We start from the raw sequence: 139,897 nt of genomic DNA, 5'->3' as shown, positions 1-139,897 counted from the left end.
GGACGATCCGCCGGTAACATTGTTTTCTTCCCGTTGTGTTTCGACTGTTTTTACCGTGGAAACGAGACGCGGCCGTCTCTCTTACGTATCGTTTGCCCGGATATTGTTTCATCGGCGGCAATAATCGCGCGGATTCCATCCGCGATATCGAGCCTCGGGTCCGGTTTACGTACACGCGAGTCCTCGTGTCTCTTTTGCGGACGACCCGACACCATAAGCCGTTCTTTCCAAAGGGAACACCCGAACCGATTGAAAATTCTCCGCGGTGTGGAACGGTTTTTCGCTCGCGACGCACGCGCGACGAGCAAAACGATCCCCTTGACATCCAAACGACGGGAACTTCGTGGAAACAAATTCGATGATGATCCACTCGGGCTTATTTTACAGGCTGAAGCTTGCAATTTTACCATCTTGAGTTGTTTTCCGGTGCGAGATGTTCTTGTACCATGCGACAGAGGAAAAGACAAATTATAAAAAGATTGTGAAAAATTCTCGGTTCAAAATAGTAGATTATATATTAATTAATTTAGTAATAATATATAATTTAGTAGATTATATAATAATTAATTTAGTAATAATATATAATTTGGTAGATTATATATTAATTAATTTAGTAATAATATATAATTTAGTAGATTATATATTAATTAATTTAGTAATAATATATAATTTAGTAGATTATATATTAATTAATTTAGTAATAATATATAATTTAGTAGATTATATATTAATTTATTATATTAAAATAGTAGATTATTATTACCGTAGATTCGATGATCAGTGTCATCTCCGTGCAACGCATCCAAAAAATTTGATGTACTAGGTCGAGTTCTTCTGAGTCGAGAATTGAATCGGAGTCAGTCGAATAATAAACTGTTTTCTGACGCGCCTAAATAGTACGATCAAAAATGAAATTAAACGGTGAACTGTTATCCAACGCATTCAAATGGTATTGACAACTTAACGGTAAAGAAAACCGCCTCGAACGACGTGTGGGAGTCTGATCAGTGGAATTAGCCAGTCAGGGACAGACATGGTCAAACAGTTGAATTCTGCGGTTCTGTTACCGTGCAGTTTCTGTGTAATTAATGCTGGGACACCTTGCGCAGCTTAAGTATCAAGGCTCCACATCTAATAATAATTCCTCTGGAAAGCGTTCGCTCGTTATTCCTGTCAGCCTTGAGACAAGGTCTTGTTTATAGCCACTTGTTACAAGTTTGATCAATGCTGCATCCTTGGTGCCATTAAAGAACCGATGCGGCGACACGGTATAAACGTATTCGTTCTCTCGTCGGCGCGTAATTTAAGAGCTCTGATGCGACAATTCAAGAATCGGCAAACTGTTGCGTGAAAACTGCATTGCGACGCGTTACCGTGCGAGCACGTTGCGGCTCGGTCGCGACTGCGACGCCTCTTGCGGAGAGAAAAATTGGTACCAGCAAGCTCAGCGCCGATTGGAGTAGCGGCAAGACGGTCGAACTGCTAACCGAAATCGACTGTCGGTAATTTGGCTAGCAGTTCGAGGGTTTTGCCGCCGCGTGTAATGACGTCGTACGGACTCGCGAACGAGACGCGGCAAATTTTGAAATGTATGCTGGCGGTCCATGTTTAATACTATATCATAAATCGAATATTACCGAAAAATATCATTTTTAGCATGGCCGTGTTTCCGTGAGAATTTTGAGCTTTTGTCAGCTTAATAAGTTATCCTGTAAAAATGATTGTATTGATCCAGTCAAAAAAGAAAAAGCGAATACTAATTTCACAAATTAACTTACCAGTGGTAACTGCTCGCGTCGGTAAGACAACTCTGCGAGTATAGTTTACTAACAGAGAGAGGGAGAGAGAGAAGGAGAGAGCAAAGTGCAGGTGCCTGTAATGCGACACCGAACATAACGTTTACATGTCGCTGTTAACAGTGTCGGTGACCTCACTGTTCAACCATTCGCAACCCGTCGTTGAAGACTAAAGGCCCTGATCCGTTTAGACTTTTAATACTTACCAAGGAAAAGTGTACAACTATCGAGAAGTCTCTCGGCCAAAGAGAACGTGCGACTATCGCGAAATCGCTTCGCCTCGAAGAAAGTACCATTTTGTCGCTGAAATAGCGAATATATTCACCGTAAAGGAATGGCAAAAAATGTAAAGCGACATTGGCGGTCTGCGAAGCAGAAGAATACGAGAAGAGAATGGGAACCGAACGTCTCTGAAATCGGCTCGTGCCAAAGGACTTTCTTCTTCCGTTACGTAAAAAAGGCCGACAGGAGTGCGACGGGGGCTCGCCGGTTCGTTCGAGCGAGAAAACGCTTGTGTAACTAGAAAACGCTCGCATTTACGATAAAACTTTTTACAAACTGTTCCCGAGGTGGCGTACGGTCGATTGTAATCTCGATACAACCGAGCGCTAGAGATTTCAACGCGCGGTTAGCAAACGCTCGTCTGGCTACGGGCGAGTTTTTCTATTGCCAAAACCGTTTCCCTTTTGCGAGCGAGTTAACCGGAGCGTCGTTAACGCGAAACGGCTCGTCGTTTGTCTCGAAAAAACGATCGCAGCCTGTCGAACACAAAAATTGTCGAACAAATTCGACTGTTTCGTTTGACGATCGTGCTTCTTTCTCTGGACTTTACGGGCAATGAAATTTGAATACAATGACAATTTTCTGTGTTGGAATGCCTTAGAGGTGTTATTAATAAATGACATAAGTAGGACAGGCCACAAAAACACTTGTGGAACACTAAAGATATTATATATTATATAATGGTATTTTCTGAAGACAGCAATAAAAGTTTGGGAAACTCCATTGTTTGATATATTTATTCATCTTTAATATATTCCAAAATAAATAAATAAATAGTAGTTATTATTATGTAATAATTATATTATATTTATATATATATAATATATATTTATTTATAATATATTTAATTATTGTATATATATTATTAATTATTTATATATATATTATTAATAATTATATTATATTATTATTATATAATAATAATTTAATTTAAATGTAATTTCAATTTTTTAATAATAATAAATATTCCAAAATATTCCGCAATAAAAGTTCAGATGGGCCAATCTTTGATATATTCCGAAAGCATAATACGATAAATTTTCCCTAATTGACGCTCAGCTCGAAAATAAAAATGGACAATTTGGGAAAAGGAAACACGATTATTCGAGCCTTACCGATAGTTAACAACTATAAAAACGAGCAGCAGAGCCCGATTAATCGTATCCACCCGTTCCTCCGAAATTGTCCATTTTCGTTTCGAAGCTGAGCGTCGATCAGGGAGATCCAGCTGTACAATCAAAATTGATAGTATAAAGTTGCACGGTGCGCGGTGGTAGGAAAACGTGTTAATGCCAATGGTTTCTCGACGCGAAAGACCACCGGTTGACAAAACTACTTTCGAACGGCGGTACGCGCAAGCACGGCATTAATCGCGGGCTCAATCGCGGCCCGATCGATCTCGTATCGGCTCTGCTAATTGGCGGAAGATTTGCGAGCGGTTTGCGCGTCGCCTATCGGCTCGCGGCTTCTGACATTTGCTCGCCGATACATCCGCGATGCACCGAGGCGGCTCGGCGCGATGCGAGCCGCTGCGAGGCGGCGCGACGGAGCGTCTGTAAGCCAGTTTGGTATTTGCATGGCATTTATTGCACTGCGTTGCTTTCGTCGCGGGATGCCAGCAAGGCCAGGGAATCCTTAGAAATCCTCGCCGGGGTAGTGTACCGTTACCGCGACCAACGAAACCGCCTCCTACAGTGTTTATCCAATAAATTGGTATGGTCGGCCTATGCGTACGTCACCGTATACTTCAGAGGATCGAGGATCCGTCGAATTCTCTGTGTCCTTGGACCGAAACGTTTTGTCCGATAAAAGCGACGAAGGCCAATGAAAATCTCGGAGCAACGCGTGTGCACCTTTGTAACTCTTCCAAGTTTTCCATTCATCCTCGCATGCTGCTTCGATGCAGGATATAACGTTCTAAGTTTGACTAAAATTTATCTATAATAAATGCTCTCTAAGTCGCGCTCAGATTGCGCGCAAAAATGGACAATTTGAGAGGAGACGATGCGATTATTCGAGCCTCGCGGCTATTTTTTATAGTTTTTGATAATTGGTAACGATAAAAACGAGCCGCGAGGCTCGATTAATCGCATCGTCTCTTCCGAAATTGTCCATTTTTGTGCACAAGCTGAGTGTCGATTTTTTTTTACTATAGTTCTACTGTGAACATGTTTGTATAGAGAGCTCCAAGACGAGATCAGGACCAACTGGGAACAATGCGAGCGCCTTTGATATTTATGCGGAATATGTAATAAGTAGAACGCGGATTTTACGGATTTATGGGAATATTGCGCAACTGTTACTTAACCTAGTAGAAAAATGTCAATAAATTAGGACCACGTAAAATGTGCAAGCAGCGAAAATTGTTCGAGAAAGAAACGGACTCCTGCTTTTTGCGATAAGTGCAGAAAAAATGTTTATTCGGCGCAAAGATCCGCGGTCTATTAACGAGCAACTTCAGCATCGAATCAAGATTTCTGTGAGTTGTTTCTAGTTAGATCAGATTCAAAAATGGACAATTGGATGAAGAGACGATGCGATTATTCGAGCCTCGCGGCTCGTTTTTATAGTTTTTGATAATTGGTAACGATAAAAACGAGCCGCGAGGCTCGAATAATCGTATCTTCTCTTCCCAAATGGTCCATTTTCGAGTGCAATCTGAGCGTCGATTAGGGAGAATTTACTGTAGTTCTACTATGAACATGTTTGTATAGGGAGCTCCAAGACGAGATCAGGACCAACTGGGAACAATGCGAGCGCCTTTGATATTTATGCGGAATATGTAATAAGTAGAACGCGGATTTTGCGGATTTATGGGAATATTGCGTAACTGTTACTTAACCTAGTAGAAAAATGTCAATAAATTAGAACCACGTAAAATGTCCAAGCAGCGAAAATTGTTCGAGAAAGAAACGGACTCCTGCTTTTTGCGATAAGTGCAGAAAAAATGTTTATTCGGCGCAAAGATCCGCGGTCTATTAACGAGCAACTTCAGCATCGAATCAAGATTTCTGAGTTGTTTCTAGTTAGATCAGATTCACAAAAATGGACAATTGGATGAAGAGACGATGCGATTATTCGAGCCTCGCGGCTCGTTTTTATAGTTTTTGATAATTGGTAACGATAAAAACGAGCCGCGAGGCTCGAATAATCGTATCTTCTCTTCCCAAATGGTCCATTTTTTAGTGCAATCTGAGCGTCGATTAGGGAGAATTTACTGTAGTTCTACTATGAACATGTTTGTATAGAGAGCTCCAAGACGAGATCAGGACCAACTGGGAACAATGCGAGCGCCTTTGATATTTATGCGGAATATGTAATAAGTAGACCACGGATTTTGCGGATTTATGGGAATATTGCGTAACTGTTACTTAACCTAGTAGAAAAATGTCAATAAATTAGGACCACGTAAAATGTGCAAGCAGCGAAAATTACTCAAGAGAGAAACGGACTCCTGCTTTTTGCGATAAGTGCAGAAAAAATGTTTATTCAGCATCGAATCAAGATTTCTGAGTTGTTGCTACAGCGAGAGGCGGCTAGTTAGAGCAGATTCAAGAGGCCTGCGAAACTATTCAAAGATTCCGCTTAAAAAAAAAAAAAAGAGAGTGCTTTGCCAGGACAGGTGGACGTTTCGGGCATCAGCTTGAATACGAAAGTGTCCACGATATTCTCGTCCACACAATTCAATCCCGGAGATCTTTTTCACGAAGTCTCGTCACGATCCGCGGTTGCGGCAAGGATATTCCGAAATTCGCGGCGGTTTCACCGAAACCGTGGGGCGGGCATCTCCGTTGTTGTTACGGCACCAAAAACGTCGTCCGACGACTGGTCCGCGAAGGTCTTCCTGCCACGAGGACGGAGGAAAACGGCACGAGGAGGAGATAACCCCGTTTTAGAAATTTTCCAGCGTTGTCGCGTCTTGTTTCGAGGACAAGCCGAGACCTTCGTTCGCCGATCGTAGATACGATCGGGAAATTTTCATCGGAGAAATTGTATTCCGAGCGGAATCCAGGAACGGACTCGCGGGAGAGGATCCGCGAACGAGGAAGGATCGCGATGCGCGATGCATTCGCGTGTTATAGCCAACGACCCGCGCGATGCGCCGATCGAGCGTGAACACGGTGTCGAGGGGATCCGAGCTCCAGGGGCCCTGGTTTTTAGAAAGCAACGCGTTCCGGCGAAAAAGGCCGGCGTTTCTGCTACGTTTTCGCGGTGTCGAAACGTTTTGTCAGGGCGAAGTGAATGTCTAGGTAACAGGACAGCCGCGGAGAGAGGAAGAGGAAAGAAGAGAGAGAGAGAGAGAGAGAGAGTGAGAGAGAGAGAGGGAGCATGAGAGAGAGAGAGAGAGCATGATAGAGAGAGAGAGAGGGGGAGAATGATAGAGAAAAAGAGAGAGAGAGAGAGGGAGAATGAGAATGATAGAGAGGGAGAGGGAGAATGCTAGAGAGAGAGAGAGAGAGAGAATGATAGAGGGAGAGAGGGAGAGAGAATGATAGAGGGAGAGAGAATGATAGAGAGAGAGAAAGAAAGAGAGAGAATCGGGTTGTGGAAACCGAGGTGGGAGAGGGTGAAAGAGATAGAGAGAGAGAAGAGAGAGCAAGAGAAAATGATCGAGAGAGGGGGGAGAGCGGTGGTGCTCGAACGAACAGCTGGCAAGCACAGCGAGATTGGTAGCACCGTTACCGCGCCGGTTGCTTGTCCGATTCCTCGTAGATCAGTCTCCTCGATCGTACGTCGTCCCTGTTTCTCCGTTGTCAGGGGTCATTAGTCTTCGCCGGCGTATCGGGACAGCAGCGTTCCCTGTTCCCCGACGTTCAGCCGAACGCCAGAATGGCTCTTGGTCAATTCCTTCGATCCTTCGGATACACTTGCAATCTCGTTCGCCAATTCCCCGGGGCTATAAATACTCGGAATTGGAGCGGCTCGATTTCCAAATTGCCCTTTAGTAACGCGACAATTTTCGCCGATCTAGCGAGCCCGCCATCCTCCGACGCGCGGCCCTACGATGGGAACTTCGTGCGAGCGACGACGCTGCGTCAATTGTTCTCAGACGCAAAGCGACGAAGGCACGTTTGCGGTCGTGCTGCAATAAAAGCTGCAAGCGCGTCGATCATAACGGCGATCGGTATGGCAGCGACTCCCTTATCCGAACGTCTAGTTTTGCAATATTGCAGTTGAGTGGTTCGGTGACATTTTTGGATGGTATAATGATTTTGACTCCGGATCATTCAAAAATCATGCTCTACTGTACCGCGAAGTTGTGTTCGTTTAGTTTGTTTACAATGGAGCGGCGCCGATGGCCCAATCTTGGTCGTTCAGAATATTAAGTGTCGAATGTCAACTTCAAAAATTACAGAAACTAGAAAGATCGAGTTTATCGTAGGAAAAATTAGTTGAACCTTTTTCATAGTTTGAAATTCCTAGTAATATTCAGTTCGTTCGATGTATTACAATAGAAATGAATCTCTAAGTTTATAATTAGTTTACACGTTGACTGGTAAGTAGGAAAGTACTCGTCTGTTAAAGATTCATTGCTAACAGAAACGAGTCGAAAAAGGATTTATTTATTATTCTTTACTTATTACTTGTTAATTTATCCTTTTTTTTTAAAAAATGTTGCGTCTAGAATAGATTTCTGCAAAATAAGCTTGGCAGTTACCGCGTTAGAAATTATTATTATTATTAATATATTACATATTATATTAATATTACTATAATATTATATATTATTATTAATGTATTATATATTATATTAATATTACTATAATATTATATATTATTATTATTAATGTATTATATATTATATTAATATTACTATAATATTATATATTATTATTATTAATGTATTATATATTATATTAATATTACTATAATATTATATATTATTATTAATGTATTATATATTATATTAATATTACTATAATATTACATATTATTATTATTAATGTATTATATATTATATTAATATTACTATAATATTATATATTATTATTATTAATGTATTATATATTATATTAATATTACTATAATATTACATATTATTATTAATAATATATTATTACCGACGCGGCCCAGAACGCATCGAGCTTCCTCAAAAATAAGTTGCTCTTCCTCCGAAGAAGTGTCGCTCCTCCAACACACCCATATGTAACACAATAGAATAAATTCCATCGCTTATCGTTTATCGCAGCGGCAACCCGAACGCGCCCTAAAACCAAGCATTCCAAAGGGAGCCAACGGGAGAGATTCGTCGGATCGCTTTCGCGTCGATCGCGGCAACGGCGACGAAACAATGGCGCAACGCGTGTCACGGCGTTCCGCGTGCCGCGGACAATCGCGCGCGGAAAGCTCGGCTCGTCACGCGACAGCAGCCTCGTTTTCAACGAGAGTCGCCGAAGCAGACGCGGAATCGGCCCGGCTTCCCGGATTCCCTCTCGCATCCGATCGCACGCGATCGCGCGAGTCCCAGGTGGCTCTCGATCGCGAGATCTCGCGATCCGCGTCCCTGTCACCCGGCGGCGCGGCGGCACGGGGGGGTGTAGACGCCGTGGCCTCTGCCACTTCTACCACTTCTACCGAGCCCGGCGAGCCACCGAGCGGGAACATCGGCCGCGCGACTCGCAGAACTCGCCAGTAGAACGACGCGTTTTCCGCGCGCGACACGCGTGTACCCTCGCGCACGTTATCCGCGTCCGGCTCCGTTCTCCTCCTGGCTTCGCAACACGGAAAGGCTTCCCTCGGCCGCCGGAGTTCAGCCGTGATCGATCACCGGCTCGGATCGGATCAAGGTCGAGGCGGCTCAGTCGAAGCCAGCGTTTCGATCGGCGAGCACGCGAATTTATGCCCGGCCCGAGAGAGAGAGAGAGCCAGTGTCACCTCGATAAGTGAACAGTGCGCGGCGAGGTTCGTCCCGACCGGAGAACGAACGAACTCTGCGAGTGTCAAAACATCGGCGAGTTCGCCGGTCAGAGGTTCCCGGCCTTGCGAACAGTGCCCGCGCAGCCTCTGGGACCACGACAAGTATTTACACACCCGAGTTGATATTCCGACAGCTGATCCGTGGCGCGGATCGACTCGCCGCCGAGAGATTCGCGCGGTCGAGTGAGATATGCTCTCCGTCGAGTCGAAGAAATATAAGAAATATTAGAGATAAAGACTATGAAAAATTAGAGATAAGACTATGAAACGGGCGTTTTTGATTAGTTCCGTCAGTTCGAGCGGTACATACGAGTCCAGTTTTTTTACTTTGTTTATTGCACGCGGATGTTCCAACACAGCCGTATGGCTAGTTCCTAGCTTAGTTCCAAGTTTACGAATAGTTGTGTCTGGATCGGATTCCATAATCGTTCTTAATTCTTCGTTGTCAATATGGACCGGTGGTCTTCCTCGAGGCTCATCGACGATGCTTAACCCCTTAATGCACAATTTAAAAAAAAAAAACCGACCAAGAAAAATCAATTTTTTTAATCTAAGAAAATACATATTTGGACCTTAATTTCAATAAATATGTAAAAAAATGTAAAAATTACTAAAAATTCAATAAAAATAGTGGATAAATAATTATAGCGAATATTGAATCGCATTGCAGATCGAATTTTGTACCCATCGTACTGTTTTTCAATTAATATAGGTAACATAACATAAGTTGCGACGCCGACCGTATATATACGGGTCTGCACATTTTGGCCGGTTTTGCACGCCCGTGTTAATACGTTTCTGCGCGTTAAGGGGTTAAATTGCCAGACATTTTTGGAACCAATATCGGGCATTTTTTTCATCGGTGGATCCATCTACGGAAGCTTGATTAATGTTTCTCGAAGCTTGAGCTGCTCTATGATTCAATTTGCACTCGTACAAAAAAAAGTAGATGTAAATCGCGTTTTGTCTCCATCTGGTTTCGGAGAAATATAAAATAAAAATGGAACACAAACATGACAAAATTTCACAAAACGAGTAAGAAGAATACCTTTAAAATTTATAAATAAAAATATCGAGCGCACGTTGTAATGAACTTCTCTCTCAGTCACAGTTGAACACAGACTAACCAAATACGCCCGTTTCATAGTTTCCAACCTAACACATTCTACAGTAATGTCTCCCTAACTGACGCTTATTGTGCACAAAAATGGACAATTTCGGACGATTATTCGAGCCTCGCGGCTCGTTTTTTATAATCGATGACAATTCGTAACTACAAAAACGTGCCGCAAGGATTTAATAATCGTATCGCCTCTCCCCAAATTGTCCATTTTCGTGGACAACCCGAGCGTCAATCAGAGAGACATGTACTTTGAATATTCCTCGATCGTTTCTCGAGCAGATCTCGCGATTAGCCGTAGATAATGCGCACTTAAACAACTGCCACGAAATCGAAACTGCGCTATCTAGACTCCGATAACGCGATTCGAGCAAAACAATGCTTTCGTAATAATCACGTCGATTCGCGTTTCTCGAGCTAGCAACCGTGCGATGTCGGGACCCCGGGGGGGATCGTTTCTCCTGCATTTCTTTAATTGTCAGTTATTTTCCTGACAGATTCGTTGATGCCTTGTTAACAACGGCGAACACCAGCTTGCACCGAATCGAATCTGGGACACCGAGAACTCGGCCCGTGACGACGAGAGTCGTTGTGTCTCTCTAAACACAATATAAGCCGGTGTTTCGCGACACCGGCAGCGGTATTCGGGAAACGCGGTTCCGTCCGAACGCAGGAATCGCGTCGTTGCACGGATGGCCGCGTCCTGCAATCTGCAGTCGGCAGGCTGCCGCAGCCCGCTGCGAATCCCGCGCGGCCAAAAGGGTTCACCGCGTTCGACAATCAGACCGGATCGATCGGTCGCTTCTAAGATAGATAAACGACTCTCGATGTCGGCACGAGCCGACGATGGAAATTAGCATGCTTCCTCCATCCCTCGTACTTCCTCTTCCTTCGCTTCAGTAAACAAGCGCACTCGTCGGAACGGCCGCGGCCGGCTCCCGCGGTGTGCTTTGCTCTCTTCCTTCTATTTCGAATACGAGACGTTTCAGCAAACAGTTCCTTCATCGCGTCGCGCACGATTTTCAACGAGATACCCGCCTACCGAGTCGCTCGAAATGACCGGTTTCGCGGTTCTTTTCTTTCTTTTTTTTTTTTATTGTAACACTAGAACCACCAGTCTTAAACGTCTGGTTTCTCATTTTGCTTTTTTTTTTTCTTTTACGGTTACCGGAATTACGTAAGCGTGTTCCTACGCGAAACTTTTTCACGAAATTCTTCGTTCGAGCATGCATTGTAACCTATTTATCGGTGTTTATCTAACGGTACCTGCGTATACAAATTGTTTAATAACTCGCGTGCGGTTTTTATTATTATTATTATTATTATTATTATTATTATGGATTTATAATGAAAACGAGCGGTCGTAACGGAGAACGGTAAACGTTGTTGGAAGAATCGAACGATTTATGACGCGTTGAAATCGTTCAAGACAGGGATAAATGTCTTGCGCGTTTTCTGTCGCTTGCAATCGATGCGCGAAATTTTTAGTTTTACGCGGAGATCCCGTTGATAACAGTATCAACGCGAACTATCGCCGGAATAAAGTACATTATAGTAATTTATGTACGAATCTACATTGTGGTAGAGGGATTTTTGTAATATAAATTATATATAATATTTTATAATTCTATTTGTAATACATATTTTAATATATTAAAAATTATATATAATATTTTTAATATATATATAAAATATATAAATATATATATATATATATATATATATATATATATATATATATATTAAAATATATATTATAAATAGAATTTCTTGATAGAGATATTTCAGTATCTCGGAGACTCTCCGGTAGGAAATGATCGAACAAACTTCCCTCTCGCGGCATATATTACGATAAAAATGGCGATATTGCTAAACAAATTCAGTCATGTCATAGTTATTAAGCAACACGCGCCAGTCACTTTTAGCGCTCGGCAGGCACAGTGTTAAATACCGTGCAATACTTTTTCCCCTTGCAAATCGTATCGATTGTTACAACAACGACAAAAAAATAACGTAGCAACATTGAATCGGATAAAACAGATCCGCAGTCGAATCATTATGTAGCACAGTGCGGTATATTTTATTGTTTCGCAAGTATTTGTCACGGTGCTGCATCTAGGTTAATAGTACATAACATAATATACGTATCAAGGAAGATACAGAATTATGTCGAGCTACTATAAATCTCCTACGCTTCTGGAGTTATTCTAAACATACTTATAACTTGTGTTCTGCATCCGTAGTGTGCACATCCTATTGCCTTTTTTAAAAGTAACTAGACCACAATCATCGAGACATTAACGCGATATTTATTATCTGTTTATTATGCTCACGAACAAATAGATTATAGCTAGAACAAATAATAGCTATTAACCCCTCGCCGCACTTTAACGAGTCAGACACGTGGCGCAGATTTCTAGTAATATCCTATTAAAATAATATTATTATTATTATTATTATTATATATATATATATAATTATTATTATTATAATTATATATATAATTATTATTATTATAATTATATATATAATTATTATTATTATTATTATAATTATATATATAATTCATTATTTATATATATAATTATATATATATAATAATAATAATTATTATTATTATTATCCTATAAAATAATATTCCGTTTTTTTAAGCCAGAATAAAATTCTGTCCTCTTGCGATCGATATTTTAATCATCCCAGTAAACGTAGACACGCGGTAATTACAAATTTTCTTTTCTTTTTCGAAGAGATTATTAAAATCGAAAATGTGCTTATCACTTTAATTATGAAGAAAATGGTACGGCAATTAATTAATTGTCCGCAAAGCCATCTTATAATCTGAATAATCGTGAAATGAAAAATCTGGAGTTCGTCGGAACGATTGGCCTGGCAATTCCAGCGTCAAGTATCGACAATTCGTCGTTAAAACGCAGACCGGATTCGAACTCCGGGGACACGCGTGTAATACATTTGAATACTAGAAGACGTGGGTGTGATGAAAGGTCCGCGGAGCTCGTCGAACCGACAGAAGGCAACACGCGACCACGTTTTGTCTTCTTCCGCTTTCAGAAAAGATAGTTCTGAGCAAAAGAGCGACACGACGTCGTCGTATTCCTCGTCGGATTCTTGGTCGACTGTTCGCGAAAATTCTCGGCTTCCTCTTCCAGAAGCCGCGAAATCGGCTGAAATCGATGACTGATTTCGTCTCCGGTTCGCTGTCGTCCAGCGTTACATTTGTCGAAAGGGATCGGTCGAGTGGAAATCGGCCCGAAAAGGCCCGTTTCGGCGCCGGTGCCGTTGACTCCGCCGTGCCCGCCGCCGTTTTATCGCGTCTACGTGCGCCGTACCTGCGCGATTTAAATATTTATAAGGCCCCGGGAGTCCACGGATTCGTCGCGCGTCCCGTGTCCGCGTCCGCGTCGTCGGGCCGCTCGGATTTTCCACGCGCGGAGGCCCCGCGCCTCTGAAAGAACCGTAAACGGACCCCTCGCGGTACCGTTCCGAGCTTCTCCCGGGGTCCGTTCGATCGCAGAATTCGGTGAAAGTGCGTATAATCCTCTAACGACAGTCGCGGCTCGACATCAATAAATTTAAACGGTGAAAGTGTTGATCGTCCAATTCGCAAAGAATCCCCGGGGGGCAGGGGGAGCCGCGAGGAGGATCAAAGATCGAAATTTCTCTCCGGAAAGAATGGAACCGCCGATTTATCGCTGTCCCCTCGAGATCGGAGGACCCCGTTCTCGGCTTCCTGCCGGACGTCCCGTTGATCCACTTCCTGATCCTCGAGATCGTCGCCTGTTTCGAGACTTGTTCTTGAGCATAGAGAGCATTACATATATATATATATAGAGAGAGAGAGAGAGCATTATATAATATATTATAATATATATATAATATTATTCATAAGATATTATAATATATTATATATATATATATATATAGAGAGAGAGAGAGAGAGGGAGAGAGAGAGAGAGAGCATATTGTGTAATATAGGACTTGAATAATTATTATATTATAATTAATTAATATATTATAATATAGGACTTGAATAAGTCCTTTTCTCGACGTCCTTCGTCACACCGTTTCATTAGGTTTCCGGTCGCAGAGTGGTCGACGAGACGACCGCTGCCCGGATCAAAGGTCGAAACACGAGACCGGACGCGCGATCTTTCATCCGACCGAGGATCGACGAATCTCGCGTTACCGCGTTGTCTCTTGGACGTGTTCGCGATCGATCGTCGCCCGCCGTCGATCCGGGTGCACCACCACCCACTGCGCCGGATTTTGATTCGAGAAAGAAAAAAAAATCGAGAGGCACGTACCATCGCATTCCTTCCGCGTAAATTTCTATTTGGTGGAACGGTATACATAACCGACTTTCTGTTTTCGAGCAAAGGCAAATATTAGAGCGCTCGTCGGACGAGTTTGGCGCAGCCTGGTCGCTGTCGCGTACTCCGTAATAAATCAATCGGGAGCTTAACCCGATCGGTGCTTTCCTCTAATCGTATACCAACGAGCCGTACCTCCTTAACTGCGAACCGGAAACCGGCTAGCAGTACTCTCTCATCCTGTAATAATTCCTGATTTTCCTGTCTGTGCATTCGACGATTCTTGTTCGCCTGCGAACAACGTTACAATATCTAGAGCATATATAGAAGCATATATATATGCCGTGATATAACACTATATATTACACAATATTCTCTCTCCCTCTCTCTCTCTCTCTCTCTCTCTCTCTCTCTCTCTCTCTCTCTCTTATATATATAGATATTATAATATATTATATAATATATATATACACTATATATTACACAATATGCTCTCTCTCTCTCTCTCAATATATATATATATATATATATATATATATATATATATATAGAGAGAGAGAGAGAGAGAGAGAGAGAGAGCATATTGTGTAATATATAGTGTATATATATATTATATAATATATTATAATATCTTATAAATAATATTAAACATATATATATTATAATATATTATATAATGCTCTCTCTCTCTCTCTCTATATATATATATAGAGCATATTGTATAATATATAGTGTTATATCACAGCAACCTTTCCCGGACAACGAGTCGCTCGTGTCGTGCGTTCATTCTTACAGCCGCGGAATTCTTTTTTTAACGAGGCGAGAGTTTTTCTGTCGGAACCGAGACGAAAGTGCTATTAATCTTTATATCGGCGGCGCTGGTTCCCTTGGACTTTGCGGTGCCGCGTGTGCTCCGCAAATGCTCATTAATCGTCTATAATTGAGCCTCGGATACGTGTTCGGGGCGCGCGAGCCATTCCGGTAACGAGATCGCGCATACTCGGCCATTGACAGTCCGCCGGACTGCGAACGCTCCAGCAAATTGCTGCACCACGCAGTAATCGCGGACACGATAATAATACTTTCTAAGTGTGTTACCCGACACGAAAGTAATCGGCGAATAAAAAATTTACGTTAACACGGTGCACACACGGTGAAAGTGCCCGGACGACGACGAATTAGAAATCATTCGGTGTCCGCGAAGGGTTCAAGCCACCGTCGCCGGTGTCGGATGCAAAGATTCTTAAACGCCGTGTGCAATTACATTCGTCGGGTCGCGCGAAGCTTGTCATTAAGCGCTCGCCACTTTCTTGCGATCCCGAAACGCGGACTTCGCATCGCTCTTCGTCTCTCGCCGATGTGTTCTCTCCGTTCTTTCACCTTTCCGACAAATTCCGACGATTGTTGTGCCGTTTCGTTTCAATGACACGAGCGATTGTATTTTTCGTAAAAAAAAAAAGAAAACAGAATTCGATAATCTCCAGAAACACAGGTGTTCGCGCAGCCATTCGTCGGGTCGTGGATGTTTACGCGTTTGCGACAGCCGCAGATCTGCGCAACGCGAGAGAAACACGAGAGCGAAGAAACGCGAGAAGAGTGCGAAATACGTTTACGTTGACACGGATCGGAGACACTTTTACTTTGTATTTTCTCCGAGCGGTTTTAACCGTAGCCTAATCCGAATCGAGTGTCGCGTCGTTATGTTAAATAGAAATGGAACACGAACTGTTCGCGATATTCGAGGTTTCTTTATTTTAAATACAAAGCCCGTTGCATAACATTAATCGTGGAACGCAATGTCGTTCGAACGACCGTTCCCCGGCTTTGTTTTTCACGAGCCCGACTCGTTCTACTCAATTTTCCATCGCGTTATTACATCATTGGGGTTCTATTTCATTAACGGCGGCTGTAATGTTGTTTTTTTAGCTCGCCGATCGTTTCTGTTTTATCGAACACAATTCGCTTTTTAAAGAACCTCGTAACAAGAAACCTAACGGAGTTAGATCGCATGATCTCGGGGGCCAGTCGATGTCTCCTCGTCGAGAAATCGAGCGTCCATCGAACGTTTATAATAATTTGCAACAATTTGTACACGTTGTCGCGTGGCGCAGCGTTTCGTGATGGTTTGTTTATGATGAACGATGACGCGATGCCATCTGTTGAAAAATCTGACACTCGATTCGGATGACCGTATACATATTAGGCAACAGATTTCTCTCTTGATAGTGGCCATAATTTCGGGGAGTTTCTGCTATAGAGCGCAAGAAAGTCGGTTCGGCTATTATCTAAATGGCCGATCGGACTCGCCAACTTTCATCGGTGCGCCGGAAACCGCGCGGATCCGACCAGGCTGTCGGTTAATTGACCGTCGCCGATCTTCCGCGACTCTTCCCAGGACCTCTCCGTGGCGAGAAGGTAACGGGAAAGGTGGAAAAGAGGGAAAAGAAGGAAAAGGAGGCGCTGGGGCTCGCGGCGTTTGTCGGCATCGCGGCTCGCGGCTGGTCGGGACCCGGTCCTGGGGCGCGCAATTAGCCGCAAGCGCGTTGTGACGAAACGCTCGTCGTGAGAACTAGGCGAGCCCCTCGACACGACTCGAAGCGGTCGTATCCTCTGTCCGTGTTTATATCGCGGAGAGCGAGTTCTCTTTCGCTCGAAACGAGTTCTTGAGGACGCGACGCGACGCAACGCGACGCAAAGCTACGCGGACGGCTGTCCAGCGAGGAACCGAGGTCGCAGATATGAAACCGAACGAATCGTAATCGCAAATCTAACCCATTTCTTTCCATCTGCCGCGGCCTTTCTCTGCCACCGGAGATTTTGCGCCTTCTGACTGACCGAGATTCTCTTCCCTTGATCCTAATCTTGGTTTACTTGATCGATCTACTGCCTTGTGCGTTTAGTAGGATGTCGCGTGTGCCTCGTTTCGAATAAGAACCTAGAACAGTCGTAGCTTCAGTCCTTAATGCAGTTTATTACGATATATCGGAATGCTTCGATGTTTATTGCGCGTGGTTTAATCGTTCTTCCCTGTATAGAGTGTCGAAAAAGACGTGGTCGAGTTCTTTCTTCAGTCTTAGAGTGCCTGAGAGGCGTGGTTTATTTGCTCCAGCTGTGCAGAATTTCTTGAAGAGCGTAATTTAATAGCTCTCTCGATGAAACCGAGGCATTGCTCCATGTTGAAGTCGATGCCCTCGTTCAATTTCAATTCTCCGTAGATCAAAAGTCTAGCTGTGAAAATCTGAGCTTCTGTTTTGTATAAAATGCCTCGAGTGGGTGTGGCTTCGTTGCTTCCTCACTATACAGAGCCTGTGAGAGGTGTGGTTAAATTGCTCCTGATCTGTTGCTCTCGATGAAACCAAGGCACTGCTCCATAGAGAAATCGATGCCCTCGTCCAGTTTCAATTTTCCGTAGATCAAAAGTCTAGCTGTGAAAATCTGAGCTTCTGTTTTGTATCAAATGCTTCGAGTGGGCGTGGCTTCGTTGCTCTCTCACTATACAGAGCCTGATGTTATCGACAAATTTCAATTCTCCGTAGATCAAAAGTCTAGCTGTGAAAATCTGAGCTTCTGTTTTGTATAAAATGCCTCAAGTGGGCGGGGCTTCGTTGCTCTCTCACTGTACAGAGCCTGAAAGGGGTGTGGTTAAATTGCTCTCAATGAAACGAAGGCACTATTTCATAGAGAAATAGATGCCCTCGTCCAATTTCTATTCTCCGTAGATCAAAAGTCTAGCTGTGAAAATCTGAGCTTATGTTTTGTATCAAATGCTTCGAGTGGGGCGTGGCTTCGTTGCTTCTTCACTGTACAGAGCCTGAAAGGGGTGTGGTTAAATTGCTCTCAATGAAACCGAGGCATTATTTCATAGAGAAATCGATGCTCTCTACAAATTTCAATTCTCCCTAGATCAAAAGTCGAGCTGTGAAAATCTGTGCTTCTGTATAAAATGCCTCGAGTGGATATGGCTTCGTTGCTCTCTCACTACACAAAGGCTGAAAGAGATGTGGTTAAATTGCTCTCAATGGAACCAAGACACTATTTCCTAGAGAAATCGATGCCCCCGTCAATTTCAATTCTCTCTAGATCAAAATTCCAACTGTAAAAATCTGTGCTTCTATATAAAATGTCTCCAGTGGGCGTGGCTTCGTCGCTCCTTCACTGTACAGCGCCTGAAAGGAGTTAAATTGCTCACGATCTGAATAAAATGAAGCATCGATCTCGGTGCGCGAGCATCGCTTTTCTCGATCAAAGTTTCGGGATCCAGAACGATCGCGAAGCAAAAACCGGGAGTCGGTTTCGCGTCTCCAGCCGTGGTTACCGCGAAGCGGATAACGACACCGAGGCGGGTTTAGCCGCAATCGGATCCGTCTGCAGGCGCATCGACGCTCCACATCTCCTTGTAAAGATCGGATCGGGCGATCAAGATCGATTTCCACGTTTGCTCGGGATCCACCGTCGTCCCGGTTCGTCGCGTCCTCCCGTTCCCCTGGCAGCCGGCCAGCCGCGATCCGCCGTGTATCTTATTGTGCCATCATTCTCAATTTGTTTTATTGCTGTCGCGCGCGGCCGTGCTCGTTTGGCCGTTTCGCCGGTTCGCCGTTTAGGCGCGTGCACGAGCCGCGCGCCGTTCGCGGCCGCACCGTTACTTTTGCTCACGCGAGGCGAATCCGCGCGATAACCGAACGTTTCCCTGTTACCCGAGGCTTCCTAACTCGGGGCTTCCTGGTCGGAGGAACGGACACACCGTACACGGAGAGAAATATCATTCGCTGGAATGCGGCCTCGGCTTCGAATCGAACGGGCGCGACCCGACGCGATTAAGATGCTGTTAAACGCTAATGCGAATGCATTATGCGGCGATCAATTCTGAAGAACGAGCCAGTTTAAGCAGCAGCCAGCGAGAAACGAGCATCGGCTGGCTCGAAACGGCGTCAGATAGAATTTCAGGGAAAGCAACAAATGGTCGCGGTAGAAACGCGGCGAAGACTAAGCGCGACGAATAAACGAGACCAGCAATTGAGAATCGTGTTCGCAGACTTTCCACCGCGTTTACCAGCATAATTTCCCTGCTCGAAGTCGCTCGATCGGCCATTTCCCGTTCGAGGCGGGAAGCGACGGAGAAAACCTCTCGGCGCGGCGTTGTCGCGTGCGAATCGCCCGGACGAGCTAATTCGCGTCGTCCTGGTTCCCGAATGCACAAAAGCAAATGCGCGGAACAAGTGCACACGGCGCGAATGCACGGAGCGAATGCCGCGGACCGCTCGTGTGCGCCTCTCTTTGCGGAAATCGAAAGCAAAACGAATCGAACGCGCTCGAAGAAGAAATCGAAACTGATACCATTAAGATGTTATTGCCGCGGTGTTTCATTAGCGATCGATTTCGCTTTCCGTCGTCGTCGTCGTCGGCGGATCGTTTTGTCGATCGTTTCTTGCCCGTCCTGCGCGGTGCGTGGCGAAAGTCGATCTTGCGAGTTCGCATCGCGCGTTCCCGTGCTCGCGATCCGCGGCGGCAACTTGCTCGATCGGAATCGATCCGGAGGGAAGGGGAACGATATTTTAAATAACGATCCATCGACGCGAAGGATTGGCGGCATCGCTTCCGCGTGATCGCCGTCGTCGAACGGCGCAACGGAAGCGAACGAAAGTACAAGCAACAGGACGAAGAACGGCGAGCGGTGCGCGTTCGTTCTCACGAATGAACTTGCAGAAACGTGAAGCCGAGACCCATTTCTGGTTGTCGGCTGCGCTCCACGTTCCTCGCTGTAAACGTGGAACAGTTTCTAATGTTCTATACATTTGATCTAATGATAGGGGTGCCTAGGATCTCGTCGCGATAGAATTTCCAGCGACAACGGCTCGCGCGAGCCGGCTGCGTGTCAGCAGGATGTTGGAAATCTGGCACGCCACGCCGAGCGGCGTGCTCGCGTTTCCGTGGCATTGTCGTAAAACACCGGAGGGGACCCGGCGACAGAGGAAAAAATCCGCGCGAACAGAGAGAGACGGGGCGAAAATGATCCGCGGGCCGCGTGAAAATCCATCCACTGCGACGGATCGGGAACGCGATTTCACTGCGGACTACATTTGTCTCCTTTGTCGCGTCGTTTCTAACCGCCCACCCTCGCAGTCCCATTCGAATCTCCCCGTAAAACCTTTCACCTTTTCCGCGGAATCTGGTTGCGCTCGGCGTTCACGCATTTGCGTCATTAGCGCGCGCGAATGCGCTTTATTTTTCGGCGCCCAAAACCGTATCGTTCGAAAAAGCTGAAAAGGCTTTCGGTATTTCGAAGGTGCTGGTTTACTTGTCGCTAAGGAAAAAGAACGACTGATCATTTGCAACAATGCCGTACGAAATAATTGATAACAAGGTCATTGTTACGCCGTGGATTTCGTGCGTTCGTGGCAAAATCGAGTAGGCGAAACTTGGAACAGTGGGAAGATTAACGCGTTAAGTGTCAAAAAACAATCCTAAAATTCCCAAAAAGTCTCCGAGTAATTTAATTAATACTAAACCTACCGAGCAGTCGAATTTATTTCGATTTCGCAAAGCTTTTGTTGTGATACTTGCTCCAACAACGCAATGTTTTTCAAGCATTTTGCACGAAAGAGTCTCCGAAGTTCGCAGAATTGCAAAATAAGAAAACGACCATCTCGACCGCGATAGGTTTAGTGTTAATGAAAGTGAAACTAGAAAGTGGCAATTCATCATACCGAATGGTGTTCTTAACTCTTTTGCAAGCTAAACATCTCGGTCAAATTCACTTTGCTCGAATATATTAACAGTGAAATTGAATTTTCATTTCGAAGACCGGTGAAAAAAATTAGTCTCGCTCATACGTGCCCGACGCGACATCCTATCTGTTAAAAGAACTTGAAAGCCACGATTTAGCCCGTTCAGTCGGTTAAAACGATTCGAGAAACGTAGAACTTTCTATCGGATTTTTCTGTCTCGTAATCGATGCAGACAATTCTTACTTTGCATAAAGATCCGCAGTCCGGTCATTATGCTTGATCCTTTCTCGCGATGCAAATACGTTGACGCTTCGACCACGTTTTTTCCGCTGCCGGCGCCGACAGATAGGTGCAGCATAATTTAATCGCCGATATTACTTCGATTTCTCGATCCCGCGTCCAACCGCGGGATCTTAAAAAATCGTCCCGATAAGGCGCGAACCGATCGACCAGACATTCTCTCGCACTTGTCACGAGGCGGCTAATCAGCCGATCCCGGGTAAACAGGTTTTTAAGCTGGCCATTGGCATTAGTCTGCGGTGAATCATGCCAGAGATCGTCTGGCTGATAATAACGAATCGCGTTAGGGGGCGCGTTAGGTCGATCATCACCAGGGCAACGAATTTTCGTGCACGCGACGTCTGATTTATCGAGTGACTCTGTCCTGCGAGTTAGGGTGGTCTGGCCGCGTCTCTCCCTCAGTCCGTTTTCAACCCCTAATGGAATCGCGTCCAGCTTCGACCGGATCGACATACGCGAACCAAACGTTTCGTACGTAGAAAGTGCTTCCAACATCGACACGTTGCCGTACTATTTTTTTTCTTTGCAATTGCAACGATCAGAACTTTTTCGATCGCAAATATTTCCTTCGGAGAAAAGAAGACCGTATGTTTATTGTGTGTTTATACTACCCTCCAAAAGTATTAGGACATCTGTTTGTTTGGTACGAGTTGTAATATATAACATGTTTTTGTTTTAATAATACGTGGAAGAAGAAATAATCGGAAAAACTACTAAAACGAATGCCGAAATTAGTCCAAGAAGTAATTAACGAACGCGGTAGATGTATCGACGAAAAGAATATTTAATTTTCTTTTGTAAAAGCGACGTTATTTTTATGACAACGTACTATGTGTAATTTTTGAAATTTATTCCAAGGTTAATTATATTAAACCGTAACATGTACATATATATGTAATTAACGTTGGAATACATTTCAAAAATTATATATTTTACGTCGTAATAAAAATCACGCCACTTTTACCAAAGAAAATTAAATATTCCGTACTTATTACGGTTTAATATAATTAACGTTGGAATAAATTTCAAAAATTATATATTCGTGAGAAAAGTTGTAATAAAAATGCCGTCACTTTTACAAAAGAAAATTAAATATCCTGAACTTGTTACAGTTTAATATAATTAACGTTGAAGTACATTTCAACAATTGTAACAAATTCCTATCAGGTTTTCATATTTATTGAATTCTCTGTAAGTGACCTAATACTTTTTCGGGAAGGGGGGGAGTCAATATTGGTGACAACAGAATAGAATTTGATTCCGACTTGAAGGAACGATACAACGTGCATACCTAACGGCTTATAGTATATACTATACTATACTATATACTAGAGATCTCCACCACGAGTCTGGCTCGTTCAAGTTCGGCGAAGGGTGAAACATTGTCGTCGCATTGAATCTTCGAGGAACACAGTGAACAGACGCGTCGATTGGCTCGAGCAGACTGCAAAGAGCGGACCAAGAAGGTCTGTGTCCACTGCACAAGTCGAGCAAGGACATCGAGCGACCCGTCCCGAGGAAAAGAATCCTTGATCGCACCTTTCTAAGGTGGCAGGTGAACGTGCCCACGAAAACGAGCCTACTGACTCAGACGATCGGCAGAAAAGGTAACGCGTCTGCCTCGTCGATTCCATCAGTTGATTCATAGCCGTTGCGGCACATACTTTCGTCTAGCTTCGATCGATCTCCCATTCGCAGGTTTCCATACTAATTGCGATACAAACTTCTTAGTTCTCGTTATCCCGGTGGAAAAGGAGAGTTTCTATTTCTCGTGCGCGTACGATCGCGCGAAATCCAAAACGTTGACCGACGATTCCGTCGAAGGTCTTCGTCACCGCGAAGGATCAACCGAGAGAAGAAACGAACGAACTTGTTGAATTAAAATTGCTGAACGCAGAACCGCGCGGTGACTCCCGGACGAAAAAGCCAAAGGGATCGCGGATGTTCGTTGTCGTCGGAAAGGAAAAACGCGGACGGCTTTTCCGTCCGCGGCGTCGCGGAACGAGGTTGTACCGTTGTCGATCCGAGCACGATTGCGCAAGTCGTTCGACTTTTCTTCGCTCGCGCGCGCCGCGATCGACGTCACTTTCTCCTCTCTCGCGGAAAATTATTACGTTCCGCAATTTCCGTCGGGTGCCCACGTACGTATCCGGCTGGAATGCAAGCGGGACAGATCGTGTTGCACAGGTGGTGCATAGGTGTGACCGCGCGCGCAAGCAACGCGGTGTGCTTTTGCAATAATCGAAGGTGTTGCGCGTTGCGTTCTGCGCGTGCAACAACCGGCGACGCTTCACAACATCAAGCTTTTTCGTTGTCCGCTTATCGGGCGCCGATCGAACGAACGATGCATTTCGAAAAGGTGGCGACACGATAACGAGCCGTTTCCATTGTTTCTTCGCGCGCGCACACCTGCGGCAACGAATTTCTGTTACGCGACAATGGTATTGGCGTCGTCAAAATTGCCACAATAATGTGTCGAACAGAACAGCTAATTACGCCGAAACGAGGACGTAATCTTGAACGATGCGAACGACGACTAACGATCGACTCTGTAACAGTGTTTTTATTCCGGTTTTATTTAATGAACTATAATCACGCGAAGAACTCGTTGAATTATTTATTATTATTATTATTATTCGTATGAAACGAAATGTTTTATTTGATTAGCAATATCGTTCGTACAACGTGCAACGAAATCTATTGGGTCGAGTCAAAAATAACTTCCGATGCAACTAAGAACAGTAATGTCTCCCTTACTGACGCTCAGATTGTCCACTAAAATGGATAATTTGGGTAGAGGAGATGCGATTATTCGAGTCCTGCGGTTTATTTTTATAGTTATAAATTGTCCACAATTATAAAAACGAGCCGCAAGGCTTGAATAATCGTATCTCCTCTTCCCATATCCTTTTTTTAGGTGGACAATCTGAGCGTCAGTAAGGGAGACATTACTGTACAGTAATGTCTCTCTAATTGACGCCCAGATTGACCATAAAAATGGACAATTTGGGAAGATGAGATACGATTACTCGAGCCTTGCGGTTTATTTTTATAGTTATAAATTGTCCACAATTATAAAAACGAGCCGCGAGGCTCAAATAATCGTATCTCCTCTTCCCAAATCAGTGGACAATCCGAGCGTCAGTAAGAGAGACATATTGTTCTATATCGTTCCTATCTGCTCACTATTGAGTCACCGGGACAAACGAGTTTTTGCTTTCACCGAATAGGCAAGCCTTCAGAATGAATGAAATAAAAACAGAACAAGATAAAGCAAAACCAAATAAATGTCCGATAAAAAGAGTGAAGTCATTTACGACTCTCGACCCGATAAAATCGAGCGAACAGTGGGAGTTCCGTTCGTAGAAACGGCTCAGCCGTAGTCATGCTAACTCGTACATTTCCAAAGACATTTCTAAATGTACGATTGAGAGAGTTTAGGGATCTCGAATTCAATTTGCGACTTTCGCGTTCTATTCCTCTTCCATAGATCCTATTCTCAGAGTATCCTGGCGAGGTCGAGTGTCCAGTCCGCGACCCAGCGACCGCATTTGCGGCCGCGGGAACGACTGCGGCTGTTAATCGCGGAGGATTTGCGCGGGATTGGGTAAACATCGTGGGCGATCGACGTGGGCACGTCTTTGGCCTGGTTCTGTCTTGGGAAATGTTTCGCCGACTGTGCCAGCCGGCTCCGAAACCTTGGCCGTCCGATAATGACGTGCAATCCTATATGGAAACCGTTGCCTCGGGCGGTTTCGTCTGCAATTCTCGCAATCCTTTTCGATGTCCCGCGAGCCACGAAGCGTCGAGATAAAAACGTTAGCCTGTTCTTCGAAAAGAAAAAAAAAGGTAAAAATTGCGAAAAATTCCGCGCGCAAATAGCAATGTTCCCGAGTGTTCCCGTGGTATCGGAGCACCGAATAGCCGCGCTCGGTCAACGGGGGGAAGTTTCTCTCGAATTTGAAATCGGACTCCTCGACGACGGGCCTTGGCGTACGCGAGCCGCCGCGCCGCGTCCGATCTTATCTATTGTTACCGCCCGGAGAACGCGTTTCTCCGGTGCAGGTTTACACGCGTTCGCGGGTCCGTGACTCGGCCGGCGATCTGGGTGTGCTAACCTATGTGTACGAAACAACGTGTAACCGAGTTTTTCGTGGTCGGCAGAAGGTGTAAGGTCGCGTGGGAAGCGATCGGGATCCTCCCTGGCTGGCAAAAGGAGGACGAGGCGCGCGTGAAATCCTGAGAATGGCGGCACGCTAACTGCGTGAACTAGGTAGGCGAGCGCGGCCGAGATTCGCTAACGCAATTAGGGACGGGATTGTTTTGCCAGCGGGCCTCTTCTCCGCCTTCTTCGACGATCGGGCTAATCTCCGTTTAACAGCTCGAAAGTGTCCCCCCGTAGGTAAATCGAATTGCGACCGAACAGGCTTCCACTCGATGTAATCCTCCTCTCGGTATGTCAAGTTTCTTCGCGGAAACCTCCGCAAGAACGTCTGGAAAAAGAAAACCATCCGAGCCGATTACCGCGAAAGCGCTGGCGATTCCGTTTTCGGGGGCCTTTTGTCGCAGGGGTTACTGCGACGGTTTGTATAAAATAATCCGAGAGAGTTTTTTTGGTTTTTATATAACGAGAACTTTAATATAACTTGTAACAAAAGGCGATGAGGTACAGTGTGTAGAAGGTAAAGGTAAACGAGTGACGGATGAGACAGAAATATGAACACGTTGAGAGTCGGAGGAAAACTTGCTAACTGACGTCTCCCGGTCGAGAGGTCCTCGTATTTATTGGGGAGAACGTATTGAAATTGGTAAGGGAAAGTCCTTGGGAAGGGCGAAGGCCTTTCCCGAAGATTTTCCGACCGGGGTGATCCGGGACCTATGGTCCGAAGCTGTGTCCCAACGTTTTTATTGTTTTATTGCGGTGTGTACGCCTTGCGTCGGGAAAACCCGAAAAAGGCATATGCACACCCCGTTTTTGAAGGACGTGTCTTTTTATGTCTGGTCCGCCACAGCCTCTTTCGCCGGCTGCTGTTCGTAGGACTGCTCTTCTGTGCGATCTTTAACCCCTTGACGAGGTCGAGCGGTCATTCGTTTAACGCTAGATTTACGGAACCCGTCAAAATGGCGGGTCGCTAATTTTTTAATTTATGAGTTATTTTGAGTTATTTAATGATGATACATTTCTGAGTTATTTGTGCAATTTATATGCTACTCACGGCAAATGTTACGATAACGCTTGTCAACCGTTTGAGTCCCGAGCAGCGCGATCGCGCTGTTCGGATCTTGTATCGCGATCAAACTTTAGTGACGCACGTACATCGCATAGCTGTTCTTTTCATTTTTTTTTCTTGTTTTGTCTGTCAATCTTGACGAGCGCTATCGCGCCGCTTAGTTCTCTTCGCAATCAGTTAAGGCAAGCGCTGTTACGCTGTTCGTCACTTTTCGACCGTGTTTTCTGAATAACTCCTGGGACTCAAACGGTTCAAAATCGGAATAAATGTCTTATTGTTGCTTCTGTAAACTAATATGAAACAGCTGTTTTTTGTGCTCCGTAAATCTAGCGTTAATGTGCCACTGGAGACCTCGACGAGTCTTGACTCGTCAAGAGCTGTTTTCGACGGACGGCGTGCAGTATATTATTAGATTACTCAGTTGTTTCGTTCGTGCGTCGATTCTGGTTTGTTTACAATGTTCAAGATCCCCCACCCTCCCACCTTCTCGACAGTATCGATAACAGAGCTGCATCCACAAATCGGTAAACCAAATTTCAAAACAAAACATTCTCTTTCTCAGAGATTTCTCTTGCACATAAGTGTTCAGTTGAGCCGTGTTGAATAGTATTTTTCGAACGCACCAAGTTCCGTTTTATTTGTACGTCAAGGGGTACAATCAGGGGGCAGAATCAGAGCTTTTCCGCCGATCAGTGAGATACTTGATTGGAAGAAAATTGCAAGAACGCGACGACGAATACCTTTTTAACACCCAACTATATATGTTCAACGAACTTTAACCTTTTAGGCACGACGCGCCACTATAGTGGCTTTCGCGGATGTCATCTCTCTGAACGACGCACCACTTCATATGCATTCACTTCTTTTGTCTTCGCATCGATTTACAATATACAGACTTATCTTAACAATATAACTGTTAACAATATAACTGTATCTTAACAATATACAGACACTCTGTACAGTATATATCAGATTCTGCCGTCGAGAGAAATAACCTCGCGCAGAATTCAGCCGTACCTAAAAGGTGAAGCACATTTTGTAAACAATTTTATCGTTTTTTTTCAATCGTGGTTGAACACACGCTCTCGCCCGAATCGCTCAAACTCGAACACCGAGACTAAACCCGAGGAATCGCGAGTAAACAACTGGCGTTCTTCGGTTGCTGAAGAGAGCAGTGAAGTATCGATCTCGCCAAGATCTGTTGTTCCACGTTTTTCACCTTCGAACATCCCCTCGCAGTTTTAAACGGTTCAACTCGCTTTGTTCCTCGAGGATTCAACAATCGGCAATCGTTCTCCACTAGTCGCAACTTGTTTGTCTTTCGAATACAGAAACAACGAATGAATAAGCTACTTAAAGTCTAGCGATACTGATTTATATTCGGATACCAATTAAAACGGAATAACTCTTTCAAAACGGGAATAAACGACTTGAATTTTGTTTAGGTGATAGAGAGACCAGTTTACGAGACTAACTAGAATGCCTTTTATAAATTTCGCTATTTCTTGGAATGACAAAACAAGATAAAAAAAGCTCTCATTTTTTAATTTTTTTTTATCTGAACGTGTAACAAAAGTTTAAAAAATGCTTTTTGTAGATTTCGGTAACTTGCATGCATGTTGAAAATTTCATCGAAATCGGTTGACCGTGGTATGAGCTGCAAACAATTAAAGATCGCAAAAATCGCAGTTCTGTCCCGACTTTTGACACTTTCGACGATCAAACCTACAGTTTTTTTTTAATCTTTTGACGCTTGTAACATGACTTTTGGTGAACCGATATCCATGAAATTTTCAGCGTGTACATAACTTACTCTACAAAATGCATATTTTAAATTTTCGTTGTAGGTTCAGATAAAAAGTTAAGAACTGCGAGTTTCATATTTTCTTTCGTCATTCCAGCCAATAGCAAAATTAAAAACAGCATATTCTAGTAATTGTCTAGTGGAGCAATGCAATGGTAGCTCTACCAGTGCATGGCATCTATCATAAAAGAAATTCAGATCGCTAAATCCAGTTCTAAAACAATTTATCGCGTTTTAAGAAGTGTCCGAATAATAATAACAATAATAATCAGAGTCACTGTAACTATATTCTCCACGTATCCTCCGAGTGTCTCGACCATCCCAAACGGCGTTGCTAGCTCGAGAACCCGAAAAAACAGCGCGTTGAACCTTTCGTGAACCGTTTGCAGAGGGTCCGCGAGCTCAGAACCCGAGCTCGGCCCGCTCTATGCCGTTGACTGCGGGAGGTCGGTCTAGCGAACAGAGATCGATAGATCGCTAGCCGAGGATCGACCGATCGTCATCATGGTGGTGTCACACCGCGAGGGCAGCATCTCGTCGAACATACGGGCGATAATCGAGCAGCTGAACCTGAACCCGGTCGAGAGGAGGCGACTGATAGATCGCACGAAGCAGGACACGCCGCGATGCAAGAGCTTCCCGAGCGTGCCGACAGCCACGAAGATCAGCATCGGCGTCTACGGGTGCAAAGAGAAGGTCGAGTACGAGATCCCCGGATCGATCAGGCGGATGTTCGAGGATCGCTCGAGAAAACCGGAAGCCCCGCAGACTATCGCTGTTAAGATGCAGCCGGCTGATAGCCAGCCGATCGAGGTAATCGGTCAGATCAGCACGGAAATCCTTCTGTCGGCGGATTTCGGCTCGACCCATGGATCCGCGAGCATTTCCTTGCTTGCCATGATATTCGACGCGCTATCCTTTGTTGTTATTATACGTCGATCATTGCGAAATACAGTAATGTCTCTCTAATTGACGCCCAGATTGACCACAAAAATGGACAATTTGGGAAGAGGAGATACGATTATTCGAGCCTCGCGGTTTATTTTTATAGTTATAAATTGTCCACAATTATAATAATCGTATTATAATATAATAATTATTATATTATAATTATATATATAATATTATAATTATAATAATTATATATATAATATTATAATTATAATAATTATATATATATAATATTATAATTATAATAATAATAATTATATATATAATATTATAATTATAATAATAATAATTATATATATATAATATTATAATTATAATAATCAATAATAATCGTATCTCCTCTTCCCAAATTATGCATTTTAGTGGACAATCTGAGCGTCAGTAAGGGAGACATTACTGTAGTAATCTGTTACAAAAATGTCTGATATGGAAACAGCGCGAGAGCCCGCATTCTCGTGAAATTTACGTGGAAGGTAATTTGCAGGAAAACATTTGACGGATATTTCTTCTCGTGGCAACCTCCCGCATGAGAACGCTGAACACTTCGATAAGACTTTTAATTGAACTTAACATTCAATACTTTGCACTCGAAGCTATTTTAACTGTAAATATAAAATCATTTTCCTAACTTATAGTATTTCTATTTTATATGACAAAATGCATTTTATGCATATGAAATTGACTCTTGGGACTCGCACAACGGTTACACTCTTGATAATTCTTTAAATCTAAACTTTGTTAATATGAAAATTATCTTGAAAGGTGATGTAACAAATTTTAGTGGTGCCTCGAGTGCAAAGGGTGAAACGTACAATATGGAGAGACATCTTCTGGAAAGTTGCGTTCGTTTCACGAGAGATCTTAACAGAGTAAACGGATAAACATTCGGAGCCACTCTTCGATGCGCATGTTGTTGCGTCGATTGTTTTCCGAAATTTCCATCGACGTTTATTTTTCATTCCATTTCAACGTTTCATTCGCGATAAATCTAGCCAGCGTTGTTTTCCTCGCAAATAGTAAACATTGGAAAAAAAATGGAAGAGGAAAAAGTTGTACCGTTTTCTGCAAACTGTGATGTTTTTTATCTGCATTATTTTTTATTTTTGTTTTTTGAAACGAAGGTGGCCTTCGATTTTTTAAATGCAATGCTGCGTATTTTTTATGTCATTTGAAAGCTTGTGCCAACACGAATTTGCTCGTGTACGGTATAATGACCTTCAAGATCATTCATGCATCGTATATGTCGTATGCGAATGAATTCCTGCCGGCACACGTTTTCATTCGATATAAGAAATATGCGTGGAATTCCATATAAAAAATTGTAGGTCGTCACTTTCATTTCTCGAAAAATAATGCCGACAAAATACGTGAAGATACTATTGCATTGCTTGCAGAAAACAGTGTAACTTTAACAAAATTTCATTTTGCTGTTATGAAAACCTAGGAATGAAAGTAAACGAAGATATGCTATGAAACTGGACTCGTTCTACCGACGAAATTATTACGGACGAAGAAGTACAGTAGAACCTCGATTAACCGAACTGGATATTCCTCGATCTTTACTATTTGGATTTTCGATTGTTCCAAGTAATAACGATGAAGCTGTCGAAGAACCTCGATTAAACCTCGACCTGCCATCTTGTACTACCGCATCGTAATTAAAAAGAGATTAACCGTCAATGTTGAATTCGGATAATCGAAGTTCTACCGTATTATTCGACGCAGCTGTAAAAGAAATCGCGGTGCAAGTGAGTCGACTTGGAAACTCCGAGGACTGTTGTCCGGAACGAGTACTTTTTGCGACAGGAGAAAAGAAAGTCCGCGTCAAATGTCGTTCGCAGACCTATCCCTTTCGTAAATTTCATCGAGATCGATACGTCCCGAGTACGTTTCGTCGAGGGGGGAAGTCCTTGAGCCCGGGGATCTAGAGTTTCGCTGGATCCGTGATCCGACGTGGCTGAACCCGCGTCACTAAATCCCCGTTCCTGACGCAATCGGCCGCGTAACTCGGCGAAGCTCGTAACGAAATGCTCACGGATTTCACGGAAATCGGCTGCGACGATTGCGCAATAAATGATCACGTTGAATCCGACCGGAAGGACAAGGTCGTGGAGAGCAGCAGGGGGCTGGGATCGATGAGGCCGCCGTGCAAAATGGAGGATCGGCCTCGGCCTCGGCCTCGGGCAGAGTGCAGGCGAATCATCGTGCCCCAGGCAAGAAAGGAGCACCAGCAGCCGGCGAACAACGACTCAGATGCGATCGAGGTAATCGATCGGATCCGTCGCGAGCTAACAGGGACGCGATCCCGTCTAGATCCTCGCCGGATCGAATCAAGACCAGTTTAAATAAATCCCGCGTGCACGTTGCGATTTATCGCGCGTATCGTAAAATTTGTCGTGCCGCAGGTTCGACGTACAGTGCCCGGCAGAAGGCTGTCCAACGTTGCAACATCGACTATTCGAATCTTTGATGTACGATTTCGTCATTATTCGAACGCGCTTCAGTATGAACAGTCATCAGTATTAATAATAATCAGTATTAATCCGAAGCGATCTATAATAATGTCTCTCTAATCGACGCTCAGATTGTTCACAAAAATGGACAATTTTGGAAGAGGAGATACGATTATTCGAGTCTCGCGGTTCTTTTTTATAGTCACGAACTGTCAACAATTATAAGAACGAGCTGCAGGATAATCGTATCTCCTCTTCCCAAATTGTCCATTTTTGTGCGCAATCTGTGCGTCAGTTAGGGAGACATTACTGTATAAAGGTGATTCATTAAAGCTGTTAGAAAACGATATCTGTGTTATCTTTAACGATACTAAAAAATGCTGATACGATACTAAAACTGCAACAAAATTTCACAGGAACAACTTAAAAACACAGAACCTGTCGCTAATGACCTTGCAGTCGATGCGACATTAAACCCAAAAGAAACGAAAAAGATATACAAGGTATCCCAAAAATGTCTCGCAATCCGAAAGTGGCGGGTTCCTCGGGTCATTTGAAGCAACTTCTTCCTTTACAAAAATTTTCTCCGAGGCACCGTTAACGAGTTATTAGCGAAAAACAGTGATCAATGAGAGGCGAGCTCGTCTGGCGCTAGGCGGCCGAACCGGTGGGCGGGACTGGGCTTCGCGTGCTCGTTGGCTAGGCCGTCTCGCGCCGGTCGAGCTCGCCTCTCATTGGTCACTGTTTTTCGTTGATAACTCGTTAACAGTGCCTCGGAGAACATTTTTGTAAAGGAAGAAGTTGCTTCAAATGATCTGAGGAACCCGCCATATCCGGATTGCGAGACATTTTTGTCTTTTTTCACCCTAAAAAGATGATGTCCCCGTCGATATTTTGCAAACGTTTTCATAGACCGAGTACTAAAAGTACTATCAGACCGAGTACATAAAAACGTATAACGATTTCGAAAACGCTCGCAAGCGGCATTATCGTCGAACCATTGCGGTCGAACGCGACACGCCGCGATGAATCGTAACGTGGACTCGCAACCCTCACGACTCGTTGTGTCCATCTGAACGTTAGGATAAACCGGAGGACGTCGTCTCGACGGTGTCCGTTAGGCCTTCGTGCAGGATCGAGGATCGGCCACGCTTGAAGCCGGAAGCGAGACAGAGGATCCCGCCGGTGATCAAGGAGGCGAGTCCGCGGATCGAGGAGACGATCGAGGTAATCGATCGCGACCGGCCAATCGAATCGTCCTCCCCGAAGCCGATTGACTGTCCGCCGTGTGTCCGACGTGCTCGCGCGCGAATACCCACGGAATCGTGGACGCAAGTGAACCGCGGCCGACGTTTACCGATGGCGGAAGAGTTACGAGCGGACACGCAAATGGAACGAGCATGATAGAATGCGTCACGGATGGATGTAGGCCGCGGTTGGGCTGCATTCTGTCGAAACTCGTCAGCAAAATGATTCGGCTAATTGGGTTTTATGTGTTTTAAAGGCTTCGTTTCGTTTCGTTTCGTTTCGTTCGCACAGGTTCTAATAATAGATCGGTTGAGGAGAAGCAAGATAATTGGGGTTGTTGCATCGCGACCAGGCACCCGCGTAATTGTTGATACGGCTGTCGCGAATCGAAACTTCTACGGGAAAAGCTGGAATTAGATGCTTCGCTTACACGCTTAACGAGAGAAAACCAAAATATTTCTACAATTCGAAAACTAACAAGATTTTGAAAACAAGTATATAACGAGGATGTTTAGAATTTCGATGGGTTTTCTTTCAAATATGTAACAAAATTTATAAAATTGAATTTTTAGAAAGCTATTAACCCTTTGCACTCGAAGCTATTTTAGTTATATTTTAAACATATTTTCTGATCTACGATGTTTCTGTTTTATATGATTTATTGCGATTTACGCATATGGAAGCTTATTAGCGAGCACAAAACTTGCAATTTTAACAGTCTTCTAGATATAAACGAGTCCGATACTATTACAGTTATTTTGAAAAATAGTATAGCAATTTTTAGTGGCGCCCCGGAGTCGCCACTCGAGCGCAAAGGGTTAATTAACCCCTCCCTAGCGTGTTAATATTGCGAAGATTCCACTTTTAGCGGTCAGTCTTCTATCTTCGAGTGAAACTAGAACGTCAGGTCATATTTCGAAACGGGGCCCGAGCACGTCCAAAACAGCAGATAGAAGTCGATGGAAGCCGGAAAACAACTTTCGTTCGAATTCAGGATCCCGGTGGCCCCAGGTTCGGTGACATTAACTGATATCGCGGGACCCCATCTTGATCGCTCATTCAACCCGTCTAGCCGGGGGCCGGCGTCGCGTAAAGTCGTGTTTCAGCTGCTAAATCGTCGAAAGTGAAGTTTATCAGTTGAACGGGCCCAGCCGCGCGCGCAATTACGCGGCGGCCGATGATAAGGACCGGTTGCGGGTCGCAGGTTGCAGGTGGAACACCGACGAAACCTTTCCGAGAACGAAGAAGTGCCTTTCGAAGCGACGGGCACCTGCAACCGGTTCCGAACGATCGCGGTTAACTGGCCGCGGGCCCTGGGACCCAATCACCTAACCTCTGTCGCGGTTTAATACCGTTAGGGCCGCTAGGGCCGCTACCGCCACCGGGGAACCGACTGCAGCGGCTCGTATTTCATTTTTCTAATACACCGCAACCTCGATTATCCGAATCTCCGACATCTAAATCGTTTATTATTCGAACGCATTATGTAATACTTGCATACGTAAATCGATCTAAGGAGATCTATATATTCGGCAAATAGATTAACTTCATAAAACAAAATGTAGAGAAACGTCCTAGAATAGTATGCATTGATTTTTAAAATTCTCTTTAAAATATAAGTCAAATAAACATTATACGATATACTATTACAGCTTTAATCTACCAGGACGACTTTAATCTATCTTTATACATTGTATAATGATAAATCATTATATTATATAATGATTATATAATATAATATAATTATATTGTATTATATAATATAATTATATTATATTATTATATAATATAATTATATTGTATTATATAATAAACTGATAAGGAATACGCATGTTGACCGCTAACTTTTTATATTTGAAAGAAATTTCTTTCGACACCAGAAAATAACAAAAATTTTATAATATAATATTATAATATAATAATATAATAATATAATATAATAATATAATATAATATTGTATTATATAATATAATATAATTAATTATATCCATGGCCAACAAAATTTTTGTTATTTTCTGGTGTCGAAAGAAATTTCTTTCAAATATAAAAAGTTAGCGGTCAACATGCGTATACCTTATCAGTTTGGACAATAATCGAAGTTCTGCTGTACAGTTAGGGACGTTTTCCAAATTTTGTACAGCGTCGGTACCGCGATACCGATGACGAATCAACGAGACTATCGAGATTAATGGTGAAAAGGTAAACGCGATTTTTCGACTGCTCCCCCTAAATGGCGGACTTTCGAAACCAGTCTTCTAGCGATCTCGTAATAACCAAATATAGGCTGTTCTCGCGGTATCGTTTTCCGAGTCGTTGGCCAACCAAATGTCGACCCACTGGTTCACGATCCAGTGATCCGAATCGATCGTAATATCGATTTCTTTTCGCAGAACCCGAAATCGCCGAGGGACTCGGTCGATCGAGTGATACCCGGGGCCAAAGAAGACTTACGTAAGTATCACCAGGATATGAAAAGATTTTAGGGAAGTCGTTACAAATTCTAGAAACACGTGCAGTAATTTCTCTCGCATTGTCCTTTGGCTTTTAAGCAAAAATGGACAATATTTGGGAAAATCGCGGATACGATTATTCGAGCCTTGACACTAGATTTACGGAACCCGTCAAAATGACGGATCACTAATTATTTGATTCACGATTATTCATATCGTAAAGATACATTTATGAGTTATTCATTCAACTTATATGTTACTTAGGCCAAACGTTACGATAACACCTGTTAAAAATCAGAATCAATGTCTCACTGTTACTTTCATAAACTAATATAAAACAGCTGTTTTTTGTGCTCTGCAAATCTAGTGCTAAGTTCGTTTTCATAATCGTTGCCAATCGGCAACCATAAAAGCGAGCCGCAAGGCTCTAACAATCGCCTCGCCTCTTCCGAAATTGCAAAAATGGACAATATTTGGGAAAATCGCGGATACGATTATTCGAGCCTTGACACTAGATTTACGGAACCCGTCAAAATGACGGGTCACTAATTATTTGATTCACGATTATTCATATCGTAAAGATACATTTATGAGTTATTCATTCAACTTATATGTTACTTATGGCAAACGTTACAATAACACTTGTTAAAAATCAGAATAAATGTCTCACTGTTACTTTTGTAAACTAATATAAACTAATATATACTAATATATAAACTAATATAATGTAAACTAATATACATTTTTTATGCTCCGTAAATCTAGTGCTAAGTTCGTTTTCATAATCGTTGCCAATCGGCGACCATAAAAGCGAGGCGCAAGGCTCTAACAATCGTCTCGCCTCTCCCGAAATTGTCCACTTTCGTTTACAAGCCGAGTGGACAATGCGGGAGAATTGACTGCGTTCGCGTAAAGATCGCGTAACGTGAAATTCCGATAAACCCCTGAATCGATAGATAAGATAGCCGCGCCATTGTTCCTTTGTCCGCGGGATACATATTCTTTATTCGGAACGCGGCGTGTACCTCTAAAAGCTCGACAATATTTATTTCGATTGTACGTCGAGCTTGCTCGAACGAAACCGGCTAATTAAATAACTGGTTAAATCGCGTGCCGGGCCGACACACTGACCTGATCTCTTCGTTTGTCGAGCAGCAGAGCTAGAGAGCGCGAGCTTGAACCACACGGCTGCCCACCATCGGATTTCGGTTCGGCCGAAGAACCGAAGGCCACCGCGACGCACGGCGCCGCAGACGGCGAACAACACGTCGTCGACGCCGACGTCGACGATCACGACGATCACGGAGGACTCGTTGGACAGCCTGGATCCGCAGCTGGCGAACACGAGCAGCAGCAGCGCGTCGTCGCCGACGACCACGGAACCGAAGACGGTGTCGGTGGCGAGGAAGTCCTCGAGCCGGCTGTCGAGGAACTCGGACATCTTCGAGGAGCTGGAGTCGAAGCTGCCGAGGAAGCCGCCGAGCCTGGCCTCGCTGTCTCCGGACAGCTTGGACGCGGTCAGCGCGTCGGGGACCAGCGTGGACACGAACGAGGAGCAACCCGAAGCGAGGCCGGAACCGAGGCCGGAACCGAGACCGGAACCGAGGCCGGAACCAAGACCGGAACCGAGGCCGGAAGCAAGGCCGGTCGTCAGGAAGCCGTCGACTCGGATGCAGAAGGGCGCGGAGATCTTCGAGGAGCTGGAGGCCAAGCTGCCGCGCAGAAGATCGTCGAACCGGCTGTCCAAGTCACCGGACAGCCTGGAGGCGGCTTCCAGCTGGTTCTCCAAGTCCAGCGAAGGCTTCGACATGCTGATGGAGTACGAAGAGTCGAAGCCGGTGGTCCGTAGGCTGCTGAACCCGATCTCGAAGTCCACCGATCGGGTCTCCAAGTCCTCCGACAGTCTGGAAGCCATCGAGACCCTGGCCAGCGACGAATCGATCGAGCGCAGGAGGAGCAGCTTCGAGTTTCGGGCGCGGCGATCTTCGAAGAACATATCAAAGTCGTCGGAGAACTTCGACATCCTGGAGCAGACGCTGCAAACCGAGTCCAACCCTGTCCAAGAGCTGCAGAAAAGGAGCAGCATGTCGGATATGAATCTGGCGAGAGGCAGGCGGTTGTCGAAGAGCATCTCGAAGTCGTCGGAGAGCTTCGAGATGCTCGAGGTCAGCGAGACCAAAGACGAGGAGGAGGAGGAGGAGAACAACGTCCGGGACAACGGCTTCGGCAAGGTCTCCAGGAGGTCCTCGAAGAGGATGTCCTCCGAGAGCTCCGACAATCTGGAGACGGAGGACAGGCTGGAGAACAGGAGGATCAGGAGGACGCCGAAGAGAATACCGAGCACCAGCTACGTGGACATCGTGCCTCAGGACGAACAGGAGGAGGAGAAGAGACCGGTGCCGGTCAGGAAGCCGTCCAGGCTTCAGAAGTCCTCCGAGAGCTCGGAACTGGGTAGCACGGATACTCTGGACTCCGAGAGGAGGAACAAGTCCTCCGAGAGCACGGAAACCCTCGACAGCCTCGAGAGGGACCTGGACCAGGACAGGAAACAGGAGGAGTCCGCCGATACGGTCACAGAGAAGCGCGAAAAAAGCGTAAGTATCTTTGAGACGGTGGCGATCGAAATGCTGTGCCTCTATCGAATACGATTACCAGTCGATAGCGTCCACCTTATGTACAATATCATTTACAAATCAGCATCTATTTATCGATACCGTCCTCATGTGCGTCCTGAGCGTTTTACCATTTAAGGGAGAGTAGACGAATTTGAACCTTGAAAATGTTAATACCGATATAGTATTAATTGTCTGCGAATCACAAATAAAGTTCGATTGCTCTCCTATTGTCATTTTTTTCTCTGCAAGAACCAATAAATTAAATAAGTTTCGCTTGAATACAGGATTCGTGGAGCAACAAGAACATCGTGGACCCGGAAGAGATCTCGGTGGCGAACGGAGCGGAGGACTCGAGGTCGCTGATCTCGCCGGACAAGTTCTACTGGCGGCAGTCGTCGGAGTCGAAGGAGAACATCGACATCCATCAGCTGCTGGCGATCACGATAGTGACCAGAATGGCGGACAACGGGAACAACCAGCGCAGCTCGGTGATCTACCCGAAGAAGAAGCCGATCACCGGCTCGCAACCGACCTCGCCGGTCGCCAAACAACAGGAGGACAACAAGATGATCTTCGACAACCTGTTGGTCAGTAAGAACGACGAGGATCTGCAGAACATGCTGAACGGAAACATATCGGAGGTGTCCACCGACACTAAGAGCTTCAAAGAGAAGCTGATCATGTTCGAGAAGCTGGGCAAATGAGCCGGCGCGATGCGCCGCGTTCGTTCAAGTCAATCCTTGATGACTCAGTCGTCGTCGTCGTCGTCGTCGTCGACAAGGAAATAGCTTCCTAACGGATCGATTCGAGAGACGATCAGTCTTCTTTCCTGCTGAGGTGTCCCGAGGGATTTCGCTCAAAGGCCGGGAACAAGCCGAGATGTTGCGTGTTAAAACGAAAACGTTAGTATCTGTTATTGCCGTGCAGTCGTTCCGGGTGCGCGAAAATACGTCTCAAAACGGGTGTCAATGGCAACGAAACACTTTTCTATTTTCGGTTGTTCCTTCGGGAGACCGGTCACGATAGAATTTCGACTATACTTACCTGACTCATTGAATTGTAACGCGAAAAAGTTCAGTTTCCACTCGCAAGGATTTAATTATGTCGAGACTGCGCTAATTCTTATGCGGTTCTGTCAAATACGAATATCCGAGAGATATTATAAAATATACAGGTAATGTTTAATGTTGTCTATAGTTCCCCATTGTTCAACTGCGAGGAACTTATGTTCAACTTCACAACGAATTCCATGCGAAACACGAAATTGGTTATAAGAAAAACCCTGAACCAAGATTTTTTCGTAGTCGAGAGGAAGATCGTTGATTTAAGCTAATTATAGATCGGTAATAATAATTTGAAACATTCGATCTAGCACGAATGCTTAGTTTTCACGTTCTCCGAGCGAATAATGCGTTTGCAGAGCTTACGTTCCATCATTTCCGTTTTCCTCACGCGGTAGAAAGTTGATGTTCGTCGATCGCATTCGAAGCAATTTCGAAATCGAACGATCCGATTACGCGCACGGCAACGCGGTCATCTACGAGAAGTTATCCAATGATTTTCCGTTGTGAAACGAGAGTCGCGTAGTTCGGCGATGTTACCGGATCTTCTCCGGATCCAGTATTAGATCGCGCTTATCGAATCCGCGATCTTCTCGTGTAGGAACCGTTCCGCGTCGAATCGCAGGGAAAATTCAAAAGTTGCTGTTGGCAAATTCTCTGCGATTCGACGCGGAATGGCTTGTAGAAAGCCTAGCGTTTCGTGGATCTTGTTGTACAGTAGTTTAGAGGCACAGATAAATGTCGTGTATCGTTCCGTTCTGTAAATAATATCAAGTGAATCATTAAACAAAAAAAGAAACAAGCCCAAGCCCCCTATCATTATCACGAGCGAGAGGAATGATGGTGTCTGATCGAAATGAACACAGGGTATGTTGAGACGTTCGAGTAATCTTTGGAAAATGTTGCCTTTCCATTCGGTACTTTCTATGTAGGAACTTTCGACGCGCGAAATCGACAGAGAAACTCTGCGAGCGATGATCATAAACCGTTTCTTGTTCGTTCACCCTATAGCTTCCCAGTCGGACTCATCGCTAGAAATCAATCGCTGAAGAATCGTCTCCGATCTTAAAATTGCCGTCGCGTTGGGAAACTATGGATTGCACAGAAGGAAATCGGTTTACAGAGTCTACTAAAGTATCACGAAGGACAAGAGAAAAATGTTTCTTAATCCTCGTCCGATCCTCGGAAAAATTCAAATTCATTTACCCCGGGGCGTGAATCAATTTTCTGCGCAACAATGAAACGGGTAATTGACCTTACTATTTTTTATTGCGGAAAGTTTCAAACAATTACGAGATCGTAAAACGTAAGAATCGTTTCTAAGATAAATAAGTAAATTGCGGATTTTTATGCAAAATAAGAATTGTCTTTTAAAAATCGTATTAATTGCAAGATAAAATGCTGCGTATTCATACGTATATTTACTTTCTTAATGATTTCAATGAATTGAAAATAATGATAACGGTATTTCTGTCATAAATGCATAAAATCCGTAGTCTACGTTTAAGATAATTTTTTTTTTGCTTCACGGGTGGATCGATCTGCTATTCGAAGGGTAGAAGATCTGCACGTGATTCTTAGGATGTCTCGTGTGCAAAGAGCACAATCTCGACATCGATTTTTGTTGATACGGAGGAAAAAAGAGAGAAAATGAGATTGTCGTCGGGTGAGAAAAAGACTATTCGGAGCGTGTCTCCTCCAGTCTTTGAAGTGCCTTAACGAAGTACCGAGGAATCGGATGAGCGTAGAATTCGTTTGGATAGATCGCGCGGAAACGTTCATCGCGTTAAACTGCGGATTTTTTGCGTTTATCACGGAAAATAAGTGCGTGAAATATAAAACAGCGAAGGCTGTTGTACTCTCCTCAAGTTATCCAAATTAAGAAACATGTCGATTTGCATAGAGAACCGCAGTCTATTCATCAGCTCCAGCCCTAATCCCCTTTCTTTTCTTTATGTTTTTTGTTAGTCGTCTATATAGTTGATTGTAAACGTGTCGGAATCCAAAAGATACCGTTGTAGATCGTTTTAGATTAACGAGATATAAATAGAGAAAAAGAGCGTGCGAGTGAGAAAGTGAGAGAAAGATAAACGAATTTGATGATTGTCGCTATAACGTTACAAGAACTCGCATAATTGAGGAGGAATATATATATAAATATATATATTACACGTAACACACAGAAAGAGCAGATCGCCACGTTATTAATGTAAATAAAGCTGCCATCGTGAATTACAGAATTTCCTTTCCTTTTTTATTGAACCCGCATATTCCGGCGCGCACACCGCGACACGCTTTTAAAAAATTACAAAATACCTTCGTGTTCACTGATGATGATTCGAATACAGGTGCTTTCGTGTTTCTTCCTTTCTTCTTTTTATTACTTTCCGCATTCTCGTTTCGTTTTTTTGTTTTTTTTTTTTTTAATACGATATTTCTACGGTACACGCACGTGAACATACGTGTTTACATACACATACACGACAGTGACCGGTTAGGAGAGTTTCACGGAAAACAATGCTTGATCCGCGAACAATCGGTACAAAAATTTCTCGTAGAAAAAGAGCAGGAATGTATGCAACGACGACACACACTATGGATCGGCGGTTAACAACGATTTCTCGCGTATCACGGAAATAGTAAATCGATTCTAACAAACTTCAACGGTTGAGATACAGGTTCTGGCATTGCTTAACACTTTTCGGTCCGCCATTTCGGTATCTGTTAAATGATACCGTGCAGAAACCAAAAAAAAAACTGAAATTACCTCTGCACGCTAAGTTCTTATGTATACTTATCATTTCATAAATACTCGGGTAAACAAATGCTAGAAGAAATTATCATTAATTGAGCAACGTGGTTTTCTGTTTCGTAAATGTTTTTCGTCGTGGAGCGACCGATTCCAATGTCTCGATTGTTTCAAATCTTAACAAAGAAGCGATTGTTGTTTTCAATTGTTATCAATTCTTAGTTCGCAGTGTTGGTCGTTTTAATGAAAAAAATGGGCACACAGCGGACCGCAAAATGTAAAACGCGTTGTCACCAGCGGATTACGCTGGTTTATCCAAGCAACACGATCAGGGGTTTCCAGAGGGCAAATACGAATAACCATTTGCGCGTATACGATTGGAACTCTGCTGTTACGTAACACGCAAGGTATGACTAGGCTCTCAGCAGCTCTTATCAGCTGTGCTTATCGTTGACGGTAAAAAACGTTGTGCAAATTACGACCGTGGGTACCCGTTAAACTATCATTCGTGTGTTTTTGTTCTGCGATGTTCGCACAGCAATTTAACAACTCAATTGTTCGTTGGCAACTAGCATGAAAGTATATAAACGCTTGCAAGTACAAATCCTGACATACTGATAAGACTGCGAAGATCGCCGGAGAACCGTTTTTTTTATTTGTTAAAACTGATTGCAAGCGTTAAGATGCTTTCACGCGAACAGGCCTGATAACGGATCATCGGCTGTCGCAGCCGTTACCTATCCTTGCATCGGTTACGCTTTATTTATGTCGCTTCGAAGTCGCACAGTGTCTCGTCTGTATCTCGTATTTGCTAGCACAGGTTTGTCGCGACACGGGATTTACAACTCGTCGTGAGTGTCGGCGACCTCCAAGTTGGGATTACACAGAGCAGGCGTGGAGAACTCCATGGCGTACTCGCAACGCATAGGTTCTGTCACTGACATCAGCTTGTTCTCTTTGCCACAGATGAGCGTCACCATGGTAGAGCGGGCTGGGCCGTTCCAACAAGTTAGGCCCCTGTCGTACTTCATTCTGGAGTACTTATGGCCATCGGGTCCGGCCCATTCGTACCAGTGGCCTAAAATGATATCGCTGCCGCCGGACTTCGACCTCTGCGTTGCTCTGCCAAACATGCACAGGGTGTAAACGTACTCCAAGTCCGTGTACTCAAAACATTCCCCGTCTAAAGGCGCGAATTCCTCTTCAGTGCCGTAATCGCGGTCCAGTTTCTCCTCGAGCTTCCTGATCTCTGACTGCAAGTCGTTTACAGACTTCTCTGCCGAGTGGTAGGCTTCCCGGGCGGTCGTAGCTTCGTCGATGAGAGCTTGAGTTTCCTCATCGTATTGAATCGAAGACTCGGGCTTTTCTTGAGCATCAGCTGTCCCACCGTCACACTCGCCTTCCTCGTCCTCTTCTTTATCGTGTTCCAATGGTTCTTCTGTGCTATCGTGACCCTCCTCTTCTTCTGTTGCTTGATCACCTGGTTTAAACATACCTGAAAGAACAATTAAATTATAATAACATGTGAATCTGAATGAAAATAAAATATTTGTTGCCAATGGTTAACCTTGTTCCAACATTAGGAAGGGTTTGATGAGAGACCAAGCAGAGTCCATGAACTCCTGGAGATTTATTTCCTGCTGGTTATTCAAGAAAAAGAGTGCCTCCTCCTCGCTCACAGCTCCATCCCTGTCTCTGTCGAACGTTATTCTGGTTCTCATTTCCATGACACTGATGGTACCGCTTTCATCGGAGTCCAATAATTTGAAGTAATCTTCAATTTCTGAGTCTTGCAGTTCCTTCTCCTCTTCCCCTTCCTCTACCGAAGGCTGTTCAGGTTCAGCCACCCGATATTTCTCTAATGCTATTGTTTCTCGGTCCTCTGCTTGGGTCTTCATTACCTCCTTCTCCTTCTTAACAAGAACAGCCTCTTCGTAATCTGCTCTAAGCTTTACTAGGTTGGCCTGGTAGTAGGTCTTGAGCTGTTTACCCGTGGAGACCATCTCTGTTCTTACCTTGCTGCCTTCTTTCATCAATTCCTCAGCCTTCTGCTGCTCCAATCTAGCTTCTCTGCCAAGCTCATTGCAATTATTCACGCACTCCTTACCTGAATTATATTCGTCGGAGGTGTCACAACAGTCGCAGACACCGTCATTCACCCAGGTGGAGGGTATATAAAGGGACTTATGCCCGGTGTTCTCGCAGTAGAATATGCCGTTGCTACAGGCAGACGTGCCCGGCTCGTCGCTCCCGTCCGCACAATCGCAATAGTCATCGTTTACCCACGCGAATGGTATCAACAGGCTTCCGTCGAAACACTGGTAATCCCTATCCGGTGAAAACAGCGAATTCCTCGACGTGGGTATGCCACGAATTTGCAACACCTCGGAGCCGGCTACGTGGCCCAATCGCATCAACAGACTGACCGACAAGACAAGTGCCAAACAAACTTTGCGAAGAGTCATCGCCGCTTCTCTATGCGATACCCCGATGATAGTATCCAAAAATTTGTTCGCTCGCGAACCGTTTGAAATTTTTCTGATAAAAAACGAACGGTCTTTGAGGTTCAAACGGTAAGGCACGAGTCAGAACACGCACGCACACACTCGGGTATACGGTGTACACATGAATTTGAAGAAACGTTCATAGACTAGACACATAAGATATGACATAGCACCCTATATTCAAATATTATTTCTTATTCAAGCGTCAATAATTATTGCCGTTCTTCGCGTATAACATAATACTAATACTGGAAGGAATCATTTACGTAGGCAAACGATAGTGACGCCTCTTGCGGCGAATTCGATAAGCTCCATTCAGAGGTCTGTACAGCGCCAATTAACGTAGTGGCAAAACGCTCAAACTGTTAGCCAAACTTAACCGTTGATAATTTTGTTTACCAGCTTCTGTTTTTTGTTAACAGCATTTTGTCACTGTCCTGGCGCTGTACAAAGACCAGATGTTACGGAACGGATGAGTTTTGTCGCAGTCGGAATTTGCATGGTATCTTATGACGAATATGACAGGTGACAGGAATCACCGCTACTAACCAAAAGTATTCAGACACCCCGATATTTTATTTAAAATAGCTATAAATCTTATCTGAAACATGTAAGAATATTAAACGCTTCGTTTGATTTGATCTATTTTAAGTAAGCAAGTAGCTTTCGAGTGGCAATAAATAGAAAGCAAGTTATCGTTAAATCTCGATCACCCTGTATATGTGCGATAGTTATATACCTATATCGGTGTAGGTGTAGGTGGATAGGTGTGTACACGCCTATTTTACGGTTTCAAGGTCAAACATCGCATTTCTAGCAAACATTGTGTAGTGCGGTGCGTTATGACAAGAACGGTTCGCTGTGATCTTGTAATGTTTTCTTGAGTTTCGAAACCGATCGTGCCGCGACGATCGAGCGAGCGAGCCTGTCTGCCAATGGAAGGGCACGATACTGCGTAAATAAGAACAGCGGTACCCCTCGTATGTCGAGTTGACATGTGACCGGTTTAAAGTTTCACGGTGATTCCGTGTGCAACAATAATAATTCGCTTCTACACCCTCCTACTCGGCCGCCACAGTTCCTAGAGGCTGCCGTTGCTCTAGGTTATGTTGTGTTTAGATCGTAGCTCGTGCAAATACATTCTCAGTCGCAGCCGATACGTCGCGGACAGCCTTCCACGGAAAGGCTTCGAAATATGAGAAAACGTACGAGCAGTTCGCGCATTGAAAGCCAATTAGAATACCATTTAACGACGTTCCGTCACCGTGTTCCGTTGCTGTAATTCGACATACGGACCAAGGTTTGGATTTTTTCAATAATTTGCGTCCGACCAGTATACGTATCATATACGTATGATCGCGTTATATGATGCGTACACACATATTTTCGTATACATACACTCTCCCGTGTGTACAGCGATCGCGCATCCACTGCTGAATTTAGTCGCTTTCGATATTTCGTAATCTCGAGAATCGAAATGCTGTGCTGCTTGCATTGATCATCTTCTATTTGTTGATGTTAACAATTTAATGCATGGTATAGTACGTAATTACCCATGATTGCTATTGTTTTTTTGTTCTCTTGCTGATTATAAATAAATGAATCTTTTCTGCATTTGGCAAATGTGTTAATTGCATTGCACGAGTGATAAATCAAATGTTGATTTACAGGTATATTAAAGCAGGGTGATGAACCTAGGACTATCTCCATACGACGGCTTGGAGAAAGAGTCAACTGCCAATAATGCTTTGGAAAATGGAAGCGGTGCTACAAAGAAACTGGCCAGAGGCATATCAAGAGCGACCGAAAATGCAGCTATCGTTTCCTATGCTCGTTCACAGATAGGGTCATTAGATACTCCAGAATTTACGTTCTCTCTTCCAGATCTAACTGTATATCCAGGTACTTTATGTCTGTTCTAATTTGCATTCCATCTGTTTTCTGTTCTTAATCTAAGAAAAACATGTTTCTAGATTCTTTTCGTCAATTTTTGGAGAAAGATTTGATCGAAGGTGGATGCCTAACATCATTGGAAGCTGCCGGTCGCTTGAATTGGTGGTGCGGTGGTAAAAATGGAAGTAACAGAGTACTTTGGCCATTGGCAACATCTGGAGATGGTAATTGCCTTCTACATGCAGCCTCTCTGGGCATGTGGGGCTTTCATGATAGGCTTCTCACATTGAGGGAGGCATTGCATAATACTTTAGCCAAAGGGGAATACAGGCACGCTTTACTTAGAAGATGGAAGTGGCGGCAAATGGGCTTGAACGCGGCCGCGGGACTATCTTACACGGATGCGGAATGGTTGACCGAATGGCAAACCATCGTAGATATGGCTTCTCCTATTTTTAGGAATCAGACGGCTACTTCTTATCAAAGCTTAGAGGAAGTATGTAACGTTTCGTCCTTTCTAATTTAGTATATTCCGGCTGAACGGCAGACTAACAGACACAATTTTCTAGGTACACGTATTAGCTTTGGCTCATGCTTTAAAAAGGCCTATCATAGTTATAGCAGAGACTATGTTAAAGGATGCAGAGGGTGCAGCTTTAGCTCCAATTCCGTTCGGAGGTGTATACCTTCCATTAGAAGTACCTCCATCTCGTTGTCATAGAACCCCGTTGCTCCTAGCGTATCATTCTGCCCACTTCTCTCCTTTAGTCATTGTTGACGGATCAAGTGATTTCGGAGATCGTTGCAGCGAAGGCGTCAACATACCTTTGGTTGATCCTGACACCGGGCAATTGTTACCTGTCCTCTTCGCAGTAGATCCTGGACCCGATTGGGACTGGCACGAAGGATCTCGTGACATATCCCATTTTCAACAAGATATGGTAGTTGATGATATGATCGGAATTGTATTTGCGCTTTATGTACAAATACACTTATATATATATATATGTATGTATATATATATAATGTTTTTATTCAGATGGAGATCTTATTACGAGAGTATTTAGACTGTGAATACCAAAATTTTACCTGTGAGGAGATCGAAAGATTAGCCGACAACGATGGTTCATTCTCAAAAACAGCAAAACAATTGTTGGGAGTTGCGAAACAGTTTGGATCGATCGGAAAATCTGTTAGCAAGAAATTATGGCCTATAACCAAGAGACCAAAGAGCCTTCCGTCAACGGCGGGTGGACTTCCGACGGAAGGTTTGCTATGTATAAGGATCAGAAGTAGGCGACATCAGTACGTGGATCAGATGCTTCAGAATTATCTTCAATGTGCTCACGCAAGGTTTTACTTTACCTCGTTCTAATGTGGTATTCAACCTTCGGACGTTAACAATTTTAGATGAAAGCATCCATCTTCCGAAGGTCAAGTTGAAATATTTATTTTTTCTTATGAATCGAATATGTTGTAGGTACCTGCAAGACCATAAAGTGGACGATACCGGCAGCGAATTGAATTACGGTGCGGGTAAGTCGAAATTTTATGCTGCCAGCGATCGAGGAAGTCATGCGAGCGTCAGCAAACTGCTGCCCACTAATCCGAACAAGGATCGCACGCTTTATCTTTCAAGGTGTGCAGAACTATGAAGTGATTGTCAACTGATGGCAAGATGATGGAGTTTTGTAATGAGCGTTGTTTTCAGGTCCACATTTTACAAAAATCAAGCATCGTCCGAAAAACCGGGGCCAGAACGATGGAACAACAGTAATAGTTTGGCGGTATGTGTTGAACGAATGAATCGTTCTAAGTCCGGAGTTGAGTAATTTGAGGATTATTTCAGGCTATTGTCAAAGAATGTCGCAATGGACAATGTCAATTCTTCGGTTCAGCAGAGAATGATTACTACTGTTCACAATGTTGGGCGAATCAACGATACCGCTGAGTATTTCGACTCAGCTGCGCATGACAATAATGACTCTTTAATAATGTTCGTATTAAATCATCTATAATCAGACTTAGATTTAACACTAGCCATTTTAAAGTGAAGTTTAAGAGAAATAATCGATTTATCAGATATTCTTCTTCCTGCTACATCGACTCATACATTTTTGTTTCACGAATGAAATTTTTATTTTTATTATTCATTGATATTCGATCTCTTTCGAAAGCATATCAGATGTACAGGGTTCAACTCTCTCTCTCTTCGACTAATATACACACACTAAATGCCTTTCACACGTAGCTTGTAATATCAGACCAGTCCCAAAAAAGATACATATATTTTCAAGTAATGATGAATCAGTATTTTCACAAAGGTATATATGTATATATATATAATTCATGACGATTTTCTGTACGTGCCTTTTGTCGCGCAGAATTAATACAAATAATGAAAAAAGAGGTACAACTCGATAATACTCGAACTTTGAATGCTGCGACGGGGATCTGTTTACCCTCGCGTCTACCTCCACTGCTTTTAATATAACGCTTTGTATAAATTGATCGCGCTTGATTACTTGCTTTGTGAAACAGAATTATTTAGAGGAGCGCGATCCTGAGATGTGTTAAGTGATATTCAGACCGTTTAGATCGTATAATCTCAATGCCTGTTGGCAATTAATTGTTCATGTAAAGCTGTGTGAAAAATAAAACCTATTTTTCTATCTCTTGCGCTTTCTTATTGGTCTCTTTTCTACTCTTACTAAGTTCAAACGATTCAGAGTGGTTGCCAGAACTTTATCCCGGATATTACAACTATAAAAGCTCGCATGTTATATCTATCAGTTAAACAATTAAGCTTTAAACTTAGCGCTTCGTTCAAGAGTCCGTAAACTGCCAAATAATATAGTGGCGAAATAACTGAAACTGATAGCTAAATTACCGACAGTCAATTTTGGCTAATAGTTTGAGTGTTTCGCCACTATGTTAACTGGCGCTGTACAGATTCCTGCAAGAGGTGCCATCATCGCTGGTGTAATTTACACTTTTTAATTGAAAATTATGGCGGTTTATTTAAAACAACTTCGATTGCTTCAAGTCTGGAATGCTGAGCTCGATGTGAACAAGTTGATTTATCAATTATATTCAATTACGTAAAGGAGATTATAAAAAACGCAGTAGTTCTTACTAAATATTTATATTTGTATTAAATCGCTATTTGTATATTTGCATTTTATCAATAAATCACTATGTCACATTACACGCGAAGCTTCAGTAAAACAAAAATATTCGTATTCTGCGGGAAACGTTAAAACGTGAATTAACATATACATACGCATATCTGACATACTCGAAACACATTACCGGTCGGTTTTTTTATTCTAAGGATTCAGTAATGCAACACACCTCCTTATCCCTCCTAAATAAAAATTAGTAGACACTGACTTGTCGCTTATTATCACGAATTCCAAGTTAAATGGATGATTTATTTAAATATTAAGTCCAAATCCGAATTTTATCGAACCCTAGACCAATCTAAAGTCCGAATTCTATTTTCTTTCACGCGTTTATATGGTTGAAGTCACGTTAAAGTACAATATGGTCGGATCTATCAATACAAAAGTTTAAAGATACACAATTTTGTGTACAATTTCTATAAAAATAAAGTTTGTCGCTCATTCGCAATTAAGCATCATTAATCGTACGGTCAATATGAAAGAATTAAACGTTTGACCAATCATCAATGACTTTGCCGCTTCCATCCGAAGCTCTTGTAATCTGATACGCAGGTTTATATTTCCTACAATTACGCACGGATCACGTTCAACATTATAGTTGAACATAAAACACGTTTCAGTGACATGAATACAGTATAACAAATACGTGTACATGTATGAAAAAGAATATACAGGTGGTATTCGATACATAGTAACATAAAAGTATGATTCCAAGCAACCCGTTGTTGTACACGCTTTTACAAATCGAAATATAAAATAACAACCTTTCCCAATTTTTTTTTGGTTTCATCAGGTTTCTTTAGATCACGTTGCACTCAATACTCGAAGAAATGATCGTCCACGCGTTTAACGATATCTCTCTCTTTCACACACGCACACATACATATATACGCACACTTTCTCTCTCTCTCTCTCTCTCTTTCTCCCTCTACGTTGAAACAAAAAACGCGGCGGTATTTGAAAATAATGAGATTAACTTTGTACGTCGAAAGATATAATCTGAAAATATGTTTTTTGTTTTTAGTATCTGAAAATATGAAACGATTGGAATTACAGTTAAAAATATACATAGTGTGATATCTTGTAGTACATTGTTATCGGTCACGATATTCACAATGAGTGTTTATATATTTAATTATATCTATCACTATTTGACCAAACAACAAGGGTCAAGTAGTGGTACTACTGTTGTTCAAACTTAAAAGAGCCTTAGCGAGACACATCGTTTACATTCCTTTTTCCGGTAACTCGGCTCGCTCTAGCAAAAAATACATCCTTTTCAGCAGTAGGAAAACAAAAGAACTATTTTAGATTCCACAGAGAAAAAAAACTAATAGGCTATGGCGATTGCTTTTCGACTGTAAATACACCGTATTCGTTATTGCAATGATCCACTTGAGAGAACATTACCCTGTAAGAGGGAATGACCTACACAGAAGACGTTTGCAACTCTTTATGATACAAGTTATTATTATTACTCAGCACGTGCTCGGATACGTTGAATACAATGGCGAATATAATTGGCCATTAACGAGAGAAGGCCCCTTCACTAGTTTGGAAGCCATTATATGCGATAGTAATATTAACGGTTCTTCCCAGTTGCACTCTTTACCATGATAGAATAATTTGATTACTGATTAGCTACTCCAATTTTTCGCTTTTAAGGCGTTAAGTGGTCGGATGGTAAGAGCTAATCAAGGCAGCGTCTAATGGTTCCATACACGATGGGCACGTTAGCGAACGTTTCAACCAATCGTCGATACAAACTGCATGATAAGTGTGCATACAGGGCATGTAACGCACTTGTTGTCCTTCCACTAGCTCCATCATGCATATTACGCAATCCTCTTTTTTGGCTCCATCGTATTCACGCAGAGGCAAATGCTGCATCATTCCCAGACGTTTTAGAATTCGTACGCGTAGTTCCTCTTCGCTCAATGAACTGACTTCATCGCTTCGGCCCACTGTAACTCCGACTCCAATTCCATAGCCTATGTCCAAGGTGACTGATTGATAAGGTGGCCGATGATTAAGGAGACCACCGGTTGGTGGATAATAAGAGCTCACAAACTGCAATGTCAAAAACAAATTAGAATCTTACTTCTAAAGACCACAGTGAAACAATTAAAAGTTTAACCCTTAATTAACAAGGTCAGCATGGTCATTTGCAGCATGGTCTCTAATTAACAATATTTGCACATTGTAATGAATACAAGGAGACAAACTGCATCGCAAAAATTTTACTTACAACAAATGAAGTCAAATCATTGTTTAAAATTTTGTTTGCAAACTAATCACTAATTAAGGGTTTATATCTTTTTTGCAAAATATGTACATCTTATTCGAATGCAAAATATTTTTTAATCGCACAAATTTTTTCTGCAGTTTTCATTATCGTGAAAACAGTGAAATCGGGGACGCACAAAACACTCTCTATACTCGACAAAGTTTTGGAAAACAAGGGAATTACATTATAAGATATTGAATGTCCGTGGTCCTCTTGCGGTAAGCCGTCAGGCAGCACAGGATCAGAGTTGTTGCTCAGCAGCGTAGTATTGTCTTGTTGACTGCCACCAGCGCGTAAGAATTTCAAGCAGTTTCCCATTTTGATGGGTAAACGTCGGCTCCGATCTAGCTTTCCACTCGCAGCACCGTTCGACACGTAAATATATCCCAGCGTCGATTGAAGAATCGCGACAGCTTCGACCTAGGATATTAAGAGTCCTGTCCCCATCGTAAATCGCGCTGTTTTCGCTACGATTACAGTTACAGGGATCCGTCCTGGTCCTGGTCGAACGGATGACAGTCGCTGATTCTCGCGTCAAAATAAGGTGGCGCAAGAACCTTCACCAACGATACATCGTTCGTCACGTATCCGTAACCACAGCTGACTCTCTACGCATTTATCGAGACGCGACGGAAAGGGGAACAGGCCAGTTACGTACACTGGCCAGACTGTGTGCACTATCCGGAGAAAAAGCACTTTTCACATCTCTCTTCTGGTGCTACGTTCCTCGGACGTTTAATATATACAATCCCACTTCGCTTGCATTCTGCTGCGTAAAAGGTACTTCGACGTGATTCGTCGCCGAGGTCGTATTGCATTTTCCGACGTCCAATCACCGAGAAACGATACAAAGAGAACCTGTCAAAAGATCGCGTTCCATCCGAAAGACACTCGGCAAGGGATTCGCGATTGGTCCATCATATTGTCAAGCAGATTTGTAATATCGCAAAGAATTCTGAAAAATCCTTTATGTTGTATGTCCCAAACGAGGTACAGGTGTATATAATCATCTAACAGATTTTTTTTAGCACTCGTTTCGTGTCGTGCTCTATATTATCGATAAGTTATAGACGTAGACACAGGCATTGAATCCGTAAAGACATTGCAGCTTGTGGACTTTTTTACCTCGGTTTTGTCAGCGTCACTCAACGTTACCGATAATACAAGAAAAATAGGCACATTAGCAAGAAGCGGACATTCTGTATATTTAATTTCTACTACGAGTGCTGAGTATTATTTGGAGGCAATAAGTGTATACGGCGCGAACATTTAAATGGTGGAAATAGTATTTACGAATTATGTACTACAGAAATATGATATAAAGTGTAATTATTTTTATGGACAGTTGGGCAATTATTTCTACTAATTACATGATTAGCGATGGTACACATACAGCAATAGTTTTATAAATTTTTTCTTGCAGATGGTTATTTACAACGTTAATTTTATAAGCTTCACAGTTTATAAGTTTTACATACCTTTATAAACAATGAGAGATTGAATGAGAGCTTCGAGAAGAAGATCAGTTATGGAAAGGAATAACTATCAGATATTGTTATAAATATTTTTAATTAATTTTTCGTTTGGTTAATAATTTTCGCTCTGCTTAGGTAGATGGCGCAAGAATTGATCTCCGCGGAATTTGCCCCACCATTGTTGATGACGCATGTAGGCACGAGATAAATTGTTCCGATGTCATTGGCTAAGGGGAATAAACAACAGAACAAAATCGTAATTATAAGAGCGCATTTTTTAAATACATACTCCATCGTATACACGAACCATATGGTCCGTGCATCGTATATCTGGAACGCGTTCCCGATGACGTCACGTGAATTCGGAGTGTACTGCTACAGTCCCAAGTTGAATAAGGAATGAACAGAAAAGCGATGATCATTATACAGGGTGTCCCAAAATTATCGTATTTCCGAGAAATGAGGGGTTCCTGAGGTCATTTGAGCAACTTTTTCCTTAGTAAAAATGCGATCTGCAGCTTTGTTTACGAGTTATTAACGAAAAACAGTGACCAATGAGATGCGAGGGCGCGAAGTTCGAGAGCCCGCAGTACGTGGCTTGGGTAGAAGGTTGGAACGGATTCGAGCCGCCTTCGAAGTACTGAACAAGTCACGGAGCGTGAACTTTCCGGATTTCTTTTACTGCGAAATAGCGATATTTTTAAGAAAAGCGCAGTTCACCTTTACTTTAGAACATCTGAAGAATATTTACCAATTTTTCGGAGCCAAAATAGTAAGTAGTTTAACCGTGACAGCCGTTTTAGTTATTGATTGAGCCGATTACAGAGAAGATTAACAATAAAAAATCCCGTCAAACCCACGCAAAATATAGTTTGCGTGGGTTTGATATATATGTATTTTTAAATATTTGATATATATATTTAATTATATTTTGTTGTTTCAATAATTTCGTACCCAATCACAATTAAACGATTCGCAAAGCTACTTCAATAATAAATCGCATCGAAGAACCTGAGGGATATGTTTATCTAAGAATTGTGAAAAATATAATCAATAGTAAACTTATCCGTTTCGATGACGATGCATTTCCTGCTTGGACCAATTCGGTAGTTCCGACTCGCTTTGTTTTGGTACAGTGAGGCCCGCGCGAGAAGCAAGCCAGCACCGACATAGACTGCAAGTGTGAACACGTTTGGACGGCGCCGAGAGTAAATCACTCGAATGTAAATCAAATGGACAAATCTTCCAGAAGTTTCAGTAGACACCCTGTATATCGATTAATAACAAATGCTGCTACTATTGGAATATTGCTTCGGGAAAGAGGAGAACATGTATATCTTTCATTTCTTCATAAAATTATTTATAACAAAACTATTAAGTTGAACGAATCTTCGGATTAAGATGTGGCTTGTTGAAGATGCTCAAAAAATTGACTTTGACATCACGGCAACATGGTTCTGACCTTTGTTCAGTGCTTTGTTGATCTAATATGATAATTGAACTACACTAAAAAATTGTCTGCTATAAGATTCACAATAGAGAACATTTCTTCAAATTGCAATCGTCTGTCATAGAAATAAATCTACATAACAATTTTCTGCACAAGCACTCATTTTGATAACTTTTGATAACTACAGAAAAAATCAGTTGGAGGTTTATTACACGTAATTAGACAACCTAAATCAATTCGTGCATGCCTGAATTGCTCTGCCAAGCCGGATCTCGTCTATATGTACAATGAAGATTAGTAATTGGTTCCGAGAGAAAGGAGCAGGGGAAGGCAAAAGGACAATCGACAATAAAAAGGAGTCGGTCGGTAGACGCAGATGAATGAATGATTCGAATCATGAGTTGGCTCGTCTTCCCCAATCAACAGGTTAATTCGTCTTCCCTTGGTGCTGCAATATTTATGCATCGCAGTGTAATTGACCCCATGCAATACCGTTTCACTGTGCTGTTGAACCGGTTGCTATACGTTACGATTTATTCTACTATGAATCGCATCGTGTCTAACAGAAATTTTTAAAAAAATTTTCAACCATTAAATTCTTATATTCCTTCAGCACAAAAAAAGAACAGCTGCAAAGTGGCTATTAAATCGCTTCGAATTTGTAATGAGGCTTTCGCAAGCCTCGAATGAATGCAGTTTTGTTATTTTTCTAGTGACGAACGAATGAATGTAAGAATATGCAGAATCGCTGCATTATCAACACATCCTATATCTATTATGCTAATACTGTAAATATCTCCTCAACACCAAATATCCGAATGTTTCACTATACGGATATTTTATTATCTGGACTAATACGGTTGGGTGTAAGAGATGCATGTAACGAGCAAGTAACGTAGTCTTGCAAATATCCAGCAGCCCACAGGATCTCTAGATGGAAATCGAACATCGCAACAGTAATTTGACAATTAATTGGTCCATGGCCGGCTGCGCAGTAATAAATGTGTTGCTCGAACATAGCGTAAGAATCGGCGATCGCCAGGGAAGTGTCGTTTTCGCGCTTATCTTATCGGCGGACGACCCGTGACCCCGCGCAAACACGAAAAGCAACGAGACCTTTGGCACCACCGATCCTCTTCCCCTTTCAGAGAGGAGTGCTCCCGGTTGATTCGGTGTCGTTATCCATTCGGTCGGCGAGCTCGGTCACGGCAGGAAGCACTTACTTAAACGGATACACCGCGTACACAGGCCGCTTCCCATCCGAGAGGGCCAGTTTCGCTTCTGTTTCGCACCCCAATCGTTCCGGCCGCCAGTTCGATCTTTCCGCTCGGACAGCATTTTTGCGGACACTGTGCAGACGGTACGAACCACTCCGACGATCGCACCTCGTGATCGGTATCATTTTCTTGCCACGTTCACCCTTTTTATTCCATCGTTGTGTGCAACTGTGCGCAAGAAGGTCTTGTCGCGTGGTGTTCCGGTATTAGTGACTTCGCTATCGTTTCGACCCGTTGATCGAGAAGGATTCCGATCGCTTTGCTAGCTATCCCGGCAGTGGTTTCTTCATATTTCCTACTACATCACTTTGCCGTCGTTTTAAAAAGGTCTGAGATTTTTTCCTGAAATTCGAAACCATCTTTAATCGATCGAAACGATACCAGAGAAATAATAATGTGGACAAAGCAGATCTGATTTAATCGAATTGGTCCCGCCGTAACGAGATCGCACGATAGCACACGCGTTTGGCGCAAAGAAGTCTTGTTAGAACGACGTCCTCTCATTTCCTCTGGTGTCAATTGCGTTGACATCCTTGTACGCGATCGAAGAATCGCTCGGTTAACAGGTCGAGTCGAAGAGAGAAATTGTCGCGCGCGCGGGTGCGAGAACAAGGAAAGATATTCTTCTGCGTTGCAGCGTTATGGAATAGAAGGGTGGCAACGTGTACGAGGGGATGAAGAGTGCATCGAGTCAGGAGCAACAACCTTGACCCTGGTGATCACAGGAAGAGACAAGATGGATGGAGGATCGTGGAAACGCGCGGTGATCTTTCTCGCCGCGATCTACATAGCGATCGGCACGGTGCAGTCAGGTAAGCGCCGCTGCGTTATTCATGATTTTCGTGAAACATGGTCCCTTGTGGTCACTCTACCAACGAAGTTATTATCGGTCGAATTTGCAACATTCAGCTCACTTGGTTCTCGCTTATCTCTCGCGCGTGTTATTCGACGCTCCTTTCCGAGAATCTGCATCGAGAGCACAATTTCGATGCAGCATATCGGCCTCTCTATCGGTGACGCATAATGTCCATTCATAATGCCGATTTCTCGGAAGCTGCCATTCTTCTCTTCTCCTGATGCAAAATCGCTTATCTCGTTACAGAATTCAGCAAGGACCCGACGTCCTGCGGCCGAACAATATGCAAGGGTAAGAAATCGGACCTTTGTACCTCTTTTCGTTTTGTTCTACCATGAATTGTTTTTATCTCATACTCAATTATAATTAGACCATGGATCTTTACGCGAAATAAAAATTTCGTGCATCGATTGCAAGAAGCAGGAACTGTTTTATTGAACTTAATATTGAACATCAATATTTTTTTGCAAGAATTTTATTACGTTATAAATAATACAATCGAATTTGTAATATCTTCTGATACTGTCATTATTTTGCGTTTCGACCAGTTATTTTTGCCATAAATGCAGCACATCCGCCGTCCACTTATAATTGTTTAACGCTCGAACTACCGGACAGGTCAAAATGACTTGTTCGTTTCTGAATTTTTATTTTACAATTACTGAAATTAGAAATATAATTTCTGTGAGAAATTTATTTGATAATTTTCTCTGTACAAGCACAGATCAAAAATAGAAATAGTACGAAGTGTGTACACACAGATTCGATCTTATCATTGATAGGACAAAATACACATTAGTCACATTTAGGATAGTTCTAGTGTCAAAGTTCACCCCTTCGGCGTCTTTTATAACTTTCCAACAGCTTGTTAATGACGGATTAAATATGGCGCGATGCGTGTTCACAGTGCCGGCACACAGGAAGTTCAAGTACGAGGAGGGCGTGCTGTACAAGTACAGGTATTCGGTGAACGTGAGCACGAACTTAGGCGGCGAAGAAGAATCGAAGAACGAATCGACCTTGCACCTGGATGCGTACGTGGTAGTGCGGTTCACGAGCCCCTGCGAGGGCAATCTGAAATTTTACGACGCGAAGCTGGGACACGAGCCCGGAACCAGCGTCGCGGATACCGAGTTCAACAAGAACCTGGCTCAGTACAACCTGAGGTTCTCGTTCGACGACGGAAAGGTCAATGAGCTGTGCCCTCATGAAGGGGAACCCGCGTGGGCGTTGAACTTGAAGAGGGGTGTCCTGTCGATGCTGCAGAACAACATGCTTAGGTTCGACGTCGACCATCGCGTGGAAGAGCTGGACGTGAATGGGATTTGCGAGACTTCCTACCGTCTGTATGAGGCCAGACACACTAGTCTCGTTGTTAAGAAATCGAAGAACCTGTCGAGCTGCACTTACGGCGCGAAACACTTCTCTGTTATTCAGTCGAACGTCTACAGGTAGAGATGCAATGATTTTATATATTTTATATATTTATATTGCAATGATTTTCGGCTTGACTCGATGCATGTTAAATTTTTAGAAGTCCAAGGTCCGATCCCTCGAGGCATCCCCTCTTGGAGTCCCGCAGCGACTGCGAGCTGACCGTCGATCACAATGTCTACGAGGAGGTCATCTGCAAAGACGTGCATCGGTTGCAGCCGCTCTCCAGCGGGACCACAGGTGCCAGGACAGAATCGACGGCCGTGCTCAAACTCGTCAAAGAGATCAGAGAAGAGCAATCGAACGACTACGGCAGGAGCAGCGAGAACGAATACGACGATGACGTCAGGGAACCCGACCGCATCAAGAGAACCACCCTGATCTACGATTACATGGGAACTACCGAGAGGGCGAACTGGAAACTGAGATCACCCAGGAATCTCCTAAAGTCGATGTGCAAATGGGGAGTAGATTCCGATGAGCCGCACCAAGAATTCTCCGAAACTTTCGCAGCGTTCATCCATTTTCAGCGGGTGTTCGACGATTATCCCTCGCTCTCGCAATTGTTCAACAGGGCCAATACCTACTGCAAGGCTGGAAAGTGAGTTTAAAATGACATTTATGGATTTATGATCTATTGAAGGATGCTTGGACAGTGGAGTCGCTATTGTAAAAAACGAAACTCGGAAGAGACCGTAACGGGTTTCAAGGTCTTTCGATTTTACAACAATTAGGGTACACTTTCAGTTGCCTAACCGAAAGTGTGACTAACCAGCGGACAAACCGAATCTCACCCTTGTTAAATCGTTGTTTAAGCTTTACTGTACGTTCCTTTTCCGTACCTGGTTTAAAACCGATTTTGTTATCAACATTGTTTCCGTCGCTTTTGCAGAAAGTACATCGTCGACGCTTTGCCATTTATCGGCAATAACGCTGCCGTGAACGTGATGATCGATCTGATCACGCAAAATTACGTCGATCAGAGTACCGTGGATAGTTGGGTGACTGCTTTTGCCCTGATCCCGCGACCGGATTTGAAAACGATCAAAGCTCTGTCGCACCTGTACTTCCAGCGACACATCCCGGAAAGTCAGTTCATGCTTAGCTTTTCGGCAACGATTCACACCTTCTGTTCGAACCATGGAACCTTGTGCAGCGAGGCCGAGCCTGTGGCGAAGTTCATCTCGCATCTGGAGCAAAAAATCATTATCGGTTGCGAGCCTCGGCCGCATGCTGATTCAACGATCACGGAGGTAAGCGAATCAAGTATTTGATTTCGCAAACGTGATAGTTTATACGATGCATAAACTGTACTGGCAAGTTCCGTTGATAGGGTCAGGTAATCCATTTAGCTAAGAAACGACCAGGAGAAGAACCCTTCGAGGCCAGATGCGCCAAACAAACTTTCGAACACCTCAGCTCACGTCAGTCTATACCATCAATTTGACACATGCGATGTTACTTATTGTAAACTCAAGTGAAAGAAGTTTAATATCTAATGAAAACTTGTATCAACTCAGTTTTTGGTTTCCAAAGTAGGCATTTACAAAGTTATTTCTTTCTCTGTGCATGATATTAGTTTTTGTTGAATTTTACATGAAGTAACTCCGAACGATGAGAGGCGTATATAAATTGTATATTAATAAGTTAGTAAGTTAATAAGTTAATGGGTTCTAAAATTAACAGTATAAAATATATCTATATATTAATTCAACTCTATACAAATAATCTTTAAAATATTTTCTCTAAAAAAATCTATTTTTAAGCATTTAAATTTTTCAAAATTTATGAAATTTATTTTTTTTATTATTTAGTGTTTTTTCTACTAGTTCTAAAATTAATAGTATAAAATATTTCTATGTATTAATTCAACTCTATACAAATAATATATTTAATTAAATATATTAATAATTCTAGTTAAATATTAACTTACCCCCTCACGGGCAAGTTACAGGGTTGAAATTTTGCACAGATGTGTTTTTCTTGGTCGGTTGTCGAACGATATAAGGCTCATTAAAAAACCTCTAAAGGCAATTTTGATCATCTTAATTGGCTAGGCCAGTTGCAATACGAACGCGATATCGATGATTGGCATCTTTTATTTTAGACAATGAAAGCGTTGAAGGCGATAGGGAATATGGGTTTAGAAACGGAGACCTTGAAGGAGAGGCTAAAACTATGCATAGACGACACGAGCGGATTCGTGCCGAAGGAAGTGCGCGTTGCTGCTGTCGATGCTCATCGCAGGATGCCGTCCTGCGAGAAGACGCGCGACCTCTTCTTCTTGGACTATTATCGAAACTTCACCTTGAACACGGAAATCCGTATTGCATCCTATCTCCAGGTGATGCGTTGTCCCGACTACAACGTCATCAAGATCATCAAGCACACCTTGAAGATGGAGGAAGTGAACCAAGGTAACTGTATTTCCTCGAGTCTCTATCGAAAAAAAAGATCAAGACCATGTTTTAACACTGAATCTTATTCTTGCATTTTCAGTCGGAACCTTCGTCTGGAGCCACTTGACGAACCTCTACAACTCCGCGTCGCCGACGAATGTCGAGATCCAGAGTCTGCTGACCGACAGGGACCTCGGAGAAAAGTTCAACACCGACAGGAGGAAGTTCTCGCGCAACTACGACGGCTCGTTCTTCTCCGAGGAGTACAACGTGGGTGCGAACTACCAAGGGAACCTGATCTTTGCCCCAGAATCCTACATACCCCGTTCGGCGACCTTCAACCTGACCTTCGACCTGTTCGGCGAGTCCGTAAACGTGTTCGAGTTCACGACCAGGCTCGAAGGCCTCGAGTACTACGCAGAGAAGTTTTTCGGGCCGGATGGACCGTACAATAGCGACAAGGTGTCAGGATTCATCAAGACTCTGCTGAGGAGTTTCAGAGAGGCGCCGGAACAGGAGGACTACTGGAAACGCGTGAAACGGCTGCCGAACGTGATCGACAACGACTTCGAGAACCCGAGAATCAGCATCAGCTACAAAGTATGCGAGTAGCTTTCAGAATCTGATATATTCTAAACGCTTAATTCTGGTTTCGTTTTTGTTAGATGTTTGGAAATGATCTGGACTATTCGGTCCTGAACGGCGACAAAGAGATCGGAGAAGCTTTGCTGCGGCTGAACCCCTGGGAGACGTTCAAGCAAATGGCTAATAAGAAGGAGATCCATTTCGAGAACGCGGCGATGTTCTTAGATTCTACTTATGTGGTGCCACTGGCATCTGGTCTGCCGGTTCGGCTGGATTTCACAGGGTCTGCAGCATGCAACTTTACGATGTCATGGTTGCTCAATAGTAAAAGGATCGCCAACAACGAGGTCGAGTTCTTCAGCACGATCGAGCCGAGGTACTGCAGACCGTACGGTCGATATTTGATATTTTAAAAGGCGACTCGATCGTGTTTGGTCTTATTGACAATTCGATTTTCTTCAGCGTGAGCATGAACGTCATTGGCAGCATGGCTGTGGACGCCTTCTACACGAGCGCAGGTGTAAAGTTGCGATCGAACGTCTACTCTTCGAGTGCAGTTGTGTTTCACTTGAACGTGAAAGGATTGCGCTTGGTTCAAATGAATCTGCGTTTGCCTAACAAGAAGTTGGAGGTGCTCTCCGTCGGAACCGACATTCTCTTGACATCGGGCAAGGGCGAGAAATACAAGGAAACACCGCTAGGCGTTTTAATCGCTGGCCAGAACGACAAATTGAAGAGAACGATTCCTAGTAATGTGATCGCAAACACCAGTTGTTCCTGGACCGCCCTTGACAAGCTTATAGGATTATCATTATGCGTCGATTATCAGCTGTCGAACGTGACGAAGAACCCAGACGCGCCGTACTTCGTCCTGGCCGGCCCGACGCTCTTCAAGATCTCGTTGACGAAAGCCGATTATTCAGCAGAGGAGTACTTGTTGGAGTACAAGTGGGAGCAAACACAGGTACCCCAATTGTTTTTTTCCACTTTTTAATCGATGTCTTTGCATTATTATTAATATATTGATTCCTCTTGTAGAAGCAGAACATTTTCAGGGTCGCATTCGACACGCCCGGGACCCTGGTGAACAGAGAATTGAGTGCAACAATGTACTTCGACACGAAGTCCGATTATGTCACCGTTGTGTTGCGATCAGCCGGGAATTCTATAGTTGCAAAAGGTAGTTGGATATCATAATTATCATCTGCTTATCTTTTACGATATTTCTTTCTTTTTCCTCCAGGCACCTACAAGAACACGGAGAACGAGACGTTCATCGACATAGGCTTCGACATAAACGGCACGAAACACCTGGACGCCAGCTTGGGCTACGCGACGAAGAAATTCAGCTACGGCTACACCTACAGCCCGGAGATGCACTTGATCATCAACAATGAACGAGTGGCGGCTCTTTCGGGTATAGTAACATTTATACGCATCGATCTATCGCAATGAATTTACAAATCGTTGACAAGAGTCTTGGTCGATAAAGGGACAATAAGAAATGCCTGGAAGAACGATGTTCTGCAATGCGACGTGGATCTGACTTTCCGGACGAAGAAGGTCTGGAGCAAGTTAGTTGGCTATGTCGTCAAAAGAAACGCCAGCCTAACTAGCGACTTCAAGCTGGACTATCAGCTGCAGAAGATGCCTAAGAAGGAGACACTGGAGTTCGAAATATCCCTGGTGAACCGGTCCTCAAAGACTCTGACGCAAAAGACGGCCGACATGAAGCTACACTCCACGGCATATTCTCAATTAAACACTATAGTCACTGCCTGGTACCAGCAGGCTCTCGGTCACCTGGAATTGCACGCTGAAGTGAACTCGAAGCCACACCTGATGGACGACCGCCACAAGCTCACGGCTCAGCTGATCCTTTCTTACTCAAAGATGTATTTCCAGAATCAGGACACCAAGATGAGCGCGCTAATCGCTATAACAAAGCCCATACAGAATCTGGACATCAAGCTGGGCATCAAGCACGATGCCATGGGACCCGAATCGAGGACTACTTTGCTGATAGGATATGCTCCAGGTTAGACGACCTCTTCCTCTCGATGTTTCGTCTCTTCTTTTTTTTATTGTCTCTTCTTATTCGTGTTTGACTCGGCGCTTCTAGGAAAAGAAATCGTCCTGACCGTGAATCTGCTAATGCCACGGGGTCTGATGTTCGTGATGGAGGGCCACGCAAACTTGTCGATCCCGAATTTCAAAGCGATGCTGTTGGATGTGCGGATCACGGAGAGGTCGAAGCGAATCTACGAGATCGACTTCAGCGAGACCTCGTTCACTGGGTACAACATAACCGCGCGCGGCACTTATTCGGACCAATCGTTCGGGTCCGTGGTCAGTCACACTCTGAAGCTCATGTTAAAGTCGCCGACGTTTGCCAATGACGTTCTCTGGCACTGCAAACTGTACCGCAACTACTCCAACCTGAACGTGAGCGTTTTCGTGGAACAGGTGGACCGAGACAAGTACGCGTTCATACTCACCCACGCGGTGGGATCGCCAACGAATTTCATCTCGTACATCGAGGGCAGGTACGGCATCCTCGGGTCTCGGCAATTACACGCTTCTTCAGCGTTGCTTAACAAAATTGTCCAACAGGTACAAGAGCAATGTGTACTCGGTGACGACGAGTGTCGACACCCAGAAGGAGATCCGGATGGAGGTGCACTTGGACAAGTGGAGAGACGTCCACCTGGCCTTGACCGGCGTGAACGAGGAGAACACGAAGGGCTTCGGAGCAGAGATCAAGTGGGATGCTAACAGAGACCCTGCATTAAAGCTGGCCTTGTCGTTCAACTTCGACAGAACGTTCGTTCCGGCGCTGACGGAAAACCAACTTCCAGAGAAGAACCTGAGCACCGTACTGACTTTGACTTATCCAGGCCGCTTCATCAGTAGCTCCTGTCGCATCGTTGCCAGAGGAATCTACAACTACATTGTAGATGCTGCCGTTGATTGGAACCCGGATAAAACCATTGGATTGTACATCGCTACCGGGTACGATTCTACGGTGTTGAGTAAATTGATCAAGATCGAAGGCCAATTGCTCACACCCTTCGAGAACTGGAGAAGAACCGCTCTGAGCGCCAAGTAATTATCTTTTACTTTGTTGCTGATTTAGACACGCTTAAGGTTTAACAATGGTTTCTAATGATTGTAACTGCAATTACAGATATCTACAGGAGCAAAACGGAATAAAGTTAAGCGGCAGCACGCACTGGAAGGACTCGCAAGTGCTGATGGCAGAGTTCGACGGCAGCGTGGCAGAGCACGAGAAGATAACAGAATGGCAAGCAAACTGTGCTGTGACCAGCTCAATTCACTCAATTTCCTGGACTACTGTGAACATCACCCACAAGATCGTGGATTCCCAAGTCGCGGACACTCGTCTGCTGATCAAATACAACCCGGACAAGGTGATCAACGCGTGGAGCATTTGGTACCTGGACAAAGAATCTGATAACGTGTTCAACTTGACCGGGAACCTGCACCTCGAGTCTCCAGTGACCAACTATAAGAAAACGGACCTGAAGTGTCAGCTGCAGATCCTACCGGACTGGAAGTTTCTGGGAATGGCGAGCCTGGACCTGGATAGAAGGACCTACACGACGAAATTAATCGGGGACGTGCGTCGTTTGCGAGAATCGATGGTCCAATTCGACATTACCACGCCCTTGGAAAAGTTCGCGTTCATCCGCGGCCGGTTTGGCCTCTCGGAGAGCAAGAGACACGTCGTTGCCGAAGTAGTAACACCGTCAGGACCTATAGGAGTGGAGGCTTTGGTTCAGTTCCTCACGGCGGAGTACGACTGCAACGTGAAGCTGTCGCTGGCGACCTCGTTGGAGCTGTTTCAACGGGCGTTGCTGGTGGCCAAGCTGAACAACCACAAGGCCGATTTCAGAGTCGGGTACAACAACATGACTGTCGGGTTCCAGGGCGTCTGGCACTACGGTAACATCACCGACTTCCATTATACCTATCTGTTGTTCACGCCGGTGCCGGGACTCGAACAGATCGGGGTGGTTGCGAAGCTGATCGCCGTGACCACGGAACAGGATAAGTTGGACATCGACACCGAGTTCTCGGTGAGGTTGATGGAGGTGAAACTGGGCATCAGAGCGAAGGCTGGTCCGAAACCACCACCGGTTAGCATACCCATCAAGGCGCCGATAAGCGCCGCGGATAACTCAACGACCCAGGAATCGGAACAAGAAGAGGATCTCCTGGACACAACGGATGAAAGCAACACTCTCTACTGGCACGGTGAGGCTGGGTTAGACTTGGCCATCGTCGAGCCCGTGATAGCCGAGCTGGACATCGACCACGAAGGACCGCAGTACAAGATCGTGGGAAACCTGCAGTGTTTCGGCAAGAAGATCCTCCTGGACGATAACTTCTACATAGAAGATCTGTTCAATTTGAGGAACGAATTGAACGTGGTAATTCCGTTCGCATTCGCCAACGAGATCGTCTGCGTGAACGCCTTCGTCGTGGACATGGAGAAGCCTAGCTACACCATGCAGCTGGCCGTGAACGTCCGACGCAACATGACCTGGCACGAATCCGGCGTCACTGTCCTCTACGTGTACAGCGAGAGCGATACCGACGACTCGAATGTCCAGTTCCTCCAGATGGACGTCAAGACTCCCTTGGACTTCCTCAAGTTCCTCATGACGAACACCACCCTGGAGACCGATGAGAACTACCGCAAAACCAAGGTGACGATGCGTGCACCGAACGCGGCGATCGACGTCCTCGGCATCCTGGAAACCGACGAGGCGATGATCCACACGGTTCTCGTTACCGAAGTCGACACGCCGATGCTGAAGCTTCCGAGGTCCACGATCACCGCTAAGAGAGACTTCACGGCGAAGGAGAAATACGTCAGGGTGAGCGTGGACATTGCCGAGCCGGTCTCGAAGTCGTTCTCCTTCCAGTCGGACTGGTACGCGACGGAGGACCAGATAAGAGCTTCCGTGGCGTTGAGGACATGGCTGCAGGTGCTGAAGAGCCTCGAAGCGGACGTCACCTACACGAACGCCGTTGCTACCAACGACACCGCGAACGTGACGATGTACGTGAGGTACCTGGACGATAGAACATATAAGCTGACCGGGAACTACAGCGGCGGTTCCGTCGAATCTGAATTCTTCACGCCGAAAGAATCAAAGCCATACCTGACGTTTCACGGAGACTTGAAGAAGATTAACGGCACCGTGTACCAGTTGGACGGGGAGTTAAACTCTGTGTCGAAAAAGACGTCTTTGGTGTCGGCCACGTTCCTCCCGAAGGGCAAGTCTTTGAATGTCTTCGATATGGACATGAAGCTGCAGTCGAGATCCGGAGATGACGTTATACACGTGAAGCTGAAAAAGCAGAACTACGGCCTGAAGCTGAACCTGGAGAGCCAGAACACGAACGGGACGTTGAACGTGAATTTCATTAATACGTTCAATTGGGACTTCAATGCGCACGCGGATGTACTGAAGGCATTAGGCCAGGTGGAGAAGTACCAAGTCGTCACGTTCGCAAACGTTCAGGTGAACGGGAACACCACGCTGTACGTTCACGCTGAGACCCCATTGTCGGATATCAGGGACCTCACCTTCGACGGGAATATGCTGTTGGTCAACGACAGTGGAAATATCGCGGTGCGCAATCGGTTGAACGGGGACAGCTTTTACGCGGGTTTCCAGTGGAAGCTGGTCTTCATGGTGGACATGTTCGGCAGAGTCCTCGCCGGTTACCAAAATGGAGATCGGACCAAGGACTTGGATGCTAGGTTGTACATGAAAAACCCGGCACGGTTGTTCAGGAACATCGACGCAGGATTCGATGTAGACGTCGATCGAGACCGATGGAGGTTCGCGGCGAACGCTACCATCGGGTTCCGCAACTTCGAGAATATCGACGGGGTGTTCATCGCTAGACTACCCCCGCCGTACAGCGACGACCATCGATTCCTGATCAGTTACCATGCGAACAACGGGCTTGCGGACACCTCTTACGTGATCGGATACAACACCGTCAAGGCGAAGACCAATTACGCGTCCGATTGCTCGGTTTGTTATCCGACTTGTATTTTCTCATTCTTGCTTTTCAGAATCGTTGACTTCGTTTCTTAAATTGCAGATTCGCATGAACAAGCGGGACATCAACGGTCACCTGCGCGTGTCCTGGGGAATGCTGCCCATCCAGTCCGTGAACAACCTCTTCAACATCACCTTCGACAACAAGCAAATCGAGATGAAGTACTCGTTGTACACCCCGAAGTTCCAGCAGCAGGAGACTCTAATGTGCCTGTTTAATTATGACGCTACCTCGGGCACGGAGATACGAATGATCAACGCGGATGTGTACTTCCCAGCTAGCACGCACCTGGGTTCGGCGAACGTGTCCTACGAGAGCCTGGTGAACGTCAACGGAACCCTAAATGCTATTATACCTACGGCGAACGCCACGAAGATTGAATGTCAATTCATAGTGTTCACCACTCTGTAAGTGAACCGTTGACTTTTCAGCATGGATTGTGTTTAATGAGATTGAATCGGTTTCAGGCAACAAAACAAGAGGTACATGAAGGTGACCTGGCCGCAGAACGCGGCCATCGTGAACTCTGATTACACGTATCGCAGTCAGAAATTAGACTCCGATCTGGACGGGGTGGTGCACGTGGAGGTGCCCTTGCAGACTCGTCACGTGGGCCACCTGACCTACGGTTATCAGAAGCGACCGCAGATAACTACCGGATACTCGGAGATGACATACAACAAGCAAAAGGTGTTGCAAGGCCGATACAACTCGAAGAGCGAGTCGAGGGCCGGGTTCGAGACGGATCAGATTCAGATCTCGATCGAGAACGCGCTAAAGCCGATCGGCATTGTCTACTTGAACCAGTACGAGTATAGCGCTGGGAACGAGGGTACAAATTACCCGACGGTCGAATACAAGCGTGTGAACATCTACCAGCTGAATAACAAGACAGCATTCAACGTAGCCGGCGAGTCTTGGATCAGAACGTCGCATACCGGCCAGGAGATACGTCTGAAGGCGATCCATTCGAACAGAACCGTGGAGCTGAAGACTGATTACCAGGTTTTGCCGGGCGAGTTCATACAGAACTCTTCGCTGAGTCTAGCTGAAGACGTTTGGATAGCGTATCAGATCGACATCGAGAACAGAACCACGGAGGAGATCGGCAATCAGATTATGATCGTGACCGTGTCCTACCCGCAGAGGGAGTTCGTCCTGAACGGCTCCTATTGGATCAGCAGTGACAACATAAGGACCTTTGTGCACCTCGATTGGGATCAGGAAACAGAGCAGCCCAGAAACATCGGCGCCCTGTTCAACTGGGCGAACTCGACCCAGAGTTACATACCTGTTCCGCAATATCAAGTTACGGTCGGCCTCCTGCATCCCAGCTTTCCGAAATCGGTGATCGTGAAGGGCAGACTGATGAAAGAGACCCCCAGGGATCTGTTGAACGCAGAGATCATCGCCGATTATTCCAACGATCCGAACAAATTGTTTTCGGTGTCCGCACTAATCCGGGACATGAGCAAACTACCCTCCACCAGGAAGTATATCTATAAAATAATCGGTAAACATCTCAGCACCAAGCTGGACCTGAACTTGCATGGATTCGTTCTCAATCATCAGAACATCTTGTTCGAGACTGCCAACAATGGTAGCTACGTGCGCAGCTACATGACCACAGAGACTGGGCAGTTGAATGCCTGGTTGGACCTTGTGCAGAAGGAGGTGCTGTTCCAACGGGACTACAATGACGCCAAAAAATATCTGAACGTTAGAGTCTTTCCGGGTACAAAGAGATTTATTGCGAATGGCAGCGCGATAAACACGCCTAATCTTAATGCCACAGGAGACTTCTTTTTCGATTCTGACGAGAAGCTGATCAAGATGATGATGAATTATACTCCCGGTACGTTCGATCATCGGTAGACTATGAATCTTCATCTCATTAGAGTACTTTCTTACAGACGCCGTGGAGAGCTTGCAGATGTACGGAAAGATTCCCGATGCTCGGTACGCGTCCTTCAACATCTGGAGAACTTATCAGGACGACTACTCGATCTCCGACGTGTCCTTCTACTTGAAATTGAACCACTCCAGACTGGTGACTTCGACTCTCCGCTGGAGACCCGAACTGAAGAGCGATATTATTGTATATATAAATTTCAATCGGTTATTTTTATAGATTTGTATACTTTTTGGATTTAACTTTGAAACGGGTATCCTCTATTTCTATCGTAGAATGGTATCAAAAACTCGGCAATGGATTTGTACAACGGCATGAACAACGATATCGACTATTGGAAACAGTACGTGAAGAGCGAGACCGCGAATGTGATCTCGGACGTTTGGAGCGACGCGCAAGACGATCTTCAGCAATTCCTCGACGACTGGAAGTAAGCAGAATTCCCATTTCCTAAAATGCTACAGTAGAGTTCTTTTCTACTTTTGATGATTTTACAGCAGTTTGAAGGAGCTGCAAGAGGACCTAGACAAGCTGAAGATCTACCTGAACGACTCGTACAATGCGAATGATTTTTACATCAAGGACATTGTCACGGTTGGCTTATACGTAGTCGACGAGCTTTCCCTGCGACATCACATCGAGTCTCTGCCGAACATTCTTAATGAGATATGGGCGATAATGGGCGAATCGGGCGAGGCGATCAGGCACTCGCTGCTGTGGGTGATCGACGCCGTGAAGAACGCGTTCAACAAGGTCTCGGAAATCATCGCAGCTATCCTGAGGGGCGATTCGATCACCCAAGTAGCAAACATCATCGAGAAACTGATCGAGAAGTACGACAAGTTCATAAAGGATTTGCATGTCTCCTTCATCAAGTACATGGAGAACCTTTGGGGCAACATCTCGCAGACGATTTCTCAGCAGTGGAATCGGGTCCTGCTACTTGTCGAGCCTGTCTTCATCCGCGCAATACATTATCTCGAGACAATGGCGTGGAAGGCGAGCAAAGAAGTTGTCGACTTTCTATACGACCGTCGAAACGATCTGATCTCGTCCCCCTATTTTGACCGGTTCACCAACTTCACCCAGGACATAGACAAAGTCTACCGGGACATCAAGGCCAACGACATCGTGACTAACATACAGAAGTACACCGGTCTGGTGATGCAATTCCTGAAGGACAGGTACTTCACGTTCGTCCCGTTCGGCAAGGAGCTCAAGGACGTTATCGACGAGATCATCACTGAGCTGAAGGAGCTGCAGAAGCTACCCTCTATCCACTACGCCATGGAGAAAATGCAGCAGGTTTACGACAGAGCGTACTATCTTTACGACTATTTGGAGATACGAGCGAAACTGGAGAACGTCATTCGGCTAATCCATGCAAAGCTCATGGACATCAGCCAGTCGGCTCTGCAATCCGAGAGCCAGTATCGAGAAGCCAAGACCAAATTCATATTCGACCCGAACCAGGGACTTATGTGTCTCGAGCAGAAGCTGCCCATGTCCTGGCACGCGTTCGATAAGACTCCGGAGTTCCACGAGATCCCAGAGTTCAGAGCCATCTCCGACATGAGGTCATACTTCGTGTCCTCCAACGTGACCTTCTGGAGCCTTTACCGGTACAAGTCATACATGGAACCTCTCAATTGGCTGCCTCCTTTTAGAGGTAACATTTAGTCTTCTTTAAGTGCCTAGTGTCTATCTCAACAAACAATTGATTCTATTTAACGCTGATCATTTCAGCAACGGCAATGATCATCGGCTCGCAGCATCTCGTCACCTTCGACGGCCGACACCTGGATTTCGTCGGACCTTGCACGTACTTGTTAGCCCGCGACTTTATTCACGACACATTTACCATTCTCATAAAGTACGACCTGCACCAGCCCAACCGGGTTACGCACAAGATTATTATCCTCATCGGGAATGACGCTATCGAGCTAGACATCTTCGCCGACGTTAGTACCTAACCCAGACCTGATTTCTCCAAAAAAACTGACGATTCATTTTTTCTTTCAGACCATACAGATAATCTCCAAACATTCGCCAACCACGTTGACCAATCTCGAGCTTCCCATCGAGCTGGAGAACGGGACCATGTACGTGTACCAGGCTGAGAACATCATCACGGTGGAGCGAAAGCAGAACCAGCTGCGTCTAGAGTGCAACTTGAAGTTCGACCTGTGCACCTTAGAACTGTCGGGTTGGTACCACGGGAAAACCGCGGGGCTGCTCGGCTCGATGAACAACGAACCCATGGACGACACGACCGCCTCAAATGGCGTGATCCAATATGACCTTGCGACCTTCGCCAGCAGCTGGTCGATCGATGAAGACGAAGTCTGCAGAAGCAGCCCGAACCAAGCCTCGACAAGGAAACAAGAGGACGGGGACGTTGCATTATTCTGTGATGACTTGTTCGTCAACGTATCCTCCGAGTTCGTATCCTGTTTTGATGTCGTGGATCCTGAAGAGTACTCGAGGCTGTGCAGCCTGAGCACGAACAAACCGGAAGCTTGTACGGTGGCCTTGAGCTACATACAGGCTTGTATGTACCGCAACACGTTCCTGAGGATACCCGACGCGTGCACCAGCTGCAAGATGATGAATGGTAGCCAAGTGGCGGAGGGTCAATTCAGGCAACTCGAAGGCGAGAACGTGCCCATGTCAACCGATGTTGTCTTCATCGTCGAAGGAAAGGATTGCAATCGGGATATTAAACAGAACCGCAGCATAGAGCAGCTGGTCACACAGCTGAGCAAAGAGTTCAAGGAGCATGGTCTGGAGGACACCCGCTGGTCCCTGGTTGTCTTCGGTGCGAATGGCGTCTTCGACAAGCCGAGGAGCGTCGTCCTCGACGGACAGATCTTCACGAAGAACGCGGCACGATTCGTCAACTACTTCGATCATGTTCCGGTTGGTACCGGCAGTCGCGACGTCTTCGCGGCCATAGTGTTCGCCACGAAGCTTGTCTTCAGGGCCGGCGTCTCGAAGACGTTCATTCTGATGCCTTGCTCACACTGCGAACCGGAAAACCAAACGGTAACACGGTAGTCCTTACGATCCTTTTCTAGTATATTCGTCGTTAACGAGGAACAATTTTAGCTGGATTATACGGTGCTCCACGAGGCCCTGCTCGAGCACGACGTCACTCTTCATATTCTGATGGACGGTGACTTCGAGTTCGAGAAGGAGAGGCTGAACAAGATATTCTATGGACTGGACGCAACCAGGTCGTATACCAAGAAGGACTCCAGAACGCTGATCGGCGATGCTGACCTCAGAAGGCAGGTGAAGCTCTCGAAGAGCGCCCTGGGATACTGTACCCCGTTGTCCTTGGAGAATAACGGGACCATATTCAGCGGCGACAAGCTGCGATTTGACAAACTAACATCGATCAAGAAGTTTGTCAGTGTATTCTCAAAGAGGGTGGCCCTGACCGCGCTGCCAAATCCCTGCCAGAACTGCGAATGCACTGCGGAGAACAGTGGGATCACTCGAATGGAGTGCATACCCTGCATTTATCCTACTCCGGTCACAGTGGATTACGTAAGTCTTGAAATAATTACATAAAATTTATTTGAATGTCAGAGAATTTGTCGAGGATCGTTTTAAGTTCGGTGATGCTATCTGTCAATGACTCTTCTTTGATGCAGGATGCATTTAATGATTCGCTGACATCGTTGCAGCCATTGAGCATTGATTACGGGCAGATCGACATCGACGACAACTGAGGTGTTAACGAAAGTACAGATTAGATTATAAATCGCCGTCACACGTGTTTTTTTTTTTATTTATTTGACATGCTATACCGAAGGATGTGTATCAACGGGAACGGAGCACTCACCTTTCGATGATAAGTATTTGAGAGACATATCTTTAAGCAGTGTCGCATCGATAACGTAGATTATGTGCCGTATGTTGTAAGTTTTTGATGTAGTTAATATTACATACTTGTAAAATAGTATCCTGTTAGAGTTTTATTTAGAAATGATCCGAGACAAGTACGATGTACACGTGTGGGTAAGATAGAACCAGTCTCTTTTTATTAGTTAACGATGCTACGCAGCCTCTCGTTCTTTTCCTTTCGATATTGTACAAATTTTCGATGAAACAATTCAAGTCGACAAATGAAAATGAAACATTTGCCTGAAAGAATTTTTATCCGAAAAGCAAAGTAACAATGCGCGGTATATATATCAACTACGTTGATATATACGCATGTCGCATTTTTCATTTCTTTTCTGTATTTATACAGCATTTAATTGGTCCTTCCCCGAAACGTTAATCATCGACAGGTATACTTCCGTTCTTTTTAACAACGAATAAAATATCATGTCTCGCGACCATACAGCGAGACGGCTACGAAATAACTAAGAATATTTAACATACAGATATTCTCGAAGGTATTTAGAACCTCCTTCCTCGCTATACACTATGGCAATGCGTAAGCATGGCAAAACATTGCGTCAAGGTTTCGACGCGAGATTCCAGTTTCCGAACAATGCGATGTCCACGCCTTCCAAAAGTCTAAAATACCAGGATTCAAACGAAAACGCTACCCTTATGTATGGTAAATATTATACTTATACGAAGCGGAAAAGTAACAGTGTGATAGCAGCGTGAAGATATAGAATTATGATGAAAAGATGTTCATACTGGGAAAGAGAAACTTATCGCTAGAGTACATGCCGGATTTTTGTATACAGTTCGCATAAAAGAACAATCACGTAGTCGCATTTGATTTATAAAACCTTTTTCACTTTTGTATATATGTGTATGTATATATATATATATACATACATATATTATCTGTGTATAATAATTCGAAACATACTATACAAACCTAACGCGAATCGTTTACGGCAATCGATTCACGTTGCATTTCAAAGTATCAGAGCTTGCCCGTACGTCTTTGGCAAGCCGAAAGACGGCGGTAAAATGTCTATTAATAATTCTATTTGCCATTTTAAAAAAAAGAGAAGTAAAAATAATAATAATATTTATAAAGACTGGTAGAACCGCCGCAAAACGTAACGAAAATACGTCAGAGCGATCTCTGACCAAAGAGAGAGTGTGATACAAAAATGATCGGGTTTAGAACAATCGAAGGTGGTCGTGGACCATGTAATTGTATAACATACATGACGACCGTTAACACAGGAGGAACAACTTAGCACAAAATCGTTTGTGCCAAAGTCATTTGGCCACTATTGCGATACCGTTATCTGGACGCGTTGCAAAATGGTCACCTGGTATCATGTGCTTGCAGATGATTTGGGGCATCGGCAAACGTGAATTTCAACTTATACGCTTCTGCAACCAATACACCTATCTCTGAGTCTGTCCAATTTTGAGTAGGCAGGTTTTGTAGCATTAACATCAGTCCCTAGACAAAAGCAACGTTAGGGTCCTTCTAAATACCTCTACCATATTTCTAGTGCTATGACAAGAATAGAGAAATATTTATGCGGTTCCTATTTTAATGAATGCTGCACTAGTTTCCATCATGCTCACTTGAAAGTCAGGTTGCAAAAGCAGATGTCGCCTCCAACGAAGAAGAAACGCAGCACAGACGTACAACTGAAACGAAGCGAATCTGTCGGATTCCGCCAGATAAGTGTCCCACAGACGGATCGTGCAATGAAGAGGGATTTCCCTGGTTAGCAAATTATTCATCCACCGAAACGAGAACTGCAAATAATCTACACCGTGTTTATGAAGATGCTGATGCAACGGCGCTGAAAGAACACGAGATTGTAAAGCAAACAGGATGAAAGCGATGTTCGTATTCAACCCCTCAGCGACGGCCACATTTGGATTGTCTTCTTTTGCGCCTATCTTATCTGTCCACTTTTATGTTATGTTTATTTGCATTTGCGGCTGTTAACTCCATATGCGTGTAATAAAGAGGCGCGTCCTTCATCGCTGAGGAGTTTACATAACAGGCTCGTACCGTCTATTCTCTGTATAAGCTCCTTCAGCTGGATCACTTTGTGCTGAATGCCTAATTGAGCAAAGATATAGTTATCTTGTATACCGTCGAGAAATTTGGACAAGCACCAAAAGCTATCTGCCTCTATAATGTCCCTCTGCTCTTTCTGTAACGAAGCAACATCGTAATTTTCTAAGTCTTGCCATGCGGACACCGGAACAGCTTCTTGCAAAAATACCAGAAAGAAAGGTGTCACTAGATCATTCATCCCCTACGAAAACAAATGGTTAAAATGTCATCTATTCACATTATTCTTAGAATGATGTTTTTTACACACTTGGACATATCCAGAAGCAGGATGACGAATGGCCCATATATAGAGTATTCTTTCAAAGATTAATTGTACCGTTGATTGCTGAAATAACGAAATAAGGGGAGACATTCTCGGAATGTCAATGTGAATCTGACGATATGTATCTTGGAATCCTTCATCTCGTTCAGTATCATAATACTGTTTCACTAAATTCCAGTAATCGAGTCGTTTACGTTCTAATACGCTTTGCCTCCGTTCTATATTAGCTGGCAAATACTCCTACATCGACAAAAGCACATCAGTTTTACGTTTGCGATGATATCTTCATGAACATCAAGAAAATAAGGTATCGGTTTACCTTTCTTACTTACAGACAACAACCTCCATGTGACAGAACGTAATCTTGCAGGCACACCTGACCAAGATAGCTGCCTTAATTCATCTAAGTTTAATACAGAAGCTTCCAAGAGAGATTGAAATTTATCTACTTTACTTTCACCATCTGCAAGTATCAATAAATTAAAATTAAGGATAAAGTGAAAGAGAGAGACATAGCAGAAGAAATGATTTTATATGCACCTTGTTCCTTAGAAGGTATAAAAAATTTGGTAGGGGCATTTGTTTGCCTTAATGGCTGAGGCCTGCCTGGGAGTGTTGGTCTGTGCTGTGGGGAAATGCCGTATTTTATGTCTGTGTCGTCTGTGGAATGTTGAGTGTTGTTCATTTGCAAATTCATAGACAAATTGGCATTCCGCAAGTGCAAAGGTTGAACGGCTAATCGTTGGAGAGCTTCGGTCTTTTTCTCTTCGGGTATGATCTCTTGGACTCGTTGAGACTGCTTCGAATTTGTCCCAGAGTCTAAGCAGGATTTTCTCGACCGATGACTATTAATGACACTGATCGCAGCCGATTGACTGACCCGCTTCGATATCTTTACATCGGAAACTGTGCAGAATTCATCGTCTCCCGAATCCCAAGCATCGTCGATACTTTCTTGAAAGTCTTGAAAAGACGTGGATCCACCGCTACTGCTCGACATACCTCCACTCGTGGACACTGCGTTCGTTGAACTACCAGACATGAGTGTTGTAGCACCCATTTTACCATGCTTACCATCTTGTTTTGGACTTGGTCTTTTTATATGCATTTAACATATGTATAAATACATAACTGCACTGGGAATATTCTCCTGAATCTCATGATAATTAGAGATGGGATAAAGCGCGTTACAAATAGGCTTGAATCTGACTAAATAGTTCCAAATACTTGGATTACAAGATAACATTTTACAAAATATTATGAAGTCATTGATATTGTTTTAATCATTTATTCTCAAGGTATTTGTATCAGAAAGTATTAAATATCTTTCTAGCTATAATTTTGTATCGCCTGCAATTGTGTGAACTCTTACTGTTTTGCAATGGCATTTGAAACTCATGAAATAAAACTTAGACATTGAACCTGATCCCATCTCTAATAATAAAGTAATGTTACACACACCTGCCTGGTACAGCATGAGTACTCTTCTTCCAGAAAGACTGATGAGTCTGGTAAGTTTGGCCATGATGACTTTGATTTTCCATAATTATTAGAAATTATGTTAACTGGCACCTGCCACTTTTCCAAGATAATTAAAGAAGCGATACAAGTTCCTCATTCCCTTATGAACGTTCACTGAAAAAGAAATAGACATTATTGACACTGATATCATGAATAAATAATCTATCGCCTGATATGTTTTTGCATTTTCAATATATGAGATTATACAGATTATATTGCAATATAAAACAAGCTATTGAAATAATGGGCATCAGTAAAATTACATAACTGGGTTGCTCTTCTGACTCATATTGCTTTGCAATAGATAAAGGTAAACTTACAACATTAATTGTCTTTGCAGTCATCATTGGTAAAAGAGCCAGCAATTCCAAATATTTACATAAGGAAGTATACATATAGTGATTTTAGATTACGGTACCTTTTCAACGAAAAGCGAACGACGATTGAACCTAAACGTGTACCATCAACTTCGCGGTAAAAAGATACTCGAAAATAACTGTTAAAGAAGGTAATACTACGCGTACTTGTAGACCTTGCTATCGTTTGTTATAAGTAGGTTATGTTACACGTCATAAGACTAAGTAGCTGGATCACAATAAACAGAAAGAAAACAGGAGTATAATATTCTAATGGACGAAAATATTTACGTAATTGTGTAATTACGTGAACGTTGAGGAAGTTACAGAAGTATTTAAATCGTTCTACAGCTTTCAGGATTATGAATTACTGCACATATGAGACAACTAGTTTCTGTCCCCTTAGCGCGTCCGGGACAGTGAAGATTTTTTAAGGAAATGATCATGCAACGTGAGTATGCGATTAAAAGACGATTGGCTTCTAAATTTACCGAATCTACATGTAATACGCAACGGCTAAACCTTCTGTGGTAAACGTTCACTGTTTTTGACGTATGACAAGCTATTTACTGGTGCTGCCACCGAAGGAATGGCTAGATTAAATTTACATCGTGTACGTGCCATAATCTGCATACCTAAATTACACTTTGAAAGCTGTTGTACATTGTTGCTTATTACGATGCGCGCAAATTTAGGGAAATATTAATTCTCGAGTTCCGTGCTTCTCTGATTATTCAAATTGTAGAAATACAACAATTTTGATATAAAAAAGATAGGCCTTTTATATTGTGTCGAGAATGTTGTTCTAACAGTGTACATTTGTATTGTGATTTATATTTATATTATATTTTGTGATTTTTTTGTATGCTTTCCCGCGAATGTAAGAAAAATTCAACCAACAAGATTAAGTTTCACTTTTGTTCCGTTCCAAAAAAAAGAATATGTACAAAGCAAGTTTCTTTATCTAATATTCGAAAAATACAATTAGTACTTATGTGTTCCACCGTAAAATATAGATTCAGTGATATTTTTGTTTCATTAATTATGTCACAAGATACTTCTGTGCAATTCAACTTTGTATATGCAAATGTGATTAGGCATTTACAACATAAAAACAAGACTACCCTGAACAGTACCTCGTAATAATTCTGTTTACTTAGAGCACAAAGGTTTTCTATTACACAAACAGATTCGTTTAATGAGTCAATATACATACCACAAAATATGTTTTACGTTCTAAAGTTATTTTCACCTATAGGTTAGCTTGAATAAAGCATAATTTATCTTGAAGAATATAAACAAATGATGGAATTGCGAAACATTCTACAATTGTACAATTTTTCAAGTTGAGAACCCGTACAAAAATGTGAAAAGTATGTGTATGTACATACATAACACGTGAGCGCTAACAGTGACGCTCATTATTTGTTAATTTATTGTTATTCCTGGCATCGGTATATTTAATCATTTCTATTTATAATGGCAGAAAGAATAAGGGTCTTTTACTTGAATGTTGTTTCAATTGAAGTATGCCATATCACATAGTGTGGTACATTGTACCAGTAAAGCAAGATGTACAATCCAATAATTTACATAATTATGAGAGATACACACAGATACAATATGTTTTTGGACTTTGATCATCGTCGATACATTGTTTTAATCTCAAATTTAAGTGATTATAATAAATTGCTAAAAATTCAGTTATTAAAGAGATAAAAGTACTCCATCTAATTGTATTTATCGAATAGTAAGACTTTTCTAGTTGTTTTAAAATGATTTGCAAGTACGGCAAGATCTGATTGATGCGTCAGATGTTACACAGCAATGTTGAGCATCACTGTTGTGCGCGAAGACGGTGTCACGTGTACAGTGAAGGCAATTGCCCATCCCACTCTAATCATACGAAGTTCATAACATTTAGGTAGTCGAAGTGGGATTGTACATAAGTACGATGATAACCACATAATCGGTTCACCGTCAGTCGGCCGCGCACGTCCCACGCTGTCATGTGTGTAAGCAACGTTTCCAAATTATTCTTTCTCTGTTATTCAGCACCATAATACATGCCACCACATATACATATATACATTTTTGATTCGATAAACAACAAGTGAATTTCATAAAGATCTTTAACAATAAGTATAAAAGTTCGTTGAATCAAAAGCGACCATAAGGCTATATGTTAGCTTCTTTTGAAATATTGTTCCTGTTTAGATATCGATACCACGATTTTCTATAGAAGCCACGTTCACTGTAGTACCACTTGAGTGCGCATGCGGACTAGAAAATAGTTTCGAAAAAAGGCCAGAGTTTCATCGTTGTAAAAGTACTCTGTGCGTTAGCCTTTCCAATTTTTGCGTGGTTCGGTTCGATTCGCCTGACATTTGACGTTTAACGGATTGATGGTAAGTTATTTCATTAAAACAACTGCTTCTTAATTGGTGCCACAAAAGTATCGAAGATTCTGCATTGCGTTCGTTTATAAACAGTTGTCATCGAATTAATCGATAGTTTAATTGAATTTGAATTTCTACTACATTTTATAATAGACTCGCGGGATCTAGGTCTATCACATCGCTGCTTTATAACTCGATTATGCTTTCTTCGGGACACTACTTCAGATTATGTACTTTAAAATTCCTTTTATCACTCACGTCTTCGATTTCCAGATCATAACTGTACATGTATTTTGTTTCTGTTTTGTTTCGTATGGATGTGTATATTGATTGTATTCGACGAACAATCGACACATTTTTCGTAATAATCACAAGAATTAAAAGTTAATGTACAATACGTACACAATTTTCTTATTTACTATGTAAATAACAAGTAAACATTGCATATTATTCACGTATAGAAGGGTAGTAGCTCACGTGGCATTCGTTTGTTTTTGTTATTTACATAAATTAAGTCATTGTGTTCATAAAGTTTAATATGTATGAATTAAAAATAAAATTATGTTTTGAAATTATCCAAGTATATTGAACAGTTGGGTGCAGTTATACTTCTTCATCCTTTATATTCATTATCAGTGGAAGCATACTTGAGCTTATCATATCACATTTATCACTAGTTAATAATCTTTGACCTTTGTCACTATATTTTTATCTAAATACAGTTTATTATAGATACAATAAATGGAAGTGCATCAATTGATGAAATGTTAAAAGCCTAGAATGAAGTGTGTTCCCATTGTGGGATTGGAAAAGAAATGACCTAAAATTGAAGGAGCACACTTGAGAAATCTGTGTAGAAGTATAGCTTTCACCCACAATGATTAACATTTCTGCAGATAAAAGGATTAAATTATAGAATTTTTAAATCATATAGATAACTATTATCGTGTATGATATCTTTTTGATTATTTGATATGATATATATTTTCTTTTTTAAGCATATATAAACATTCATCCAAGATGTCAGACATTGAAGAAGATGAGGTATAAGTATAAAAATGATAATATTTACATTGTTTATAATTGTATTAAATATTAATTTAATTTATATTTTAGTTCCAAGATGCCCAGGAAACCATACCAGAGTAAGTATACAGTTGTCACTTGTGTAATTCAGTGTATGCACATATTTTATTACATGCCAAATTATTTCTGTTTTATTTCCAGGCCTACTTCCATGGATTTGGATACAGCGATAATGGAAGCAAAGAAAGCAATTAATTGTTTTTTTAACAATGATTTTGACAAAGCAAAAAAAATTATGGAGCCATGGGCAGCTAGTAGTATATATCATTCGCTAGGAACAAGTGTTTTTGCTTTTCTTGAGGCAATTTTAACATTTGAACAAGTATTACATTTACGACACACTGTAATATATGGAAAGTATTTGTTCAGTAATATATTATAATATGTATTGCTTAGGAATATGTTGCAAAAGCAGCTGCAGCAGTAAAACAGTGCATGAGTCTTTGCTCAAAGCAACGCAAACACGTTACATTGACTCAAAATATTGGAAAAATGGTCAAGAAAACTAATTATGATGTCTACACAATTGGTAAGCATACAGCTCTTAATATGATACAGTATGTTTAATAGAGCTTTAGATTGTTTCATGAATAACACGCATGAGCAGTTGATTTGTGTATTCTCAAAAGCATGTAGGATTCCATTGCTGAATAGTTTACGTATGAAATAATATCTTATCTACCACTATCTATTCCATCTTATTACATACTACTTGTTGTACGACCTGTTCATAAAAGCTTGTCTAGTGTTTTATTACCACAATATTTATAACTATATAACAAAATGATCTTCATCTAATAATAGCATTATATATTACTAATTTTGCGTTTCGATAACTAATAGATTGTACTTATAGATTTCAGTAGGCCAAATACAAATCCAAATAAGATTTAAATCCAGGTCATTAAAGCAGAAACAATTTATAAAATCCGATGGTTATCGAAATGCAATGATAACAAAATACTAATTTATATGACAATGTATTGTATAATCTTGATTGTACAAGCAGGCCAAAGGCTTGAAGCATGAGGGAATGATGAAGACTTAATATTACAGAGGAAGTGCATGCGGAACTATGTTATGCCGAGTCACTCCTTTTAAAGTCGATGCTCACGTTTGTGGAGGACGAAACTTTGGTCAGCTTTGTCAAAGCTGGATTGAAAATTCGTGCCTGCTTTCTGTCATATAAGTAAATGAACCATATCTCTAGTTATTCATCTAAATTTCTTTAACGAACAAATTTTCAACTTGTTCTATGCATGTTATTTGTTTCTAGGGAATGTCTAACAATTTTGAATAATCGCAAATGGGAAAACGATGTTCACAAAGTTCATTTTGAAAGCGGTGTTCGCACAGGAATCGGAGCGTTTAATTTGGTACATACCGTTATCTCTGTTGGATAACATCACGTAGTACAACAACCGTAACAGCTTCTTGATATTTTTCTAGATGATCTCATTGTTACCGGCAAGAATTATCAAACTATTAGAGTTCATAGGCTTCTCTGGCGATAAGGTAATAAATATATAAGAGCTTCCATTTAAAGACTTGTGTAACAATAATCTGATATATCTCTTCTATCAATAGGAATATGGTTTATCGGAGTTGGACGCAGGATATAGGGAAAGAAGAGGATTACGGCACGTGTTGTGCGCAATGATTCTCTTATCTTACAATTTACTAGTATCTATTTTCCTAAGTAATACAGATGGTGATCTAGACTGGTGTGAAAAAGCGTTGGAAGAGGAGTTAAGTCTTTATCCAAACGGTGTATGGTTTTTGTTTTTCAAGGGCAGATTAGAACTGATAAGAGGAAATTTTGAAACTGCAATAGAATGGTATACGAGATCGTGGAAGAGTCAAGATTTATGGCCTCAGTTTCATCACCTTTGTTTTTGGGAGTTGATGTGGGCGCATTGTTCGCTGGAACAATGGGACGAGGCTGCTACGTTCGCCAACTGTTTAGTTAAGGAATCACATTGGTCACGTACTGTTTATTTATATCAAAAGGCAGCAATACTTCTCATGCAAAAGCCATCGTCGCAAAGCGAGAAGAAACAGTTAATCGATGTGTTGATGATGCAAGCGCCTACGTTCAAGCAACGCATAGCAGGCAAATCGTTGCCAATGGAAAAGTTCGTTATTAAAAAGACGGAACGTTATTTTGCTCAGAAAGATAAACTAGTTCTTCCTGTATTCGAACTAATGTACGTGTGGAATTTGTTCCGAACAATCGGCAAACGACAAGATTTAACATTAAACATATTCAAGCAAATCGAGGAAGCTGAGAGAGAACTTAAGAATATCCCGTGAGTCCTCCTGACCATTGTTGATCAATGTAATCAGATACCAATGTAAACTAAAAATTTTTCTTTCAGAAAAACTGAATTTCACGGAGACAACGAAGCTCTTCTGTTGCTTTTAAAGGGCGCCTGTTTGCGCCAATTAAAACGTCCTTTATTTGCCGAGGATTGTTTAACTCGTGCACTTGCTTTAGAAAAATCAATTAGAGAAGATACTTATATAATTCCTTTTGCAACAGTAGAATTAGCTTTGTTGGCGAAAGACCAAGGAAACATTCCACTTGCTATTGAGTTTTTGGAGGATGCTAAGTGAGTTCTCCTTTTTCTTTAGTTTTATATGTATATAGCAGTAATAATCTGATCGACAGTCGACTAAAATTATTCTATCCAATTGCAGAAAAAATTATACCGGATACCTTCTTGAATCCAGATTACATTTTAGGATTCATTCTGATTTACTGAATTTCGGAAAAGAAGGTTGATGATCTCGCAGTATAATGACATCCGAAATTTTTTTAACAAATTTATTACTGCCAATAGATTCACTATTGCAGATTTATGCACTGACGATTTTCTTAAATAATCTTTTTTATGAGGGAGATTGTTATATAGTTCTTAAATGTTTCATTCAAAATAATTAATTTATTTTCTGTATTACTTATAGTACAGTATACATATATAGTGTATCTTTTTTGTTACGTTTTTTGTATGTAAATTACTGTTTCTAATGATTAACATAATTTGTTAACTATTACGCATATACCTAGAGCACATGTCACAAATAGTTCGAATGGTCTAAAGAAAGATATAGAATTAAATTATTTTTTAAATTTAAATTATTTTTCCTATAAAAGAATTTTAATAAACATTTATAGACACCAATTCGATTGGTGTTAGTGGAAATCTAATATATGTGTCGATTGTTTGTGCACGTCTGCACAATTACTGACACTAATGTTGTATTTACACTGTTTAATAAATTGTAAATGACACATGAACAAAAAATGTGAAATGGGAATAAACAAATGATTTATTAATAAATTCAATGGGTTCGAGTTATTTGTTATCACTTCGTCTTCAAAAAATATACTTATTAATATAATTAAATATAGAGAAAATTGAATATTTGTTGCAATTATAAATGTATGGAAAAAAATGCTGAGAAAATGTTCAGCAAACTCTGCTGCATCCATCTATATTATGAAAACAACTAAGTTGCTAATATAGAGCACGGATGATTCTTGCCGCCTTGCTACAATATACATAAACAATATAAGAATCAATTGTAGTTTGTGCAACAATAGCGCCTCTTGTGGCGAACTCTCGAAGGTTCGTTCAAAGACCGTACAGCGCCAATTAGCCACTGGGAAAACCCTCAAACTCTTAACCCAAATCGACTGTCGATAATTTTGTGTATCAGTTTCAGCGTTTTGCCACTGATTAATTGGCGCTGTACGAACGCTGAGAAAAGATTCTCCACCTTGCCACAAGCGGCGCCACTATCGGCCGATTTTTAAATATGTATTAACTTAAATATAACTTTGAATCGATTTTATAAACCGCTTTAACGGAGAATTTACAAACTTTTAAGAACTTAAATGCAAGCTGAAAAATCGCTCTTTTAGAGATAGATTTACTTACAACGATAGAACAATTCGAAATCAAATCGAAAAATTGATAAGTCCTGATGGGATAATTCTGAAAAGTTAAAGGGTTACTTTGATTCAATTTTTAAGATGTTTCTACCATGCACTACTTTCTTAAAAAAAGTCTTTAATCGATTGTCATGCATGAGATTTTGTCAAGCTGTGAGATTTGTTCCTATATCTTGTTCATGATAACGTATAAATGTCCGATGAAATTATTCTGCAAGAAAATAAATCGAATACCTCCACAATTTTGCGTATTAAATCGTATATTTTCACATCCTGAAGCTCGCGCGCCACGAATGGCGCGCAGCTTTTCGTTAAATAAGGAGAAAGGAAACGAACGGAGAACTTAACGAATTCTAATAGTACGTTACAGCATTATATCAGAGTTACATATATAAAATGATGGCTTCCGGTTTGCGAAATCTCTATACACTAACTGCATGCTAAGATTTCTTGCGTGTTCGTCGCAGGTTTTACAGGCATCACGAATCTATGACAAGACGATTCACATTATTATTCGAAACAATAACACATCCGTGTATATTATTGGGCTATGCAATTCAATTTATTATTACACCTTAATCCGTAGAAAATAATAATGATAATATACAATTTTATGCTTTTGTTTCTTTTCTTTTTCTGCTTTTTTTGGATCAACAAAGATAATACAATTACAGTACTGACAATAATACAGTTACAGTATACGCCGAGACCGCTGGTTCATCTTTAATTGATTTCCAATTAAAATTGCCGGTCACCATGTACACACACAGCGGGCAGAAAAGACCTATTCCCACACCGCCACCTTTCAATCGACAATACCGTCCGATTCGCTAACAGTCAAACATTATCTTGAAATAACCACATACAAATAATTAAGTTAATTCAGCGTTCGAGAACGTTGTCGGCGATTGAAAACAAAATGGCGGCCGTAGACACACTTCTTACACCCACTGCAGAATCTCGCTTACGATAGCTATTGTAACATTGCACTTCGCATTCGTGAACTTCGTGTATTTATTAATTTAACAACGACGAGCATTAAGTTCAAAGAGGAAACTAACGACCTTTTAATGGCAGTGAGAGGAAAGCAATGAATTCCCTCGGGCTAAAAGCGAAAATGAAAGATCACTCCTTGATAAGAGTGGGCGCGTGTGTGTAGCACGTGTGCGCATAAAATGCATACGCAAATTCTAATGCACGCTCGATAAAAAGTTTAATTAACGTTCGACGGGTCTTAATTTTGATCAACTTACCGATCAAAATTATCGGTGTCAAACTCCCGAGTCCGTCTCGTTTCGTCATCACTCGTCGCGACAATCGTAACTTCTCAAAATGTATCTGTGTAACCTGTTGTTCGGGCAGGACGAATTAACTTTTATAAAATATTGTAAAGTATTGCTAATTCTCGAAGCCGTTTACGATGGAAATTGAATTTTTTATTTAGCATCAATCTCTCTTCTCAAAATTTATATTTGCGTGAACTTACTCTCTACCTAGAAGTAACGCGAATTTTCCTTTCATATTATTTGGAAGGTAAAATACAAAAGTGTAATCACAACCGTTCGTGCGTTGGGTCTTCGTAGAATTGAAATTCGTTCGATCAACAAGTTAGACAAACATCGGTAAATCGTAGTGTAGAACACTAACACGTCCATGGTCTTGGAACAACAGAAAGTTCGTTTCCCATTGAAAACAAATCGTTTATTTTATCTTGTTTCCCAAAAGCAAGCGAGATATTCAAGGTGTTCGAGCCTTTTGCAAATCGAAGAATACTTAAATCCGCAAAATATGTACAGGTGATCACCAAAACCGTGAACGCGTTAGATGAACGTCGACGTTCTTTTTTACAACACACGTATGCAATCATGAAAACTCGCAATTGATTTGAAGTTTTCGATCGTCCCAGAGGATTCTACCCAGTAGAACCCGATGGGAATTGTTTAGCTACGTAAGAAACAGCCATGAGATACGTCCGGCTTCTCTTCTCTGATAAATGGAGTCACTTTCTAGCTTACAAATTGATGCAGATTGTCCATCAAGTTCGTGCGGCTTTCAATGAAATATTCTTCAACGATTTATATATGACTCGTAGCTGAAGATTTCATGATAACACATGTCTCTCAGCAATGCGATTAGAAATCTGAAAAATTGGCACTAGTACGAAGTTCTCGAATTTCAAAAGTCTGCAAATAATGAAACGTTGATAAAGTATCTTTGGAAAAATTGAAATCGTAGGAAAGCAAGCCGCAGGAACTCGTTGAACGATCTAATGGCAAATGTTACAAATCTCGTGAACATGTTTTACACACACGCAGAAACAACGGAAACTCGGACATTTTTTCTGAAAATGATTTCGCAAAATGACGAATTGCTGTTGTGGGGGGGGGGCAAAGGTGTTCGCCATTTCTTCTTCGGTGGGCACGAACCGCCGTTTTTCGCAAATCTGAATGTACAACACACGAATTTGAGCTGTTTCCTTGGTGAACCCATTCGAGAAGAAACTTGGCGGCTACGACGGCGCTACGTCGGAACGAGAATAGTCGAGTCGAATAATACAATAGCTTCTTTTTCGTGTTTTCTTTTTTTGTCGTTTTGTTTATCACAAACTTTACAGAATGTTATAGATCGATTAACGGACATACTATTTAAGGAAAATTACATCCTATTTGTATATAATGATTAAGTTAAATTACGGAACGCTCTTAAATGTTATTTAAATGCTCTATTGCACGGTGGAGGAATGGTCGCCGTGGGCTCGTTTGATCAGATGTGAAATTTTGGAACTCGAGTCTCGTGAACATCAAGTCGGGCTTGCCTTCAAATATTTCGATGAACTGATCTAATACTGATTTCTCCGCCTGTTCCGTCCTCCCTTCTTTTTTTTTCAATCAAACTTCTCGTTTTCATCGTCATCGTGGTCGTCATCGTCGTCGAGAGTAATACATCTTGTTGACACAAACACAGGACGAAAAAGAGAAAAAGATATACACATATATTTAATAGAAATGTACAGCAGTCCTTTTAACACGTTTACACTGCCGCGATTGTGTTTCGCTGGATAGAAATGTAACATTAGCGGACCGCGGATCTTTCTGCAAATGCAGATCTCCGTTGACTGGAATCTGCTTTCTCGAAGGTTCCGTATAATACCGCGAGAAATAAAAAGTCTCGTCGAATTTTAATAGTGGGATGGGTGCTGAGAACCGCGGCCCAGTCGCACGAAAGGAAATATACTGTGCGAACGAACGAGACATAAACTTTGACCATATTTTTAGTGACCATGAAAATGTATTTCAGCTCCGCAAGCGTTTGCGAAGATAGCTTTTGAATGACAATAATTCTTTTCCTATTTTTTAACACATTGACTACAAGTATATTGCCGTAAGGAATCGGCCGGGTCCGAAAAAAAAAATTAGACATGTGATGAATTTGAACAGTTTAGCTTCGGTTTCGTAAATTAATTAATTTTAGGTTTATGGTTAAACGAGTTGAGACTCTGTGCTTAAAGATTGGAAATTGTAGTGTCGTCGAATTTATGTCTCTCGAATGGTTAATCATTGCATATCGTGAGTTGTACAAATACTCCTCGAAAGATTCGAAGAATTTCATATTGGGTTCGCAATTCGTGAACCTCATCCGACCCTTTGGTAAAAGTTTCATAAAAATATCGTAAGAATTGTAGAGATTCTGCGAGTGCATTATCGAGAGAGATGCACCGAGCGCAGAAGTTGATTCGAAGTCGATTCGAATCTTTCGAAGTGTTGTTGCATATGTATAAAATGTTGTAGATACTACAAACAGTACGAATCGCTATTGCAGCCGAACAAATTTCTATCGTAGCTTCAATGAAAATATCGAACGATGAATCGTGTAAAATAAATAATTAGTCCCCCGTTTACAATGTTCTTACGACTACCATTATGGTTCGCGTTGAACGCTAGAACTGTTCCGTAACCAAAATTGTTAGTTTCTTGTTCCCTGAAAAATTCGTCTATCTTATCTTCGCCTGGTACAAGTAGGAATAAGTTAATTAATTTAACAATTATTCCTAGACCGCAGACTTATGCGTTTATGGATGGATAAAAAGCAAACCAACATTCGAAATATTCCCATGCAATTTCTGTGCACACAATTTACAATTTTCATAGATTATTTATTAAAAGATAAAGCAAGAGAAATCTTCCTTTTGTTGACTAGACAATTTTTAACATAAAATGAAAACGCCGCTAATTATAATTCGTATACATACTTCTTAGTATTCTACATCGTCGATCTCATAAATGCATAAAGATCCGCTGTCTATATTACCATCAAAATAATATTGTTCGTAACTTTTGTTTAAACATTTTATTGTTCCACCACCTCCTCCTAGCTAAGGAATTTTGCGATTTTGCAATTTGTTTAACGTCATACACTTTTCAAACTTCGTAATATCGTTTCTACAAAGGTGAAAATCAATTTACAAAGACGGAAATAAATTTCTATTTAACTCCTGCTACTTGCAACCGAAGCATAAAATGTTTATTTCACATCAAAATCCAGATACTTGTAATCAACTATGGCAGTTCTAGCGTGTAACGCGCGAAACTTTGTAGTACTAATAGGGGAAGGGAAAGTGTATATGAAATGTTTAAAATGTACACCGTGTAATTGTTTTGCATCTGTCTGGAAAAACGAACTAAGAAAGAGAGAAACAAATATATATATATACACATATATAACGTATACAAAAGTTGTTTTTGACCGAGAAATATTTCAGATCTGAATGCTCGAAAAATCACGTGACTCTTCTAATCATAATTGAGCTTCAGTCTCAACGATTGAAAAAACCGCTTCACAATCGAAACGACGCATCTGTTTTTCTACACATAAAGCAAACGGTTCAACGTAAAAGAAATCACGTTCCTCGAGTTCGACGCGAGAAAAGATGTTAATGAGATAATCTACTCGCCCTTCTTTTCCTTCTCCTTTCTTTTTCTCTTCACCATTTCTTATTTTTCCCATTGCATGTTTCAACTGATTCCTTTTTTAAATCTCTCTCTCTCTCTCTCTCTCTCTCTCTCTCTCCCCTTCTCTCTCTCTCTCTCTCTCTCCCGCCTCACTAAATGAAATTCTCTTAGTGTTATTAATTATTATTATTGTTGTTGTTGTTATTATTCTTATTTCGTTACTATATTCGTAAACGGTGTATTCCGATATACAATGACATATTAACATGCGTCTCTGTTTGTTTGCTTTTCTTTTTTTTTCACGTTCACCTGTAACAAGGCATTGTAATACATCGATATACAGAATACAGTAATGAATCATTTCACATATACACGTACGTACGTATGCGTGTATCCATGGGTAAAATAGAACACGCGTACACCCATACCTATGCGCGCATATATACATACATCATATAATATATGTATATGTATATATACGCACATATATACACACACACACACATATATATATATATATACATATATATGAATGTATGTATGTATGTATGTATATGTATAAGCATTATGTACAATGTTTTTCATGATATCGATCACGCAATCTGAAAACAGCAATTAATGTGTGCTACCTAGTATTAGCTAAATTAATTATTTAATTATTATCATTATTATTTCAATTATTATAATAATATCTATTTTTATACATAGTATAAGAGTATGGATTTTCCTCCTTTGTCCTCTTTTTTTTGTTGTTTATCTACCGAAACAGTGCTCAGATGCAACTCAAACCGCCGGTGCACACCCCCATGCGAGCTTTCAACAGCGAGATGGGGGATAATCGTCTATGTTCAAATTCGTTCGTTATCCTACACGCGTGAACTTTTAGCGCATGATACATAAATATTCGTAAAAAAAAGAAAAGAAAGTCCAACGAAATAACCTTGTATCGGTGTCGAAGGATAAAACGATAGTGAAAGACCGTAGATCGTCGAGCCTGTCTCTTGTATCAAAATTATATGTACAGAATAATTAATACAAAAACAAGATCACCGCCATGGGTAATACGAGATACACTAAGTTTCGTTATAGTTTGAACGGATGTGAACGAAAACCGCATGAAAATTTCCCACTTTTTCCTTTCCCGCGAGATTGATCCGAACGCGTCACTCCTTTTTTAACCATTTTCTTCTTCATCTCCGTGAAACAAAGGACTACGCTAGGCCTTGTAAGCATTCGTTGTTAGAAGAACAAGAGGCGAGGGCAAATACAGACGGCGAATATACAAGAAGAACGCAAAGTGAGAGAACGCTTCTAAATTTTTCATTATAGAGTAACTCATGTTTTTCTCTTAAGAGTCGTTTCTACTTTCGTGGAACCTCTAGGAAATTACGCAACGGAAAAAAGAGGCCTGCTTCCGCACGCCTAAATTTGTGTTTATAGTTTGCTCAGAGTGGAACCAAAAACGAATTCCTATTTATAGCTGTTAAGAGTGCGGGAAGTCAATGGTATGTGTCTCGTTGCCGAAGATCAAGCGCAACCTTTTCATTGGAGGTGGCGGTGGGTCCAGATTCAATTCGCGTTTCTTGTGCCGTCTTTCACGGTCTCGGGTTTTATGCTTCTTCTTACGTCTACTTCGCTCCACGCCCTCAACACGTAATACTTCGTATTCAGGCTCATAACTATCCTCGCTGAGGCTCGTCCCAGATTCCACGATGTCCTCCAAAACCGGCGAACGCTTCATACGCAGAGTCAGCTTTAATCGGCCGGTCCTCTCAGGTGTGGTCGGACAAACTTGGCAATTCGTGGTACTCGTCTGCCACTGGCACTCTGTCAAGCTGGTCGGTTTTTGTGCATTTACGTTGTTGTAAGTTGATAATCTACAAGAAACCGTATATTAAAATTCAACTTTCAAACAGGAGTTAAACTTCCAACTTTGAAAAGTTGTTGGAAGAACCCAAGCTTCAAAATTTGTGTCTAAGCTATCCTCCTCTTTATTTCAAGTTGCATATCGCCAACCAATGAGAGCAAGGACATAAAATGGTTTTCGTTGCTTCAAAGATGAATTACAAAGAATGTAAATGTACAACATTCACCTTTTCAGACTTTCGCCGTCGACTGAATTTTCTCTCGACTGACTGCTGCCATCCGAATCTGCGAACTGATTTTGATTACAACTCGCAGGCGGCCATGGCTCCTGCGGGACTAATACTGGAGGCTCGGCTTTATTGCATTCGTCATTGTATTGCATCTCCTGTAAATGCGATGTGAGCACGGATGCCTGGCGAGTGGTCTCCTGCTTCGTTCGTCGCATTATCGAGGGTATTCTAATGTCCTCCAGGTTGCTCTCCTTTTCGCTAAATTCATAAATATCACCTTGAATACCCGAGTCGTCATCGGCCACCCCGATATCGGCACTAGCCATCTTCTGTCGATCCCTTTTTTGATTTCTTGTCAAGCGATTTTTCGTCTTCATCACTTTGCTGCGACTCTTCGAGACGGATGTGATCATGTCACCTATTTTGTGCTCACCCAAAATCTCAGATTCCTCTTTCGATCCGGACGAAACGGATCTTTTGTCGCTGAACAACTTTTTCCTACTCTTATGCGATCTCGACGTAGCGTTCGACATATCGTGCTGTTGCATCGACTGCTTTAACAGAAAATTCTGACTATCCTCTAAGAGATTATGGGTGGTAGAGTTACTGTAGCTGTTAGACGCTGTTACACCAAAGTCTGAAATATTTTCATTATATGATTGCGTCCGAGAATCCATATCCGTTGCACAGGTTTCAACGATATTCGATTTCTCGATGTTCATCTCCGAATTATCAACGTTTACTATATACACATCGTTCTTAAGTAATAAATCGTTTTGTTGAGTCAGGACTGCACCATGACATTCGACATTTTTTTCTACGTTGTTTTCTATGCTCAAGTTGTCTTCAACAAAATTTGTTTCGCTATGCTCATCCTTCATCGAGAACTTAATGGGCTCAGAAATAAATGTATTGAATTTCTCGGATTGGTTCTGCACCAAACATTTCATCAACGTGGCCGAATTTATGGAATCGTTCTTTTTATGTTCCCTGATGGAGTTTTGAGAGCCGAACAATGCCGAAATATTCCTATCACTTTCAATGATCTCGTTTTTAGGTGATTTCACGTGAATCGGAGACATGTGTTCCACGACCTCGCAAAAATCATCTTTCTTCGTAAGTTCGTAATTATCTACTTTGTTCTCATTGGAATCTTGTTGTTCTTCAAGTTCTAGAAGATTTCGAATACAATTGTCCGACTTTATTGCTGTCATAGACACACTGTTCGTATTCTCGAAATTTTCAGTTGGCGATAAACTATAATGACAAGTCCTAGACTGATACTTGTTTTGTGGAATTAATTCTTTGTTACTAGCCACGTCTAAATGATCTAAACGAGTTTCGGGTATGGAACTTACATGAACTGAATCACAGGTATTTGTACTATAATGATCTTTTCTAGAATCGGAAGCATTAACATTACCTATTGAATTAGAGTTAATTTCTACGTCGCGTGTTTCTTTCTCGTCTAACGATTCGCTATCCAATTCTTGATTATCTTTCAGAAGTGCGGATGGACACTCTTTCTGTATCTCGGAACAAGTCGATTGTTCTATTATGTCATGGTGCGGGGACTGAACATGGCAAATGTGTATCTCTTCGTTCAAGGTGTTCTCCGAATGTGTTTTATGGAGTCTGGAGTATACAACTTCGTCGGTTACTTCCACTCTATCGGAATCCTCTTTGCGATGGCCGATATCTTCTATTTCAATATTTTTCGCTATGGAACCGTTCAAAGGAGATCTAGCTTTTTCCGAGACTCTACTCTTCTTGGTTTCCGTTCTTTTATGTAGCCTATGAATCAAATGCAAATTAGAAATTGTTACATTTATTATACATTTATTTGCATACCGAATATTATAGTCTCACCTGGAGGCCCTAAGGGTTTGATTATTTTTGACATTGTTTTGATGACCATTATTATTGTCAAATTTACTAAGTTGCTTATTTCGTAAGTTCCTCGTCACGGAATTGGTGATGGCGGTTGGATGTGGGCGAGACGCTTGTAGCACGTTCTCTCCATTAGTTATGCTAGGCTGCTGCTGGGCAATGTCAGAAAACCGACAACCTTGCGCAATCAACAATTCTGCATCGTATTTTGTCAAACCCTTCCTCCGTAGCTCCTTCATGCTGAGACTTTGCGGCGCTATCGCTGCATTACCAACAAGCACCGCGTTCCTTTCAGTCAGCGCTGTGTCCGCTTGTTGCTTATTGCGATTTAATGGTTGCTGCCTATGCTTCGTACGATTAATACGATTGTCTGTTTCCCTCAGACGATATCCTGTAACAGTTTATCATTTATTAACGATGCAGACACAGATCCATATCACCTAAGTTCAAATCAACTTTAAAATGTACCAGAGGAGAGCTCTTCACCAGGCTTTTGTTTCTCAAAAGCTCCAGTTCCTCTTCTTTCACAGGTTTCACACTCGCAATAACAGTTACCATCCCCGAAGAAGTCTTCTCCATAGAAACACGTTATTTCTTCACCCACTTCGATGTCACGAAGTACCTTAACGCAAGCTGTATCTCTTCCTGTTGCCACAAACTGTTTCATAAAAAATACATAAAATGAATAATTAAGGTGAAAATAAAAATAGTGGTGTAAAAAGAGAAGTAAACGGGACATTCTTATTAACCTTGCAGTTAGCCCTACAATCATGATTAATGTATGCTGCTGGACCCAACCACAGCTGTGCACAATTCTTTCGACAGCTAAACATTACGGAAAAATCATTCTTCCCGGGATGAAGTAATGCTGCTTCCTCCTGAAACATTATTTCACGAGTAAACAAAATTCCTGTTCCCCTCCATTTCTTCTATCGTTGCTAGCAAACAAACCTTTTCACTGAGTTCAGCAATACAACCAACTAGACAAGATATTTTGTCATGTTTCAACCATTTTCGGGTTGCACAAATTTTGGCACCTTTTTGACCCTCTAATGAATATCTATAACATGGTTCTATTGCAAATCCAGAATCCTTGTCGAAAACTCTTAAATACCGGTAAATCTACACAAAAAAAGAAAAAAGAAAATAATTGGTATCAGTGAAATTATAAAAAGCTATTTCAAACATTCCTTTTCACAGATGTGACTCACATGCTTCTCCAAATTGATCTGTTGCTGTTTGGATTTTGTGTGCGGAAGCCGTGCACCCCAGTCACCACCCATTAACTTTTTATATGTTTTCTCATAATTTTGTGTTTGAATGAATTCACAGATAATTTTTTTAAGTTCTTCTTTATTTGCTTTCAATGGCCTGTATCTTCATAATTAAATAATAATTTTATAGACAATCAAATTGAATTAAGAGTTTCCTATTTTGCTGTAAGATATTTACCTAATATTCATTTTATGGGTGGTAAATCCTAAATAAGGATCTAGCACGAGAGAAGTTGCTAGGTCGTCATTGTCAGAGAGTTCTTTGGGCGTCATGCCACCGCAACTACCAACATTGTTAGGTTGCATTTTGGCACCCACCGACCCACCCAATCTTCGCTCCTGCTTCCGTACTATAGCTGCTGAGCCTTGAATGGACAAGCAATCCACCACCATTCTGTAATCTGTACTGTTACTGAAGAAGAAAACACACATTTTATTTTCTTTCCAAATAAATCTAAAATTCTGCCAAAAAGATATTGCACTATTTATTTACACAAACAGAATATACTGCATCTCTTCATAACAAGTAACAAAACTTCATTGATATTAAATGTAATATATTCACTATACACAACATGTAAATGAAATTACCTTTATCATATGATACAAATGCTAATTTACATTTATCATTTATTCATTTGAAAATGACATTTCAACTGGACAAAATAAATGCAAGTGTGACAAATCATGAAAAGATCACTGACACAAGATACATTGAAGCAGAGAAACAGAAAGATCATCATAAGATAGTGTACTGATTTGAGGTTTAAATGCTAATGCTTTAAAGAACATCACGTCCAGAGTAAATATACGTAACTTGGGATGAAACAGACGAAAGTAATGGAGAAAAATATATTCTTTGGTAAAGAATGCACTGTTAAAAATTTCGGAATACCAACGCATCAATCATATCAGTGAATTTGTTTGCGAATCGCGGAAACGTTAAATAATTGAGGGATAAAGCATGTGCGGGACCGGAGAAGCGGTTTGTCGGTGTTAGGTGTTATTTTAGCAATATAACACGAATATCTGGAGATCATGCTCGGAACTCTAATGGCGCAGACGAGCCAGAGCGCTCCTAGAGGCACGCTGCGCTCCAATTTATCGAGAGAATTTTCCTTCTTCCCAATGAACCCGAGAACGACCAAAATATACCATCTCGATCCTGGAAGCGCACTTACCTTAAAGAAACTCTCCTGACAATAAAAAACACGCATTTTGCTAGCAATCTCGGACTTTTTTCGAATAAGACGAAGACGCGTTCGGATCTATCATGGCAGTTCTACTATAGGCACGCACACTTTCCCTATTTTCGTGCTGTAAAGGAACTGATCATTGTAACTGAATCGTTGCGACCCTCTTGTAACTCGAACGAAACTCGACGCACGCTTCGTCAAAACAAATTCGGAAACGATAACCATTTAATCGTGAACGTAAGGGAGAAAATCCATGTTTTGGAACTACAGAATGTCGCGAACGTCATACATATATATGTCTTGAACACATCGGTCTAGTAACATTTCTGACTTTACCAAGCTGCCTGAATTACTCTAAAGCTTTCACGGTTCCGAATTTCTTCAGAACGATTCACGAGCGGCTTGTTTACGAAATTACATTGCTCTGTGCATGGATACGAGTTGCACGCTCGGTGCGATATACATTTTCAGTGAACATTTCTTTCTGTCCCTTGTCAGAATCGAGCTGAAGTTATCGGAGACATTAATTTGGTAACCTGAAATTTGAAAGATGTAACACTGCGTTTCTATGACAACCGTTTTGATATTTCAGTTCTCTCTGTAACAGAGTCGGGCATTAATCGATTAGTATTTTTAATTTGTTTGATTAATGATTACTCGTGATTACAAACATAGTATGAATCACGAAAGATCACGATTGTTTTGATCAATTGATAGTGATAGTTGCCGATTATTTGTAAAATTAGTTGCCGATTATTGATTAGAAATGATCATTTTTTATCATTAGTCGTTGGTCTTTAAGTCGTACACCCAAATATTTATATAATAAATAACTAACTCGACCATCTATCCAATCACCAATATACCTACTTAGTTTACTTAATTGCAATTGACCATTGGCAATCCTATATTTTATTTTCAATTGTTAATTGGTCAACTCTATCTCGTAATATAAAAAAGAAAAAGAAAAATAATTTCAATAAAGATGATCAAGGTATCTGCCAATTTTCATTTTGTGTTTTTATACATCATCATGATTTCATTACATTTGCACACTCGCTTAAATTTTAACACAAAAAAATACAATCGTCTAGATAAATCGATTTTCTCCATTTTTTTCTTAAAAATTCAGTTTTGGAAACTTGTTTAAATAAGATAATATAAAATTTAAAAACAGATGACAAAGGAACGAGAGAAAAATTCTATGTATTATCGCAAGAGCGACTTATCAGTTAAGCGAAACAGCTGATAATGTCAATTTGAACGAGGCCTTAACTAAATTGAAAAATTAATATCATCAACGAATACATGAACTATGATTTTTACATTAATCGCTATCTGTTATCATACTTGAACTGTTACCGATCGATGAATTATTCTTCGTTTTATCAATGATAGACAGGCAATCTTGTGCCTTGTTTCGTCAACATGTTGCAGTTGCTCGCAATTCAGGCAGCATAACGCGACACCAAAGAGGTTAGGAAAATATTATCTTTGCAATGATTGGTTGGCAAAACATATACAGTTGCGAAAGTGCTGACCCCACTACAGACAAGGAAGGATAGACATGAGATTTGCTACACAGTGACATACAATCAACATAATAGATATAGACAAATCGGTTTTCGCTTATACTGTACCCAAATATTATGTTACTGTGTCACTAACGTATTATTACATTCGACTCAATCAAATTAAACTTTTGATTTTTACTGTACATATGTCACTTTTGCAGCTACATACACGATTTTGTCGATTTTGTCTTTCCCGGTTATTGCTTTTTTCTTTCTTGAACATCGGCGCACGACTGAATGCGCAATGAGATGGTGGGGATAGACAATGTACGATGGAGAGGTTATAATGTGCGATGTCGAGAGACACGATAATTGAAACGCGCGTGCGCATTTTATATGAGATACATATACAGAAATCTGTGCCGTGAATATCATTGTGTAAATAAAGAATTTATAAAGCTGAAGTTTCTGAGTTTCAAAGACTTGTATAATCAACAAATGAACTTTCCTTCTCTTTTCTTATCGGATAGGGAGCAGTAGATAGGACACAGTTACAGTGAAACCACATGTTAACCTGGTCTTCTCTCTAAAAGTTAATAATCGGTCATTAATATAGTAATAACAATGACAGTCGAATTAACTAACGACGGGAATCAACGTTTAAAAAGCATGAAAGATGGCTTAATTGATTTTGTTGCTGGATCTCTTGGTAAAAATACCCCTTAATGAATTTGAATCTTCTTGTTCAGCTTTTTCACTTGTAAACACTGTTTGAAACAGTATCAATGCAAATTAAATAATCAATAAAGTTAAATTGAATCTACTATTTTCTCGCAAACTTAAGATTCGGTTTTATTTCGTCATTTTCTAGAAATCTGTGATTTAATTAACAAAAAGCAGAATAAAATGTGCTGACTTTTTTAAAGGTTCTTTGATGATCCAACTTAAGTAAAGAACTTGTAATTTGTTTGAAACTTTCTACTGTAATTCGATCATTTTTCTGCTAAATAGTAGTCATTGTTCTATGTTTATGTTCAAGGAAAAACGCGAATATTCTATTTTTATATATATTTATTTTATTTATCATTTCAAGGTGGGGTAGCACTTGTGTATGTTGGACAACCATTAGACACTGTTAAGGTAAAAATGCAAACATTTCCTTCCATGTACAATGGAATGGTCAATTGTTTTGTAAAGACATTGAAAACGGATGGAATAATGCGTGGTTTATATGCAGGAACTGTGCCTGCAGTCGTTGCTAATGTTGCAGAAAATTCAGTTCTATTTGCAGCATATGGAGGATGTCAAAAAGTTATTTCGAATTTATTAGGTAAAATTATTGTCTTCACGGAAGAGGTTTACTATTTCTAGTTTGCACAAATATTTTTATGTAGGTGTGAAGAAGGTGGAGGACCTAACATCTATACATAATGCTTGGGCCGGATTTTTCGCTGCTTTCTTCTCTTCGTTAACATTATGCCCAACAGAGCTAATAAAATGTAAATTGCAAGCGATGGCAGAAATGGAAAAAGAAACTAACAAGTTAAAGTGTTCCGTTAGGGTAATTTAAAGGATGGACAAATTAAATTACAATATGGCAGAACGATTATGTTATCGACAATTGAAATGATACATTTTTAGAAACGAGTTAGCTCGTGGGCACTGACAAACCAAGTTATTAAGGAACAAGGCATACGAGGCCTATTCACTGGCTTATCGTCCACTATAGCACGTGAAATGCCTGGATATTTCTTTTTTTTTGGAGGTTATGAAATCACTAGAGAATTACTCAAAAAACCACATGAAACTCGGGACAATATCGGTTGGCAAAAAACCATGATTGCCGGTGCCGTTGGTGGTTCTATTCTATGGCTTGTAATTTTCCCAGCAGACGTAGTTAAAAGTAGAATACAGGTTAGTCTGGTCTGCCATTAATGTACACATAGATATACAGTAATTGGGAAGAGGAAATACGATTACTGGAACCTCGTTTTTATAGTTGTTGACAATCGGTAACTATAGAAACTTCAAATAATCGTATCTCCTCTTCCCAAATTGTCCATTTTTGTGCACACTCTGAGCGCAAATTAGGGAGAATTTACGTATATATACGTAATTATTACGTAATAATAATAATAATAATAATAATAAATAATTATTATGTATATAATATTCGTAACGAACGCTACGTTTTAAATTCAAATTCAAACTATGTTCGAAGGTAAAAAACTTAAAAGAACCGGCACTAGTAGTATTGCAGAATATTGTCAAGAGCGAAGGTTTTTGTTCATTGTACAATGGCTTGAAACCAACATTAATAAGGACAATACCAGCGACGGCGACGTTGTTCGTTACCTACGAATATACTAAAAAATTTATGCATAGTTATATCGACTGACTATGATCGAACTTGTACTCATTAATTTAAAGTACATGAATGGAAAAATGGGTTTGTCTAATAACAATATATATACATACGTATGTAAATATTATATTATATTTTCATGTTAACATAAATAATGCAATAAATTGTAATAAAATCGTTCAGTATTTGGGAAAAACTACACAAACCAAAAAATGTGTTATGTGATATATTTGTAAAACCTATTTAAAAATTGTATGACTAAAATAGAAATCACAATATGAAATTATATACTTACCTATTTGGTTAAAAACATTATGGCCATTGGGAAATAAACGAGAAATAAATTGTTCACATTTTTCTTTCTAACTACATATTGTGAAATTTATTCTTTCAAATAATCAGTTGGTTCTTGTTCGTAAATTAGTTCTTTCAGATAATGTGTTCTATCACAAGTATCTAAGGTTTGCCAAATATCTTTATTTACCTGGAAGAATAATAAGTTTATTTACATTTCATTAAAAAATTTTGATATCAATAAATTAATTATCAATTTCAAAAGCATGGTATCATTACTGGAATTGGTGTATATCCAATCATTTGAAGTTGCCTCAGTCTTGTATATGTTGGACCTATATATCCACCATGTTCTGGTACTACAGAGTTACTATTTAATGGAACTATAACTTTCCACTTTATTGTTTGTAAATGCTCTCTAGGCACAGTTTTAATTGATCCATTTGGCATTTCTGATAAAATGGATGCAATTGGTACCAATTTGTTTTGTTCATCGAAACCGAAAACTACATCCGGGAAAAAATGATGGGGTAGAATGTAATCAATACATATGTCTGTTCCCAATAGCTCCTGTTAACGATTTAAACAGTCAATATCTATCGTCTTTAGTAGTTATTGATATTCTTTTCTCAATAAATATACCTTGCACGATTGTATAACTTCTGTTCGAAATTTTACAAGAGGGAATTTTCCACGTAACTCCGACTTACGGCAGAACTGCTAAGAAAATAACTGTCAATCATTAACACTCATTAAAATGAACTTTTTAGTAATATTAAATGTTACCTCTACTAAACACTTATAAATATCGTCGCTCAGCAGTGGACCCGTATAATGTGGTAATTCTATTTGAATTGTACAATGAAGAGATAAGAAATCGTTTGTCAATAATTTCAAGCTGTATTTGTATGCATTTTTCACGAACATGGGATCTAGCACATGTCTAATTAGTTCTTCTGAAAAGATCTTTTTATATGATAAATATAGAACACAACGAAAAAAATTTTTTGGAAACCTGTTAACAAGTTGTAGAATAAGTTAATATTTTTCTATGTTACTGGTATGAGCATATGTAATGTTAACGGTATCCGATAAGAACTCACTGTGAAATTTCTTCTGCTCTAGTCGTTTGATATGATGACAATAATAAATTCAGAAACTTGTTACAAGTATCGTGATATTCAGAAACAGGAGTAATTACACAGACAGCATAGATAATCCTTTCAATATCTTTTAATCTTGCTGATGAAAATTCATTATCTAATCTGGATTAAACATCAATATCACAATTCTTAAAAATGAACATATCACTAATATTATTGTTTTTCATTAAATATGAGCTACCTTTGAACAATATGCTTCATTAAAATAGGATCATACACACGTGTGGCACCCATTATATGAGCAATGTGTGTTAAGGTATGTAATGATTGTATGTTTTCTACTATTGATTTTACCTTTGTTAGCAATTTTACAAGTTTCTCTGTATCATAGCAGTTCTCACTGTACCTAAAAACATATGTATATTTTATTGAATTAAAACAAACAGAGCCATTTACTATGAAGAAGTATTTCTTTTTTTACCTTACTTCTTTCATGAATGCTGCTATGGTAAAGTCATGCATTCTTTCTATATTGTTTGTAACTATGTTCATCATCTTTGCCAGTAATGCCTTATTTTTAATTCTCCTTTTTGATAAAAAGAAACCTCTACAAGCGATGCCTACTTCATCAGGTGTAACATCTATTACATTTTCGAAGAAGTGGTGTTCTATTTCATACATTTCTAGATCAGGAACAGTGCAGAGACTCAAATAAAATAGAAATTGTACCATATTTTTCCCATTTAATTTATAAAGTCTTGATCCTATCTTTCGTAATCCACGCCACATAAATGCGGAGCTATACATTTTTAGTTGATAAAATGCATCTATTGTATATAATAACTGATTAATATCTGCAGAAAAAAATCGTTTCAAACATTCCTTATCCAATGCTTTCACAAATGACCGATAAAGTGAGTCACTAATTCTGCTGGTTATTACAATTAAGTATTGCATCAACATCTGGATTTGCTTGTTGTTTAATTCAGGTAGCTTCTTGGTAAGATTTGCGATAATATATTCGTACGTTTGCTCTTCTAGACGTGAACCGTTCAAATGATAGTGAGCTATTTTCTTTAAAGCATATATACAATTGTCTGGTGTTTCAGCAGACCAATCCATGTTAGTTATATTCTTGATTTCTTCTGCAGTGACAATGAATGTCGATTTAATGGATGGTACAATAGTATTGCGGTAATACATTGAATTTTGTAGAAGAGAATGCATTTGCGAATGTTCAGTATTTTTACGATTCGGATGTTCAGGGATCTTTTCATTAGATGCAATATTCGTGCATTTTCGATACATAAGATGTTTTTTATACTCCTCTGGAAATTGTTGAAATGCGATGAATGTTCTTCTGTTCCATTCATTGTTGCTGTACGACACGTGGTTCAATTGATCACATATTCTTACATTGACTAATTTGCGAACGTTGCTGCGTTGGCAATTCAAAATTCTTTTTACGATAATACTCATTCTTTAAATCAATAAAAATGATGCAGTTTTTTCAGTGCACATTTAGCTTCTTTTATTTCTTCGAATGTATTCTGACATGGAACTAAAAATGAATCTGTTAAACTTGAAGTGAGAGGAAAACATTAAACACGTGACTCTTCAGGAGTGTATCATAACCTGATATTATTGGTAGAAGATGATCAGAATTGAGCATGTAGTATAATGTAGTTGAGTAAAATTCGTAGTTTGATTAATTGATTAATTTTCAGGATTGAAAAGAATTTATCTTCCAAAATCGAGTTTAAATGAATTGATTAAATAATAAGTAGATCATTACGATTAAAAAATAGTTTTGTTTACAAAATCAAAAATGTTTGGAAGGTTTTGGCTCGGGATTATTTTGCATAAGTACATCATTCGTTGAAAGATGGGCCAATGAGATATGTGTTGCATGGCAAATGCACCGCATAGTAATTTATAATGTTTTGCACTAATGATAAGTTTTGATAAAACTGGAATCATCGAAGTTATAACTATCTATATTAAAATAATTTAATCGAATGAAGTTAATTAAAGAATCATCACATCTACCAAGGAATAGTTTCAATTCATGAGGAAATGGGACTAGCTTGTTCATAGCAAATGACACATTAAAAATGAACGTAAATAAATTAAACGTTGCTTTTTTTCACTACATAAGTCTAAGAATTTATTGTAGAACTTGTAAAATTTCAATATATTCAGATTTACATGTCAGATATATCTCGTGTGATCGCATGGAATATTATGCGCAATTATCATTATGTTAAACGTATCAAGAACGCACGAAATTATATCTGGAAATAAATATTTCGATTAATGCTGTACCTTCGCTTTTGAACGTAACAAGGTTATATCTAATCGTGGAATAATCGTTTATATGTACAAGAGTTTCATTTGACGGTGTTGCTTCAAGCGACGGTTATATTATTAGTAATTTACACATTGCGGAGGTTCGACATTATTCACGATGTTAATTTCGTACTTTCTTTTCAATAGGATAATCCAAGGAATTTCTGCGAATTTCAAACGTGTTTTCTGATGCTTCAGCACACAATGTATTGTTAATAGCGTGGGTACAATGTTTCAATTAGATCTCAGTTGTAAGAGAAGAACGAGGACAGAGGAAAGTTACATGAGACAGTCATAAGAGCATGGAGGGGCCAGGAAAGGACGAAGAGAGAGAGAGAGAGAGAGAGAGAGAGAGAGAGAAGGGAGTTTTATTCGATGTAAACAGTATAGAAAGAGGGCAAAACACACACATTTCTGAAAGTTCGATTAATGAAAAATGTTTGCACGAGTCGAGCAAATATTTATTTCCAGATCAGTCCATTTAATAGTTGGCATCCGAAGAGTCCAATTCCGACAAAAAATTCTGCATTAAAGGTAGCCTCCGTTCGTCTATCTCATTGTTCCTTGGTTTGTGCCGGGCGGAGTACGTCGAGTCCCTTTGTAGATCCTGCGATAAAAATCAATAGACTGTCATTGATCAGCAGTCGAATGCACTTATCATTAAAATTTATTTAAGAACTTATATAGAATGTCCCAAAAGTGTGAAGCCACGTAACATGCATATGGGTGGATGATGAAATTAAGAAATCGAAAACACGATACCTAAGAAGAGGACTCATTTGAAGTGCGCGCATGCGTGTAATTGACCGATCAGCTGATTGAGATTTAAAAAGTGCGCCCGTCGTACATCGAATCACCAATTTTCAACCGTGAATATCTCAAAGACGGAACTTCAATTTACAAAATGGAATAAGAAAGTAAGGAATTTATTGATTTGTATTTATGTCGATAATTAATACTATTTAAACAAATTATTTATTATCGTCGAGCTTCAGGTCAACACTGAAAAATTACAAAGTACTAGGAACCACTGATGACGTACAATTAATATCAAAGTGCGTAAATGTAAATTCCATATTTTCACATTTCTGTATCAGATTCTCGATTGAATTAACGTTAATATCTGCTATACGCGATTTTTATTTGTAGTTATCACTAGCTTTTACCTGATTATAGTATATTTATTGTTGCGATGTTATAACGAATACATGAAGGGTCAATGTTTGAATGTTTGACCGTGGAGAAAATAATCGGATAATCCTAAGATGAAGGAGAGCGACTTACGTTATCGAGCAGAGACATTAACAGTTTCGACAACGACGACGAACTGTAGGGGATGCGATGCCTTTCTTCAAGTTCTCTGATGCAGTTCACGTTCCCTTCGCTACCATCGCAGCCCAGTCTGTATATGTTTGGGAACATTGTACGTTTTCTCGACATCGAGCCTCTGCACGCTATATGGAACGGATGCTTTCTGCAGGATGGAGAAAAGAGCGCGTTTTAATGTCAACAAAACAACAGTATACGATATTATACATAATCGATGCCCGCACGGATGCTAGATGGGATAGTCGTTCTAAGAGTGTCGTCCGCCAGCAATTTTTTCTCGAAAATGCGATTCTCATTCGACAAAAAGAAATAGTCTTTAAGAATTCGAATCAGAAGTGGCACTCTTCCAAGTTTCCGAACGACCTTCCGAGGACCCTGCGTGCTTCAAGAGGTTGCACGTGTACTTACTCGCAATCAACCTCGTCTGGGAGCTTCTCGCCTCGGATATGGAAGTAGCACAGGAAGATGGCGAGAACCACCATGCACCGTTGGACGTACACCACAGCCTAAACACAGAATCAATCCAGGATTAATAGTCGTATCTAATTGCTAACTTAACGCTCGGTTGAAACAAGAAAAAGGAGTATAACCGTCCGATAGCTACCGCTTTATATATATTTATTGCTTGGCGCTAACTTTTCTTAACACCACTCTAAAGACCACATTCTTTCAGATAAAAGAGGACATGCTCCTTCATATAGCTGACTGCTAATTGAAGAACCTAGTTCTCACGGGCTTGTGGCAAGAGCGAACAAAAAAAAAATCGAACAACAACGATGATGAATAATCAATAAGCACCTCCCGTAAATTTGAACGTAACGAAGCCTGCTAAATTTCCACTTGCCAGAAGGAACAAGCCAGCCGGCATTTTCATTCAAAATCGATATATCAGATGCCCATTTATTTCCAACGCGATGGTGCTAGAAAAGGAACGGCTGCTACTGTTGCTTCTGCGGTTGCATCAGCCAATTTGCGGCAAGATGTCCTTATCGATGCTCTCGCGGTTCTTGTTACTTGCCGGAGTCATTCATGCGCGACGCTTAACAATCCCGACGTTCGGGAAATATCGGGAGACGCGTAGGACGATTCTGGGAAGATTTAGGCGACCGGCCACTGTTTATGACAAGCGGAGATATTCGACCGTGGATAACGAGTCGACGTGTAACTTTTGCATTCTACTGGGGAAACAAGCAGCCCGAGTTATGGTCACACTTCCGTCCTCGGATGTCTTCGAAACTTTTGCGACGATCTCGTACAAAACAGCTGATCTATGTATACAGCAAACTACGTAACTTCGAGAACACGTATTCATGCTCACCGTTCATTTCTTCGCATCGCGCCTTCGATCACACGATTTTATACTACCTCTCACTATATAGCAACCATCCGAATTGCTTACGCGATCATCAGACTGCCGATCCTTATGAAAAATCTCCATCTTCTGTGTGGATTGCAGGAAGTAGGAGTTAATGATTTTTATTAAACAACAAGAATAGCATTATCTCGTAGCATACGAAGTTATGTTTTCTAATTCTACGAAATCCATCGACGTTAAACATTATTTAACATCATTGTATTACCAGTAACGTGTTTATTTGGGATTTCCACGAAAATTCTTTCTTAAGCTTAGATAAATAATAAATTAAAATATGAATTAGGCTAGGTCGAATATGATCTAATTCGTATGCCAAGGGGTTAATAATGATTCTAAGACTGCGTCACCGAGCGACTTGGATCCTCATAATTGAACGGTTCCAAGCAGTTTACGCTTCAAATCCGAACAACTCGATCAATTTTCAACTCGGGTTTCCCGAGAGGATATTGCGAGAGAAGTATGTGGGCTTTGGAAATGTGGTGGTGTTTAATGCATCTCGGAGCGTTGCATCTGCTATTGCCGAGTGTGAAAAAGCCTCGACGCAAACGTTCCACGGAAAGAAAATCGGTTTTCCTTTACAGGTGGTTTCCTTGAAGCTAAAAGGATGGACACTCGTGGGTGTCCTAAAGCAGTCTTTTTCTTGGAAATGATAATCGGCACATTTTTTACTGTAACGACGATCGATAGAGTTTCTGCAAAGCTCATAAAATTAATGATAGCAGAGAATTCGTTAATTCTGTTTAAGAAAACAACCGTATAAGTGAACCGGAGGCGTGTTTAGGCGAAATATGTATCCGATGTCGGATCGATTCGATTTAGATTTAAACAGGTGATTGGACGAGTCTCGCGAGAATTGGTGGAGGAAACCGCTGATACGATCGTTATCGATTAAACGACGAGCCTATAGTACAGTAGATAGTCACAAGATCCGACATCTTGCTACGCGAGATGACTATGAACGCGTTTTCCGGCCGGTTTTTTGCATATCGTCGCGATACGGATTATCGACGCGAAAATAAGTTCGTCGTTCCGCATATTAATAGCATCGGATCGTGTTCTCGAATGTTCATTCTGGATGGCAAGGTAGCGTGCGTGATTTTTAACCCCTCCCACACTCTTCGTTCCTTTTACTTTCGTAGTTTTCTTTTCCTAAACGATCTCTAATGGACAGCTGATGCTGTTGGTTTTACTCTGCGAACGAATTGCAGTCTTCGAAAAAAGTGTTCATACATTATTATACGTGTTTCACTTGGCAGAATGTTATCTTTGCAATCGGACACATCCAAGGAAATTAACACAGCTTTGGTAATATATTCATTAGTTTCTTGAACTTTGAATATCTTGCAAGAAATTAAAATTAAAATAATCTTAACATTCCTCGTCGAGAATTATTTAATAAATTTTGCAATCTGAATTTACAACTAAAGAATTTCTGTTTAATTTTTCAACAGCGTGTATCATCCAGCCAGCCTAAGTAACTCAATCCAACAGTTCCTTTTTAACATTGCTCAATTAGAAAAACTCCTATTGAGAGAGTCATATACTGCCGCAATGATTGTTGAAAGCAGAGAAAGAACAATAGAATTTTCAATGTTATTTTATGATTGATCGCGATCTGATCTCGCAGTTATGATACCGGCGGCAGTTCTATATTAACTCCGAATTTATCAAAGGAACCGCTGAATTTCGGGCAGATAGTGGGCGATGACGTGCAACAACAGCGCGCACGGTTAATTTTAGTTAATTGGTGGCCATCCTAATTATGGAAATTATGCAAATGGATTGCCGATCGACGCACATCCCGTAAAAGCTACCGTCCGCCCGCAACTGTTGCCGTTCTGTCGTTTCTCCGGGAATTCGCGAGGCAAGAAACAATTTCTCCGACTCGTCGGTCTCTAATCGAATGCAAGCTCAAGACAATGCGTGAATCAATGACGCTACAACTTCCATGTAAATTTCTACGTCATACGTTTGTGGGAATATTTATTGTCAGCAACGACGCTCTCTCCTGGCTCCGTTTGATCATCGGAGCAGTAAGCTAAATTATCTACGCTTAGACGCGCATTGATAAACTACAGTTTCGCTAAATCGCATTACTTCACTCTACGACGTTCGACGCAATTTGGGAAATTGCTCCGCGAGAAAATGCGTTTTTAAGAGCCACAAGCTGAGATTCGAATCAACAGAACGAGCTACACAGCGTGTAATCGTCTAATTATAATTTGTGGTTTGCGGATCACCGTGCAGTTGTCAAATTGAGTCGAGGAGATTGAAAATCGATGTATAGAACAAATTTAATAGTATTAAGTGGTTAAAGGCCGCTAGTTGACCAATTGTCAACAACTATAAAAACGAGCCGCAAGGCTGGAATAATTGTACCTCCTCTTTCCAAATTGTCCATTTTTGTTTCGAAGCTTATCAGTCAAGAGTCAATTTGGGAGAATTTACAGATCTATGAATGCAATTATTATCAATATCAAGCGCGCTGCAAAAATTGAAAGAATTGAGCAGTATATCGTCATTTTGCATCGAGATCCTCGGTGCGGTATAATTCGCGACTGCGACTAGAAATATCAAAAACGCACAATCGCTAAGGTGTTGTTGTCGATATCGAACACGAGATATTCGCGATAAAAATCTTCAGCTGCGTAGAACGAACGTGCAGGTTTATCACGCGTGTTACGTGTATTACACGATTACAGTGACGCGGGATCCCTCGCGTTGGTTTTATTTCGCGTTGCGAGACGAAAGGTAACATCTGGCTCGCTTTTTAATTGAGAAACATTGCAGGAGTGTTCGAAAACGAGTTTATGGTTACATGCTCGAATGTGTCACGGTACGTTTGCCCCTTTACAAGGCGCCGCGACGGGTCTCACGCGCTTCCTGCTCCTATTTCTTCATTAAGATACACTGGGAGCTCCGCCGTCCCCCCTCGTACAACGCGTGATTTCACTGCGCTCGCGAATCGATCTGTAATTTCAATTGACTGCTCATCTGTTAGAAATCCTAACCGAGGAAATCGCTGCGAATACAACGAGCAATTACAAACTATTGTCTCGAAGTCATCACGTTACCGTATGCCACATTTTTCAAGCTGCTCTCTCGTTAACCTTTCCACTGGATGACTTTTTAATTGCACAGACGCAACGTACATTGGCACAGAATTTATGCCAATATACATACTGTAGATACTATGGCGCAAGAAAGCAAAAAAGAAAGAAAACGAAGCGAGTTTTCGATACTTCGTGGAAGATACCAGGGAAGATGTGAATGAAGCAAAATTCTTCAGAGCCGTGAGATCAACAGTTTGCCACCTTCAGTAAGAACAACAAGACCGTTGGGATCAACAGTTTTCAGCAAACGGAGGGAACCGGTTCCCACAATCTAATTTAAGGTCGCCCGGGCATCGATTAAGTCGAATGTAAACACCGGTAACAATCCGTAACAGTGAATTAATTATCGAAGGAACCCCTTTCCCAGTATCAATTACCGCGTTTTCGTGGAATCGTTGATCGTTGTTTGTACGAGGGACGACGCATTAAAACACGACTTGATCGAACACGCATGTAAGAACAATTCCGCAGTTTTTCGCGACGGAAGCTGGTCGCCCTTGGAAGCCCTTGGAGTTCGGAGAGAACCTCCGGGCGGGAACGAAAGTTTGCTTATCATATCAAAATTTCGCTACGAAGACGCGACATTCGCGGTAAAACGCAACGTGTGTTCACCTCGCGGAAATCTCGGTTTTCCGTCATGTATTCGATACGGGCTATACGTTAACAGGTATCCGTGTATCGATAAATTTTTTTCAGACACTGCCGCCATTTACTTTGATCATTTCTTCCGCAAATTTTGCACGCCGCCCGGCCGGAATCGGATTTCCCAAAGCTTTTATATCTAGTTACAATCACGGGATCGTTAACGGAACAGATTCGACAGACGCGTGTTGGCCGCTGCGAGCCAATGATCACGTTCCGTGAACTTCGATGACCGGCGAACGATCGATCTGCCGAAATAACCGAATGAAAAATTAACACTTTACCTAGTGGAAGCCTATTAGCGTTGTTGCGTCGACGACGGAAATGTTGGCTCGGATTTGAAAATGGATTTTCGAAAGCCGCGTGTCCTCGCTTCTCGAACCATAGTTCAGCAATTGTAAAAATCATTGAGAAACGATTGGAGACAAAAGGGTATAGGATCGATTGTACAAATTACTTTTTAACGAGACGACGCTATTTCGTTACCGTGCAGCCGTTCGAAATCGCGATGCTGTGCCATCGTCCCACGCACCGCCGACCCCTCCGACCCCTTATAACAGAAGTGTAACAGCGAACGGTTTCGCCCTAACTTTTCGCGTTACGGGAACCATCGTCGGGCAACAAATATTCGATCCCTCGTTTACTTAGCGTCGAACTTCTTCTTCTTGACCGCGAGAGCAATGATCGTGATCTTCCCGACACGACGGCAATGCTCGCTACTGAAACAGAACGGCGAAACAACAATAAGAAAATGGTGTAGTTTTTGTTCCCGTAACTAATCAAACGAGAGTTTCGCGTTGCCCCTCTGTGTGCCCATGGGGTGCGTCAACAATTAGCCTGCGCCGAGTTTCGAATTTTCGCGAGTTTCTTCGTCCTTCGGATACAACCGTAATCACAAACCTGGACCAAGCATAACAAGAGCTCGTTGCTAGACACCGCAACTCCAAAAAGATACCACGAAGTCAAAATTAAGATATTGGTCCTCGTGTAAATTCTCGATCGATTCGTTACCGGTTCCTTCGAATTCCAATAAATGCTCGCTGTCGAGAACGGCGATCTTTTTAAGAAACATTTACCGTGTTATTGCAGGCGTTTGAAGGTGGTCCCTCCTCGAAGCCGAGAGATCCGCAGACACGTAAATTATTAATTTGCCGTCCTCCTGTTGTAATGAGAGCGCGCGAAGATAAGGGCGCTACCGAATGCACAAAGGATCAGTCGAAGGGTTATTAAGTCCCAAAGCTCGACAAGAATGGAAGAGGAAACTCTCCGAACCGAGGTGAAATTACGATGGTGAACGAATGCAGGTTTAATTGTGCTGTTACGAAGGCGTTGAAGCAACAAAAGCGTCTCGGAACTAGGAAGACCGAGCACGGAAAAAGAAGGCGAAGAAAAAGGATATTTATACGAATGATTAACAGAGGAGAGATATAAATAGTGAGATATCCGGACAATCTATTATCTAGAGCGTCGAGATTGACCGTATGCCCGTCGAGGAGACCGAGGAAACGCGGCGATCGCTCAAGATCCGACAAGATCCTTTTATCTCGATCCACTCGGCCGCCGGTTAATCGGCGATGCTGTTTTATTCGTTCGCGAGATCAAACACATACACGACAGAACCGTAAATAATCAAAAGAGGAGGGAATAAGGGGGGCGGGGTGGAGGACACAAGAGCAAAAACCCGAGGGTGGAGAAGCGCCATGAACGCGCGATTTAACCCCCGCCACGGTCTGGATGTGGGATGTGGGACAACCTGGCGTCTCCTCGTCTGCTGGCATACAAAAAGCTCTTCACCCTTTTCTCTCCCAGCAGTTTCTGCGTTCGGTGCGCAACGCTGCGGTTTCTTTTCGAGCCAACTTCAACCTGTTTTCGTTTCCCATCCTCTCTAATTTATCCTTTGGCCGCGTATCGAAACGCGGCTTCCGGCGGCAAAGCTGAACCACAAGGACCGATTATAGCAATCCTTTCTCCGTTGAATTGCTCTTGAAATTCATCTTCGATTGTTTACCCCTTCGCACACGAAGCTGTCCGAACGCCAAAAGCAACACAACCCATTTCGGGCCGAAATCGTTTCTTCGTTATCGATGTCCGATTGTTCGATCAAACCGTTGGCACGCAGTAAAGTGAAAATCAACTTAATTTTTAAAGAAATGATTAAACAAGAGGTTAAATGGATTAGTGGCGCCATCAGATTCGTCATTCTAGTAAGAAGAGTTACACTTCAATTTGCATTAGCCGACAATCTATCCAACGTTTCATCAACTGGCAGTCTTCTCGCAGGCATCTTGAAGTCGAGTTTCAACAGTTGAGAATTCATATAGTATATAATTTCTCCCGAAATCGGGAGAAATTTATTTCAGAGAAATATTATCGATAGACTTCCGATTAGTAAGTCGTTAATAAATTTCAACTATCTGGTTCTGTTGCGATAGCCACGTAATCTACCAACGAATTTAATACGTCCCCTCGCTATAATTATCCTGGAAGCCAGAAAACCGGATAGACGAATGAAATTACGCTCGTAAATAGTTATGGTCGCCGACCATGGGCAGTGTCGACATAACTATCGTAACGAGCTGCGACGAAAATCCTTGGCGCCGCGGTGAGTTCGCTCGTAATACAGTGTTAATCGCGACAGTACCGAAAAAGTTCGACGGACGCTGGGTTCCTTTGACTTGCTGCAAAAGCTTCCGATTACGCGGGAAAAGCGTTTCGTAATCGCGTGAAAACGGCGTATTGTAGATGATGAGCTGGTATCGTAAAGACGTAAAATATCGAATTGGAACGGAAGCGTTCTACGCCTTTCGGTGCCATGAATCAAGAACCGCGCTTCTTTATGCGCCGATAACTCAATTCGACAAGGGGGCTGTCTCATTGTTGCAACAAATGAGCGATAGGATATTCGTATTATTTATGCGTCCTATAGCGTTTCCTTTACTACCCGTTCACCGTAATAAATATTAACCACACGGTCGAAAACCACTAAAAATTATCACCACAATTCCGAACAATTTTTTCATCGCCATGATTTTTGTTCACTCGATCAAATTAATTTAAATTATTATTTATTATTTCTTTGTATTTGTAATAATAGAATTGTGGGAAATTCAAGTATAGCAAATATTTGTAAATTCGTTCGAAAACGGGTGCCGATTGCTAGGTCATCGATCGTGAAACCGTCCGGCCGATTCGGGTGAAAAGTTAAAAACAAAAATGCTAAATAAATTTTGTTGGGGAGGACGAGGCTCGTCCCTTGTCTCAAGCAGAATGTACGATCGCGCCGCGAGCGTTATTTTCCCGGCAAGATGTGCCGCGTTATTATCGAAGATGGTCGTTTTCCCACGTGTTCTTTTGCCTCTGATATCAGATACCGTTTACAATCGCCCAAGGGTGCGCGAGGGAGACAAGAGGAGCCGTTACACAGCGAACTGTTGCGGCCCACTTTGTCAATGATTCCGTGGAACAGTGTTTTATCGCGTTTGCGGACACTGATAACGCGACTCTATACAGGAGCGATGCAATTAGCATCCTAAGTTTGCCGCTTCTTATTATGCTGTGCTATTTTAGACCAAAGTTTTGCAAACTGTGGCGCATGAGGAAATGGTCAACAGGCGCGTATTTCATCTAAAAATATTAACTCGTCCGCTAATGTTTCTGGTCGATCATTAGATGTACCTATTTATTGAGCTATATTTTGTAATCAAAATTCTGCGATGTTTTGAAAAGTGCGATTCCTGTTATTTTAAAAGGCAATGCAGACCAGTCAATTTTAGTGCTCGATAATTCCAGCGTTCAAAACCGTGACATTATCCTCGGAGAACTTCGAACTTTTCAGTAACGATATTATATAACGTTTTTATATATATGTATATATATTATAAAATATGAAATAATATATATATATATAACGATATTAATTATTTCTCTCTCTAATATTATATATATAATATATATATTATAATATCGCAAGAATCGCACTTACAATATATATATATATATTATAATATTATGAAATAATTAATATCGTTATATTTCACAAGAGTTGTATTTAGTAAAAATCGGGGAAACACACGTTCATCCATAATTGCGTATTCACGCCTGTTCTTATCAATCCCGTGATTTCATTTTCGCCAGGGAAATACGAATCAATGTTAAAAGGGAACCGCGAATTCTTGTTTTCGCGGCGGTAACATTCTTATCGCGCGCATCGTTGTTGCGATGCTTGCAGTAGATATTTAGAGCGTTCCATCGCGATTCAATTCGACTCGACAACCGATGAATTATCGCCGCGCGCACTTTATCTCGCCATAACATTCTCCGGAGTATCGTGGCCGTGTCCGACGAAATGGAAATAAGGCGGTTCGAAATTTCCCGATCTCGAGCGTAAATAAAAATAGATCTCCGAGTTTTACGATCGTTCCCGGAGGATGACCGTGCCCGGCGACAGTCGCGTGAACGATTGCCTTCCGAAGAATGCGTGCTCGAATAGATATATACATATATATATATTTACTGTCAAACAGAACGAACTCTGCACTATACCGATTTTCCGAAGAGTTACGATTAGTAAAAGATCATCCTCGAACTGGACTTTATGCGAAAACATAAAGCGATATGCCATCGACTCCGCAATAATTCCGATTCGAGGCGATTACGATTAATAAAAGCACCTGGCTGCACGAAATTCTACGGTCCAGCAATAAAAGTCTTCAAAATTTCATTACTACAACAGAGCGCGACGTCTCGGAATTGCTATTTTACATCAAGGCGGCATGTAATTCCATGCGCGCGTATGCACGCGTCGTGTACGTAAACGCGACAAAATATTGGAACACAAAAGAGGCTGTAACTCGTAAATAGGATCGTGTTGAACCACATGCGTGAACTTTTCTTGGAACTTTCGCGTCCTGAATTCAGCCTCGCAGCGCAACGAAAGCTCCCTGGAAAATTAGCACCGCGTATACTTTGATTCGTCGATACGAGCACCGAAACTTGTTCATTTCGCGAATGACTGAAATTCTGAGAGCATTCCGGCGAACGAATTAATTCTACGGACTAATTGATTCGATATAGGAAGTCCCGTGATGCAGAAATCGCGCGGAACTTCGGAAACGATGCGAAAACATTAGGAACCGGGTCAATCCTGTTCGACGATGCCGGTGCTAAAAGCTGTAACCGGACAACGCCGCGATTCGACGAAGGAAGGACGACAGGCGAAATGTTTGTGCTCGTCGTAACCCTCGTGCACGTCACACCTCTGTTTCCCTTCGCCCTCAGCCCCGGACGCTATACTTTAAAGCAAATTAGGCGCGCCGCGCCGTGCCGCAGCTCGGCAGACCCGTGCACCGCCGAATTCCGAGTTATCCAATACAAGCTCCGTTACGCGTCTTCCGCGAGGATTCGACGGTACGGTGTTCGATTTCCCGAAGATGTGAGTGCCCGACAAACACCCATCAAAATTCTCGGGGTTGAAACGCTTTTTCTAATTGGAGAGGGGAACCTGCATTAATTTGATCCGCTTCGGACAGTAACAAACCGTAAAAATCAATCCTCATCAGGCCGAGCTGTTTTGCCCTTTCGACGGATCTTCGTTTTACGATTTCTCCTACGAAACGACTGTGTTCGAAGAACATCATTTTTTAACGAAATTATGCTCTATGGTCGAACTGTGGATCTATGGACCAAGTGATTTCTACGTGTAAGAACAAAGTTGTAGTTTCAGATGCTTGTACAAAATAGGAATTAAATATAAATGTCACCGTTTTTTCACTAATTTTAATAAATCGGGAATAATGTATTATTATATAATAATATATTGATAGTATGAACTTTTGTTGACTCTATAACCGTTTTAAATTTCGCCTACTCATTTTGTTGATAAACGCGAGCAGTCTAATTATGAGATAAGTTTTTTAGATTTTCTCATACAACGTGAAACGAGAATGGACATGAAAAGGAAATTATCCGGAAATAATGTAAACAAGGATACCAAATGCTGTTAAAAAATACGTTGATTTTCAAGGAATAAAAATTGCTACGCGAATCTTCAGGTACACAAGTGACCACGAAAGATGCAAACAACCGAACTTGTAGAGCGCTAAAGACATCCTAGAATTCTTACAGAAATCTGCCACTGAGAACTGAAGAATCATCAATCATTAATTTTTTGACCCGGAAATTTCAAAGATATCATAAAAAACGAAGTCATTTGTTTAATTAAAGAAAAATTGAAAAGCGACGGTGTACGACACCGAGTACTCGATTCGACATTTTTGTGTTGCACAGGTTCTAATATTTCTAATGCTGGATGTGTCAGCGTAAAGCTTTAATTTTTAATTTCAACATCTAATCTATTCGAAGATTCGTCTAACGAGATCCCGCGAGAAAAATGGGAACGATCGAGAGCACCAAGCCACGTTACAAATCCCCCGTCTAATCTTCAAGAACAATCTTCTGGAGAGAACGTAGAAGAATGCCGGAAATAACCAAAAATTCGACGCATTTGAAAAATGGGACTCGTTCGCGAAATGAAATGAAGCTTGTACTCACCGTAGTCATCCTGAGGAGCAGGTTATCGGAGATCGAGCAACAGCCACGCGGACCCGGTATCAGCCGGCAGGTCCTAGGTCTTCTGAGAGAGCCGGTTCTAGGATACCAGCTGATCAGCAGCGTTCAGAGTCTAGGTGTCACGAGTCACGAGTTTAGCGGATTTTGCGAGTCGCTGAGCGAGCTTCTTGCCGCGGTTCTGACGAGTTCGACTAAGAGGGGGTGGTTTTGGTACCGCGGGTAGCCTCTGAGTTTGGAGGTCAGAAGGCGAGTGATTGGTGGAGCTTGCGCGGGCACATTTATACTGCAACCACTCGCCCCTCTTCGACGGTCTTCTTCTGTGCCACCAAGAGGCCCCCCGCTTGTACCCACCACCGACGTGTTCCTCCTCCACGTTGTTAGCGGCCGCCCCGTACATGTTCTGCACCCTTTCCCTCGCTCTCGCCACACGCTCTCCCTCTCCCTTGCTCTCTCTTGCTCTCTCCCTTGCTCCCTCGAGCTCTCCCCTCGCTCTCTTGCTCGCTCCTCGTTACGTCATTGGAGCGAGTCTCCACCCCGAAACGATGATATCACGGAGAACCGCGTCGATGGCACCGACGACCGCCGAAGAAAAACTGCTTTCGGGAGCCCCTTACGTAGATTCATGAATGAAAGTTTGTGAATGGAGCCCCGCCGGGGGCCGAGTTCGGGCATCGTGGCACGTTACCTTACTATTCGAATGCCGACGTCACTTGTTTCGTCGATTTTTTGCGAGGACCAGCCGCGGCGTGCGTCACCGATTGTCTGCCGATGCCGATCGATCTGGCTGTGCATGTTGCTTCGGAAATGCCAAATCCGTCGAGACGCGAAGTTCTGTTGCGCAAGATGCTCGCTCGTCGACAAAGACGAGCGTAAAGGTAAAATCTATTTTCTCTAATCACTCGACGTCCGCACTGTCGTCGCTTTTGTCTCTTCTTTCGCCTTTGAGAAGCCGCCCGGAACGCGGCAAATAAAGGTTGCCGAAGTAATTCAACGATGTATCGTACGAATTAACGGATTAATTGTGAGAAACCAGCGGTCTGCGAACATGTATTGGGAACGGGCAATCATTTTCGAGCAACGGTGTCCATGATCCGAGGCATGAAACATCAAGGATTCGCTTGCATTTCGTCGCGAGAAAAAGCCAAGTGCGTCGTTATCCGGAGGGTTGATCGGACATCATCGACAGCCCGGTGCGATCGCAATGACTTTTCGAGATCTATCATCGACATCTATTCAACGATTGTCCTGCACACCCAGCCTACCATTCGACGATGTTTTTCACACAGATAAAGCACAGATCTACATTCGATACGATCAGTCCTGACGTAATCGATACTCCTTCGTCGACGAGTTCTATCAATTTCTACGCGATATTGACAACATAATATAAATTCTACCTATTTGGCGCTCAGCTTGGAAAAAAATGGACAATTTTGGAAGGGCAGATACGTTTTTGTAGTTGTCGGCAGTCGGTAACTATAAAAACGAGCCGCGAGGCTCGAATAATCGTATCTCCTCATCCCAAAATTGTTCATTTTCGTTCTTTTTGCCGGGAGAACGCGGCATGACTGCGAATAAACGTTCGCCCATTCACCATGCGGCTGCTGTTCTCCATTAGAACTTTGCTCTCCCCGCGGGCTTTTCTATCCCGTAATTAATAACAATGTGATCGTCGATACGCGCGTCGCCAGGAATTTTTCCATAACATGTCGCGTTCTCGTGTACGGAGCACAGAATCGTGTACGCGAGTATCCGCCGTCGCTGATGGATTGACGTTATACAGCGTGCAGTTTTCAACCGAATTAAAGGGACAACACGTTTTCCCGAGCAGCCCGCGAATTCTAGCAGCCGGTGATTGAAGGGAAAAGTTGTTGCCGGGCGGCCGCGTAGTTTGACATCGCGAAGATAGTCTTTCGGGCACAATGCTCGTCGCGCAGCTCGTCGCAGGAATGCTTGTTGCTTCAAATTTAAATGATTACACCGGCGAGTCCTGCCCATCAGGAATAACGTTCGTTCTACGTGAAACATCCGCGAACATTCTGTTATTCTGTATTTATAAATCGAACCATCGTGAAAAAACTCTTACATTATCCGGGCGTCGAAAAGTTGTGTGTTCCGCACGAAAGCTCCGAGTTTTCAGCAGCGCTTCGAATTTCTTCTGGGAATAGTCTCCGATAACGTTAGTAACCTGAGTTTTAACCTTGAGCAAAAATTACGGGAACGTAATGTAACATTCTTGAAAGGTTCATCATAAATGTTTCGTATCGAAGCTGTATCGGAATGAGAGCGCTTCGTTTTTATACATCGGAGAAAGGAGGAAACATTGGGAAGGTTACTTTAGTAATCTTCGGGAACGGTTGCGATTGATTTTCAGAGCATTCGTACGTACTCCAGCATTGTGTTTCGCTGAATTAGGATCGTTTCGGATTCGCTTGAGTGAAAGAGACGTTCTCTTACTTTATTCTCCGCCCTCGCAGCCCCGCAGCCCCGCGGCTCGCGGTTTTAATCCGTCGCTTATTATTTAATCCGTCGCTGTCTGATAATATTTCATTTTCATTGTTATAGAATTAGCAACTCATTTAGCGATGCTACCCAATTGTGTTTGATTTTAGATTGATATCGAAGAGGGGTGTTTTCTTCAACCCGAAAATCATCTTAAACTTCTAAAATGTTTAATGCATCTTGATGTGTCATATTGACTGATAAATTAACAGATTTCACAGTTCAGCTACTCTTTCTTGATTAAATTGTTCCTCAAAGGACAGTAGTTTCTGAAGGAACAATAGTGTCGCGACGCGCATCTTGCCCCTCCGTCTCATCTTACCCTTTGGGTTTAGATTGCTGTTGATTTGGACATTTTTTTGTCATTTTTGAGATTTTACGAATTTATTAATTTATGACTCGGGGTACGACCGAAGGGTATCGGCTGGCTTTCCTGAGAAAGTCAGCGTAGCCGTGTTACTGTTAATGGCACTTGACGTAGCCTAGGCCCACACAGGGCGCCAAGGTGGCTCGACAGTTTATTTCCCGTAATTTCCATGGGGTACGATGGGTATCATTGTTCGCGGCGTCACCGTTCTTGGCGACTGGCTGTCGAGCCACCCCCATCGTCTCAGCTCCGATAGGCTATTTCTAATTGATGGGCCCATTGTGATGCCCCGCTATTTTAGTAAAGTTTGGTGTAGGAGTTTTTTACCTCCACGTTTTAGCGGACCGACGAAATCCGCGATAGAATCTCGTCGACCGTCATTAGAATCTCATCGCTAATAGTATCTTTTTTGTCACAGTTTTTTTTTAATATATTTACAATAAATTTTCTCTAATTGACATCCGGTTTGTACAAAAAAAATGGACAGTTTGGGAAGAGCAGATACGATTGTTCGAGCATACGATTTATTGTATTATTTATTTTGACATGAAAACATGATATAATATTTACATACGTTTATGTATTGTTATTAAGCAAACCCATTTTTCCATTCATGTACTTTAAATTAATGAGTACAAGTTTGACATAATTATGTAATGAGTACATAATGAGCCCAAGTCGACATAATTATGCATAAATTTTTTAGTATACCCATAGGTAACGAGCAGCGTCGCCGCCGCTGGTACTGTCCTTGTCAATGTTGGTTTCAAGCCATTTTACAATGAACAAAAACCTTCGTTTTCGACAATATTCTGCAATACAATTAGTGCCGGTTCTTTGAAGTTTTTTACCTTCGATCATAGTTTGAATTTGAATTTAAAACGTATCGTTCGTTACGAATATATTTACAGTAAATTCTCCCTAATTTGCGCTCAGATTGTGCAACAAAAATGGATCATTTGGGAAGAGGAGATACGATTATTCGAGCTTTGAGGCTCGTTTTTGCAGTTACCGATTGTCAACAGCTATAAAAACGAGCTGCAAGCCTGGAATAATCGTACCTCCTCTTCCAAAATTGTCCATTTTTGGCGCACAATCTGAGCACGAATTAGGGAGAATTTACTGTATTTATTTCAAACTACCGCTTCTCTCTCTCTCTCTCTCTCTCTCTCTGTCTCTCTCTCTCTCTCTCTCTCTCTCTCTCTGTCTCTGTCTCTCTCTCTCTCTCTCTCTCTCTCTCTGTCTCTCTGTCTCTCTCTGTCTCTCTCTGTCTCTCTCTGTCTCTCTCTCTCTCTCTCTCTCTCTTTCTCTCTCAATTCCTTTCCGTTACTTTACGACAGCTTCATGAACATTGGGTTCAGTTGAAGTCGCACATACATCCGTGAATATTACCCGCGAACCTGTGCATACCCATTACAAATATGTTCACCCTTGTTACGCCATATTATTCAGGCTATCTAATTTTTGTGCGGTACAGCAACGCCACTGTTACATCGAATGATGGAAGAACAGCGCAAGTTAAAGCTGACCTGGATAAACCGAATAAAGGTGAAATACTAGCGAATGATTAAAACACCATGAAAATGGTAATGAAGTAGGAACGCGCGAAGACAGGAGGGTGCTGCTTCTGTAAAAGAAGGGAAAATTACAATTCTGAGCAGAAATATTGAAGCAGTTAGAAGCGGTATGCGAGGAGGAGCCACGAAATTTGGAAGAAAAAAGTGGGGGACGACACAGGAATTCAATTCGTGCTATTTAGCAAAGTTACGAGGTATAACACATCTGATGACACCGGGGGCATTCGAATTTTCGAATAAACCTTGACTTCATTTCTCTAGGCTTTTCCTTTGGTCTGTAATCGCTACGTATAATTATATATAATTATTATGTAGTTATTATATAGTATAATTATTATTATACTATATTATACTTATATTATATATACTTATATTATTATAGTAAATTATAGTATATAATTATTTTATATAGTTATTATATAGTATAATTATTATTATACTATATTATACGTATACTTATATTATTATAGTAAATTATAATATATAATTATTATATAGTTATTATATAGTATAATTATTATTATACTATATTATACTTATATTATATATATATACTTATATTGTTATAGTAAATTATAGTATATAATTATTATATAGTTATTATATAATATAATTATTATATAATTTTAGTCGTTCGGTGGACCTCGTCTCCATCCTCCCCCGACTTTTCTTCCTCTCTCGAAGTTCGCCCATCGAAAGTGGTATGAAGTTTCGTCGCTCCATTAGAAACGGCTCGCGAAAAAACGCATTCGACGGCCGGTCTCGAGCAAATCGATCTAGAGCGAAGTTCCTGACACGGAACGGGTCGCGTTGACTCTTTGTATCGCGCATCGATATCAGCATCGGGGGATGCACTCGAGGAACTGCCCACCGACGGTGCTCGGCGAACGTAAGAATTACGACGGCGGTATTTTTTTCGAGAAGTAATTAGCCCACAACTCGCGCGCGTGGGTCTCATTAAAACCGACAGGCAAGGCTTGGCAGGCAGGTGCCTGTGTAATGCGAAAAAGCCATGGCTCGCTCTTCGTCTTGGTTATCTTTTCTGCTCCTCGTTTTTTCTTCGGTTTCCCCTCGAATTTTCACGCACCGTTCACGGCTCGGCGGAGCTCGCATTATTCGCCAGCACGTCCACTTTTCAACAAAACGTCGCTAGATGCAACGCCAACCTATATGGGCATTCCGGTAGAAACATCACAGGCTAGAACTGTCGGACGAATCAGAATGACCCATTTCAGATTCTTTCGTCTACGACCGCGGAAATTGCGAAGACGCTTCACCGCGGATCTCTTGCAATTTCGGGCATCTTTTTAATTCTTCAGATCGTCCCGAGGCCACTTTCGATGTGCTTAAAAATAGAGAATGATACCGAGCGATGTGTGTGAAAGTTGAAAAAGCTTGACGACGACCGTCGCCGACGGTGAACGGGAGGCTACGGAACAAACGGACACCGCTCGCAGACAACCGCAGCGACGGCGAACGCGTTCCGGAGGAAATTTGGCGACTTCTGGCACAATTGCGCAATTTTATCAGCTGATTTCGAATGGTTTCACCTCGGTGGGCGTCCATGGACACTGCCACGGCTCGGTGGATCCACGGATCTCCCCTCCTCTCCCCGCTAATTTTTACTCGCTATCGTTGCCAGGTCGATGAAATCGTAACGAGCTTTCTTGCTCTTCTGGTCCGTAGGAAAAAATAACAGAACCGGACGAAGAAAGGGTAACGACCACCGCAGTCGGCGGCAATTAATTCTCAATTATCCGAACATCAATGGGACGGAGAGATAGAAGCGCCTCGCGCTGGTAAGAAAACGGAAAAGCAGAACAAGAAAAGCGAGAGAAATCGAAAAGAAGAAAGCGCGACGTGACGTTGAATAGGTACGGGACGACAGACGTCGCGGCGCCTTCGCGGCCAAGGATTCGCGTAATTCGGCATTTATCACCACTGCGTGACACGCGGGCCGATTATGCCGCGGTAGTAAATTGCCCCCGAGTCGTTGCCCTCTACCCTCGGATCAATCTCGATATTCGCTCGCCGAAATTAATAAGTTCGCTGCTGAAAATCTCTATAAATGGGTCAAGCTTAGGCACCAATTGCAATATTTGCGCCGTGCCGCGGCTGGCAGACCAATGTTTCCGAACGTGGAACGAGTGTGTTCGCGGATCTCAAGGCACTTTCGTGAATGAGGAATGAGAATGCTGCTCCAACTTCGCCATTTTATTCGCTGCTTCTTGTTTTTACGCGACGCCCCGCGTTCGCTGGAATATTTCTCAACGACGGACACGCTTTCGGAAGCTGTAACGCAAGGTAGACACGTGCGAAGAGCAACTTCGGATTTACTTAACACACTGTCGAGTTAACTAAAAGTAAAAGTAACGTCAAGTTAAGTGTAAGTTCGTCTCCCCGTCCGGTTGACGGAATAGTTCGACGAGGAAACTGTCTCGGCTGTATTAAAATCGGCTGAACGCTATTCCTTTTTCCCGATTTTTGCGATCATTCCTCGAGCCTTTCAGCTTCGATTCGGAAAAAAATCATGGAAAACGATAGAAAGTCGAATTCGGAAATTCGCAGGGCGCGTATCGAAGGAATAAGATCGCCTAATGGATTTGGCTGTGTTGTCAACCGCTGTTACTTATTACAAACATACGATCATGCCGCTGTATTATCTCGGGTCCATTGCGGCGGCGACGGTCCCCGCGTAATCGAAGCACGTATTTATTGACGCTAATGCAAGTAGATACTCTGCCTATAATGACAGATACGCGAGTTAAACGATACCGACGCAGGTCAAGCTAATTTTCAATCTCTACTTTCCCGAGTGCAAACAATGTCCACGAGCAGATAGCAATTTACTTTTACGATTCGTTCTTGCGCCGTTTTCTTGCCTGCACAGCTGATCGCCGAGCACTCTTACAGGATTAACAGTCTACTACTATGTTACAATTAGGATAATTTACGGAAGAGTCGGATAAAATTGGCGTTTCGATTGATAACGAATTGTTGCAGAGAGAGAAAGAGAGAGAGAGAGAGAGAGAGAGAGAGAGAAAGAGAGGGGGAGAGAGAGAGTGAGAGAGAGAGAAAGAGAGAGAGAGTGAGAGAGAAAAAGAGGGAGAGAGAGAGAGAGAGGAAGAGAGGGAGAGAGAGAGAGAGAGAGACGCGCGTTTGCGAGCCTGCGATCAATTCCATTAGAATCCCACGCATTTCTTCTGTTTTTCTTGGATATTATTTCTTATGAAATTTGACGACGCAGGAAACTTCGGTTATGAACACAGAGTCTGAAGCCTGAAGAGGACGCGTTTCGATGAAAGGAAGGTAACGCCGGCTGATTCTCCCGGCGGCAGATCTGTAGGTCAGTCGGAATCACTGAATTTTCCCAAGACGCGGCTTCTTAGGATTTCCTGGCTTTCGATGTCCAGACAATGGTTGTTTATCCACGCGGGGAGGAGCGCCGGATGACGCGAAATCCTTTTAAAGTAGAGGGAGAGAAACGGGGGGCGGTTCTCCGGTTTTCCAGGATCGGGGTGGAATTTTTCCCGGCGCCTACGGGCGCACACAACCGGACACGTAAATTTCGAGTGTACGAACGAGGGGTGTCGGGTGCGAATCGATTGGAAAAAATCGCTCGGTTATTATCCGCGTAATGATTCACGGTGTACAGGATAATAATAAAAAAAAAGAAGAAAAAAACGAGATGGAACGTGACACCTCCTATTTCCAGCGAAACGACACGCTGCCATTAACCGAACAATACTTCTCCCGAAGATCTATGAATGTCAGACAAGCTCGTCTGGGCGCCAGCAGCCTACGCTCTCCAGCCTCTCCCCTTTGTCTCTCCCTTTCTAGTTCTCTCCCTTTTAATCTCGACTCCTTTCCCCCTATCTTTCACCTCGATCGGGCACGCGCGGCGGACGAAAAAGAACAAAATATATTATATTGCATTTCGCCCATCCGGCCATTTCTCGAAAAATCTCCGGCGAAATACGAGACCGTGCGCGCTCGGTAGAAGCAGAACTGGCTACCGGCAAAACGAACAGGATACCGTTGGAACGGTACGACTGACGTATTAAAAAGTTCATTCGGTTCGCTGCCGCGGCCGGTTTCCACCCGGAGCAGTTTCAGCGAGTCGCTGCGCGCACCCGAGAAATGCTTTAATGCCAGTTACATTCGCCCGAAGCTGAACAAACTGATGTTACCCGGACGGTTTTCACGACGATCACCGCGTCCCCCCAATTTAACGGCTCCGAGGGCTCCGTTGCACACCACCTTCTATATTCCACGCGTATCAAGTTCCGTATCCTTGATAACAACGAAGAGAAGAAATATCGCCGAACCAACGCGATCGTTTTGATACGATAAAAATCGAGAAATTATCAGTTTAAAAAAGAAAAACAGACCCCCGAGCAGAACTCGAATTGCAACGACGAGACGTGTAATCTCAAAGAGGATCCTTGGTGTGCCACTCTTGCAACGATTGCGAATATCAGAAGAGCGTACCGACGGTCCGACACTCCGCCGAAAGTTCTGCACGCGGGAGAGAGATGATTGCATTAGTCCGTGGAAAACACGTATCGCTGAGGGTCCATTTTTTCGGCTAATCCGGATCACGTTGGACCACTAATCACGTTAATCTGTCGGCGGTGATCGGACAGAAAAGTTGGATAATACGATGAACGTAAAAACGGATGTCTCTGAATAGAGAGGAGCGAGATGAAGTCAGCGGTATTAAGCCAGCCAGGATGCTGCGAGGAAAGATCTTCGGCTTGTCTTTGGAAAATCTCGCTGGGAAACCATAGGCGGTTCCGTTCGTAGGTAATATATTTCCATAAATTTCCGCTGATTCGACTCGGTGATTTATAAGGGTGTTCCTCGATCGAGTCACGATTGCGCAAACAAGCTTTCCAGCGGAATATTTCCGTGAACAGAGGCCAGGTGGAAGCCAAAGAAGAACACGGCGATCGAAATAGCGATAGATTGAAAAAGCTCCAAAAGCTTCAGCCCGCGTTTCCAGACGATTTCAGTGTAAGACGGAGATCGTGGATGTTGTGCAACCGTTGATCACAATCGTGAGCATGATTAACGATAAAATTACACGTTAAACGCTCGAGATCTGCGAGGAGAAGACCGTGCAATGCCGTCTTATTACGCACGACGATCGTTAAAAGCGTAACAGACACGAAGAACGGCCGTTCTGGCCGGGGTTCGAATAAAATTTGTTGTTTTCTAGTAAATCTTTCAAAGCTCGGGTTCGCGAAATGGTGATGACAACGGTCGAAACTTAACGGCTACCGAAAACGGGGGAAATTATTCGTAAGAACGAACGATGCTTTTTTTCAACTATTTTTACACGCGGTATTCCAGCTTTTTCCTTCGAGCCTTCGAAAGTTTACAAATTTCCATTGGAATACAATTGAAAATTGATTCGAAGTATCTCCTTAAGAAATTCAATTATTTGGCTTCGATGTGTCGATCCTCCAGCTTTGGTGCAAACTCTTCAAAATTTGAAAATTTTCGATTCGATCATTTTTCACTGAGATATCGATTGTGATATATTGATTTTTACACTTCAATTTGTCCCCCATTGTAAGTAAGTCTACATAACAGCACGATTTTTCAGCTTCAATTTGACTCCTTGAAAGTTCATAAATTTCCCATGGAAGCAGTTTAAAATCGATTCAAAGTTATACTTAAATTAATAAATATTTCAAAATTGCACGACAGTGGCACCACTTACGGCGAAATGGCGAAGCTTCTTTTGGGGTTGGTGCAGCGTCAATTAGGGTAGTGGCAAAACGCTCAAACTGCTAGCCAAAATCATCTGTCGGTAATTTGACTAACAGTTTCAGCGTTTTGCTACTTACTAATTGGCGCTGTACGTTCTCCGAACGAAGCTTGGCAAATTCGCCGCATGAGGCGCTATTACCGTTCAAACAACAATTTATTCTTACCAAATTTTACATTGTATGTAATGGCAAATACGGCAAGAATCATCTATGCTTTTGACTAACGGTTTGAGTGTTTAGCCACTACATGGTTCGAGGTTCTTATTATCGATTAATACCTCCCTATTTAGTAAATTAGCTTTATTTCGCATATATTTTAAATAAATATTACTCAACACTGATTATAATTGTCGACTGCATTTAATTAATTTGTTCACATCATCTATATGTATAAAAAAACTAAATGTATTAATAATCAATAACGAGCTTGGAATAAACTCAGTTTAAATCAACCGCCTTAAGACAGAGTTTCACTTCATTCTATAGATGTCGCTTTTAAATTTTTGATATTCACTTCACAGTTGAATCGAATCACAGACATTAAAGTGACTTATGTAATATCATGGTGGTCGTGTAGGTCCACCTTTGTCGTTCTAGGATTTGAACGAACTGACGGTCTTTTTGAAAATGTCTTTCAGCAGAGTAATTGTAAGTAATGATACGAAAAGTATTTATCGGTTTTCGACGATCAAACGGAATGGATAGTTGACAGCATTGGTGTCTTAATTATAGCACAAACTCTTGTGACAACTTAATCGTTGAAATAGTAAAATGAAAACATTGTTAATCCAGTTTCATAAAAATTCTATGGAAGTAATGAATCTCGTTTCTTTTTCTAGTCCCGGTCATTCTCCTCCACCTCTGCTCTGCTGGAGCAGATGGTCAAGGTATATTTTTTATATATATTAATTAGTTCAAAAATTATATAACCAAAAACATACTTAACCTTCGTTCTCAAAACTGTGATATAATTTTGCTAGTAAATTTGCTCTCTATTTCTTAAGAATAACTATGATTCTTTGATTTATTAGCCACCCATCCAAGTATTTGGAATGGATGGTCGCTATGCCATGGCCCTTTATTCAGCCGCTACTAAACAAAAGACATTGAGCAACGTAGAAAAAGATCTTGTTAAGATACAAGTATGTAGCACACATTTTTAATTACAACATTATGGCATAATTCACTCTTCCACTTATATATTATGTTATACTAGGATGTTTTGAAGACAGATGAGAAGTTAAATGAATTTATGAAGAATCCAGCGATCAAGCGAAAAGAAAAAGCAGAAGCTCTTAAAGCTATCAGCAGTAAAATGAGCTTGAGCAAAGAAACTGCCAATTTGTTGAGTCTGCTTGCAGAAAATGGTAGACTTGGAAATGTAAATACTATAATCAACACATTTAAATTATTGATGTCTGCTAGCCGTGGTGAGGTTGTTTGTGAAGTGGTAACAGCGAAACCGCTTGATGCAGATATGAAATCTAAGCTTGAGGCTGCACTGAAAAAATTCTTGAAACAAGGTCAAACTCTTTCGATAATCACAAAAACTGATCCTAGTATCATTGGTGGAATGGTTGTTTCGGTAGGTGATAAATACGTAGACATGAGTGTAGCTGCTAAAGTTAAAAAGTACAGTGATCTCATTTCTCAGGCAGCGTAATCATTTTTATTTTATAAGTAACATGAGAAAGGTTCAAGTACTCATTTAGGCAATTACGAGTAAAATGTACATCGTTAAACAATAAATTATCGAAATCGAATTCTTGTTAGACTGTGTATATCTCATTCCATAAAACCATTCTGTACATCAACTACCCTTAGTTATATTTTGTAAAAGCGGGTAATAAAAACGAATAATGAAATTTAGTTTTTATTTATTTTATTTAATAAGATATAACATATCAGAAAAAAATGTGTAAATACAGTTACGCCCATAGTGAACAGAATTTTATAGTATACATATATTTATAAATAAAGATAGAATAATTGCTTGCCTTAGCATTGATAGTTGCTTCGATATTATTCTTCATTAATGATTCATTAACACATTCACGTTTTTAATTTTAACTATCTAAAAACTATTGATCTTTTGCTATAAAATAAATACGAATATATATTATACTTCGTCATATACAATCCTCAATAGAAGGATACAATTCGTTTGGTAAACATAAATATCATTAATAAAGCTCATTAAATTTTAAATATTTTCCCAATTTAAGATTAACGAAAAATATATTTCACTACAACAAGACTAGAAAGGCATTATGCAACTGTGACATAAATTTGATGTGTAAAAATACACGCATAAAAGAGCTTGTATTCTAATATAAGCTTCACTTATTATGCAGATGTGCAAGAACAATGTGAACGCATATCCCTTATACAACTTACTATTTATAAACTATCAATAGAAATCGAAGTAATTCGTGCATGGAATAGTTTTTTCTTTTATTAGATCCTACATCGTAACTTACGATGTGACATTTTTCACAAGTACCCAATCTTCCTCCTCTAGAACTGTTGATATAATGGTTTCATTTGATAAAACTGAAGATGTCAGAAAAGTATTAAATTTATATTATAAGAATTAAATAAGAGTAATTAATCATACTCACTATGGAATTGAACTTCTAGTTTATGTCTATCGACGTCGGCAGCATGCGGTGCTTTTTTCGCGTCAACGTAAACATTGTTTGATAACGGATCGCTTAATTTTTCTTGTATCAGCTTTTTTCTACATTCGCCTAAGTCCTCCAATTTTTTTAATTCTGTTTGATAACTGACATCCTCATCACCGGATTCAGTTTCTGTATGATCACTTTGTTCATTGTACACTTCTTGCTCATCGTTTCGTTCTTCAGCCGAAGAATTATTGGAATGTATCTTGCAATCAATATAGGTACTTGTATCAAGACTACATTCAGAAACATTCAAGTTAGTAGTAGCAATTTGACTACTCGTCATATACTTCGACAAATCAAAATCCAATACATCAGCCAAAAGCTTTTCTTTATTTTCTACATCACGTTGAATCGATTCAAGATTTCTTTCAGTCTTCAGTATGAAATCGTCGTCAACACTGAGCGTTAGTAAAGAGGAATGCGTTGTCAACGCCTCGTTAGCGTTTATTTTATCTTTATTCAAGACCGATATATCATCAACATCAGAGAAGGACGAACCACTCTCGTTTCCATTTATTACTTTATTACGCAATTTTTTAGCCTTCCTTTCTGGAGTAAAAACAACATCTTCAAACTCTTGTTGACTAATCTTTTGAAATATCTGTCTCCTATCATTGAGTTTATCAGGCTGGTCAAAATTGTTCCGTCTAGATGCATCGTTCTGCTCTGATGAACCGCTGCTATCTGCTACATCAGAGGCATTTATATTCGTTGGCATTTCTACAGCCTCTTCCGCTATTGAAGTTGTATCAGTCTCAGCCGTAATCACTGGCGCAATACTAAAGGAACATTGAATATAGTATGACATACTATTAAACATACAGGATATTAAACAAAAGTAAAAACGTTTCTTTCGTGTCTTACCCGACAGACTGAATAATATTGGCTGGATTCATTTTGTGAAAGGGAATAGTTGGTACTATAGCGCTTTCTTTTAATTTAGAAGTTAATTCTAGAATACCATTAGTTACTGGTTTACTAATTTCTGCAAATGACGACAGCGGATCCAAAGAATTAGTTGCTTCTAGAAATATACTTGTTCTTTAACAAATCAGTCGAAGTGTTAAACAATGTTTTTAGAAAGTAATTACATACCCGTTGAAAACATATTAGTTTCAGGATAATATGCTATGCGTATAATACTCCTTTCTCCCTCCAGGACGAATATTTCATCTTTAGTACAAGCAACATCGGTGACTCGTCGCAAATCGGTTACAATGGACGTTATAGCAATTGTTTGTGGATTTACTACGTATATAATGTCGTCGCTATATGTGATTAACAAATCATCACAAAAAGGTAAAATAACACCGAATGTAGGTTCTCCACGATTCTTTTTAGAACTCTCTGGTGCAGGATTCAAAAGTTCTACTTCTGTATGACCGGATCGAATAGCGTCCTTGAAGATAAGTGTTTTCAACACAGTTCCAGTTTTATCAGCTTGCCATAAACGTAGCCCAGGCCTGCTTGCATAGATTACTATATCCTGTACATAATTTTGTCGACATCCAAACACAGCTCCTAATTTTCCTAATCTACAATGTAAAGTTATTACAGAAATTGTATTGCAACGACTTTATGAATTATCTACTGAAATTTCGATATTAACGTTTTACGCTCTTTTTGGCCAACTTGTGTTACTTTTCCATTCTCATTTCTGTTTACTAGTATTGTACGGAGTGTTGTTGAAACCAACAATAAACCTTGTTGATAGCTCAGTTGTACCACTGCATATTTTTCATTAAGCAATTCAGATGACTTTGACAAATGCTAATAAACATTTTCATTAGGAACATGATTTATCTGTTTATACACATAATAATACCTACATTTTGTAACATACCATATAAAAGTCAATTTCAGTTAATACTACTAAACCATCCTGATCTCCACTGAACAACTTCATACCATTCTTGGACCATTCAACTGTTGTTACTGCACTGTTGTGCAAACCACTAATACTATATCTTTCCACTTGTTTCTTTTGCTTTGGTTTCAAGCTATCTGGTAATGAGTCTGGAGGATTTTTGGGTATTTGAAATACTGTTACAACACCGTGTTCGTTACCAGCAGCAACCATGTAGTCCACAGTTGATATTACTTGTATACAAGTGATTTTTGAGTTTACATTCTGATTGAAAATACAATTTTCTGTTAATATAAATTCGTCTATTAACTCTGAATACGTATTCAAGTATACCTCGCATTGAAGTCTTTGAAGATCTTGCTTCTCCCGGTTAAACCAATAAACCATTCCATGGTTTGTACCGATGGCAATAAATTCAGGTAGCGCATCAATACATGTGAAATTAATATTATGCATAAATAACCCATTTTGAATCTTGGCAGGTATTTGTTGAAGGAGTAAAGCAAGGGGTGCCCACTCTCTTAAGGGGCCACCATCTTCACACATGGGTGTTGTCATGGCAAATGCTGTTTGTATAACAAAATTAAACAATGGTTATAATAAACTGTAATATGAATAACAATTTTTTGAAAGATCTGCTGTCACATTAAAATACATAATGTCACATTGACATCAATAAATGATTGTAGCTACTAGAAATAGTAGCATAAAAATGTCACCAAAGTCATATTGAATTACCTTGTAGCGGCTCGGTGCGATACGTAGAAAAAAGCGCCTAGCGTTCTTATCGGCTCACATTTCTTTTTACCATGTTTGAAGATATAATAATATTTTGACAAACATATAATGATAATAACAACTTCAATATCATTTGACAGAGTCAAATTGACACATCGGCAAACGGCTGCAGTGTATGTGCACAGTGCACGCCTTCTCTTACCACGAACTATGTACGTCAGATATAGAGTAGTCACAATCATGATTTTACTGAACTGTCTTTTTTGTAATTTATTGTCGCAGTAAAAATATAAAAATAGAACAGGTACACTGTAAGTTAATTTATTGTAATTTATGACTAGAAAAGATAGAATATATCTGCTTGTATTCGGAAATTCAAAATAAAATATTCAATTAAAAACGTGACAAAATATTTATGTGACATAATTCAAGAAACAACTTCTATTGGATTTTCAGTCATGTAAATTGCAATAAAAGTGAAAACTTCAACGAAAATACTGTACATATTTTTCATAGTAGAGTGCAGCTTGTAATATGCATATTCATATTACCACAAGTGTTTGCTTCTCCAATCAAATATTTATGAAATTTTTATTATTCCAGTGTCACCTGCTATTTCATTAAAAAAAAAAAATTAAAACAATGAAATATTTCTCAATAAATAGCCGCATTTTTCATTTCTTTGTTTTATGATAGATTTTTTAGGCGGAAAATTATAATTATGCATTTACGAGTACGTCAAAATTCTAAATTGAAATTTTAAATATTTATTTAAATTTCTTACATTATAAGAGTGTGTAGATTAAATTTAAAAAATCTCTTCATTTTAAGAAGAGATGCCGAAAAAATATGAAAAGTATAATATTAAAGTAACGCGAAAATATTATCCAAGATAATAATTTAATGTTACTGAATCTTTTAGAACTGAATAAAGTTGTATATAATATATATATAGGTACAAATATGAAGACTTAATATAATTTACTACTCTCCACGTGGTAATCAAAATGAAACTTTTGTTAAGTTATGGTTCTAACAATGAACACAATATTTTTAATCAATCGTGCTAAAGAAAAAATGACCACAATCGAATCGGTCTTCGAAAATTTAATATAAAAATTGTAGAAAATAATTGAAGCAAAATTTATTTTACGTATAAAATGATAAACTTATCATGTACAAACAATATCGCTAATAATACGTTTCTTCAGTTTTTTTTTTTTTTAGTAACAAACCAAATAATAGAATTTCACGCAACATTAGGAAAATGTGGGACTTACTAACGAGGTTTCACGTGAAGTCATTATGAAATGAATTTAATTTAAACATTATACAGCCGATGACAAAAGTGTAATGCTTTCAATCTTACTGCCTGACTGGTTGTAAACTGTTATTCTTTTACAAGTTATTCTTATAATTATAATAATAGTATAATATTAATATTATTTCAGACAGATTCACACGTTTCGCAGTATGAAAAGTGATTTTTTTTCTTTATATAGTTTTTCTGCTTTTTCCTTTTACGTTCTTTTTTCTGCTAATGTTTACGCTCCCCAATGACTAATACATGTAGCGCAAATACTTGGTAATCGTTTCCGTTTAAAAGTGAAAGATGTGTAAAAACATGAACCTTCGACGCAACGACGGTACAGAGCATTATTTTTGGGGAAGGGAGTTTGCGTATTGTTTTCCACTTGATTTCTCTCGTTTAATATTATTAATTTTGGATTCCGCTGATATACTCCTAATTCCTGTCAGTGGCTCGGAGCTTCTCTTCCACAGCTTCTTCAGAAGCCTCTGAAAGGTCTGTTGCTTGTATGTACTTTTGCACACCGACTAAGGATTTTTTCAAAGCATCAAAAGAACTCGAGTACAACATCTTCTTCTTAACTTTGGCCGTGTCGGGACACCACGACATCAAGAACAACTTTTGTTTCTTGGAGGCCTGGAAATCAAAACAATCACCGTTTGAATGTTTACACTAATTGTAAGCCAACAAATGAATTAATCATTGAAAGAAGATAGTAGAACTGTTACCTCGGATGTACCCTGACACTGATGAGTGTATTCAAAGTCGAAAAGACCGTAGCGGCATTCTCCGCTGCCACACTTTTGCAAATCCTCAAGGAAGGCGTCGTAAGCGGCATCGCGAGGTCCGATCACTTCAACGTCGATTTGCTTCTCGTCCTTAATGTAAAAGATTACATATCGATGTTTTTTGTCTTTTTTAATCTCCTCGTACGTTGTCTTACAAACGTCGGCCACAGTTACTCCAGATGCCTAAACAAACAGAAAATTAATGAAGTTTGCAACGACAAGAATTGTACAAAACGCGTCTTACATGCAATCGTTGTCAGCGAAGACGAATCATAGATACCGAGTCACAATACATTGCGTAATAGCTCGATGAAAGGTTTGTTTATAAAACTTAATTGCACACGTTGAAATCGACATCGCGATGAACAACTTGTAACTCATCGTACGATTCATGTAACACGTTATCATCGCATCAGGATAGAGGTTTGTATTTTAACGATGGTACATTTAATTCAACACAAAATTGGTGTACACAAAATAATCGCTGTATTCGGCTGCAAGTGGATCATCAACAAACGGTTTAGACTTTCTCGAAGATCAAAGGATGTCGAGAATTAGTTCTCATAACTTGTCCACCCTTTGTGTCGATAAGTGAGATTCCCTTTTTGGTACATTGCGGCAAAGATTTACGGTGGCGTTATAGACATCTTTCTATATCGAGATGCATTGCTATCGTTGGCTGACGAGGAGGGCAGTGCCAGTATCAACGCTATCAGTGTTGGACTAACGTCGGCTAGTCTGGCCGTTTAAGCTTATTTCGCGGGCAAACGTGGGGGACGTACCGAAATAAAGTCTTCCCACGCATGAATCCGATGCTAAAACAGATCCGACGTCCATTTCTAAAGTTATCCGTTGCCTGTGGGCACGTGCCACACAGTACAGAGAGGACCATTCGATTATGTGTTTCTGCCACTCTGTGAAAATTCGTGAAATACGACCATGACACGACGCACTCGCCGCGAAGATTCTAGGGGAGAAAGAGATACGCTACGTCCTGCGTGCGTGTATGCGAACCAGTTAGAGAGAGAGGGGGAGGGGGACGCCACAGATGCGCGACACGTACAGAGTGAAAAGTTCGAAGTGGGATAGCTATTTTTGAACGGCTTTCGTCTAGGATCAACACGCTTTCGAATCGAAAAAGTCTATTTGATCTGTAAGAAAATATGGTTCACAGTATTGACAAACATAAGGAAGAAATAAGGATCCGTTGTTGTAAACAAGGAATTGCAAAACCGCTAAAATTAGTCGTCGAGAACGTAATTCGATATTTAAAGGAAGAGCGGATCTTTTGCCAGTCTAAACGCACTAGAACAACAACTTATTTATTGGAAAGATCGTTCGAGAGATCGAGGAATGATTCTGAATTATTTTTTAAATTAAAGCACGTCTATTTAAAATAACATCGTTAATTTGCTCGCATTAGCAGGTCAGGAGAAGTACTGCACTGATTTCTACAAGTCGAGAAACTGATACTTAGTTCCAGAAAATTGATAAGACTCTAACGTTACCAATATACAGACGTATCGTTCAATAAAGTAGAATATATTTGCACGATTGCTAATGATTAAACTGTAGATTTTCACGCATTTATGATGTGGACATTTTTTAAATACAAGAAAACATGCATATTATTTTATATGATCTCATATTTACCGCAAGGAATTTTTCTTTCCTTATTTAATTTTCATAATATGACGTACACCAATGGGATTTTTTTTAGAGATCTGCAGTACGGTAATCATATTAAAGAGGAATATATTTCTACGTATGATTAGAGTTTCGCGGGTATAGAATGGTAAACGTGTAAGGGGTCGATCGGGGTGCAAAAGGGTCCGATGAAAAGTGTAACGTGGTTGGAGGATAGCCAGTGGATGGAGGATGCAATTCCTCGGTCGATATTCTGGCACGACGGGGGATGCCGGTTAGGGCCAGACTTGGCTCCCTCTAGGGCGTTGTTGTAAACGTCTCTTGTGTGTGGCACAAGGTCAAACGGAAGATGATTCACCGACAAGGAGCGACATGGTCGGCTGTTTGACTGCCGAGTAAACTGGTCGTTTACGTGTACGGTTTCATACTCTATCGCTCGGCGGTTAATAAAAAGAGAGCGACTGATGTTTCACCTCTGTCATGCGACACATGGACACCTTCTGTTCTTGACCACGTTTATCGAAATTCGCGTAAAGTTTATCGATGACTAATAGCACCATACGTAACACGTAATTGCCCACAAAATTTGTTTCGCTGTCCGCTTAAGATTGCAGATTAAACATCGTAAGGATCACAAGTGACAGAGTGAGAAAAGTTCAGAAAGAGTACAAATAGCAAATTGTTCGACCAATACGACGAAAGAAAAAAAAAATGGTACATGATTATATGAATAGGATAGTCCAACGAATAAGATTGACCATCACAATGTCGAGGATAATCAGCTTATTCACCACGTTTACGAAGGCGTCAGTGAACTTTGAGAGTCACTGGCCTGCAAGAACCGACCTCCTTACGGGCTCATTGAATTTTTCCCTCTCTACCAGAACTTCTCTTGTAGTTCACTGTCATCCTCGAGGCTAAACAAGAAGAGGGCGAGGGGTTAGTTTTGCAAGAAAACCTAACTCTTCATTACCAAGGATAGAGCATTTACCAGTAACTAGCTTAAATATTTAAAAGTTATTTGAAGAACGGCGGCTATTGCTTGCGCCAGTTTCACATGGTTAAGTTTCTGTCGCCAATTTGCCGGAAACGGAACGCGACTACATAATTAATTCTTCCGGAACTTCGACTGACGCGTCGTCTGTGGAAGGAGTCACTGTGGAATTTTTAATCGTTAAGCGACACCAGAAATTTATATGAAAATCGTTAACGTGTTGGATTTGATTTATAAAAGCCAAAATAATTCTAGGTAAATACTCGAACATACAGTTTAACATCAACGATAATTGTAACTAACAGACAGACTAGATAAAACACTGATAAACAACTGGAAAAAAACACTGATTCCACGATGCAATCGATTCGTTTTCGTAGAAACAAGTAAATGTATTGGTTCGCTGTACAAATTTATCTTGCACTTGTGCAACCGTGTTTCCAGAATTTCGATCCCAACGAAAAATCGAAGACGAGAAATAAGTGGTAGAACGATAAATGAAATTGGAAAAGATAAAATACATGGATGCGATTGAAAGAAGGCAGCAGGTGATCGATAATGGAGTTCGATATTTTATCGTCGTCCACGGTCATTGGATAGTCCGATTTGGCATTAACTTATATTCGTTATATAAATTTTTGGCAATTCAGACGGAAATTCGCGAAATATTCGTGCCCGTGACGAAACCGCGCGATGATAACAGCGTTCGAGTTCATTTTTGCAACGTCGACTACGCGAAATCGATGTGAAACGTACAGGACGAAATTGAAACAGGTTTTTCGGAATTTATACAACGGCAGTTAAATTATGCAAAAGTGTTATTTCAATCTGTACAAAACCAATCGCAAAGTTTCGATTACATCGAACAGTTTACACTGATCCGAAGCATGTGGCACAGGGAAATGGCACGATGAATCGTTAGGAATATTACAATTAAACTGGGGAAACGTTGTTCCCACGAAACGAATGATTTTCCCGATCGTTGCAATTGAATATTGCGACAGACTGCAAGAATTTCGCCGTGAAGGATTCCCGTGCGATTCAATGTATTCCAACGAAAACAGCGATATTCTAGTCGGCGGTATGGAATATTTTTTTTCGTCACTAAGATCACAGTTACTCCGTTCCGAGTCTGGGACTGTCGGTATCGCGAAGCTGGAAATGAATCATCCGTTTCCTGGAAGCGACGAATATCGCGATTGGCACGTTAAAATCTCACCTAAGCGAGAGAAGTATCGAGTTCCCGTTGATCTGTCCGTTAAACGCGTGAAAATCGATAGCACACGCGGAACGAGCAGATCGGCGGCGAAGAAAATCAGCGGATTGGCGTAGCCGAAGGAAGAAAGCGATCGTTCTCGCGGCGTATTGCCGGGACAGAAATGGCGACCGGCGCGTCTGCTTCGGCCATAACCACAAAGTGGCCCGTGTGCCGTACCGGTTTTCCCTATAGGGATCGTTGACATTTTTCGGAAGGCGGATGCATGCACAGTAGAATATTTACCATTTCGTGATATCGTAGCCGGTGAGGAAAATCACGTAAACAAGCACTTTAACCTACACTTTCGCGAGAGCCTCGGTTCTGGTGGAACTTTATAGGTGCAGTGTCCAGTCGCGGGGGTCGCGGCTCACGAACGAACGAACGTACGAACGGGAAGGGAGGCTCCTCTCGCGGCCAGCTTTCTGCGAATCCTGTATCCCTACGCCTGCGCGCGCGCACTTCTGATTAACTCAGTCTTGATTGGCCAGCCTGTAACTAACGAATATTCTTGATTCATTTTATACGGGCTTTTTGCTTGAAACTTCGCTAGGAGATAGTGTTATCTAGACTTTTCTATTCTTTTTTCGCAAGAAACCAGCGAATGAACACCGTTTCGAGGTGGATTTTGTTTTCAAACCGGCAGGACCGTTCCAATGCGCAAGCGTTGTACGGCGCGCTTATGCCGGTTGCAGGCACAGTTTTTAGTTTTAGCTAGAAAATGATTTATTTCCAGCTCGGCGTGAGGTTACGGTGCATTGATAAGATTCTTCCAGTGTTGAGATGGCCGTGTCATCGAATTGTGTAACAATGGCATGTAATTTACGAGAATTAATCATCGATACGAGCTGCCGGTCGAATTGGCCAATCATCGCGAGGGACGTGGGGAAATTACCTTATATGGGCAGCGGCATGCAAGCGACCGCATACAGACGTCGCGCGTCGTTCCGTGCGCAAGTAACATGGTTTGCGTGCGCACGACGCGCAACATAATTTGGCAGTTTCAAAAAACGTTGAATTACGACAGCACAATCTCGGTTGCTTGATGATTGTTTATGCACTGTAGATAAAAGCGAGCATTCGGCCGACACATGCACAAGCATTCGATTTTTTCGCACATGTAAATTACGAATGATTTTCATTTCAGGTCCTTGTATATTACTAAATTAACTTCATATTGGAATATAGTTATAGTCCTTTTATTTATAACTAGCCCCTGATGCTTAGATGCATCATTGGCGCGTTTTTATCATATTCCTACGATTCTGAAATTGAAAAATTAAAAGTCAGATTAAAGTATTCACATGGATATATTTCAGCTTAGATGTA

At 41.5% G+C, this 139,897-nt stretch overlaps 15 protein-coding genes and 1 long non-coding RNA gene across 33 annotated transcripts in view; 6 read left to right on the top strand and 10 right to left on the bottom strand.

The window, feature by feature from the left end:
- The window catches only part of LOC143259152 (uncharacterized), a 4,661-nt gene extending 3,260 nt beyond the window's left edge, over positions 1–1,401 (bottom strand). Inside the window, exons 1-2 of the long non-coding RNA XR_013032959.1 lie at positions 764–1,401; positions 1–438 (exon numbers count right to left, since the gene is read on the bottom strand). The exon at positions 1–438 is cut by the window's left edge and continues 3,260 nt beyond it. This is a non-coding gene — a long non-coding RNA (uncharacterized LOC143259152). The remainder of the gene's footprint in view (positions 439–763) is intronic.
- The window catches only part of LOC117229530 (uncharacterized), a 205,486-nt gene extending 163,963 nt beyond the window's left edge, over positions 1–41,523 (top strand). For 5 of the 6 annotated variants that reach the window (XM_076520118.1, XM_033486068.2, XM_076520117.1 and 2 more), the window contains 3 exons: positions 35,548–35,608; positions 36,763–38,201; positions 38,507–41,523. In XM_076520118.1, the coding sequence (XP_076376233.1) occupies positions 35,548–35,608; positions 36,763–38,201; positions 38,507–38,926 (1,920 nt within the window). In that variant the 3' untranslated portion in view covers positions 38,927–41,523. Of the gene's footprint in view, positions 1–8,712; positions 9,099–28,893; positions 29,318–31,554; positions 31,720–32,991; positions 33,136–35,547; positions 35,609–36,762; positions 38,202–38,506 lie in introns of those variants that run through there. The other variant, XM_076520120.1, reaches the window with a different exon arrangement.
- On the bottom strand, positions 41,516–44,723 carry GCS2beta (glucosidase 2 subunit beta). The gene is made up of 2 exons (XM_033486074.2): positions 43,600–44,723; positions 41,516–43,527 (listed from the first exon to the last, which is right to left on the bottom strand). Exons 1-2 carry the CDS (start codon positions 44,495–44,497, stop codon positions 42,872–42,874), a joined length of 1,554 nt encoding a protein of 517 aa, XP_033341965.1. The 5' UTR covers positions 44,498–44,723; the 3' UTR covers positions 41,516–42,871.
- Positions 44,724–45,125: 402 nt separating this feature from the next.
- Positions 45,126–49,103, top strand: LOC117229532 (OTU domain-containing protein 7B). Of its 3 annotated transcripts, none has more exons than XM_033486072.2 (8): positions 45,126–45,146; positions 46,207–46,438; positions 46,510–46,925; positions 46,999–47,370; positions 47,469–47,782; positions 47,910–48,068; positions 48,141–48,216; positions 48,279–49,103. In XM_033486072.2, the coding sequence occupies exons 2-8, from the start codon at positions 46,225–46,227 to the stop codon at positions 48,378–48,380; spliced, it is 1,653 nt and encodes a 550-aa protein (XP_033341963.1). In that variant the 5' UTR covers positions 45,126–45,146; positions 46,207–46,224; the 3' UTR covers positions 48,381–49,103. The 3 variants fall into 3 exon arrangements, with proteins under 3 accessions (XP_033341963.1, XP_033341961.1, XP_033341962.1); XM_033486070.2 differs by lacking the exon at positions 45,126–45,146 and adding an exon at positions 45,274–45,836; XM_033486071.2 differs by lacking the exon at positions 45,126–45,146 and adding an exon at positions 45,939–46,077.
- A 455-nt stretch (positions 49,104–49,558) lies between these two features.
- On the bottom strand, positions 49,559–52,603 carry Rnf11 (Ring finger protein 11). Its single transcript, XM_033486075.2, has 2 exons — positions 52,085–52,603; positions 49,559–51,684 (listed from the first exon to the last, which is right to left on the bottom strand). The coding sequence occupies exons 1-2, from the start codon at positions 52,217–52,219 to the stop codon at positions 51,283–51,285; spliced, it is 537 nt and encodes a 178-aa protein (XP_033341966.1). The 5' UTR covers positions 52,220–52,603; the 3' UTR covers positions 49,559–51,282.
- A 3,409-nt stretch (positions 52,604–56,012) lies between these two features.
- On the top strand, positions 56,013–73,364 carry Apoltp (Apolipoprotein lipid transfer particle). Its single transcript, XM_033486179.2, has 25 exons — positions 56,013–56,186; positions 56,741–56,915; positions 57,206–57,250; positions 57,867–58,410; positions 58,494–58,994; positions 59,286–59,646; positions 60,501–60,810; positions 60,893–61,392; positions 61,458–61,753; positions 61,840–62,341; positions 62,416–62,557; positions 62,621–62,794; positions 62,870–63,415; positions 63,500–63,923; positions 63,991–64,482; positions 64,565–67,454; positions 67,525–67,889; positions 67,950–69,337; positions 69,396–69,580; positions 69,670–69,824; positions 69,892–71,063; positions 71,141–71,355; positions 71,417–72,439; positions 72,503–72,946; positions 73,054–73,364. Exons 2-25 carry the CDS (start codon positions 56,840–56,842, stop codon positions 73,129–73,131), a joined length of 12,828 nt encoding a protein of 4,275 aa, XP_033342070.2. The 5' UTR covers positions 56,013–56,186; positions 56,741–56,839; the 3' UTR covers positions 73,132–73,364.
- A 57-nt stretch (positions 73,365–73,421) lies between these two features.
- Tbc1d22 (TBC1 domain family member 22) lies at positions 73,422–78,949 on the bottom strand. Of its 4 annotated transcripts, none has more exons than XM_033486187.2 (8): positions 77,526–78,949; positions 77,146–77,319; positions 76,225–76,715; positions 76,017–76,147; positions 75,670–75,924; positions 75,354–75,603; positions 74,915–75,138; positions 73,422–74,786 (listed from the first exon to the last, which is right to left on the bottom strand). In XM_033486187.2, the coding sequence occupies exons 2-8, from the start codon at positions 77,226–77,228 to the stop codon at positions 74,646–74,648; spliced, it is 1,575 nt and encodes a 524-aa protein (XP_033342078.1). In that variant the 5' UTR covers positions 77,229–77,319; positions 77,526–78,949; the 3' UTR covers positions 73,422–74,645. The 4 variants fall into 4 exon arrangements, with proteins under 4 accessions (XP_033342078.1, XP_033342076.1, XP_033342075.1 ...); XM_033486185.2 differs by having other exon boundaries at positions 76,225–76,778; positions 77,624–78,932; XM_033486184.2 differs by having other exon boundaries at positions 76,225–76,778; positions 77,526–78,931.
- Positions 78,950–79,485: 536 nt separating this feature from the next.
- LOC117229604 (tetratricopeptide repeat protein 39B) lies at positions 79,486–84,390 on the top strand. Of its 2 annotated transcripts, none has more exons than XM_033486180.2 (12): positions 79,486–79,576; positions 79,779–79,969; positions 80,959–81,004; positions 81,077–81,105; positions 81,188–81,368; positions 81,443–81,575; positions 82,103–82,235; positions 82,323–82,422; positions 82,496–82,561; positions 82,634–83,355; positions 83,425–83,658; positions 83,747–84,390. In XM_033486180.2, exons 3-12 carry the CDS (start codon positions 80,981–80,983, stop codon positions 83,829–83,831), a joined length of 1,707 nt encoding a protein of 568 aa, XP_033342071.1. In that variant the 5' UTR covers positions 79,486–79,576; positions 79,779–79,969; positions 80,959–80,980; the 3' UTR covers positions 83,832–84,390. The 2 variants fall into 2 exon arrangements, with proteins under 2 accessions (XP_033342071.1, XP_033342073.1); XM_033486182.2 differs by having other exon boundaries at positions 79,572–79,711.
- Positions 84,391–85,540: 1,150 nt separating this feature from the next.
- Positions 85,541–97,871, bottom strand: Hmt4-20 (Histone methyltransferase 4-20). Of its 3 annotated transcripts, XM_033486061.2 has the most exons (10): positions 96,828–96,916; positions 96,395–96,530; positions 95,392–95,625; positions 95,151–95,316; positions 94,891–95,061; positions 94,689–94,817; positions 94,408–94,597; positions 93,919–94,330; positions 92,047–93,843; positions 85,541–91,830 (listed from the first exon to the last, which is right to left on the bottom strand). In XM_033486061.2, exons 3-10 carry the CDS (start codon positions 95,604–95,606, stop codon positions 91,437–91,439), a joined length of 3,474 nt encoding a protein of 1,157 aa, XP_033341952.2. In that variant the 5' UTR covers positions 95,607–95,625; positions 96,395–96,530; positions 96,828–96,916; the 3' UTR covers positions 85,541–91,436. The 3 variants fall into 3 exon arrangements, with proteins under 3 accessions (XP_033341952.2, XP_033341954.2, XP_033341953.2); XM_033486063.2 differs by lacking the exons at positions 96,395–96,530; positions 96,828–96,916 and adding an exon at positions 97,760–97,871; XM_033486062.2 differs by lacking the exons at positions 96,395–96,530; positions 96,828–96,916 and adding an exon at positions 95,805–96,377.
- A 392-nt stretch (positions 97,872–98,263) lies between these two features.
- Positions 98,264–100,657, top strand: LOC117229522 (mitochondrial ornithine transporter 1). Its single transcript, XM_033486059.2, has 5 exons — positions 98,264–98,632; positions 99,017–99,253; positions 99,318–99,484; positions 99,565–99,837; positions 100,145–100,657. The coding sequence occupies exons 1-5, from the start codon at positions 98,548–98,550 to the stop codon at positions 100,319–100,321; spliced, it is 939 nt and encodes a 312-aa protein (XP_033341950.1). The 5' UTR covers positions 98,264–98,547; the 3' UTR covers positions 100,322–100,657.
- On the bottom strand, positions 100,642–103,310 carry LOC117229521 (uncharacterized). 3 transcript variants are annotated; one of them, XM_033486057.2, is made up of 7 exons: positions 102,167–103,310; positions 101,927–102,091; positions 101,686–101,847; positions 101,369–101,597; positions 101,225–101,302; positions 100,862–101,152; positions 100,642–100,772 (listed from the first exon to the last, which is right to left on the bottom strand). In XM_033486057.2, the coding sequence occupies exons 1-7, from the start codon at positions 103,162–103,164 to the stop codon at positions 100,671–100,673; spliced, it is 2,025 nt and encodes a 674-aa protein (XP_033341948.2). In that variant the 5' UTR covers positions 103,165–103,310; the 3' UTR covers positions 100,642–100,670. The 3 variants fall into 3 exon arrangements, with proteins under 3 accessions (XP_033341948.2, XP_033341949.2, XP_076376231.1); XM_033486058.2 differs by having other exon boundaries at positions 101,225–101,299; positions 102,167–103,309; XM_076520116.1 differs by having other exon boundaries at positions 102,172–102,306.
- Positions 103,311–103,825: 515 nt separating this feature from the next.
- On the bottom strand, positions 103,826–117,300 carry LOC117229523 (uncharacterized). The gene is made up of 4 exons (XM_033486060.2): positions 117,043–117,300; positions 105,772–105,869; positions 105,319–105,508; positions 103,826–104,641 (listed from the first exon to the last, which is right to left on the bottom strand). The coding sequence occupies exons 1-4, from the start codon at positions 117,049–117,051 to the stop codon at positions 104,516–104,518; spliced, it is 423 nt and encodes a 140-aa protein (XP_033341951.1). The 5' UTR covers positions 117,052–117,300; the 3' UTR covers positions 103,826–104,515.
- Positions 117,301–127,798: 10,498 nt separating this feature from the next.
- On the top strand, positions 127,799–129,046 carry ATPsynO (ATP synthase subunit O, mitochondrial). Its single transcript, XM_033486066.2, has 4 exons — positions 127,799–127,931; positions 128,123–128,170; positions 128,315–128,425; positions 128,500–129,046. The coding sequence occupies exons 1-4, from the start codon at positions 127,911–127,913 to the stop codon at positions 128,944–128,946; spliced, it is 627 nt and encodes a 208-aa protein (XP_033341957.2). The 5' UTR covers positions 127,799–127,910; the 3' UTR covers positions 128,947–129,046.
- A 102-nt stretch (positions 129,047–129,148) lies between these two features.
- LOC117229526 (uncharacterized) lies at positions 129,149–132,798 on the bottom strand. Of its 2 annotated transcripts, none has more exons than XM_033486064.2 (8): positions 132,576–132,798; positions 132,171–132,403; positions 131,814–132,101; positions 131,580–131,740; positions 131,066–131,505; positions 130,835–130,994; positions 129,905–130,749; positions 129,149–129,836 (listed from the first exon to the last, which is right to left on the bottom strand). In XM_033486064.2, the coding sequence occupies exons 2-8, from the start codon at positions 132,393–132,395 to the stop codon at positions 129,760–129,762; spliced, it is 2,196 nt and encodes a 731-aa protein (XP_033341955.1). In that variant the 5' UTR covers positions 132,396–132,403; positions 132,576–132,798; the 3' UTR covers positions 129,149–129,759. The 2 variants fall into 2 exon arrangements, with proteins under 2 accessions (XP_033341955.1, XP_033341956.1); XM_033486065.2 differs by having other exon boundaries at positions 129,149–129,806.
- Positions 132,799–133,704: 906 nt separating this feature from the next.
- On the bottom strand, positions 133,705–138,978 carry tsr (Cofilin/actin-depolymerizing factor homolog tsr). Its single transcript, XM_033486083.2, has 3 exons — positions 138,815–138,978; positions 134,613–134,855; positions 133,705–134,520 (listed from the first exon to the last, which is right to left on the bottom strand). The coding sequence occupies exons 1-3, from the start codon at positions 138,815–138,817 to the stop codon at positions 134,320–134,322; spliced, it is 447 nt and encodes a 148-aa protein (XP_033341974.1). The 5' UTR covers positions 138,818–138,978; the 3' UTR covers positions 133,705–134,319.
- An 881-nt stretch (positions 138,979–139,859) lies between these two features.
- The window catches only part of Rtf1 (RNA polymerase-associated protein Rtf1), a 5,644-nt gene continuing 5,606 nt past the window's right edge, over positions 139,860–139,897 (bottom strand). For both annotated transcript variants that reach the window (XM_033485859.2, XM_033485857.2), the window contains exon 7: positions 139,860–139,897. This exon is cut by the window's right edge and continues 2,002 nt beyond it. The gene's annotated coding sequence lies outside the window, so the exon portion shown is untranslated.

Source organism: Megalopta genalis, chromosome 3 (genome assembly GCF_051020955.1).
Source record: "Megalopta genalis isolate 19385.01 chromosome 3, iyMegGena1_principal, whole genome shotgun sequence".
Taxonomy (NCBI): domain Eukaryota; kingdom Metazoa; phylum Arthropoda; class Insecta; order Hymenoptera; family Halictidae; genus Megalopta; species Megalopta genalis.
The sequence above is the reverse complement of the archived record's forward strand: the minus strand, read 5'-3'. Positions and strand labels throughout refer to the sequence as shown.

Bases quoted from the DNA above. Each gene is read 5' to 3' on its own strand.
- LOC117229604 (XM_033486180.2), top strand. From the start codon at position 80,981: ATGTCAGACATTGAAGAAGATGAG. The intron at 82,423-82,495 runs GTACATACCGTT...ATATTTTTCTAG, and splicing joins GAATCGGAGCGTTTAATTTG to ATGATCTCATTGTTACCGGC. The intron at 83,356-83,424 runs GTGAGTCCTCCT...TTTTTCTTTCAG, and splicing joins AGAGAACTTAAGAATATCCC to AAAAACTGAATTTCACGGAG.
- LOC117229526 (XM_033486064.2), bottom strand. From the start codon at position 132,395: ATGACAACACCCATGTGTGAAGATGGTGGCCCCTTAAGAGAGTGGGCA. The intron at 130,750-130,834 runs GTAAGACACGAA...ATGTTCCTTTAG, and splicing joins AATATTATTCAGTCTGTCGG to TATTGCGCCAGTGATTACGG. The intron at 129,837-129,904 runs GTGAGTATGATT...TGACATCTTCAG, and splicing joins ACTAGAAGTTCAATTCCATA to TTTTATCAAATGAAACCATT.
- Tbc1d22 (XM_033486185.2), bottom strand. From the start codon at position 77,228: ATGGAAAATCAAAGTCATCATGGCCAAACTTACCAGACTCATCAGTCT. The intron at 76,148-76,224 runs GTGCATATAAAA...TGATACTTGCAG, and splicing joins TATACCTTCTAAGGAACAAG to ATGGTGAAAGTAAAGTAGAT. The intron at 75,139-75,353 runs GTACGAGCCTGT...GTGTTCTTTCAG, and splicing joins GCTTATACAGAGAATAGACG to CGCCGTTGCATCAGCATCTT.
- GCS2beta (XM_033486074.2), bottom strand. From the start codon at position 44,497: ATGACTCTTCGCAAAGTTTGTTTGGCACTTGTCTTGTCGGTCAGTCTG. The intron at 43,528-43,599 runs GTTAACCATTGG...TTGTTCTTTCAG, and splicing joins CTTCCTAATGTTGGAACAAG to GTATGTTTAAACCAGGTGAT.
- LOC117229522 (XM_033486059.2), top strand. From the start codon at position 98,548: ATGACAGTCGAATTAACTAACGACGGGAATCAACGTTTAAAAAGCATG. The intron at 98,633-99,016 runs GTAAAAATACCC...TATCATTTCAAG, and splicing joins TTTTGTTGCTGGATCTCTTG to GTGGGGTAGCACTTGTGTAT. The intron at 99,838-100,144 runs GTTAGTCTGGTC...CTATGTTCGAAG, and splicing joins TAGTTAAAAGTAGAATACAG to GTAAAAAACTTAAAAGAACC.
- Hmt4-20 (XM_033486063.2), bottom strand. From the start codon at position 95,606: ATGGTGGTGGATTGCTTGTCCATTCAAGGCTCAGCAGCTATAGTACGG. The intron at 95,317-95,391 runs GTAAATATCTTA...TTAATTATGAAG, and splicing joins ACCCATAAAATGAATATTAG to ATACAGGCCATTGAAAGCAA. The intron at 95,062-95,150 runs GTGAGTCACATC...TTTTTTGTGTAG, and splicing joins AGATCAATTTGGAGAAGCAT to ATTTACCGGTATTTAAGAGT.
- tsr (XM_033486083.2), bottom strand. The intron at 134,521-134,612 runs GTAACAGTTCTA...TTTGATTTCCAG, and splicing joins AGTGTCAGGGTACATCCGAG to GCCTCCAAGAAACAAAAGTT.
- LOC117229521 (XM_033486057.2), bottom strand. From the start codon at position 103,164: ATGAGTATTATCGTAAAAAGAATTTTGAATTGCCAACGCAGCAACGTT. The intron at 101,598-101,685 runs GTGAGTTCTTAT...ACTTGTTAACAG, and splicing joins AGAGCAGAAGAAATTTCACA to GTTTCCAAAAAATTTTTTTC. The intron at 100,773-100,861 runs GTAATGATACCA...TTATTCTTCCAG, and splicing joins TTGGATATACACCAATTCCA to GTAAATAAAGATATTTGGCA.
- Rnf11 (XM_033486075.2), bottom strand. From the start codon at position 52,219: ATGGGAAACTGCTTGAAATTCTTACGCGCTGGTGGCAGTCAACAAGAC. The intron at 51,685-52,084 runs GTAATTCCCTTG...TTGACATTGCAG, and splicing joins GACATTCAATATCTTATAAT to TTTGTGAGCTCTTATTATCC.
- LOC117229532 (XM_033486072.2), top strand. From the start codon at position 46,225: ATGAACCTAGGACTATCTCCATACGACGGCTTGGAGAAAGAGTCAACT. The intron at 46,926-46,998 runs GTATGTAACGTT...ACAATTTTCTAG, and splicing joins CTTATCAAAGCTTAGAGGAA to GTACACGTATTAGCTTTGGC. The intron at 47,783-47,909 runs GTTTTACTTTAC...AATATGTTGTAG, and splicing joins CTTCAATGTGCTCACGCAAG to GTACCTGCAAGACCATAAAG.
- LOC117229523 (XM_033486060.2), bottom strand. The intron at 105,509-105,771 runs GTAAGTACACGT...TCCATCCTGCAG, and splicing joins CCAGACGAGGTTGATTGCGA to AAAGCATCCGTTCCATATAG. The intron at 104,642-105,318 runs GTAAGTCGCTCT...TTTTTATCGCAG, and splicing joins TAATGTCTCTGCTCGATAAC to GATCTACAAAGGGACTCGAC.
- Apoltp (XM_033486179.2), top strand. From the start codon at position 56,840: ATGGATGGAGGATCGTGGAAACGCGCGGTGATCTTTCTCGCCGCGATC. The intron at 58,411-58,493 runs GTAGAGATGCAA...TTAAATTTTTAG, and splicing joins ATTCAGTCGAACGTCTACAG to AAGTCCAAGGTCCGATCCCT. The intron at 63,416-63,499 runs GTTAGACGACCT...CGGCGCTTCTAG, and splicing joins GCTGATAGGATATGCTCCAG to GAAAAGAAATCGTCCTGACC.
- ATPsynO (XM_033486066.2), top strand. From the start codon at position 127,911: ATGTCTTTCAGCAGAGTAATT. The intron at 128,171-128,314 runs GTATATTTTTTA...TTGATTTATTAG, and splicing joins TGCTGGAGCAGATGGTCAAG to CCACCCATCCAAGTATTTGG. The intron at 128,426-128,499 runs GTATGTAGCACA...ATGTTATACTAG, and splicing joins AAGATCTTGTTAAGATACAA to GATGTTTTGAAGACAGATGA.